This window comes from Scophthalmus maximus, chromosome 5 (assembly GCF_022379125.1).
Source record: "Scophthalmus maximus strain ysfricsl-2021 chromosome 5, ASM2237912v1, whole genome shotgun sequence".
Lineage (NCBI taxonomy): Eukaryota > Metazoa > Chordata > Actinopteri > Pleuronectiformes > Scophthalmidae > Scophthalmus > Scophthalmus maximus.
This window is the reverse complement of record NC_061519.1, coordinates 21,776,722-21,902,500: the sequence shown is the minus strand read 5'-3', so window position 1 is coordinate 21,902,500 and position 125,779 is coordinate 21,776,722. Positions and strand designations below refer to the sequence as shown.

Genomic DNA, 125,779 nt, shown 5'->3' with positions numbered 1-125,779 from the left:
CTGACAGGAGCGCATTGTTTGTGTCGGAGTTGGAAAATAACCGCTGTAAATACATTTGCTCAGCGTCTATTTCTTGGTGTTAGGGCTACGGTTACTACAGTTTACTTTGGAGGTTGAGATTTTACTCGCAGAACGAACAGACAGTTTGCGAGATGATTCAAACCAGCAGTGTTTAGACTAAGTGAAATTTGCCATTCTGCATAATTAATAACTGTTGATAATGGATAACAGTTTACTGGCAGCCCTTTCACTGTTGTCAGTATAAGCAGGCATATTTCTTTTTACTCATTATGGATTATTTTCTCACTGTGTTATTTCTATTTCTACTTTTTTTTCTCAAAGTTACAATCCTTTCAGGTTTCAGTCCCGTGGGATTTGGCAACGCCAGCGGTTAATGATGGTAAGTGTGTTTTAATAAGACACAGTAAATCACTCCCCTCTTCACTCGATCACCGTACTCCCTGTGAAACACTCTACAATGAGCAGTAAACTGAGATATCAGACAGATATGAATCATTGACATTTTGCAGAATCACTGACAGCTGTTGTGCCAAACAGCTTTTGTATCTATAAAATGTGAAATATTTCATTGTGGTTGTTTTTTTTGTTGTTGGAGAATTGTTGTGGCCTGTGCCATGGACATTGTGGACATATTTTAGGGAGTGAAGTGCATAGATCTCATACTCAGAATTGTTAAGGTTCCAAATATTTCCTCAAAATTACTCAGGGCAGCAAACACATCTTGGACACCGACACTGTCAGAGAGAAGATTAAAAAAAGATGTTCAACTATCTCAATCACAGAAATAATGAACTCATGATTACGAAATGTTGTCCTCCACGTAGCTTTGAGACAACAGATGCAAATACATAGATGCCATAAAATACATCTAAATATGGATTTTTACACATTTTGTTGTGAAACATGTGTGATGCGAAACCAGTATGAACTGCCTAAACACAAGAAAAAATGCAGAAACAAACAAACACACACACACACACACACACACACACACACACACACACAAACACACACACACACACACACACACACACACACACACACACACACAAACACACACACACACACACACACACACACAGTTTACCATTTGGTCCCAGTAAATGAAATTTATTATTATTATTATTATTATTATTATTAATATATATGCGCCTGTATTAAAGGTTTGTCTAAACCGTAATTATATCTGTCTGCACATCATAAACCAAGTAAATATGATGAACAAAATATTTGATGTATTTGTCAAATTAGAATTCTGACTTTGTTTTTGACACAGTAGGTCATATAGTAGTATATATAGTCTTTGACCACCGATGTTTGTGTTCTGTAAAATGCAGCCACACAAAAAAAGAAAAAGAAAATAGGCTAAATGCCATTTCCCTTGTTGAACGGGCGGAGTTTTGAGGAGAAACGCAGGCTCACAGCTTTTAGGTAAAACCACATCTTAACTGTGGAATTTTGATTCTCCAGAGAAGTCATCAGTCAAACGCGGGACAAGACTGAGTTGTAGTTCCGCGAAGCTCAAGAGACAGCGCCAACAGTCCCACTTTCTAAGTGTAGATAGAGATATTCCCAGATGAGGCTCGGACAGCCCTAACCCCGAATGATGAATTAGGCCATTCACCTCTCCCGAAATCCACACAGGCCTCTGTGTGTTTTGTCACATGAAAACACAAGGTTGCCTCTTGTACCCCGGGCCCAAGTATGTAAAGGCAGAGGAAATAGCTGAAAGAAAAGGTGTCATTTTTCTTCGTCCGACAGAGCATGTGCGCGTGCACGTGCACAACTGAGAACGAGAAAAGGCGAGAGCGGCCTTCATGCGTGAGAAGCACATGGAGGGAAAGTGAGAGCGCAAAGGGAGAAAAGAGAAACCGGCCTCCAATTTGCTGATCTCAGCTGATTACATTTTCCCCGTCCAGACGGTAGACATTCCTCCAACCTGCGGCCGCAAAACCATCGGGCCCCTCGGTTTTAACTCCGCGGCAGAGTCCCATTAGAGGTAAACAAGCGTGAGTCTATGCAGGCCACAGAAACAGGTGGGCGCGAGGGCTGAAGGCTGGTCACCGAGACCCTGTCAGAGGTCAGCAGACAGAACAGCTTCGCTACACGTTATGAGAGATAATATGAGGGTACAGGCTTCAGGGGGTTTGTTACCTGTACTACATTGGATGTCAAAAGGGGGGGGGGCGAAGTGAAGATCCCTGGCGGTTTCTGGGCCGAGCCATGTGACCCCGGGGGGGGAAGACGTGGCACGGCAGAAATTACTCACAGGATCCACAGGACATCCGTGCACAAGAAATGTGCCTCTGAGGATCGATCATCATATTAAAGGGTCACAAAATACATCTCAGGGGTCGTGAGGTGATTAATGGATGGAAGATGGAAGAAGTGAGGGGATAATTCCGCAACGCAAACATTTATTCTGTAGTTTCAGCCTCAAACTGTTATTCAAATGTTAGCAGTTATTCAAATCAAACCATCTGCAAAGGTTCGGGGGCAAATCCAACGGCTGTGAATCAACTGGAGGCTGCTTTTCTGTTTTACAAACGTTTATGTTTTCATGTAAAACCTGATTCGGACGATAAATGCATCTCCATCTGAAATTTTGAGTAGCACAACAGTGCGTAAAGTACATTGCAAGTGCACTTCGCCTCCACCAGTGACGCACACCACACAAACACACAGACACAGTGAAAACACACACACACACACACACACACACCTCACCCCCGACGGCAGCGTCAGTTTTTCCGCCGTAAAGGCCACGGAGGTCACAGAAGCACTGGCGGCGTTTCAACAAGCTCCCCGGCCCGACTGCTCCTCAGCAGGGCCACACGTTTACTATCAACAGGAAACATCTTTCGCGGCAAAGGAAGTGTTACTCTCTAATTGGCCTGATGTGATTCAATGACCAGGCCGCTCTCGGCCAATGGGAGGGGGCTTATTTTAAGAGGAGGTATAAAAGGGAACAAATGCCCTTCCAGCAAGCGCTGGACGCCACAGAGTTCTCACACTGGCTACGTGGTGCGCGCCTCGGCTCAACTTCTGCAAAGTTGTTAAAACTGTACAAAAGACACATTACTAAGCACATCTGGTTTCATTGTTGTTTCACGGATCACGTAACACATCATGAAACCACAGTCTAAGCAAAAGAAGATGGGGGGGAAACCCGGAGTGCAAAAAAGAAAAAGAAAAAAACACCCCATTATGATTCTTCAGTCTTGACTTATGAATTCCTCCCAATTTAAAGAATATGGAAGAATGATCCATGTTGTTCAGTAGCATGTAATATATCAAATCATAAATCATACAGGAGCTAACAGGCATGAGAAGGTGAGAGGAAGGTCCCATTAAGACGGATTTACTGTTATTCTTTTCATTTGTTGGAGCTCTGCCTCATGACGGAGCAGTTACCCCCCTCAGCTGCCCCTGATGCCACAATCTCTTCTGGGGGTTTTCTTTTTTTTTTTTTTTTGCTCTGCACATTCCTCAAGGTGACTGTTCTTGCCAACTTTGACTTTTAGTGTACTTTTTTTTTCTTCTCTTTTGCTCCAGTGGACTGCGAGAGGCATGAGAGCCGAGCCAAAAATATCATTACACAGAGGGTGACATTAGAAGAGAGCGGCCGAGCGACGGGGCGCTATGACGGAGTTCCCTGATTAGAGAGTTGCCATACGGAGACAAAGGGCCTCTGAAATCACAGGAAACAGAACAATCAAAGAGCCTGTGCACATTCCAAGAAAAGCAGCGCGGCACGAAAAAACACAACGTGATCCAGGACATTGCTGCCTCTGACCGTCTGATGGAAGCTGTAGCCCGGGCGAGTACACTGAATTATTCGCAGAGAATGACACCAAGGAACGGAGCGAAGAGCGGAAATCAGATGCTATCTTTGATCGCTGTTCCTCGCATTGTTCCGCTGAGAGGAGAAAAGTCACAAGAAGAAATGAGTGTAAGCCATTTGTTGATAAGAACTGACTCTAATTATAATAATCTCCACACTTTTATGATCCAACCGACAGATATTTCCATACATTTGCGGATGCAAAAACCCTCAAACACCGTGGCCCACTCAGCTTCCCCACTGATCCGTGAGAAATCTCGGCCTGGACACAGGAAATAACTGGCTCCTTCCCTTTCTCCAAAATGGCAGCTCTGTTTCCGCAGCATTGGTCTGCTGGATTAGAACAATTCCCCACCAGCCCATAATTTGTGGGATTCTCATAACACGACACACCCTGCCATATATTTCTATTATAACTCCATTTTCTGTGGATATTTCAGGGTAGAGGAGGACATATCATCTAGTTATTGGTGAGGGATCCTTCGGTTTTAAAGGGGGGGGGGCGGCTGCTTTTGGTTACCGGCTTCACGAATCAGCATCTAGACTCTAAATGTCTCCGATTTCTCCTCAGTTGTTCGGTGCGCAGGTAACAGCGGGGTTGGGTGGAAAACCTTCAATGTGGTCGCACAAATACTAGGTCAAGCAGAGATGAAGGGGATCTATTTTCAGCAAAAAGTGCTGTTTATCTCTCTGTGTCAAACCAGTGGGGAACCTCTTCCTCCGCAGCTCGGGCCCACTCCTCTAATTTGAGGCGTGTGTGCCTACCTATGTGAGGCAGCTGCCGGATTATCGGTTTTTCTCTTTCTCTTTTGATGGTCTTTGTGTGCAGCCAATTTGATGCGCAGTAACGACTTGATACTGGGATAAAATTACAGCGCAAGACCTTGATGGTGAGTTTTTTTGGCGTATTTCTGCGAGGTTGTAAACATCGCGTGTTGTGAACCCGCTCACCAGAATGCAGAGAGCAGAACGAGCTGTGAGTCTTTTCTCTGCATTTCCTGTCCAACAGTGTATCAGTCAGGCTTGTGCAACGCAACGGGGCAGGGGCGAAAATATGTCAGATGAGTATAAATCTTGACACGGTCGACCTCGGAGTCTGCGAAAACAAATTAGGGGCCAGCGGTTCCCTTGGCTCATTCAGACCCGCACATTATATACACAACTGGTGTACATGTGTTCCTGTTAATCCCCGATTTGAAAGACAACATTGGACATGGGCCTAAGCGCCGGCAAGAATGCGGCGTCTCCGTCGTTGAGCCTGCGTGAGGTCCACGCTGCTGAGCCGATCTGAGACAAAGCACAAAGGAGTGACCCAGAGATCGAGAGAGACAATGTGAACACGTATCTCACTTGTCATCCACAGTTTAAGATGAGCAGATTGGATTAGAGCATCATGCCAGAGAAGCTACTGATGCATCAGTTGCCTGAGAACGTTTAAAAAACGGCGGTTTCATCACGTGTTATTCAGATGAAATGTGTTGCTCATTTAATTCCATGACACCATCGCTCCAGAAACACCTTCACACATGAAGCTGCACGCACGCACGCACGCACGCACGCACGCACGCACGCACGCACGCACGCACACAGATCAAAATACTATTGCTGCATTCTTGCTACAACTTTAGATAGATAGTATTTGCAGCTCAAAAAAGGTGTGCCACACTGAGTAGAGAGGAACTGTGATTGTTCATTTCAAACATGCAAGCCACCTCACTTTGCGTTAACCCACAACACACAAATGCACATGCTCTCACACACACACACACACGCACACACACACACACACACACACAAACGAAACACACTTCAGGAAATTATGGCCAAACTGTGAGAAGATTCACTGTTCGAAAAACAGGAAGTGGTTACCAGCTGCATTAAACCCGAGTACACTGTAATACTAGCCCTCAAAATACACTGACGAGCCACTATCTAACGCCGAAGTGAGAAAAGTTCCACCGCCTCCTCACATTCAGTTTTTATTTGTTTTATTTGCATGAGAGACGGGTGAATGTTCAAACGGGCACATTATTCAATGAGTCTTATTGGTGTTGGAATGCAGCCCCTCAAAGACAGTCGCACACACTCGCATGCGTTCGGCCCTTTTGTCAAAGAGCATTTTTCATCCCTTTAACAAAAGAATGTCTGAACTGCATAATATGCCAGCCAGGTAGATTAGCCAAGGCTTATTCTCCTTCACCGTGTCTGTGCCTCAGGTTAAACAGAGCAGCTGCATTTGAGAATGTCACCCGGAGCTGCAGGCTTTTCCCTTCCAGACGAGAACACATGCATTGATGGATCAAGTGTGTTTATCCCCTCAAACCCGCCACAGGTTGAAGTGCACGACCTGTGCTGCTGAGGAGAAGTGCCCGGGCACGCCGGCGGTTCTGAGGGCTCGGATTGGAACGAAAAACACGGAGGGCATCAATTGAGCCCAGAGTCATCACCTGAGCAGTTAGAGTCAAAGGACAACACGGGGCAGCAGGCCTTGTGACGAGCCGGCGCGAGAACAGGTTCTGACAGTTGAGCCGAGCGGCAAACAAGATGGGCCTGATAAGTGCTCGCCGAGAGCTCAGGTGAGTTTTTTAAGTGGTCAGTCAAGGTTGAGAGGGTCGAGACCCCAAACCCCTCCAGGGGTCATGGACTCAGAGAGGCAGACACTTTGACTTTTGACCCCTGAAGAAGCCGCAGAGACGTGGTCACCGGCTCAGATGTGACAGAGTGAGAGTGGCTGCTCTGTGTGGGCTTTTCCCTGCTCCGTCACAGCACATGCCGTTGCTAAGCACTCAGTTTGTGTGTGTGTGTGTTTTCGTGTGTGTGTGTGTGCGTGCAGTGCTATAAGTACTATTCACTGTGACAGCGCTACATGATTACATATTTTGTGACCAGTCAGTTGATGAATAAGAGACTCACTCATAAAACGCCGCGGTGCAATTACGTCAACAGTCCCTCATTGTTTCAACCAACGTCGGCCATCGTCACACAGACCTCACCCCGCCTTCGACCTGTTGAGAAAATATGCATCGCAGCCTGATTTAGACACGCGGGGTTAATTTTATGCTTCTGCGATCACCGTCGGCCGTAACGTCGGGTGGTGTCATAGATGTGCTCTAAGTTTGGCCTCCCCCCCCTCCCCGCAGCATTTCATCTGTGATAGGAGGCAGTCCCCGTCTGTTCCCCCTTCCCCTCCGCTAAAAGCCCAGAAATTACAGCCTGATCTATGGTGGGCCCCATTCAGGAAGTGAGTGGGGAGGCACAGATGATACAAGAGATACAGGTTATTAAAGAGCAGCGGGAAAAGGACGGGGGGGGGGGGGTTGAAGTTAACCTGTTGGGTGAGGCCCCTGAGCCGTTGCAGTGGGTTAATTATACCTTAGTTGAAGTGTTAAATGGAAAAGTCAACCTGCACTTTGGTGCCATTCATTGAAGCCAGGTGTAGTAAATAAATCAATTAGGTTTGTGGCTTCAGAAGTCATTTGACTGACTTCAAGTCCTTGGGGGAGTTTTCAAGGCTTCCTTGAACTTTATGCTTTCAAAAAAAACAAAAAAAAACCCTGTGTGGTTATTTTCAGTTCTGCTACAGCGGTAAAACACGACCATATTTAAAACAGATGGAAATCCTCCAACTGTAAACGACTTTGTGCAGATTTAAAAAAAATCAGGTTCCATCAGCGGATCGCGCACGGGCCACAAAAGAAAAAGTGCCGCGAGCTGGAGAGGAAACCGACATGTGGCTCATCAAACCACTCTCTCCGTTGAGGTAGCACACTTCACACATGATGAACTGAGCGTCTTTCTCTTTTTCGCACGGGCGTGGATTCGCTCCGTGCACGGTGGACCCACCTGGTTAGCTGACAAAACCACACGGCCAACGCGGGTTCCTGTCAGCAGCCTCAGAGTGAAAGAGGGACACATCAAAATCTGAGCGCCGCACGTGCTGAATTGTCGGAACACACCGGATCTCGTTTGCTCGTCGACCACAAATTGTTGGGCGCTCTGTCTTTTTGCAACCGAACCCAAAAATCTAAATTACTCAGTCGTGGATACGCCCTCGACACCTGTACACTCCCTTCAAACTGTCCTAACTGCCCAAAGTACAATGCGGACAGATTCAGCACGTGTTGCACACTTCTCAAGTGGATCCAGTTTAGATGTTACGCTGTTCAGAGCCCCCGGGAAAAGGGATGCCGAGCGAACGTTACTAGATCCCATCCGTCGGCATCTTTGTCACCCCTCACCCGCTGGAAAAACAGGGGTGTTTTACAGCAAGTTAGACTCGGAGTTAATGTCCCTGCGCTCCTTTGAGATAGCATCTGTAATGTGCAGGGGAACTTGTCTGACCCCCCTAATTGCCACAGCTCGAGGAGCTATCGACTGACTGAATGCTGGACGGCTCGCAGGTACATTCTTTTTGAGGCCTCCTGGCCTTTCCGAGAGGAGAACAGGCTTCACCTGTGCGGAGTTGGGTTTCTGGAATTATAGCACACGCAAAAATTGGCGCTCACACATTTGAGTTTTTAAATTGTGGGTACACGTTTGAAAAAAAACCTGACTGGCTGTGGAACACAGGAGACCAGATTTGATCAAACGTTGATTCTTAGGTCCCAAAAGACAACTTTAATTATGGCAATAGCTCCTTCCAGTGGGATATTGTCCTCCACCAAGCTTTTTTTTTTCCAGGACTTTCTGACTGGCTGGAGGTCAATAGAGCCCCTGTAATCAATATTTGAATCACCATAAATAATCTACAGAAAATAATCTACAGAAAATGTAGGTCTCCGATGCTTTTAAGGAGATTTGTGGCCAATTCCAGCTCCTTGTTCGGCTGTCTTAGCCTTCATCGATACTGTCACTCTCACCGCCGTCCTAGTGTCATTTTCAGTTTCAAAAGGCAGCGAGTTATCGGTTAAAAAAGCCCTAGAAATCACCTACACACTACCTGCTCTGCACCAAACAGTACTAGCACATGTAAATCCAAGCGAATGATAATGTTCCTCCGTAACAACTGAATGGGTAAATGAGCAACAGCTTCACAATGTCGACTCATGACGCTGTGACGATATGTCAGCGTTGCGTTCATAACTTTTTTTTCCACCGTCCCCCAAGTGACCCAAAGAAAAAGCAGTTATTACAGGTTGAACTCTAAATAAAGGTTTAGTTGGAGTAATTGGAGTCTTGCAGGGTCTTTTCCAGCTGAACGCTCACTGAACGTCCTCCCGCACGCCATGTTTGTAACGCAGCCTTTCTGTCACAGGCGGAGATGGCTTCTTTTTTTTCTTTAAAGCTCTTCTCTGAGCCATTTTAGACTTTATACGGCTAAACAGACCGGTTAAACAGAACTTCATGTGTGAAATCAGCGAAGTGCCTCTTTAGAAAATAATAAAGTTCAACGCGGGAGTCTTTGAAATATCCCACAACCCACGTGAGGCCCCTGACCCCTAGACAGAGAAACTCTCCTCGCACACATTCAGTCACAAAGTCCCGCCGTAGCCTCGTCACATCCACCTCGAGGCTTCTAATCACTGATATGGACACATCCCGACCTTTTGACCCTTGTGCACATGTCACGTCACTGCCTCCCACTGGATTTCATACAACGATAATTGTCACTCAGCGTGTACTTCCATGCATTTCACCATCGCTTTCACACTCTCAGTCACTTCCCAAACAAGCCACAATGAGTTCCCGACAGCTCGGGCTGAAATTGCATCAGGGCTTTGGCCTCGTAAGAGACCCGTACGCTTTCAATGTCTGCCATTTAGCAAAACACGACCCCTGTTCACGCTCACCGGATCAATATCCTGCTCTCTGAAAGAGTGTGTTTCTGTGAAAACAGGCGAATGCACTCAAGGAATCGTAACCAGGTGTAGGAGAGGAAATACCTGGAGCATTCCTTGCTGCAGGAATGTTTTTATTAGGCTTTTTACAAATGTCGCCATTTCGAGGTGTGTACACTATAAAGTGCACTGCAGGCTGGATCACTCAATCAACCGGAGCGCGGCTTCAATGGGCAACCTGTGTTGAGGCCGGGGTGATGCTATTTGAACAGCTGGCACAGTTTAGTTCGGCATGTTCAAATGTGCACCGGTGTGAGGCTGTCGTAGCACACTGAGGGAAAAAAACACAGGCCTCCCCCCGGCTTTCAGCAGGATAGACTCGACTTCATACAGTGTCATCGCAGTCAAAGTGTTTACCGAACAGTGGAGTTCACATGCCGACTGTCGACTGGGTCCGACAATGCAAAACAGAACAGAAAAAAGGCAAAATAATGTTTGGATAGACACACGTACTTTTCAACGAAAATAATTTTCACCACAAATTTTGTTGCTTTTACATAACTCACATACAGCCCATATGGAAACAAACAAGGTTATACAATGTGTTCATTTTGAGAATTTCAATTCTGTTATCTGCAGTTTCTAGCTAAGCTAATTGGTGAGCTATACTTTCATGTAGCGTATAAACGAGTGCTTTCAAACTTCCTAACACAACTGACGGCGAAAACAAGACATGACATGAACTTCCAATTGTGAAATGAACTTGTATTTCACGATGAACGTTGAGCCCGACCCGCTCTTTGAATCGCCGAGTGTCCCAAGGCCGGCCCGAATGTGTTCCAGTGCTCTCAGTGGCCCACTTCGAGCCCCCGCGAGCCTGCCCATTCTCATTTATCAAATAGAGAGAACCTTTCTCTGCACTTTGGCGAGAGAAAAAACAACATTTTCACAGTCAGTGAAGCCATGTGTGTGTGGTGTGACGAGTGGGACCCGTGTGATTCCTGGTGTTAACAGCTAATAAATTGGGGCCCATCCCCCCGGTGCTCTACTGGCTCAATTATATCCACATGTAGCCATTATTCGTGCAATGTTAGCCAGAGTGAGCTGCATATTTCTAAAAGGTGGGTTTCCATGACACTTGCTGAAAGCTACGTTGGTTTGTCGAGACATGTGTTTGGGTTCTGTGGAAGTCAGACGCTCGCTGTTTTAATGCAGAGGTGCTGTGGAACGCAGCACGGAACCAGCATGTAGCCTTTGTTTTCTAGAGCCTCACCGCAGTAATGTGTGTACAGGCGATAAAACAGGTTTATCCCCCGGATAAAGTCGCAAACGTAAAAACTTCTCACAGGAACAGAGTTTAAGTCGACATGGTCTTGACAACGCAACTGACAGAGTGTATCTGCCTTGGCCTAGTGCAGTCTAATTCAACAGTCGAGCAGTACATCTTACCTCCATGAAGTTTTTCATTCCATTCTGTAGTTATTTATTTGTGCTGTTGAGCTGTGCTGTATTATGCAGATGTTTCTAACATTTGAATCCATCCTTAAATATATAAATTTGTTGTATCAAATATTAGATGCACCTTTCAGTGTTTAATCCGAGGAACCCTATACTGATCATCATTATTATGATAAAAGTGGATACAGTGAATCCTTTTAGAAATATTATAATGACATTGCTCTGTTAAAGTCATTACATCGTCGACATCAATTACAAAACGAAACCTAAGATATCACAGTTCTGTTGGTCTCGGGTATCAACCGGTTTGCTTGACATCCTAACAATGTAAACAACCCGGCAGTGTCATGCAACACATTATTCAAATGAGTGCACTGCAATTAACTATTGTATATACATTAGGTTACTGGGAGCTCTGTTTGGTGACAGTTATCTGCAACAGTGAAACTCAACATCTCCTTAGATATGTAAATGCACTGAAGATACTTTGTTGAATGCTTCTCGGCAGGTATGAATGTCTGTTCCCCGCGCTGCTTGTTTGAAGGTTTTTGAAATCGGAGTAGGTCCGGAGCCAGCTCTTTGAATGTCACACCGTTGGCGCGTGCCAACCTTTTCTGCCGAACATTTCTCTGCCCCCCTCCCCCCGCCCTCTTTTTCCAAAAGGGGGATGGAGAGCCTCAATGGTATCATTCTTTGATTCTGTTTGAATCTGGCCGCGTGCGAGCAGGAAAAGGAGCCAAACGTGCTTCCTGAGTGGTCCAGGGGGGAAACGCTGTAATAAGCAAGGGGTGGGCGGTTAAAAATAACTGAGCTATATAAGCCCAGAGCAGGATCCCACTCACTCTCAAACTCTCACCGACTCTTGCTCAGGCAGGACGTCCCATGAAAGGCCCGGCGCCACCTCTCACACTTACACACAGTTTTTCCATGGAAGTTTGTGGAGTGTGCCACATGAGGCAGAGCCGATGTGCACTAATCCTCACGGCAGTGACGGAGTACTTACAGGCCTGACACAGACATGATGCATGCCTCTTCGCATGTCACTGACAGCTCAATAACAACACACGTCACAAGACGGGGTCTCATCATGGAAAATATGAGACGTATATATGTCTATACAACAAGCCATGAAACCCAGGCGCTGTGTCCATCTGTGGGAGAAAAGTGTGAAAGTATGAGGTGGAAACACAACCATGATATTTATTTATGTGTAGGAGTCATACTTTTGTACGCTCCCTTGGAATTGTCATTTTTCCCTTTTTTTGGGGTGTTTTTCGAAGAAGCGCATGTGTGTCTTGGTTGACCCCTCTTGTTTCTGTTTAAGTGCCGTGGGAGTGAAAAGCTCTGTTCGTAAATAGGCTGTATTGTAAGAGTGAATAAAAAAAATATTTATTTTACTGAACTGGAGCGGAATGGTTGAAATTCCCAACATAACTGTTTACGAGTGCATTAAGAATCAAATCAAACAGAATCAAATTTGGCCTCACTGTTATCGGATCAAGTGTAACTCGACAAACTGGTTGAGGAGTCGGAGGCTTCGGCGGGCGGCAGCATCAACAGCACACGCTTTTCAGTTGTGAAATCAAATGTTGACCAATGGCAAAAGTATTGTGTAAATCATAATTCAGGGGAAGAGGCTTTCCGAGGCTTCTGTGGAACCGTCGCTCATCCACATTCGACACTCCTTCGAGACAGTGATGTCCGCGGTTCCTCTTGTGCAGGGGATGTCGAGTGTGCAGCTCACACGGGGGCTGCAGGTCGGGAGACAGTGATTTGACTGCAGGGACACAGGGTCAAGGGTCCGCGGAGGACGGTCCGGTCCATCCCCGAGCGGCTCTGAGGTCGTTTGTCCCGTTCTTTCACCTTTGATCTCTGTGTGGAAGGGCTGAGCAACAGGAGGAGGATTTCCCTACAGGGGACAGTTAACAGCCACTTCTTTATGGACTTCTTACAGGCCTCTTCGACTGAAACTTCCACAAAGAAACGTTTTTGCAGTCAAAGTGTCCCACCCATCGTACGTATGTGAGGCCCAGTTTGCCCAAATGAAATTCTCTCGTCGGGTACGTACACTTCTCCGCAGGAAGTGACGGATCAGAATGAAATACAAACCCGTCTCTTAAACGTCATGCGAATTAGGGAGTTCTCCCTCCAAGGAAACACCAGACAGACCTGCCAGCCACAGCTTTCCTTTTTTTCTCTCTCAGTGAGCAGTTTCACACAATTTCAGGTTACTCAACTGCAAATGTTTCAGTCCGTGGTTCTGGCTGACATTTGAATCCACCAGGTGCAGAATTGTCCAGTAAAGTCTTCATACAGTTCTGCTGCACATCTCGTGTTACTCAGCGCCCTGGTTGCATCATGACATTTAACGGAGAGTGTGGGATAGAATAGATAAACCATCTGTGAGAAACTTGCTTTGCGGTGCTCAGGTTGGCTCGGGACCAGTGACTTTCGGTTTGTAACATTATAAGCGATACTCTAATTGATAAAATACATTCTGATGAGGTTGATTCATTTGTGAAATTGCCAAATTTGGGCCACAGAATAACATGAACTTTCTTGTCCTTCTAAACTTTCCTCTCTCATTTTTACAAACCTCAAAAGACTGACCTATTATCTTCATCCCTTCATTGGTGGATGGAGTCCGTTTTCACAGATCACAAAAAGAACATATACTGACTAACATCTGGCTCTTGTCTTCAGTGTGAAAGGGTACAATCGGTGTCTCAGGTGTTGATCGGGATATCCACATGATTTTCATCCCTTTTTTCCGCACTGTGACTCCCCACGTCTAATTTCTCAGTGTCTTTCGGAGTGTTTTGCAGAAATTAGTGTTCAGGAACACACACTTACCGTCTCTCACGGAGGCTTCCACACTGACCGGCGCACCGACCTGCAGATGAGATGTGACAGATGCGTTTGAGCGGCCTGCACAACAACTGGCGAGGTTTTCATCGTGTTTAAAACAAACCCGCATATACGAGCAAACTTAAAGGGCTATGAGTAGAAAAGGTTGATAACTTATGCCTGACTCCTCTGATCCAGATGTGAAAGTATCCGTTTGATATTTTTGGAAATAGGCTCTAACTTTACACTCACCGATCGGCTGCAACTTAAAACTCAAATAAAGATTTGTCAGTTTGTAAAAAAGAAAAGAGTTGAACACGAAGTTCAAATCCCTGAGGTTATGAACTGTTCAGTGACAAAGACCAAATATTCTGTGGATACAGCAAAGTGCATCAAGAGATACGACATAAGAGGTCAGCAGTGGATTAAGTTCCTTAAATAACAAGCGTTACAAGGCACTGAAGGTACCAGAGTAAAAAAAAAGGGGGGAAGTGAGAGACGGAGAGCTCTCACTCTCTCTGGTAGCAGAGCCGAGGAGGCCGGCCGCCCGGAGCAAGGGGTCAGAGTCAGCGGTCAGGGGTTCAGGCATCGGGCCGGCTGCTCCGTTGCCACTAAAAACACACTTCCCCTCCGGCCTTTACTGGACTCCTGCCGCGTGACGCACTTTCCACTGACACACGGCGCAGACCAGGGATCAGGATGTGGAAACCTCGCAGCTGCACCGGCGGGGTTTTCTGGTGACCGTAGACTTGACAGCTCGATGAGAGGTGCTGCGCGGTTCACGACAAGCTGAGCTCGGTTGCTCTGTGTTTGCCCAGACGATCACATTCAGTTCTCTTGACTGTTCTTTTTTTTCGTTTCTTTTTTTACTGTACCTGTGGCAGAATGGGTGTGTGTCGGTTCAGATCTAATGCTTATGCAAGCAGGTGTGTACAGAACATAGTGTTTTGATTTATGGTAATTAGGACACATTCACTCGCATGCTGTTCTTTGTGCAGTTGTTCTGAGGTACTTGTTCTTTTAACTCTTCCATTTTACACTACTTCATACTTTGACTGCACTGCATCTCAGAGGGAATCATACAATATGCTCTGACATGATTTATTATTGGATTTCAGGCTTAAAATCCAAAATATAACATGTTAAGAAAAGAAAGAAACACTAATTTACCCACTACATTTACATGATTGATACTGTATGAAGTAGTCACTTTAACTGTGTGATCTAACATGTACAGTATTCAATATTGCAAATATTTGCTCCACTACAAGACAAATTGCAGTTGGATGATCCAGTAGTGTATTAAAATAGGCCTATATGAAAACAGGTGGTTTTAGAATTGACATCAATGACACTGTTACATTTTCTTAAGCAAAGAACCTGAACATGTCGTCCACATCCGCTGATGGATCAAGAAACATGATGTTTGAGGTTTTTAATTTCACTCGGCTCTCATGGCCTCGTGGATCCCAGAGGATCCCTGCTGAGAACCCCATCATGACCACGTCAGAAACCAGAGCTGCCCCCTCCAGTCGAAACATCGACGAGGAGGAGGAGGAGGAGGAGGAGGAGGCAGGAGTTGTGTTGTAAATGTGACTCCCCGGTCGACATGAGCGCAGCTCCCCCCTGGTCCGCCATTTGCACCTGAATGGGACGTTTTACCTGAAATCATGTTTACATCACGACCGGTGAGAGCGTTCGCCACAAGCCGTTGAAACCGCTTCAGACGACCCTGGCGCCTGTTTGGACAAGCCCGCTGGGGAAGAACAAAAAACAATCTGCCATTAATGATAATGAGCCGAGAGCGAGACGCGTCAAACAGGTGGAGACAGCAAATGACGCGCGCGCAGGCGAACACACACACACACACACACACACACATACAAACACACACACACACACATACATATACACACACACACACACACACACACACACATACAAACACACACACACACACACACACACATACACACACAGCAGGAAATATCACAGTGGCGCGCCTGTTTTGCATAATTATGAGAAAAAAACACTTAATATAGACATGTTTCGCAGAGAGCAGTTTGAAGGTTTGACTGGAGTACAGAATAGATGTTGGATGTTTGTTTGTTTTTTGACCTTATAAACAAACAAACAAACAACAACTCATGACCTAGAACATCAAGCCCTTAAGTTGGAGACGAGACAAATGAAGACTTTAGAATAAATCTCGTCAGATCCAATATGTAAGATGTGTGTGCCACATAAGTGATCTCTTTCAAGTACCTGCGCTTTAGTCGTTCTGATGTCTGTGCGTTTTAACACACTGCTCTGAATCTCATTATGAATATATATATATATATATATATATATATTTCTTTTCTTCTTTTTTATTGCTGCTCATCAAAAGAGACATATCTTTTTTCTGCGGGGCGTGAAGATTAACTGTCGTGCTGACAGCCATTATATTAAGTTATTAGTGCGGCTCGTCCTCCGGCAGATTCTGTCTTTCAATTAGGCATGTTTCTTTTTTCTTTTTTCTTTTTCTCCCTGCGCGTATTACGTAAGTACCCACGGTTGCTATATCGCCCCGTGTGTGTGTTTGTAAATCTGCCTGCAACTTTTTTCCAAACTGCTCAGGTTGGGTCGGTGCGTCAGTGAGCCGGCTGCGGGGGGAGGGGGGGGGGGGGGGGGGGGGGGGGGGGGGGGGGGGGGGGGGGGGTAGGAGGAGGGGCCCCGCACTTTATAGGCTCCTCTGCTGCCGCCGCCGCCTGTCACTCGGCGCAACTGACTGAGCCGGAGCTCGCCTGCAGGGACGCCGCTTTATAAAGAGCTAAATTTACCAAAGTGCACGTTGCTTCCTGAGCTCTCACAATTGGCCGAGCGCGTTCGGGCCGCAGCGTTATAAGGGTCGGAGGACCTCCTACCACTTTTAAAACCTTCCATGTCTTTCGGAGCGCAGCAGCAGAGGAAGCGCAGACGGTGAAACGGGCGCACACGCACACGCACAGGCGCACAAGAGTCCGGCCGCCGCTTCAACACTGCCACTTTTTTGACCCGAGATCATCCACGCGTGATCCCCTCGCCACACGATGGCCTTGACTGGAGTGATGCTGCCGTCGTTCTCGACCTTCTCCAACCAGAGAGAGAAGCCCTGGGAAAACGTGAGTTGACCGGCGTTTGCATTCGAATCTGCGGACGTGCGAGTGGAGTGAGAGTTGAGCTCCACCTGTTGCGACGGGGAGGACAGTGCGCAAAGTTGTGCTTTTAGGGGGGAAACAATGTGAGCTGTTTGACATGAAACCGTGCCGATTGTCTGTCTCGTCTAATGACGTGTGTCTTGGTTTATTTCAGAGGTGGAAAGGAGAGATGGACAAACTGGTCTCCAGCAGCTGCTCGATGCTTGAAATGGTGCACAGCCTGGACAGTCACATGAAGAAGGACGACGAGGATCTGAGCAATTACCTGGATCTGGATTTTATTCTCGCCAACACCACCGGCGCAGACGGCGTGCACGCGGAATACGCGTGCGGCGCTGAGCCCAACATGTACTCAACAGGCGGCGGGAGCTCGGTGCCATCCTACCCGGGAGGAGACGACCACCGCTCCCCGCCGCCCCCGTACGGCGCCAGCCTCATGACCGAGCTGCTCCGCTCCGAGGGAACCAGCGGCGGCGGCGGCGGCAACAACAACAACAACAACAACAACAACAACAACAACTATGGCATTACGCGCAACCCGGGCGCTCAGGGGAGATTTTACGCGAGCGCCGCGCCTTTCCCCCGCACCACCATCAAAGTGGAGCCGTCCATGGACAGTTACGGCCCCGTCGTGGGCATGGTGCCGCAGAGCTGCAGCAAAATCAAGCAGGAGGGGAACGTGTCGTGCATGATGTCCTTCGAGCAGCCCCGCGTGGCCATCTCCCCGCGGGCGGCCAGCAGCATGACGCCGCCCCTCAGCCCCGACGACCAGGGAGCGTCGGAGTGCCAGGCGCAGCTGTGCCAGCCCATGAACTTCCAGCAGAAGTACCACACGCCGGCGGCTTTCTCGCACCACCACCACCACCACCACCATCACCACCACCCGCAGGCGCCCCACGCGCCGATGCCCTACCACGCACCGCCGCACACCGCCTTCGGCATGTACGACGAGGGCCTGAGCCTGCAGCCGGGCGCGCAGAGGGTGATGCTCACGCCGCCCTCGTCTCCCCTCGACCTGCTGGAGTCCAAGCCCAAGAGGGGCCGGCGCACGTGGCCGCGGAAGCGCACGGCCACGCACACTTGCACCTTCGCCGGCTGCGGCAAAACGTACACCAAGAGCTCCCACCTGAAGGCGCATCTGCGAACTCACACCGGTAAGTCCGAGCTCACGTCCAGGCACAACACTCGTTGTTTTGTTTTTTCTCCCCCCCCCCCCATGTGTGAGAGAGCCACGTTTCTCCTCGTGGCACATTCCAATAAGTTGTTCTCCCTCCCGTCCACGCAGGTGAGAAGCCGTACCACTGCAGCTGGGAAGGCTGTGGATGGAAATTCGCCCGCTCCGACGAGCTGACCCGTCATTTCCGAAAGCACACGGGACACAGGCCCTTCCAGTGCCACCTGTGCGAGCGCGCCTTCTCCAGGTCCGACCACCTGGCCCTGCACATGAAGAGACACATGTGAGGAGGGGGGGGGGCTCCCCTCAGAAGGACTTGGGGTTCATGGGGGGGGGGGGTTGTATTATTTTATTGTGATTCAACTGATGTTATTCTTTTATTTAAAAAAAAAAAAGTCCTACACACGACCAAAGCCTTGTTTTTATATAATATTGAATTTCTGAAGAAAAGAAAAAAAAAGTTTTAGTGTTGTTATTTTTTTTTTCTTCTTTTTTTTCTCCTCATGATGTAGCTGGTACTACTTTGGTTCTTTGAAAGCTTTAGAAAAGCTTTGCTTGCTTTCGAGCAGGCAGACCAAGAAGGGGCTGGCCCTGTACATACTACTCTTTCCTCGACAGAACTGGAATGCGGTGTTTGACACAAGTGCCTTTCTTCGACTGTGCTACTGTAAAACTCTTAGGTGACAGAAAGACATGGCCACAAAATAGTGCATGTCCCCGTCGACCGGAGTGAATATGCACACACAGTTGCCTAAACGTGTGCAAAGACAATGTTTTATTCAAACTGCCTCACCTGTCTGAACGGCCCTGATTACTGTTTTTATTTTATTTTATTTTTTGCTTCTTCCTGTCTGGAGTTGTTGTCGTCTCCTCTGGTGTGAAACTCTCGGATCCAGCCCCCTCTGTACACTATCAGGGCTTGATGTCCTGTGCATTATTTTTTACTTAAATTTATATGAGTATGTAAATGGATTTTATACTGTCAAATGTGTATTTATTGTAAATATTAAAATCAATGAAATTGAACGTTTGACTCCGGAGCTCCTTGCCTTTCCTCTTCCTTGATACAACTCGTTCGCATGTTCAGTTTTTAATGAACCGCATGATTCATACTGCGCTTACAACCTTATTCTAACAGACCTGCAAACCATCGGGATCAGTTGCACTAAATATGCTACACATGCAGCCGTCGTGTATACCCACTTTAACTTTTTATAATATGGCCACTTGATTTCCACTGTGATATTATGCAGCTGCAGGACAGCGAAGGGCAGCTACTTGTGGGCTTAGCCTATAAATACAAACACTCCATCTCCATAATTACAGAGTGAGCCGGGAGCCGTCTGGACAGAGAGGGGAACAGCAAACCCTCATCAGGGAGCCCTTAGACTCCCTTTCTGATGGGTAGGAATTATAGTAGGACATCAAAGGGCCTTAATACTACAATTACACAGAGTCACTGCAGCACTACGGTTTCAAAGCATCTCGAGTCTGCGCATACTCCGTCTGCACGGTGTCAGTATTCGTTTCAGCCGCATCAAAGGCAGAATCGAGTGGATGTATCAAAACCAGACAGCAAGTCGATAAATATTTAACTTTCTTTTTCCTCTTATACGAGGCAACGACAAAATAATTCTCCTTTTGGCATCATGACAAATAAAAAATGTAGACATAACTTGCTCCACAGGTCTATAGCATTTTATCCATAAATGTGACTTGTTGATCAACACTCTGCTGTAATCCATAATATTAAAAAAAAAGAGGAAGCGCACACTGTCAAAAATATCCATAGTGGTATATGCAAATGTATCACTCTCATTTCACTTTTCTTGTTCCAATATCAAAGCAGAACTCAAAAGATATACATATTTAAAAATATATCCTTAATTACAAGAAATATATTTTAGAAAGTAGATTACCACCTGAAAAGAACGTTAACCTTTACACCATTATTCTGCTGCTCCTTGATGACACTTACTGTATCTTAAGTCTATTTACCAATGACATATTTACTTAGAAATCTAAACTAACCACGACCGTGTGTGACATATGACTGACATTTGACCTAATCAGTCTGCAATTGTTATTACAATTCTAATCTAAAATCAGGACTTGCCATATTCCAGGAACGTTAAAAATCACTTTTATTCCATTAAAAAGGTAGTACACTTCTGAGCAACTTAAACTATAAGGATTTTTTTTAATTAATCACATACATACTGTGCAATATTACGTTATAATGTTGATATGTTGATAAATAAGGCGTCGCCACTTTGTACATGTCCAGCAAGTTCTGGAGTGTACAGTGCCTATACGTTATGTGCCGAATAAACCTGATTAGTGTTTTGTAATTACAAGGAAGCAATTTCAGGGCATTTAAACAAAAATGTCCTCCGACTGGATCATAAGACACTGATGAACTAAAAGACATGATTCTTAAAGATAAAATAAAATGAAAAAAATCCAACGGCTGATTTGAGAAAGTTTGAAAATGTTTTGCAAATAAGCAGACGTCACTGTGCATCAGTGGTAATGTGAAGAATTAACCGAAGTGTACAAAAAAAGGACAGAGCTAAACGTAAAAGCACCAGTATAAACAATGTAGGTTTACACCTTTTCTTTTCTTTCATTTTAAAAGAGGCTTTTAGTTGTATGGGAGTGCAAGTCGTGTGGGCGTTACAACAAGGCAACCTTTGATAAACCATCTGACACGCACAAGCTTCTGACATCAGAGGGATGGTGCAACAGCGCTCCAGGTAGACTGAACTTTGATCACAAGAAAGGAAGACCTCAATGATTATAGACAGTATCTTAATTATTATAAATACAGAAGATATGGAGATTAACTGTACTCACTGATGCTTTGCGAGGACTAAAGCGCTTGTCAGGGAGACCCCCCCCAAAAAAATCACATTTTCTACATTGATAGGTGAAATCCTGCTGAGGGTTTGATTATATTCAAATGCTTCTTCAACCCATGTACTTTAAGGCCATAAATAGTAGATATACAAATAACATAATTCTCAGGAAACGCTTGTAACCTTTGAAATGAAAATTGAAAATCATGCCCATTTTCATGCCGATAACTAAAAAATCCAGTCCTTGGAGATGGACTCTGTTCTAAGGCTTGTACATAAAACCGTCAATATTTACAGTGCACGAACACAACTCTAATCCCGGCTAACAGCGTTGTTAGGTTGTCTCGTTTGACTTTCTAACCTTCAATATGAAATTTTAATTAAGTAATTAAAGTTATATAAAACTGTTCATACAGCGCATTATACACGTACTTCATACACAGCAGATTCATCACTTTTGTACACAAATAAAACAGTAAAATATTCTTAAGATTATCTTCTTTTTGCAACAAAAAGGCTTGTGGTTAAGGCAGGGTGATTAACCAGAACAAGATATGGAGCTAGATTTAGGTTGTAGTGGAGAACCCCCTTCTGGTTCGCGTTGCGCTAAATCGCTATGTTCTTGTAGGATGAACTCGGGCTTAAAATCAAGTGGCTCCGTATTGTCCCTGATTATAGTTGCCATGTAGTTTGGGAGCAATGAACCTGAGCCAGCTAAATGTGGAGTCATTTGACACGAGTCCAAGTCATGGCGGGAGAAACACTGGTGTCTTACACAAATTGGTAACAGGGAGCTGCTAGTCATGTCGGGGGCCAGTGTCGATGCTGTTGTCATGCGCCTTGAGGATGGAGAACTATAATGCAAAAGGAAGAGGACTGATAAAAGCTGTGGTGGGGTCATGCCTGGTCAGACGCCGGGCATGTCGGCCCTGCTGAGAGCGATGGCGAACTCCAGGTCCTGCTGCTCCTGGAGCCGCAGCCTCCGCAGCCTCTCCTGCTCCTCGCGCTCGCTCTCTTGCTTGGCCCACTCCAGCTGCTGACGCTCACTTCCAAACTAGAGAAGGGAAACAAACGTTAAGATGTGGAGGAAAAAACGCTGGAATGCGGGGCCGGAACGTCAACACACAAAAAGGACACAGATCACTTGACGGAAGCAGATTAAAAAGAAAACGGTGGATGCAAATTTTTAAAATCTAATTAGGCGAAAAAATTATGTCCACACAACACTAATATGATTTCATATACGACGATAAGCTGAGAAAAATGAAAGCATAAATATTGACATTTAGATTTCACTAGGACGTCACAAAAAAAAGCAAAGAAAGCAACACTTGAGCCGCACGGGTGCCATCAATTACTGCTCACATGTTCTTGTAAATGTTCAGCACCTGGATCAATATGACTGTGGATATATTGAAAAATAATCATGCTCATGAATGAATCACCCAGCTGAGATTATGCTGTGCGGACAGGTTTTTTCACATGCAAAGGATTTGACCACCACACCCTTACACAGTCTTACCTTGACATGTTCAGATCCTGGCAGAAAAACAAAGATTACAATACAGAGCTCCATATGAAAAAAAAACACACACACACACACACAAATCCCATCCAGAACTGTCATGCTGGTATTAGGGGAAAAAATAAATTCACGTTATGTCAAATGATACAATCCAGACACAAAAAAAACTGCCATGCATCATGTCTCCTCTCGAGATCCTGCTCAGCTGTTAGCCTGTACACGCTGGCAAAGCAGCGGAAGGTGGAGGACAAAGAAGCAGATTTAATCTGTTGTGCTCTGCTTCCAGGCATATCATGCTTTGACAGAAAAAATAAGCCTTCTAGCTTATACTTCCAACACTTGAAAAAATGCTCCTCGAGTGCTACCTGACCGGGCAAGTTCACCAACTGGATGACTAAAAAGTGTATAAATCCTGACATCCTGTCAGTGGCTGAAGCCAGAAGACGACGACGACGACAACGACGAACATGCAAGCCCCTTTAACAGGCGGTCGACTAGATAAGAAACAAATACTGGAACTGTCCAAGTCGGGCCATGCAAACGCGTATCTTTCTTACTTTCATTCAAGAAGCTCTCAGACGTTCGGTCAGTTGTTAGTCAACAGTCAGTAGGAAACAGCAGTGCTGTGATCGCTTTTCGAAAGTCACCAGGGAGAGGGAGAGTTAACAGAACGTGGCCCAGCGGCAGAGAGCCGACACCTGTGAGCCTGCAGCTCCGGAATCCGCAGAGCGAGAGCGAGAGGTCAGCGGCTCATGCAAGACGGAAGATACTCGATCCAGCAGAGAACTGTGAGCGGACTACACTTACAAAACCCACAGGACAGTCTTTGGACGCGTTACTCGAGTCTGTCGTGACAAAAGAGTCTCTACTGTCCGCGGTGGGGCGAACGCTCTGGAGCGGCTCTGGCGCAGCCAAACTGAGCAAACCTACTGGAGAAGGGAGACATTTGAATAAACACGTAATCCATGTCATAATAATTTAAAAGTCTTGGTGACCGGACTATTTAGGGGCTGACGACTGCGTTTCCCATGAGAAAGTAACCTCACACTTTTAGAGACGTGTGTAGTATTTGTGTTGATACCTTTGTTTTTACAGGAAGCCAAGAGCTTTGTGCTCCGTAGTTACCCAGGGGGTGATATCAGTTTAAAATAAGGTGTTAACCACATTTATTTTTTAGAAAAGATCACCGAAGTATCGAAGCCTAACAAGCACAGTGCTGCTCATTTGGAAAGCAGAATTGCAACAGGACTGACACACCCTCGTTTCCAGAGAGTTCGAAGACATTTAATTGACATATTATTAGTCTCAGAAGTTGCATCATCACCACAAACGGTTGCATCTGCAAACTTGAAAGGGCTCCATTATCTTATCAAGAACACAGGTAGCGATCTCGTTAAAATTAACTTTCAATCTCTCTAATAATTGCTCCATTCAAACGCAAATTGACTTGCTGTACTGCGACACCATCACAGTCCTGTGATGTGGATAGTCATAGAGTGGGGCTTCTCACTTCCCCATCGCGTACGAGGCACATCTCTGGAGCCAGCTTGCTATTTAACAGTCGATACTCATCGCTACCCCTCTCTGTGTGGTAAAAGCAAAGGGGAACACCAACTTTCTCACGCTGTGGCTTCTGCTTAAAGAATAAGTGCGAGGTAACAGCGGAAGGGCACGTGCTGGGCAGCGGTGTGAGACTTGGAACAAGATGAACATGAGGTTAAATGCATCCAAATGCCTGTAAAGACTTATCACAGTAACTTAACATAGCACTGGGCACAGAAATGAAGTCATGCCTTTGTAAAACACCGCTTTGAAAACCCAGCATACTATTATATCTCTGCCCTCAACTTTAGAGTTCCAACTTTAAAGGAGGAAATAACCTTTTCTGCACCCTCACAGCTCAACAGGGAAGTTGTTGTTTTTTTTCTGCATACCAAAAAGGGCCCAAAAATACCTGTTAAGTAGGACAAGTTAATTGTACCCAAACATGTTGTTGGCGCTATATTTTCGGGACAAGTTGCAACCATTACAAGTGGAAAAGGGGGCAACTAAAGATTGTGCCGACAACATTGGAAGGATAAATCATAAATGGTATTAATTTCAATTTCAACAATATATGCTGCACACAACTATTAATGTCAAGTTAAGCAGCAAGCACAGTCACGTTCGAGCACACAAACACATACATAAAATCAGCACTTACCATAGGGAGGTGCAGGCCGGTTAGGAACATTTTTCTTTGATGGGAGCACAGGGTTGTCTGATTTCTGTTCACACACCAGGGGAAAGACAAAAGAAACACGATGACTCCCAACTGAAGCGTCAGCCAAGACCTAAAGCCTCTGGCCTTGTACCAGAGAGGCTGTTCTCACAAATGTAATAAAAAAAATAAGAAATAAATCATGAGGGGACAATTAACAACACAGCTTTTTTACAGCATAAGTGGAAAATGATGCTTTTTATGGGGCAACTGGTTCGTAACTCCAGGAGTCCTAGGAGCTCACCTTTGACATCTGACTGAAGTCAGCAAATCCACCCCCCTTGCTTCCAATGGAGTGGCTTCGAAAGGGGTCCGCTGTCCTAAACAGATCTGTGACAACAATACATTGAAAAGCATTCGGAACATTTGAATACGTTTATGGAAAAGAGCCAGATACTATAATGATGTTCAGCCTCCCCCCCAAAAACTACACATTCAAAAACATCTCTACATCTTGCTTATTCTAAAAAAGGCCTGCGTGTCGTTTCCAGAAGAGGGAATGTGGCGTGACCGTTTAATTTTCCATGACATTTTTGCAAAAACCTGGAAAGCGGAGGTTTTGTTCAATCTGACGTATGTATCTGATCAACTAATTAAAGGCGTCAGTCGGCGTACTGTTAACCAGAACTGTGCCGGGGTTGTTTTGAAGCCCAGTGGTATGCCGCCGCTTAATGAAAAAAACGGCAAACTGCAGATCGTTACAGTGCAAAAACAAAACATTGTAATAGAATATGTTTGTTGTGAATGTGCAACCACAAGAGACCCCATTCATGTGAGGCGCGCTGTGTTTTCTTTTACACACAGTTACTCAGCTCAGGTCCACAGTTGCCCCTGTGTTCTTCTGGAAGGTGTGTAGCACAGCAGAGCACTGGCCAGGACCGGGCCACTAACTTAAAACAACTTCTGTGCTGAATGAGGCAGAGCAGTTCAATAGCAGCAGATATAAAGACGGGACAGAGGCAGGAATGAACTGGTTAAAGGAGTGGCACTGTATTCTAGTAGAGCAGGACCAGCAGTCACAGAGTTTCTGTTATGCTTGGATCCTGCAAGCCTCCTGTTTTTCCAGGGTGGGGGGGGGGGGTATTTTTAGTTGGCGAGTAGTTAAATGCGTAGGTACTCAACTAAAAATAGCCCAAAACCACAGGAAAAAGTGAAGCCACTATGAGTAAAAATTGTTTGCCCCTCATGCCCCCAAAAACATCATCTAAATCTAAAACGTCACCCAGAGTGGCAAAAAGGGACTCTTTGAGATGAGTTTCACAATGAGGACATTCTCTCACGTTCAGATCTCTGTTAATAGAGTCACATTCTGGGAAAACCTGCTTGGAAAATCTGCCATAGCAGGAAGTCGACGTACAGTGCCATCATGAAGTAATAACATAGAGGAAAGGATACAACCTACAGAAAAATGAATCTTTGACAACCTGTTTTGGTTTTGTGTAAAAAACAAAAAACAGACAGACTAAGGTTAAACAGAAACATTAGGCAGTTTTGACTTTTCCAGCAACAGCAACAATTCCAGAAACATTAACCTCAGATCAATCTTTACAACAAAAGAATACGATAAGAATAACAGAATAAAAACTGTCGGCCTGTACTGACAACCAATGTTGTTGGAGAGCAACAAGAAGTACCTGAATCATTTGGTTTTGGGCTGTTTGATGTGAAGCGATCACCACTGCTGAAAGTACTTGGCTGGGAAAAACAAGCAAAGCACGAGTTTGGTGAGTGAGCTATTCAATGGATCTTTTGTAGAATACATACGCAATCACCACATGTGCATAACCGTGTCTCTACAATGGTGAAGACACGTCAGAGCTTGTTTCTACAGTATCAGCACTAACGACTACAGCATGTCGTTAAACGCAGGAAAAAAAGAAAAATAGCATTTCAAACGTAGGAGAGGTGTTTGATACCTTGGTTGGTAGTGAGGGTTTTCTACCAAAGGGTTCTGAGGATCCAAACAGGTCAGACTTGTCTGTCCTCTTGAAAAAATCATCAGCCGAGGTGCCTTTGAAGGGATCGCTTTCTTTGAAAGGATCTCCTCCAAATGGATCTAGAAAAAGGACAAAGATGACAAAGTCATCTTCAGGAACTCACAAGAAATGAGTTTCTTTCATTTTTTTCACAGCATAAATTACAAAAAAGACTGGAACATACAACAAACATTTCAATTTCATTTCAAGCTCCACAATTTGGCCCGTACAGTAGTAAGTGAAAAATGTTTATTCATGCGGGCACGACATTAGCGCAGGTGATTACCAGATAGCATCAGCCGGCTGACTAGGAATAATCTTGATCCTTGCAAAAATATGGGAGCAAACAAGAGCACTCAGAGCGCAGACCTCCGCCGACGCTGAGCAACCTCCCACCTTTATGCCGTTTCATCCAAAACTTGCCTTCCATCTCTGTCCGGCCTTCATATTTTTTTATGGATTGGGGAAGATATGACTCAAAATGTCAAGTTTTGCCTCATCATCTTGCAATGGTGAAGAATCCTTCAAAAATAAATCCTGAATCCAGAACCGGATCTGGAGGTCTTGAAATTGAATCACCGGTTACCATGGTTACCAACCCTAACCCTAACCCTAACCCTATCTTTGATAACAAACGGACAAACTGAAACCAATCACGGTGGAGGTAAAAATATAGATATAAGAATGTGTTGGTACCTTGGAAGGGGTCGGACTTGAAGGGGTCTTCTGTCTGGAAGGGGTCGGCTGAGGCCTCCTTGGCACTGCTGTTGTTGAACATGGCGATCTTTGACTTGAAAGAACCGTCCTAGTGATTGAATACATAGGGAATAAAAAATGAAGACATGGAAGATTAGTGATGTAGACAATGAAAGAAAAGATTGTTTTGACATTTAGGGAATATAATAAGTGACCATGTTACAGCCAAACACATTAAGACAATGATAAAATAGAGCTTGCACACTCAAAACAAGGAGAACAAACACCGGTAATTGTAAGGTACGACTTAAAGACCCTTTCCACAAAAATAACTAACTAAATGTTGGGTGGCGGGTTCATTAGAGGTTTTTAACTCTATTGCGACTTTTTGGAAATGAGCATGTTAAAGTAGGAGGTGGTGACATATGTAAGAAAGGGATATTTAAGAATAAAAATGAAAAAAGGAAGATTGAAATGCTAGGGTTAGGAACCAAAACCCAGAAGCGTGTTTTTCAGGAGGAAAAGACCAGGCAAAGATTCTGCATTAGAAAAGAAGATACGCAGCGCTCATTGTCTACGCAGGGATCATCGTGTCCTCACCGCGCCCCTGAAACCTCCATTCTCCTTCTCAGCAAACCCTTCGCTTAAATCCGGCAGGTTGCTGAAGTTTCCTCCGTTGATGTCGCCCAAAGCGCCGTTGTACTGCTCAATGGTCTTGGTCATCTCCTTTTGGTTATCCTGGATCAGTGACAACTTACTGCGAGCCTAAGCACACACAACAGACCTTTTTTCAAATCTGATTCCATTAAGTACAGTGTATGCATATGATTTCCTACACCGCATTTTTTTAATTGGGTACAGAGCTGTTCAACACTGGAGAATTTCCTACCTGGCAGAAATTGGTAAGCTGCTTTGATTTAATGCCACGTTATCCGATTGAAAAAGTATTTTCAAAGCAAAAGTATAATTCTACCACTTTTACCTGAATTATGATTTATTTTGGGGGATTTTTATGTCTGCAAACAGTAGAAAACAGGCTCTTAAAAAATTTCCACAGACAGGAATGTACCTGATTTCACACCTTATGTCAGTGCTGGCAAGGAGTTGAGTTGATTTAAAAAAAATAACCATAGCAATTACGATAGAACTGTTTCATTTTTACGTGCTACAAAGATATGCGTGCTTTCAAAGCAAACAAATACTTCTACTCCATTCCTCAGGACAATGATCGCAGAAGTGAAAGCAAAACGTGACATTGCTGTGTTATAAAAACTATAACCATCAAACATAATTGAGAACCTGTCTTCCTGTACCTCCAGTCATGTATTATGATTGGGTATCCAGAGCTTAATTTGTACAAACTACTAAATCTTTCTAACTTTACAACCTTATTCTTTACGCTACACGACACTGGGTTAATCGGCTAACGGCCAAACGTGGCAGAACATCCTCATGTGACCTCTTGTTGTCTCCACTGACCTGGTTGATCTCTTCCTGGGTGGTTTTGAGCGACTTGATGATGCTGTCCAGCTGGACGCGACCGGAGAGCAGGCTCTGCTCCAGCTGGGCCTCCTCGTCCTGCAACCGGCTCAGGTCTGCCTTGGTGCGGCTCAGTTCGTCCTCCTGGCTCTGGAGGTCGGTCTCCTGAGAGCGGATCTGGCTCTGCAGGGACGAAATCTGACGGATCCGAGCAGAACGAAGGAGATTAGTTTTATATTCGCAGAGTCGTCAACTGTGTACCGGTTAAACTGCATCACGTTTAGAAATTGCAAGTTTAACTCAGATTTGGTTTTGTTTGTTAGGGCAGATCAAAGCAGCAGTATTGAAGTTGAAGCTTGTTCTGAGAATAATGGAAGGAGATAAAGTCCAGTAAGATGATCATTATACCTAGTTGTACATTAAAAAAATACTTTTTACCTAACTGGCTACAAATGAATTAGCTGTACAATGCTTCACATCCTAATATGTTTGTCATGCGGTCTCTAACCATTTGGGATTCTCCTTGACACTTTGTCTTAACGTCGCTGAGCATTCCGTCCAGCTTGGAGCGCTGCTGGTCCATCTCCTCCAGACGCTCCTGGGCATCCTGCTTTTGGGACTCCAGGTCCTGCAGGCCGCTGCTCTCCCTGTCCAAGCTGGTCTGCATGTCCTGAGGGTCCGCAAAACAAACACATGAGCACAGGTGCACAGCTACAGAGTCACATCTTCATTCGGCTATCGACTCTTCCAGTTCACCTCAAGAATTGTTCATTTGGCGAGAGAATCAGTATTTGTTTGTAATCCAAGTACTGAGATGGACTGCTACTCAAGAGTCACTCATGAAAATACAAATTCCCTAATATTTTATTATCATAAATGGATGACGTAAATTACTTCTGCTTAGCTTTACCTGAACTTCACTGTTTTGCTGCTTGATGGCATCCTCCTTTTCCCTGACCTCTTGCTCAAGAATGAATTTCTCTCTGTAGATGAAGCACATGGTAGAAAAGCAAGGGAAATAAAAAAAACATGTCACATTTTTAACACCCTAAAAAAGTCAATGCAGGCAGTATGTGGGTATTAAAAAGACTAAACTGTGAAATGGCATCTGGAAATCACAAAAGATGCGCTATCTGTTGCAACCATCTGATCAGCATTCTTTGCATGACCTTTGTGACCCTTGTGAAGCACTAACATTAGTATAAGTATTTAATATATGAAAGTAAATAAACCAAAATGATTTCAAATATTGTCAAAAACTCCAGGTCTGGAACTTGTGTTGTTTAGTGCAACTGAATTTCCAGCTGATGTAAACGAGCCATATAAAGTTTTTAAACTAGGATTCATGGTGAAATTGTTTTGTTCGCTGAGTCTCTCTTGGAATTAGAAAAGAATAGGAGCACTAGGTTAAATAAACTATAACTAATGGTTTAAAAGAGCTTTGATCCTGAGCCTTAAAATCATCTCCCTGCAACCTCTCCCTCTTTTTTCTCAGCGGAAACGAAACAAAGCTATCCCATCCTCCTGTTACTCAGAGTGCAGGGGCTCACCTCTGCAGCTGAGCTATTTCCTGGCTGAGGTCATCTAGCTCTTTGAATCCTGTCAGCTCTGCCGACCCTGTGGAGCTGGTGCTGTCCTGAGGCGAGAGACATTGAGACAGATGAGTGAGAGAGCAAAAGCAAAGCTAGGTAAGGGTAAGAGAGTGCGATGGAGGACGGTGAGGGTGACAGAGGGTGAGAGCAGAGACATCAAGAGCGTCAACGGAAGGTGGGACGGGGAAAAAGGATGAAATGGATGCAAATAAGACATTAGGGGTAAAGTTCTAATATGAAATGGGGGGGAAAGGAGGGAGGCAGAAAGCAGAAGGGACAGGAGAGGTTCACAGGGGGAGAGAGGAGCTCCCCACTGATAAGTCTAACAAAACAAAAGGCAAAGGAAGGAAACACAAACACCTCGCACAGCTAGGGAGGGAGCCAGACATCCAGACAATACATGAAGAGAAGTGCAGACAGGACAATACAAAAGAATGTAACCCTACAGTGAAATTCGTCTTGTCCATCTGTGTTCAACATCCGTGTTTGAATACTTTTGCTTAACTGATTTTTACTCTATCATAACATCAGTTTATCTACAACTGTTTGCATGTCCATTATCCATAACAGTGTAAAAAAAAAAGCAAGAAACAATTGGCACAATTTGTCTTTAAGCAATGAAGCTTGAAACCTGTTTTTATAGTCTAGGTTTTTTAATCTAAAAATAACATTTCTCCATTGTAATAACTGAAACAAACCTTTACAAACACATTTTGGCTTAAAATTAAAATATTTTGTAATTCTTATTTAAACATAAGCCAATCATTGGCTAGCCAAAGGATTTTATCTTTGCCTCTTGATACTCTATATTTATAAAAAAAATTATAAAAGTTTACTTTATTAGCAAGCATGTAGACAGATGGACATAAGTTCACACTTGGTTGCTGTGATGGAGCACTGCTGATGAAACTACAGCAGGGGGCAGTGTGAGCACTAAACACAGTGAAGGTTCAAAGAGTACAAATGTGTTGAAACAAGAAATATGCTTGAAAATACACACAAAAAAAATCTAAGAAATTAATCTAAAAATAGATTAATTTCTTAGAAGGCAAAATAATAATTATTAATAACTAAAACAAAATAAAACGGAACATGGTATTCACACCCAGTGCTTCAGACGGAGACGGAGAATATGATGGAACAAAAGCGCCACCTGGTGAAACAAAGCTCAACTACTCACTCTGCGCATAATAGCTAGTGCAGCAGGTTCAGGTCTCAGGGAAGACAAAAGCCCCACGTAGCTCTGGAAAAATAAATAGGATAGAATAGAGCGCAACAAAGAAAAGGCATAAAAAATAAGGTTTTGCAGTGCAAAGCTGAAAAGCCAGACACCAGAAGCCCCCATTTACAATGCATAGAGTAGCAGAGAAACATTTGGCTTTGTGAAATAGAAAGAATTTCAGTAAAACAGGGATACTGAAACATGAAGTGTTAGCTGTAGTGAGCTAAAGTAAGTAAGCACTCACAGGGCCCATGGCTGCTGTCGCAGTCCTTTCTGAGGGGGGAATCATGTCGGGGGTGAGACCTGAGGGAGGGTCTACACCTTTATTGACCTTCTGCTGAATCAGATACATGGCCAGAGAGAACTGCTCTAGGTTCAGCTTCCCCGTCTGTTTAGTGTCAGCCAATCCCCTGTGGACAGAAAAGGTAGAACTTCACTCACAAAATGTATGCACTGGGTAATTTGTGAGAAAATTATATCCAACATTTACAGATTAAAAAAAAAAGTGCTCTGATCATTTGTTCACCAATTAAATCTGTTTCCACTGCATTCATATAGCACAATTACATTTTGTATCTTATGTTGCACACGTCTGCTGGAGAAATTGTAGTGATTTAAACTGTTCAAAAGATGGTGCTATGGCTTTAAGCCTTGTCTGACTTTTTAAACATGAGTATTCATAATTCAGGCCTGTTCAAACACCCAGATATGGAAGCACTGGAGAGATTAAATCTTTATCTTGAAAAGGAAGAAGATATCCAAACAATACATTTTTTTTCTAGGTTTCAGGCATGAAAAAAATTGTAGTTGAATGCACTTTTTAATTAAAGATAAAAAAATAACTTTTTCCTCCTTTTTTACTGTCAAACTTGGCTGTGAACGCTCTGCACTTAAATGCTCTGCAACTTGAGAGAACACATGCAAACAAATAAAACCAATTAAATTCAGATGGCATCAAATAAGTAACACAACAATTTCACCACACCTGTAACCAGGAGCGTGCGACAAATAAAGAAAACGAAACCTAAATACAGATACGCTGTAAATCCTTCAAAAGAATAAATGAATTACTGGTAGACACTAAAAACTAAGACAAAATATATCTACCCCATTTCAAAGGTGAAAATTTGTTTATTTGGGTTTTATTTTAGTCTGATTGTCTCCGTAATCAGATGTAGCCTTGTTCGAATTGCTTTCTTGTTTTTTTTGTGGAACCAGAAATATCTACTGTGTAAAACTTTGGTTTGGTTTTTATGTTGGACATGCACTGCGTTTTTGCTGTGGTCTCACCATATCTGTGCCAGCATTGTCTGCGAGAGACTGGACTGCATGAAGATCTCTATCACCTCAGTGCCTGTGACCAGTCCGTCATTGTCGGAGTCCATTTGCTTGAAAATGTCATTATATCTCTCCCGGTCAGCCACAGGTACAACCCAGTTTACCGCTGGCTGGAATGAACAATGGACAACATTTATGTGCTTTCAGATGAAGGCGAAAAACGTCTTCTACTTCTTCTTATGTACTGTTTTTTTTTTTTTTTTTAATAACAGGTACTTTAGTACTATACTTAAGTACTATACTTTTTAAAGGTAGGAAATAAAAAAATAAAAATGAGCTAAATATTTTCTATAAATACCAACATGTCTTGCAAAACATTTCACAAGAATCCTCCCCTATATGAAAATGCACCTTTCAGCTGTTCAGCTGTTTACCTCAAACAGCATGATGACTTGTCACTGACAAACACTCACACACACACCCTGGAAATGGTAGTATGTAAAATCTAAAAATTAAAATTGTTGAGTGTAACTTAATAAGCTAATCAGAGTGACTTTATGCAACCAAAATATTTACAGTGTATAATATCGCAAATCATTTCTGTCAGAAACAATGTACAAGGGTCCCTTCAACATGGACTGTATAGCTTTAAAAGAAGAGGGAAAAGGACATTCATTCACACAAGGTGTCATGATGAGTAAGCATGTCAGGTCATGGTGGTACAAGAGTGAGCAGAGAACCTTGCTTCCCTTCCCTTTCAGGGAAACCTGTTTCTCAAAGAGTCACGGGTGAAAGATCACGCTTAGAGCAATGTGGCAAAACAAGTCCACCCATTAGCATTAGAAAAGCAATAATAAAAGAAATGTTGGTTGCTTTGAAACAGCGGGCTCTGCCACTGCGACACCTATATTGTTAACAAATTCCAATCAGTAAGGCAGCTGTAGTGTGAAAATACCCAAAAAGGCAGGCATAATAACTGCTAGTAAAATAAGTATATAATATAAAATAATAATAATTTTATTTTTTACTAGATTAAAGAAAAACGTTTAAGCGAGAGAAACCCTGGGAAATAACTCAATATTTACATTTATGAACTTTTAGTGGAATAACATCTAACATTCTGAGCAAAGTGCAATTCGACCACTCAAACTCCCTTGTTTTACATGCATGAAGAGTTGAGTAGAAGAGTAGTATCATTGCACTGAACATTAGTTTGTTAATTTTATGCGATATTGACCCTGTGTGGGAGCAGTGTGTGTGTGTGTTTGTGTGCGTGTGTGAGTGGACAGAGCTGAGCAGAAGTCAAGTCGAGGTGTGCCTGTTTCCAAGAAGTGTACATTTGTCGTATGCACATCGAGAAGCGGTATCTCTGGAGTTTAAGCTGAATCCTGCCTGCCGAGGACGGTAAAAACTTAATTGACTGACTGTGAATGCTTTTGTGAGAGAGAGAGTAAGAGGAAGGGAGAGAGGGAGAGAGGGAGAGAGGGGGGAAGAGAGTGAGCGACAGTACAGCGCTGCACACAGCTCTACAATGAAGCAATGACGCAAAACACATATTTATATATATCGTCCATGTTGTGTAAAAACGTTGGATCATTATCAAAATGTGGTGGGGCAACTTTAGTACATATAGAACATGTGCGCCGGGTATGCATTGCCCCTCTGATGCTTTTCAGTCACACTTTTTTCTATATTTGGATGCATAGTATTTCATACTTAATAACAACTCAAGAGAAACACAAGTGAGGAGGTGAGGTGACACACCTGCGAGCTGGATTTGAAGGAGTGTTTTGGAGAGAGGCTGACAGAACTGATGCCGAGGGGAGCAGCGATGCTCAGAGGAGGAGTGTTTCGCAGGTTCTCTTTGAGAGGAGCTGGGCCGGCTGTAAACCCGGACAGAGCAGGCATCGCAGGCAGCACAGCCACAGCACCTGGCAGTGCACCCGCAGACTTCTTCCTTTTAGAAGGGGGGATGAGGGAAGCTGGTAGGCTGGTTGGGATAGGCTCGTTCTCCATGGCTCGATACACAAGATGCATGGCCTAGACAACAGATTAACAGGGGAAAAAATAATATTTAAAAAAATCTTTAGAATTTTTTCATGACATAATTCCCTTCCCACTATTTTTGTATTATTCAAAAGCCTTCTTACCACACTGAATTCATCTTTGTCCAAATGCCCATCTTTGCCCACATCACTTAGGTCCCAAATCTACAGAAACAGTAATTAAATGCCACACTGAAAAATATTCAGCTGCTTTTAAATTGTTAACATTGTGTTATGTGTGTGGGTATGTCACTGACAAATGCCAGGTTACTGTACCTTTCCCAACAAATCCAGAGGTAGCTTGGAGTTTATCAAAACTGGCCTGACTTTGTCCCCAGAGAGGAGGCCCTTTACTGGGGACAGACTCTCAAAAATGCCCTCAAACTTCCCTTTTTCATCATGCTGGGAAAGGGAGAAAAAAACAACAATGACGCAGGTTTAGATGACAAGCTTGATTTTCTTATATTTTTTTTGTATTTTCAAGAAGTTTTGTGAACCAACTCACCCTTATTGCCCACTGTGAGTCAGGCGCTGTCGTGGAAGCACTTAATAATGGGCTGTTAGTGTCTTTCTGTAAAAAAAATTATAAAGTGAGGATAAGATCGAGCAGGACAGACAGACACAGTAACAAATACAAATTGAGGAAAAGACAGCTAGGGATGAAATTATACCTTGCAGTATCACTCTCTGAAATCTTCGCAAACACTTACAAATTTGGGTGCAGCCAAGATCTGGTTGAGGTTGTTCAGGCTGATGTCATTGCCGCCCTGTGCTGAGGCCACCAGTCTCAGAGCTATGAAGAAACCCTGCAGAAGAGGAAGAAAGTCGGACACGTGACGGTGATTAATGCACACATCAGCATCACCATTCGCAGCAAATTTCAAGCAGAGAAGTGTTAGTGTTACCCGCTTATCCAGATATCCTCTTCTTTCTGAATCGGACAAATCCCAAATCTAAGAAGAGTAAAAATAATAAAACAATAAATATATGAATGTGGGGTTTATTTCATGTATACGTACGTGCGTCCGAGACCCACCTTGCCCAACGTACTGTCCGACAGCCCGGACTTCTTGAGAAACTGAGCCGCATCTCCAGCCGATATCTTGCCCGTGTTTCCTGGATCCAGCTGCAGAGAATCAATAGCACAACATTAAGTGGAGACATCCCAGGCCCAATTGACTTTTATATGACAGGTTCATATTCAGTTGACTTGACCACCAGAAGAGCTGCAGCAGTGCAAATCACAGCAGCAGCAGCAGCAGCAGCAGCAGTGTGCACGACCGTACCTGCCTGAAATGAGCTTCGTAGGCTGGGTTTCCACTTGATAACTGGAGAAGCAGACGGGAGAGAAACACAAAAAATGTGTGCGCGCGCACACACACACATACACACACACACATACACACACACACACACACACACACACACACACATTGGAGCCATTAGAAAGCTAGAAGTGGCTGTAACGTTAGCACACTGTACGACATGGGAGTAGATAAACAAAGCGTCGCTGGCTAACGTTAGCTAAGAAGAAGATGTGCTTACGTTAAGTTTAAACGTCTAAGCGCGTGTTGTACGCAGTACCATCCTCGCCACTAACGTCACCACTGTGCCCGCAACAGAGCATCGTCCTCCTCCCATTAAAACAACGAGCAGTAACGTAACAGTCCCCCTCGGTGAACCTAGCCAACCATGTTGACGCTTTTTTTTTTGACAGCGAAGCGTTACCGAGGCGCCTCCACGGGTCGACGTTCACCACAGCTTGTGCAGCAGCGGTGCGGTGAGAGCACCGAGGCACGGCCGCTGCCGCTGTCACTCGACAATGGGCAGTTTAAAAGGATTAAGAGGTTTTTCTTGACATTTTTCCGGCGCTCTTACCTGACCGAGCGTCATGAGCGCCGCCATATTTCCTGGTGTCTCGGGAGCGCGCACACGCCCCTTCAACCCGAGCGCGGCCGAGCGGGGCCGAGCGGGCCCGAGCGCGGCCGAGCGGGGCCGAGCGGGGACTGCTCAGCTCGGAGAGAGAGAGAGAGAGAGGGAGGAGAGGGAGGGGCGTCGTTCCGGGAAACCGTCTGATGAGGTCACAACACCGGGGGGCGGGGGCACGAGCCGGCCCGGGACACCCGCTTCTGATAATGAAGAGGTGGATCATATACTGCTGTATTCAACATTGAATTTGAATTGTTGAAATGTAATGTTCATTTCGAATATGTAAATGAAATGACATTCATTTATTCAATTTACATATTCGAAAAGGAGTGGGATGAAGTATAATTGATATAATCCCACCCCTTCTTCATAATCACTTCACCACTCATCTTTATTTTTATAACAATATATAAATTACTTTCAGCATATTAATCCTAAATCTTATTTTCTCTTATATCAACCACAACTCAATATTATTTTATATTATAATGTAGCTATAAAATGTAATGCAATATAAATTACATGTAATGTACAATATCTGTCAATCAATACAATATAACAAATGATGCATTTGTAATATGGATATAGTTGCATCCTTTAAGGATACATTTAACCAGGTTTGTGGGATTTAGGCTTAGTATAACCGGGATTGTTCTTTTGATTTACATTATTTAGACACGTTTAAACTAAATAATAACACTTTTTTTCGTTTGTTTTCTTCTCAGTGTACACTTAAATTCTTTAAAAAAAGAATATGATTTAAATATGAAGTTTTATCATTAGGAAATTAAACTAGTGTGTAGACCGATGTGTTAGCTGTGATGTACCTTGTTTAATAGGATGGAAGTGAATTATTTTGGTGGTGGTCATTCTTGGTGAATGTCACATCCACATATTTGAAATGGACTGACTCAACACATGGCTTTTGTTGTGTAATTAATTTAAACTACATACTTACCAGAATTGTAAGTGCAGTCAAAATAAATAAATAAAAAATACAAGTAATTAAGGTTATAATCTTTTAATAAAAACTTTGGTATCAATAACATTCTGTCCAATAAAAATAAGTGTGACCCTTAGTATTGTCATGAGTCATACCAGGGGCACGCTCACCATCTTGTTTCTCCAGATTTTTTCAGGATATAATGCAGGTTCCATCACATTATCATGAAGACATTTTGAATAACTATCATTTCAATGTAGAAAAACACTTTGATTTCATTCAATTGCGCAGAATGTGGAAAAGAAAATGAAAACTCAGTGCCAAAGACATCACCCAAAATAAGTTTTCAGTCTTTATTTCTGTCAGTATTTAGTGATTTAATGTTATTTATTTTGCTGAAAGTCTAAAGGTTTTTGCACTTTTATCTTCAGTTATGTGCATTTTGGCTGAAAGATATCTTTTTATATTAACATTTGGATGTTTCCATATCTGTACATCCCCAATTGCCATATTTACCACTTTTTTTCACAGACAACTGTCAGATGAGCAAGGTGTGCAAGGGAATCTGCAAATAACATGGATGTGTAAATCAAGAAAAATCAAGAAAATAGTGGAGTTCAGTGCCTCCTTATTCTCCGTTATTACAAAATGAGGAATGGCTTTCTGTAGGTGGAAAGACCTTACAATCAACAGGGCAACATCAAGACCAAAATGAAAGAGAAACTAAGTCCATTAAAACACCCACCTGCCCCACTTCACTACATTTGCCCCCCAAGTTGAGTCGTGTCCAGATCTCAGGGAAAGGATGCACAGCAGCCACAATACCCCCCGGGAAATACAGGACAGAGTTTCTAATGGAGGGACAGAACAATATCTGCCCAAACCTCCTTAAAGCTCATCTTTAATTTTTGCTTCCTCCTCCTCCATTTCTGAAAGTGCCTCCTCTAATTCATCTTTTGTTTCTTCCTCCTCCTCTTCTTCCTCCTCGTCTACGTCTTCATCTTCTTCCTCCTCGGCCTCAGTATCTTGTTCTTTGGTCTTCTCCTCCTCTTCTTTTCGTTTCAGGTCGTCTTGCTCCTGCTTCATTTTCCTCTCTGGTTCCTGTGAGGAACAATAACATAATGACATACCATGACAATGTTCTTCATGTGTTGTACACATAACAAAATATGGTTTCAAGAGAATATCAGCACCAGCGTACCTTTGTCACACCCCATGTCTCATTTGCAATGTCTTCTGCTTCCTTCACATCGTCTGTGATGAGGAAGTTGTCGAAGATGGTGCCAGATTTCACCTGAGATGAAAAGGAAAAAATGTTACATTGGAGTTTAATATCACTAGAACAATAACACTACTGTTCAAAGATTATGTCTTTCTCTCTCACCTGCCAAAGATCAAGACCTAAAACACCAAAGTTGTCAAACTTGTAGATGTTTGAATCGGCACTGTATTCAGGGTTGTCAATCTCAGGATGCACCCATGCTCCTTTGTAGTCGGGGTTGTCGATCTGTTTGGGTTTCCATTCTCCCTGTAACAGAGAAACCAATTATCAGGCACACTGAATTTGAGTAATTTTTCAGACAGAAGAGATCACACAAATCATAAACTCTAGCCATTACTAGTGTTTTTTAACGTACCTTGTACTCTGGGTTGGGGATCATGGGTGGCTCCCACTCTCCGTCCATATCCTCGTCCCAGTCTTCAGGCTTTTTAGCATCAGGGTCTGGAATGTTCTCAGCTTTGTCCCACTCCTAAAAAGGAACAAGTAATCCCAAGATGGAGGGTGAAGCGACATTATTGTAAATTAAATCATTAAGCCCACAACTGCAGAGGAAAACAAATGAAAAACACTCAACACAGCAAAAATTATGGATGTGTTAAATTCATGACTTAATGATATCCGTCATTTCATCTACCTCAGGCTTAGTGTCATCAGAATCGTCGATCTTGGCACGATCATCCCAGTCCTCTGGCTTCTTGGCTTCAGGGTCCTTAATTTTCTTGGGAGGCAGGAAGTCCCAGTCTTCCTCCAGACTGCCAGATTCTACCTTCTCGTTGTCAATTTTCACTTCATAGGTCTGATCGGGATTCAGGATCAGTGTGTACATGTGGGTCAGCTCATCGTCCTAGAGAGGGGATAATTCAAGTTAACCACTGGTGCAGAGTTGGTGCATGTTTGTATTTTATAATACTAATAAAAAAAAAAACATATATATATATATATTCAAAAAGCCAGAATTACCTTGCACTTGATCTCTTTCTTGATGAGGTGATTCTTGCCCTTGTAATTGAAGATCACGTGGACTTTCTTGGTGCTATAGCCACAGATATCAGGACCTGGTTGAAATACAAATAAGTACAACGTTTACCGAATCCATGTCATTGTTCAGTATTGTCCATCACCGTGACACTTTCACCACTTACCAAACATGACGTAGTACGAGGATTCTCCGTGCATGTTGGCCTGATCCAGATCTGCGGGGAAGACCTTCACGTAGCCCCCACCACAGTCAATCTTCTGCTCGTGCTTGACTGAAAACTGAATGACCACAGACTTGCCCTCGTTGCTGAAAGGCTCAAAACGGGCCGAGGTAGCGTAGAAACGAGCATCCTGACTCGTCTGAAGACCTGAAACAGAAAGTAAAAGGAAAAGAAAAGAAAGAAAAACTTTAGCAAGACGTATGCAAAATAAGTCATCTTTCGCTGACTGTACTACAAAGGAGAGACAAAAAGGCATTATTTAACTGTTTAAAACGATTCAACATATAAGATAGATCAAATTGAGGTGACACTGAAGACAGTAAAGCATCTTGAGCGAGTCCTCACGTATTCTATTCCACCAATAAAGTATGAATTCATAATTTTTTTAATGACCTAATTATCTTTTTGGACCTAGTGAATATGGATGATCAACAATGTAATTTGTATTATTGATAAGTGACAATAATATTTTGCTTACCTTTGTCTTTCTCAGCATCTCCGTAGAAGTTACCAGCCGTCAGTTTCCACTCTCCATAGTCAGACTTGTGTTTGGAGGTGACCCAGCGACTTGTCCACTCGTCTGGACAGAAAACGACCACAACAGTTTGCAGAGGATTAACATCAAGCAGAGGAGCTTCTTCTTTGAGAATGAATCGAGCTACTTCCCGAAAAAAAACCCCCAAAAAAAGCCCAACTGACCAATAATTTGGTGTTACTCTTTGGAGTGTAACTGTCCTCAGACAGTTTAAATCCGTTTGATGAATTAAGATTACCAAACGGACAAGGTTTGAATTAGTAACTTTAGCGGTGTGGACAGTCCGTTTGCTAGCTCCAGGGCCTTGCTAAAGTTAGCAAGCTAACAACCCAGTTTAAGTTAGGAGAGAAGATGGCTCGGTAAATATATATATTTATTTATTTTTTTTCTTTGAAAACATTGTTTTCGTGAACAGAAGAAGCTTTCAAGTAAAAGAAAAAACTCACACGACAGTGGTTCTGACAAACTGATATCGAAAGCTCGAGTGTAACGTGCAACGGATTCGATTTCTCAACAACTCGATCGCGTTGTACAAATGTCCACGACAAACTCACCACCGTCCAGGAACTCCTCCCGAAAGAGAACCGTTGCATGTGCGCAGTAAACTGCCAGGATCACCGCAAATACACCGAAGACTTTCATTTTGACCCCCGCTTATCAGTGCGACTCTCCGCCGGTGACAGTGTCCTCGCTGACTGGTGGTGAATACCGAGGGGAGCAGGAAGAGAAGGGAATGTTTTAGAGTCGCTCCAGCGAACAGATGTCTGCCTGCCATTGGCCGGCAAGATGGTGTTGGCTGGACCAATCACAGTAGACCACGAAACACACGTCTCGCCCCGCTTGCTGATCCACGGTCGGTTGTTAAGTGCAACCGTTTCGACCGCGGCGATGCGTCAACCGGCCGCTAGATGGCAGCAAATATCAAATATGGAAAATAACATGGCCAAAAATAAAAAGAGAAGAAGTCGACCATCACGAGTGTCACGTTTTATCTGATGATGTCTTTGATCTGATCTGTAAGCCAAAATGGCAGTGGCTTTAACACAAACTGTTCTTCATATTATTGTGGACCCTTTAGAAACAGTGTTAACCCCTTTTTGTGGCCTCGTTCCCTCACAAACATTGTTGGCAACACTTCTAACTAGCCCCCAGCCCATTTCACAATAAAAGCAAATATTTCACAATAAAAGCAGTGTACAGATCAACTATCAGTTTATTCGGCGGAGATGATGCAGTTATTTTTGGGCTTCAGTGGGTGGAGGAAGTCAGACCAGACAGGGTGGTGATGTGTGTTGACTCTGCAGCAGTGCTATTGAGCTTACAGATTATGAAGTCAGTCAGGGAAGATTTGATGTATGAAGTTCTTCAGTGTCTGTTCAGAATTCAGAGAATGGGGATAGAGGTAGAATTTTGCTGGGTACCTGCTCATGTGGGAATGAAAGGTAATGAATGTGCAGATAGAGTGGCAAAAACAGCACTAAGTTCGAGACATATCACTGATATTCCATTTGGAAAAGGTGAAGCCAAAGCACTATCACAAAGAAAATATCAGAATTTTGGCAGAAGAAGTGGAACGAGGACAGTAAGGGTAGAACTTATTATGGAATACAAAACACAGTCAGAGCACAGGGTATTAAGGGAAGAAATAGAAGAGAGGAGGTAGTTTTATCAAGATTAAGATTCGATCACACAGGTTTAAATAAGACATTGTTTTTAATGGGAAAAGTAAACTCAGAAGTTTGTACAGTTTGTAATAAAATAGAAAATGCTGAACATGTAATTATGCACTGTATTAAATATAGCGAAGAAAGGGCAAGGTTGCAATAAGTGGTGAGAAAGGCAGGACAAGATTGGAATTTGGCAGGGATACTGGGAACTAAGGGAGATAAGGTGTGGGAGACGCAGAGAAGGGTAATAGAGTTCCTGATAAAACATTGGTTTGTTTTACAGAATATAGCGGTTGAGGTTTTTTTGTGTTTGTTTTGTTTTGTTTCATTATTATTATTCTATAATATAATTTAATGTAAAACTAGATCCTGTCCTACATACTCCGGTTCAGTAGGTGGCGGTATGCACCTTTAAAGTTGGTATTGCAATCAGCCAGAAAACTCAAAGAAGAAGAAGAAGAAGTGACTAGTGTCACTTAGACGATATAATTTTAAAATTAAGGCCTAATAAAATGCCATGTATGAACAATCATCCCTCCAAATTCAGATTATAATTAAAAAGCAAACAAGAGTTATGGGTGTAACTAAAGTTCTATGAATTCTGGATGACCACCAGAGACTGAATAACCCATACCAACAAGGTCATGAGGAATCTGCACACACCGGGCCTCAGGCACAGGAGGAAGCCCAGGTGCCTGCAGCACGGTTCAAGGAGAACACAACTCTTTTGCTTATGAGTGCTGGTGGTTGTATGCCCCTTCCTCCAAGCAGTAACAAAAAGACAAAATAAAAGAGGAAACTGGAGGAACTGCCCTACGTTGACATGGAGGATTACACAATGGAAAATGCCAGGAAAGTGTGTGGTAATGCAACTGGCCTGCTTGCATGGGCCTGGGGCTATGGCTACGTGCTTTGGCATGAATAAAGAAGTGCTGCCACTCAAGGTAAAGTCAGTCTTCATTGTGTCAGTTAAAAGTGTTGGTAAATCTGACATTGTTGTATTGTTGCTGAAGTATTGATATTCATTTTACGAATCATAACCTTTTTTGTCAGTATTTCCTGTCTGTATGTTGCCCATTCTACTTCCTGCTGTAGCAACACCTGACCACTAGATGTCCTCATAAGTTTCTCCTGCTCTCAGATTCACCTGCTCAACATCTTCTTATTCCCATCATAGATTTAAGATTCCCATGCACTGGAGCTTCCCTCCTTCCCTACACACCTGCTCTCATTTCCCCATTTCCTACCCTGTATTTACACAAGCTCCTTTTGCCCCAGTTACTTGCACATGTCTCAGACCCACAAGTATTTTTCAAATGTGTAGGGGCTTATATATATATTTTTTTTATGTTTTAACCTTTAGTCAACATGTTTTAGGCCATGTTAACTTTACTACAGTTTAATTTTTTGCAAATATAACAATGGCAAAAAGGAAAACCCTCCTGCCACATCATTGTCTGTATCAAAAAGCAAAATGTTTTTTGACTGGCTGGTTTCCCCTTTAGTTACATTCAGCACTCGCCATAATGGTTCCTAAAGATCAGTATTAGGGTTAGTCAGACATTAAGTGAAGTTAAGTCAACATTAAGCCATTGACGTGTGCTGGTGCATGCCATGCACAGCGGTGCAAGGCAAGTAACGGAGTGCAGTTTGAGTGACATGTGCTTTTGCTCAAAGTAAAAACTAGGACGAAGACGAGCAACTGGCGCCAGCCATCAACCCCCCCCCCCCCCCCTTTCCACTCTCCCTCACGCACACATGCACTCTGCAATTATGTCAAGAGGGGAAAATAGTGTCCCTTTGAAAAGTGTTCTTAATCAAACCCAATTATTTCCGCTCCTTTCCCTTATTATTTCCACCGTGGACCACGTCCCACTAGTCAGCCTGTTAACTAGAGCCTGCGCCCCAGCGAAGGTCATGCTTGGCCAAGCAAAATAACATAATAATGTGTGTAATTAATTACTGGTTCTGCAGTGCACCTCTTGCAATTTCTGGATGTTGCTACATTAAGTCTTTCTGACAAAGGTGAGAGCGGAGTTATCACTAAATATAGCATGGTCAAACTCTTTTCATCCACATGCTTCCACCGATTCATTATGCCAAACTCCTCAGGCATGTAAATGGTGTGAAAATGTACCAACTGCTCTCCCTGGAAACTTAAGTGTGGAAACTTCATTTCCTGCATTATGTCTTATTCTCGACTGACTCATAGTGCAAAGGTACGAAGATATAAATGATTTTTCATATGTTGCCCTGAGTCGGCCAAGGTTCTTCTTCTACTCTTGTCTCTGTCTACAGTCTCAAATAGTTGATATATATATATATAAATATACGTTATAGCCAGTGGGTAAAATGCAAACGTACTATATTATTTTCTAAATTCGTCCCATTTTTGTTTTTATTCATTCTAAAGGTGTACTCTTCAAGACCACAGGTCCAGGTTTAAACGCAACATGACATCAGTACGAAAGTACTGGCTTTGGTACTTTGGTAGATGCAAAAAATACTTTTGTCTAAACCACACATTAGGTCATTATTTTCACCCAAATCATTGTTCCGTTTTCTCATAGTGACACTTGAACAACACTCATAAAACTGTAGTTTCTACTCCAACCTCCAAGTCTATTTTACTATGGACAGATGTAGTGAAGTATCTGACAGTGGATATGGTGGCTATAAAGTGTAGGTTATGAGTAGTAAATTGTTGCAAAGTTCGTAAATATAAAAAAAGACCAGTGCTCAAACCTCCATACTAAAATAAATTGGGGCAGTTAAGCCACACGAGCTACTGGAGGGCAATTAGAGCTTGAGTCCTTGTGGCCTCTGCAGCCGAGCAGGCGGGGCCTCCTGACACCCCTGGTTGGGCCTGATGGAGTGGAGCCTCATCTGCCTAACGGCCTGGCAAAGCTCCACAGGCCTGGTGGAACACAACAGGCCTCCATCAGGCCAGCTTGCTCTGTCACAGCTTACATGGCCTATTGTGTGCCAGCGCTCATTAATGGCACTAAGTCATGTTGGTGGCTCACTAATGGATGTGCCGAAAGAAAAACAAGATCCACAATCAAAGTGCTTCTACAGTAGTGCTACTGCAACTTTATTCTATGTCTCGCACATGGAAAAAAAATGGACGTCACAACTTAGAAACTTGAAAGAACTAGACATTAGTATATAATGATATTGAAAACTGATGAAAAAAAAAAATCAATAAACATCCACACACATTTATAAATGTTTCTCCTAGTGAAAAGAAAAGTTGTTTTTTTTATTTCTTTGGCTTTTAAGTCCACTGTTGTCAACAGGGATTATAACAAAATAAACAACAAAACCTCTATGACTGACCATGTGGATGTTGGTTGCCATTTTCTAAAGGCTGTGAGATACAGATAACTAAGGACAACTGGTGTCCACAGCGGACTTTCTGTGGCAGTTGTTTGCCACTGAGTATGCAGTATGACCGATATAATCTTGTTGATTCAGGTATTGATCAATCTTAGTTAATGACACATTTTGACAAACAGAGGGGAGCATGGGTAAGATATGGATATACAACATAAAAAGACACATCACCATGACTTTATGTCTCTGAGCGACGTTAGTGCAATGGCATCTCCATCTAGTCGTGGTCCAACGGTTACTTCAAATTGTGCTACTTCCAAGAGCTAAAGGAGGCTGCCAGCATCCATTAACTTCCTCAATCTCAATCCACCTGATTTAAATGACTATTGTGTCAACAATGCAGTAAGGAGCACCCTTTTTACCAGGGAGGACAGAGCTTAAGACCATGCATCATAAAGAATAACACCGGCATGTAGCGCGGTATCTGTGAATTAGAAATAATATAAACGAGCATGTTTGAGGGGAGTTAATCAGGTCTTGAAAAGGGTTCTTCAGGGGCAGCTGAGGGCATTCTGTCAATGGCTGAAAATCCGAGGTTAATCGCTTTAAAAGCAGTAATTAGGTGTTAAGAGGTATACTTGTCTGTTTAAATTAGCCTCCGAAACCAGATTATGCTCTGTGACTTCCGATAACCCCTCCCACCAGGACTCCCTGCTCTCCAAAAGACAATTTTTTATGATTTAAATACAATTTTAAAAAATCATGTTCCTTTTGAACCCAAATTTAAATTAACAGGTGGGTGACTCACTTTATGGAATCTGAAAATACAGCAAACAGATATTCTGTGGGAAAAAAACAAATGTATACTAAATCATGACAGTTCTTTAGGATTAGATATCGGCAAACACCCTCAAAGTGCAGTGCAGTGGTCATTAATGTAAACTTCATGTTATCACTTCAAGGGAGCGGGAAGATCTCAGACTCAGATACCTGTAGACAGAGTTAGGGTCAGTATTTATAAAGTGTATTTCCACAAAAACTTATAGAAATGTTTTGAAATTTGTAAGTAATAACTCAAAATGGAAAAACGTTGCTACTACCGACCACATGGCTCTACTCAGTCTCATATACTATTATGAATTTTCATTTTGTCAGTATACTGTGAAATTTGTCAGACATAAACAAAATTAACAAGGACACTAATCAAAAGTGTCAAAACATTCATGTTTAAAAATTTTTCTCAAATGAAAGAGTTCATTCGCAAGCATTTTGGGCTCCCCCCAAAATAAATGTGAGCCCCCCAAGATATTTGAACATTTTTCCTTAACTAAAAAAATGGTTCATTCAAAATGAATTACATTTTTAAAGTGAATTTAAAAAAAAAAAAAAAAACTCACAAGAAGTTCAATTTGAGAGTTTATCATCATTAGTGGAGAAAAAAAAAACAGCAGACTCTCAAACTCTTTTGGTGCCATGTATCCTCTTCATTGGTACATGAAGTAAACAGTGGAAATGCAGTCTGTAAACATTCAAGGGAGCAGCTCAAAAATCCATCCACGGTGCCTCAGCACGTCACATGTGCTGCCAGGTTTTATCCATCGACTGGATGTGCTCTTTGGCCTTCATCCTGAGTGCCGCGATGCTGGAACTCCTGTCGTCCTCCATTGGGTATTTATCATTGAAGCTGGGAGGGCACTGGTAAGGAGGTGGCCCCATGGACTGCATACCTTGGACCATGCCAGGCGGCGTGTTGAGGAAGCCATGGCTTGCATAAGCGGGCTGCAGGCCCTGCGGTGAGCCCATGAACCCTGGAATGGTGTGCATGGGCGTGGCACTGGAGATGGGCGAGGTCAACCAGGGATCTAGGGGCATCGGGTTAGACACCGGACCGGCGTTGGGAGGCATCGAGGGACGACTGAAGGACAACATCGGGGAATCGTGGAGCTTCATGGTGCTCGTGTCCATCTTTTCTTGGCGTCTCCACTTGGCCCTTCGGTTCTGGAACCACACCTGTACAGAGAGAAATGAAATAAGATGAGAGGATGCAGCGATCTGATGGGGTTGTGCTGTCTGCTCTGGTGTATTGCAGATATAACCATTAGGTGGTGAAGAAGTCGTCAACATTAAGATTTATTTTGGTGTCTCCAATAATTTTCATGTAAAACCATTCACAACTTCTCTTACCCAGAGCTAGTACCCGTAGTGACATTGATATGAAAGTTGATGTGTTTTGTGAAGTCGTGTTAAGTTGGTATTTACCTGAACTCGAACCTCAGGCAAGTTGACCTTCATTGCCAACTCCTCACGGCTGTAGACGTCGGGGTAGTGTGACTTCTCGAAGGCTCGCTCCAGCTCATGAAGCTGATAGGTGGTGAAGGTGGTGCGGTTTCTTCTGTGCTTCTTCTTTGTGTGATCTTCCTCTTTGAAGGTCTCTGGAGACCCCTCGGCATCGTCCACTTTCTTCTGCAGGTCACTCATGTCTCCATCACACTTGTCACTGGAGAAAAGTTCTGATTCTTAAAAGAAGAGGGAGGATACGTTTAATAAGTATGACATTTTGTAATTTTTTTCCCCAAATGTCTTTCATTAAATTATCTACACAGCTATAATCATCCATCTGTAATATTTATAAAAGAAGGAATTACATCCATTAACACCTATCAGAATTGATGTAATAACAGCCAGTTGGTGTGCAACTGGTATCAAAGCCACTAAGCAGTCCTTAAATTTGGCAGCACCGCCATCTTGACAAATCTTATCTGGCTGGCAGCCAAAGACGTGAGGACAGGGCACGGTTGAGCTAAAAGAGCAATTAAGGATCTAATTTAGGAGACATAGGCGGCAATATATTTTACTAAAGCCACCTACCCTTTTATTTTTTTATTATTTTTTTTAATAAAATAAAGAATTCATTTTAATGCTTCTATATATATTGTCTTCTATCTAGTTTTAGGACAAAAACGTTTTACCAGAAGAAAAACCTCTTTGTGATTGTTGATTATTTCAAAATAAATGTCATATTTTAAGGTATAGTCTGATCAAAAAGTGAAATCTCAACTCTTCTCCTCGTGGTAACACAGCTTACGGACCGATGAGCCTTTTAGACTGGTGATGGGTTGTGAACCCCGGGGGTCTGGTGAGTCCAAATGACAACGTCTTTCACTGAATTCTTCCCCTGCAGTAATCCCATAGTGACAGATGCCACCAGTTAAAGCTGCGAGAGCTCGCCTCCTCTAATCTAACAAGGGACTTAAATTGGCTTCTGCACAGATCGAGTAAACAGTCATAGTCCAGATTGGGTCTTCAAAGAAATTGACCTGAGTTGATGTAGATGTGTATGTGATGCAGCAAAGCTTGTTGATAATATCAAATCACTTAAAGCAACATGGTCAACTGGTCTGGGATAAGAATAAGGATACCTAGTAGCAAAAGCTTTGTCTTAAAGGTTTGTTGTAATATTCGAAGCATGATTGTTTAAAGATCACATTTAAATCCTTGATATAGAATGAGCGGCATGATGGCTCTTAATATACCTTATTTTTACTGCAGGTTGCACATAAATATCTATATCAATTGCTGAGTCCCTCTATGGCCTCTCCATGGGGTTATATCTGTAGAATGCCCAGGCAATACTATATTCATCCTCATAGTGGAATGTAACCTGCAATATCAGTCAGGACTTTGGAGCAAATTGTCATTTTTATGTTATATAAAAGTTAAGTTTCTCAACTTGCATCTCCACTGAGTTCATATTGTCGTAGATTCTGTTCGGCGTTTTTTTTTTTTTTTTAACAGTTGAATCCAAGAGTGTCCAAGGAAATACAAATCACGCCTGTCTCTCACAGTAATCCACTTCTCCACCGTCCAGGCGTTCCTTCTCCTCCATTGGACAGAAATGCTCCTCCCGAGCTCACCCACTGACTTCTGTCTGTTGACAACTGTTCGCATACCGTGTGCTGCATCTATGATAATCATACGATTATATTGAACTGAATAGCATGCTATAGTCACAGTGGTCCTTTACACCCTGCCTATGTAGAGAATTAATTAAATCTGCTGTTTTTTAGGGGTTCACAGGATGGGTTAATTTTTAAGACGATTGTAGGTTTTTGCTATAGTTAGGAAATGATTTTTGAATAACAAAAATAGCATAATTTCCATAGATTATTTCAAATAGTATAGTCAAAGTATATTAGAAAAACTTTAGCATTCGGCCAGCGATAATGTTAACCTCAGAATTTGAAAGGATTTTGGGGATACAAGTAAACAAAAGTGGTTGAAAATGAAAAGACACACAAATGTAACCAATTTCCAGTAGGCAGGAGAGCCAGATCCACCCGTTGGTCCGTACTTACAGCAGCCAGGTGGGTGACCACTCCAAGTGGGAATCCACAGAAAAATAATTTTAGATTTGCTCGTCATCCCAAAGTTACCAATGCAACCGATTAGACGGGCTGAACGGACCTTTTCTCACGATCAACATCTTATCAACAACAACAACAACAACAACAACAAGAGCACAGAGTAGCTAATAACATTAACCTTAGCCCTCTGCCAGTCAGGTGTTGTCAGCGGGAGACAAGTACCTGGGCCCTGGCACTGAAACACGTCAATGGAATAGTACAGTCAGTTACATTAGCAGCTCCACTTCTGCATGACAAGTGAATGAAAAGAGGGAAGGTCCGTTTGAAAGAAATGCATGTGAAATGATGTACGAAACGTATCTTGATAAGTTTGTTGAAAGGGAATTTCAGAACTGGCAATGTAGGAGAGATTAAAGAGAAAAAAAGTTTTGATCTATGTTTGCTCAAGAACTGTTTGTTTCCAACACACAATTCTTCCACCGACCGCTCTTTATATTCCTGTCGCTGTATATTATTGAGAGTGTGAGTTTCGTAACGTTAGATTTTTCCGACCAATTTTTGAATCTTTAGAGGAAAGCACACAAACATAAATCCACCAAATGTGCTACGGTGCTCTTTTGGTTTCAACTCACCATGTTTACGCAAAGTTGCATTTACCTACATCATATCACCGCACGCTCGGACAGTCAAACAATGACGGCGGTGGCAAAAATGTGACATTAAACTTCTTTAGCACTGCTGCAGTACATTGGGGAGACAGTGTGGGAGTATTGTGTGCCCGGCTGTGACTCAGTGCAGCTCAAATTCCACTTGTTGCGAAAAAGTCTCTTGAACTTATTACGATCCTGAAGAAAATGTAATCAGAGAGTTTTTGACAGTAGCTAGTTTAAAAAAAAAAAAGACTCACCGTGATATGAAGAGTGTTGAGAGCTGTCGCCAAGTTCTGGAAGATGCCCATATGGGTCTAGCTGGACCTGCTTCTCAGTGTGCTGTGGGTTCTCTCCATTGGCCTTTTGGCTGTCACCATCTCCTACCGAATGGAGTAAAGGGTCCTGGTCTTTAGTGAATCCCAGTATGACATCAATGCTGTGGACCCTGCCTCCACTGCTTGAACCAGCACCCTTTGCAATGTCATAGTTGTCCAGGCAACTATCGTCCACTATTCCCAGGGTATCCATTGACAAATGCATCCGATCCTCTGTTAACACTTTTAGCTTTTCCTGGAGAAAAATCCAAATGCTACCAAGTGACACTATGCGAAAGCAGCTGTTGCACAGAGCTCTTTACGTTCTGCTTCACGTGCAATGGAGCAGAATTATGTGAAGCATGAGGGCTGTATCCTTCAAGGATAGCGTCTGCGAGGTTCAACGTATTGTTTCCACAAAAGCAGAACAAACTTGCATCTTCGTCTGCAGGGAGAAAAAGACATACAGTAATGCTGTATTTGTTTCCTTTACAGATTGTTTGTACATGCCACAGTTGTATTAACAGTCATGTGTTGTTGACATAAGAAAGAAATGTTTTAGACGTGAATCAGTGAAGAAGAAAAAAAAAAAAGGAAAAGAATCTTCACTCTTAACACTGGCAAAGTTTGATTATGTTTAGTTCATAGTGCAAAACTCTTTCCCATCAGTTTTCAGTTATACATTTTAAACCCTGACAAGTTTAAATATTTACATAGGCAGTAGTTGTGCAGTTCATTTGGTTCAAAATATGACAAAAAACATTTAAGAGTGGCACCAAAAAGAGAGCTGCACTTGGGCACTAAATACAAATGAGCATAACAAAGACACCTTCACCAATAACTGTTGTAATTAACAGAATGCACACGGAAGTACAAAGTAACCTTACCTTCCGATAGGTTCCTTCCATAGACTGTGCTATGCACATGGTGTCTCCATAGTCGATAAGTAGACTAATGACACTAACAACATCTACTGTAGGCACTTGTTACTCCCAGTTAAGTCCTTGAAATCCCCTGCACACAAGTGAGCAAAGGACCTACTGTCGGAGTCCTCTGCTCCGAGCACATTTAATGTAGTTCTCCGCTGGAAAAAACTCTCCTTAACCACACAAGACACCAAAGCATGCGGGGGGAATGGTAGTAAAACCAAAGGGTTTAAGAGGTTTATTAATTGGAATCCTTCCCCTTTAAGAATGACTGACAGTTGTTTTCTGGTCAAGTAATTGCTCCAAATGTGTCCTGCATTCAGACCACAGAGGGAGGCCATTGCTAATGAAGCCCCGACAAAACTTTCTTTCAAAAAATCTATTGTCTGACAGATAATGGCTCGTACCGAGAGTTTTCGCTAATCCTTTCATTATAGACAAATGTAAGGCAGAGAGGACACAGAGATGGACTTTTAATTTGAATGGCTGCACACCGCACTGTAAAGATTTGTTCATAAAGTAGTTTAATTCAAGTAGGCACCTAATTCTTTATGAGCACAACTGCTTTTGGAAATGGCAGACTCGCAAATTAATAAGGAAAGTGAAGAAAAAAGGGATTCACTTGTGGTTCAAAGCTACTTTTATGACATTACATTGTTTCAAATTGTACCAAGTTACTATAAATAGTACAGAACTAATGAGATGCCCTGAACAGTAATATTAGAACCTGATGCTGCAGTTTTCCTTATATTGGGTGGACTAACACCACGGCAAAAAAAAAGCAATGAGTTAAAATACAGTAATTGAGTAATTAAGGGACAATCCTCTAAACTAGTTTAACCTAATGAACCTAGTTTAACTTAATTAACCTAGTGCAACCTGATTAATTCAAACAGGAGCAATTAGTGGACTAAACTAATGTTGAACGCCGTCCCAATTACCCCTCTAAAATGTCTCGGATGCAAACGTGTCTCAAAATCATGTCCAAATGTGTTGGATACATAAACAAATAACGTGGCTTGTTGGACTAATAAACTTGCTGCACTGCCTCTGACAGTTTGTCGTGGAATTGGTATTCGTGGGCTTCGGGAGGTGTTGCAACCTGCAGCCTGCACGGTTCTTCTCTGCCACTTGGCAGAACCAAAGCTCTGGCAGCCACAGTGGGTGTTGCAGAGATCAATCCCATCCTTAATGAGCCTGAGGACTTCGCTGGAGATTTCCTCTGACCTCACTCCTCCTCTGCGAGGGTATATTTAGGAGTTCTTTGCACGCCAATCACACACGGCAACATGGAAAAGTGGTGCAAAGAAAGTCAAGTATATTGTTTGTATTTAACAGGACGAACAAAACAATTGTTTCAAAAATTCACATTTTCTTGGAAGATAATTTTCATCAGACCATCAAACCATATGGCTTTTTTTGATTATGTTATTTCTTTAATACCCACATCATTTCAAAATTTGATCCTTCTATATTCAGATTTTTATTCTCACTCTATTAACCATTGACAGTACATAAGCGTGAACTACCAATACTTGCATATATTGCAAGTTCGTGCATTCCACGGAATAGTACGCAGTGAAAGGCTATCTTTAAAAAATATATATCTTTTGACACATACTGGAAACCTGCAAGGGTTTTCCCACCCATGGACACTCCAGTGTCTGTGAGTCAGCCAGATAAGGACTTCACACTTGTGTCTACCAACGGCACATGTCTAAGCAGCTGAGGAGTTTGAGACACCAACAAGTTTAAAGCCATCTGGCAACATTGGGCTGTGTTGCTGATGCCTTCTATGAGCAGAATGCCTCTGGGTTAAGTGGCTTTGGCCGTCCACCATTTCCTGATTGACAAAGTCATTTTCCAAGGAACCGGAGACAGCAAAGCCCATTAGCTTTGCCTGCGACCGACGAGCTTCCCTAATAGACAAATGAACAACATTAAAGATGCCTCGGCGGCAGGATTTGCTGTGAAGTATTGGTCGCTGCCATGTGATGACAAAGTCAGGCCTGTGAGGTGGCTTAGCTGACTTTTAATACACGCACAAAAATCAAAGAAGCTGGCAAGAACAACCTTTTTCCTTATTAATGCATCAATTGATTAATAAAACATTGACGGTATTTTTAAGTAACTGGTATAGCTCTCTGTCCTGTTGTCTCACGTCAAATATTGTGCAACCTGGTTTTCAAAAATATGCGTCGAGAAAGGCAAAACATTGATAGGAGCATTAATTGCCTTAGTAAGCTGATATCATAAGACGTTCAATGAACTTAGCGGATGATAATTAGTGTCATTAGTTAGTGATGGAAGGTGAGAGGATTCACCGTGGCTGTGATGCAGTACATTCAGTTGTAAGGAGAGAGAGACAGATAGATAGATATCATTTTCAGCCCATAATGACTCGCTGTAATGTTTGATGAGTCAAAAATGTCTGATCTTGAGCGTCTGCATTTGGAAATGCTACGTCACTATTGACAGATAACAACCAAAATTCTCGGATCCGATTCACATATTTTGAAAACAAATATTAATATGTGACTTGCTCCTAATATCAGCCAAGTCATAGACACGAAAACTTGACAGTCATTTTATCACATTCATATATTAAAGCTGCCTCTCTTTGCTTGTTCCCCCCATTATCCTAATTGAGTACAAATTGGTTAAGAGGGTGCAGCATAGCTATCAAGCTCCTTAGTTTTATCAGATGACAATTTAAGACCCTGAGATCCTATTAGGAAGAAAGCGGCTAATGTTTTAAAGGCGCTGTGTCAGCTTACAAGGGGGAAAGGGGGATGGTGAGCAGCAGGGGGATGACAGAGAGACAATGGAAAGGGAGGGTAAAACGCTGCGGCCGGTCAAGTGATCAGTTTTTGAACGTGAAGGAGAAGCTCACTCTGTCACATATTGTACAGTTGTAGATGTTGTTCAACACCGACATCTTTTCAACCTGAACCTTTAACCACAGCAGGTTATACGGTGCTTTAAAGTTACATTTAAAAGCAAAGACACATCACACATGACTGTGTAGGAATTTGAATGTGACAGAGAAGGCAAGCGGGTATCAGGGTTTCAGTTTTGTCATGAAACAGTTTGTCCTTTAATGTGTTCTCTGGGTACAAGCAATTCAAAATGCCTGTCAAATAAAGGCGCACACTTACAGTTAGGCACATCCAGGGAGAACATGCCATAGTTCTTTTCTTAAATTTTTTTTATTTTAACCCCATACATTTGTTCTACTACAATGATACTTTAAAATATGGTTATTTAATATCTTAACCGAATTTGTCAGTCAACAAAAAAAAATATATGTTTGGAGCAGAAGCACTTTATCTTTTAATCTTTTGGTTTGTCACAATAGTCAAAGGGGTTAACCCTCCCTCCGTTCATCCAGATTAGGACCTTCATCGCCCAATGGGTAATGCTGCTAATTTGACCTTGTTAACATTTTAAACATATAGCTACTGAGCTAATGTCACGAAAGGATCTCCTCTCATTACTTCAGGACAGTCTATTTTAATATTTAACAGACTCCGATAAAAAAAGGATTTAAAAAAACAAATAATCCCACCGCAAACAAAGTAAATGAGTTCTAACATAAAGTTGGCAAATTAATCCTGAAAATGATGAGGTAGAGAAACCCTTCACTGACAAACCAGTTTACAGCTTTAATTCCTTGTGAAAGGGGGAACAAAATTGATCTTGCTTGGTTAAAATGTGACTGTCTGTGTATTTTTCAAGTGCATTGTATTTGTGATGAACGGCGGTCCTCCTCCGCCGTCTGCTTCATTATCTCTGTCGCCGTGGCCTGGGCTTTGGTTTTCAGCGTGTCCATGTCCATGTTTTGAAGTTCATGCAGGAGTGAATCAGTGGTCTCCTCCTCTCCCTCGTCTTCGTCCGCCATTTTGGCAAGGTCCTCCGGTAGGTCGACGTCGTCTCCGGCCATCCGAACTGTTGCGGTGTCTTGGGTGCTCTGTGCAGAGGAGTCGTGTCAACATTACATTCATTTAGAGTGCTATCTCTGTAGCTCAGATGCTGGACTGATCCAGTAATGTTTCTTAGACAGAGGCAATGCACGTGTAACTTTAAAGCGTTCCTTTGTGAGACCACAATGTTTGGTGTTTTTTTAAATAAATGTGTAAAAATGTCAGTCAATTTATCCTGAGGATTGTGGGAGGCATGCAGTACATCCCCTGCAGCAATGCAGTAATACAGTAATTATTAGTTACTTTCCTTCACTTGAAAAGAGGCGTTCTACACAAACATGTGGGCGGGAAAAATAATCTTCTTGGTGCAAATAAATTGAAGTGGCATTAGGTGTCAACAAATGAGAAGATAGACTGACTGGACCGGTGACTAGTTGGCTGCTTACGTCCGGGAGTCAGTATTTGTCCCTCAGTGCCACCCTTAGATTTGCCCTCTCGGCCTTCCTCATGGCAAAATCCTTGTCACGCTCAATCCTGCAGAGCACACACACACACACACACACACACACACACGCACACACACACACACACACACAGCAAGTAAGAAAGTCAGTGACAGAAACCGTAAAGTCAACTGTTCAGTGTATTCACACAAAAATATTTCAATAATAGTAAGAAAAACTTTAATTTATTGCAAAAATAGAATTATCATTAGTAAATAGACTTCGAAAGGTCATTCAGTGCTTTAGTTCAATAGTTATTTTAATCTCTTTGAGATGTAAATTATTTGGATATCATTGCACATTTGAATGTGTCCCAGTTCTTTTTTTTTCCACCTTCAAGGAGCCTAAGCTCAAACAAGTGTGTCCCAGCATAAGCACAGTGTATTAAAAGGTTAAAGGCCAGACAAAGAAGCAGGTGGCTTTGAGTAAAGCTTTCCTTAAAGGTCCGTGTCTCATCATCAGTGGCATTACACATCGGCATTACCACATTACAGTAATGTTGTTAGCAAAGGGAAAACAATTCACACCGAGGAAGCCCGAGCGGAGTCAATGAGATCAGTCTATGAAACATTATCTTATTAATCTAATCAATTACTCACACTGCACTGTTTTGATTAGGTTAAGCGAGCCACTTACCACCCCTCATTCACATGTGACTGTGCGGAGCTGTGAGAGTCATCTCAGCCCGGTGCTGTGAGCGCTTTCCGCTCATTTTTTCACACACAAACTATAATTAACGACAACAGTTTGGTCTCCTGTTGTGTGTTTATTAATTTTGCATCAAGGCAAAGATTGACCTAGTGGGGGCGCTGTTACTGAAGACCAGAGCACCCCGATTGCACATTATTTCAGTATAAAATAATGATTATGTATGATTACCATTGGTTACCATTATGAATACTTACTATATTTTATAGGAATGTGATACACAGATGGAGACAATGCTTATATTGTCATATAGGTGAAATTAAATGGGTTTTGCTGTAAGAGCCCTCAAAAGGCACAGATGGTGCCAATATGTGTCGATTTGGAGATTTCACCTCATCCCTACTAACCCTACTCAAACCCGTGACTTTGCTCTTCACATTATTAGTATATAAAATTTGGCACAGGTAATGTTCACGTGTTGTATTATGGCTTGCTGTAGTTTTTGTGCTACAACTGCATGACTACATAAGGTGTAGTCACTCTAAAATTGTGGTCACTTTGAATTACTTTTATTAATATTATCATGTTTGGGTGAATTGGTTGCACAGTAGTGAACAGCATATGAACTGAGGCACCTCCTCAATCTACAGTGCTTTGCTTTTACCTATAGAATCAGATTGTTGTGTACTTAAAAATAGAAAGTGCCGAAAAGAACGATTTGAGTCGGTCATATATAAAACATTATTTTTACATGGCAATCTAGAGACAGGACTGTTAAGCATTGCTGTTTCACTGCCTTTATGCAATTGGGTCACGTTTGCATTCCAAACCGTGGGAACTGTACCAGATGAGACTGGAAGGTGACACATATATGTCACGTAGCTTACAACAATTGAGCCGGGCGAGCTTTAAAAAGTAAGGATCAAGTAGGGATCAAGATGTATTTGTCTGGTCTGGAAAACTTCAACTCACGTCATTTGAGTGTTAAGTCCACTTAGACCTGCAGTTGTGTCGTCAGCAGCAAGTCAAGCAAATTTAATTTTAATTGGATCGTGCCAAATCCCGACATACTTTGTCTCAACCCATGTAAAAGTGCAGTTTCCACGCTGAATCTAGTCGGGTCTATTTAAGGGTGGTCCGCTCAAGCCCTGACTCTGTTTTAATAAGATTAGCTGCACCAAGGGTTGCAGCTTGGCACAGATTTGCTGTCATACTTGGTGTCTGTACTCTTAGTTCTTTGCCAGGGCTGCACTCCTTCACGTTGTGCCCCCACACTTCTGTGGCACACTTCTCTGCCACAGGCAGCGTCAGCATTTAAAGAGATACAGTTCTGGACCAGTGTAGATTAAAACTCTGGCGGAAACACAGAAACTGTGGAGAGCACACACAACTAAAATGTTGTTGCGCTGCTGCACTCGACGCAGGGCCAACACTTTCCGGACAGTGCAGACTGACAGACCGAGATGCTGACTCTTACAAAAAGACAAACCAAAATGAGGAGCTTATTCTGAATAGCTTGATCAAATAATCGGTTGTTTTTAACAGCCAGACCATTGTCTTTGGCGTGTCTTTTTAATTAGCTCCTGGAAAGAAATGTAAATACAATAATAAAAAAAAAACAACTAAGGTGTGAAACTTCTGAAATATCAAAGAGGCAGTGTTTTACTTTTACTTTGAATAAAAAAAAAAAAAAAAAAGGTGCAGAATATCGCTCAAATAATTGTTTTATGAAATTTTAATTGATGAGTTCAGTGAAATTCTGGGCTGATTGATTTTTAAAGAAATTGCCGACATGTCTAATACAGGCTGCCACACTTTCGACTGGACAGTGACATCCTGGCGTCGTGAAAATTTGCCTTTTTTTACTTAATTGAAGATAACTAGCACATCTGCATTGCTTGAGAATGTAAGTTGATTAAATAATGATTGTTTCAAAGCGCACTGACTAAGAGATGTGTTTAATGGCTGCTTCCTGAAATCAAGCCCTGACCAGTTATTGCACACGGAGCCTAATCTGCCTCTCCCCGGCTAATTTGAGCGCCCAGGATATAAACCCCCACCTAAAGCTACCTTGTAAGCCTGGCTCACATCCGTTGATGTCACACATGCATCACACGTAGTCACAGTGGCAAGCGAGTTCAAAGTGCCTAACGCACCCCCGCACACTTGGACCGAAATCTGTGTTCAGTTTCAGCTGTTGTTTTTGTTCCAAAGGGCGCCGGTGTCTGATAAGCTATTGAAATCAATAACACTCAGCATATCGTCATGGATTGTGTACGACTTGAGTTCAAAAAGACTCCACAGGTTTTTGTGTATGGGGAAAACTCTTTGTATTTTTTCAGTTATCTTATCGTATCTTATCACTGTCTTTGTGGCAAATGTTCCCATTTAAAGATGATTCACAAGGGCTTTACTTGTAATCTTGTAGCATGATTATTAAAACACACATTACTTGCATGGATGGGGGGATGGATGGATGGATGGTGATCATACTGTATCTGAACTTCTGCCTACTGTAACATATGAAATGGGGAGACTGTGCACTTATGTCTTTATGCTTTAACCTGATTCCAAAATAAATCAAAGTCCAAGACAAGACTGAGTCAAAAAGATTTGAGACAGAGTCCATGACCTAACCAAATGTTTTTTTTTTATGTTGTTATATAAGAGAGTTAACTATCCTATGACCTCAGATGTCAGTCAGGACAGTTCATTGGGTTTGAATATGACAGCAAAAGTCGTGATGTAAGTCTACATTTTATTTTCTTCTATACTCCTGTACAGTTGAACACTGCAGTGTTCAACCGTGGAAATAAACCTACATTTGCGGGACTTAGCTTTTTAAAATGTGTCAAATATTTGTTGATTAAACTATGGGTTTTGTAAGGCCATGGTCAGTGGTGGTGTTGTATTGGACTGCACTGTATTGTAATTTGGCTCAATGACTATATATGTTATAATCCAGCTATGAATCGTGATGATATATCAGAAAACTGCATGTTGAGTGATATTAGTGCAATTCCAAAAGGATAATAGAGTAAGATTATAGGATCTTGTGTTCACAATGGGGTAATATCAGTGTAACGGCTCTATCATTACACCAGGAAGTTATGTTTTGAAGTAATACATTCACAACATGTTGACTGACATGAAGAGAATGAGAAACCGTGCTTCCTCTATACGCTTTGTGGTTAAGTGACTCAATGTCAGAGACCAGTGTTGTTGCACACAACACAGATGGCAGCTTCTGTGCAATAAGCAGGACTAGGAAATGCAAGCCCACATGTTCCCGGTGCTACAGACATGGTCCACTCGGCCACAGCACCGTTGGCATTGGGTGCCCAGTGCTGCCCACTACTGTTTTTTTTTTGTTTTGTTTAAAGTGGGAGCCTACTTAGAGTAATGCTGATCACACCTGCTAATCCCTGCTTATGGATATGTAGGTCATATTTTCTCTTCTCGCAAATGCTTTCTACTTTATCAATCAGCAATTCATAAGGAACGTTCTCACATGAATTATGCTCACTTTTGTCCCCTACTTCACAAAGCGCTTCTACTGGCAGACACAAAAACATTTAGACATTTTCAATATGTTATTCAGGATCCTTGCTGTGTGTACATATTCTGTCATCCGAACAACATATCCTATTAGTTTACCTGTTGTGCAGTCATAAACATTTTTTTTTATCACTATAGCGAGTCCTCCTATATATTGTAAGCATCTCTGCTTACTCACTTTTCTTCCACCAGCTGCCTCTGGTACTCTTCGAACTCCGCCCTGGACATGCCTTGGGATTCTGGTGCTTCCTTCCCATGTCCTCCAGCTTTGGTATCCTCTTCGGCACCGCCTCCGGTGAAACTCTTCAACTCATCGCCCGGCATTTGATTCACCAGAAACGCCATTGCTCCCTTCAAATAGACGTCGTTCAGTCCTGCGGTGAAAACGGATGGCTGTTGAAAGGGAGAGGGGTTAACTTTAAAATGCAATCTTCAAGTCTCAATCAGCAAATTATTAACAAGAGCCGCGCTTACTATTCATACTTCCCAATCTGAAACCTTGTCTCCTGTGTGTCTGGATGATTAGACTGTATCAATAAATAGTGGCTGGGGTAAAACCTCTAAAGAGCTTAGCTCATAATTGGCAGCCTACAGACAATGGTGTCTCTGTCAACAAGACGCAGCAGAGAGACTTTTGGGATGAAGACCACCGCTGTCTACTTTACTAACCAGCAATAATTACATGTGTACCCATGAGGTTATGTGGTAAGATTCAGATCAAAGCAAGAACGTGTGAATAAATCCCCTAATTCACTGTCAAATTATGTTTTTTATTGAAATATTCACATAGACTCTGGGTATAACCTGTATTCTCTCGAATGACCAGCAGAGGGCAACTTAACTTGTTACAAAATTTGAATTCATTTTCTATATGAGGAAATGGCTCTTACTTGACTTATCAACATCAGTAAATATTTTCCTGAGGAGTTTATGGTTCAATCTCTAGTGTCAAGTCTTTTTCACAATGATTATTTTTTGTCAATCACGTTCCCATTTAGAGTAAAAGAGACAAAGTCCTCCAGCTGTCAGTCCGCCCACACACACCCACGCTCCTCCAAATGTGCTTAAAAAAACAACAAAATCAAGTCGGCGCTGGCCAAAAAGCCAAATTCTAGGCTTCAAAACTGCACTCCACAAACCAATGTGTGACTGTGGATCGCCACTTGGTTCGGCCACCACAGAATTGTCATGTACTAAACTGTCAGTCACCGAGACTCATCGTCAGCATCTCCTCCCTGCAGATAAAACACACGATGTTGGCCACTTCCAGTGACCTTGTCACACAACGTTGTTGAATGTTGTCATTTGGTTTGAAGGTAAGATTTGGATATTACAATGCGACAACCCCAAAAATAATTTTCAGAGAAATTAGACCAAACAGTTCGCACTTGCTAATAGGACATTTTGTGTCCCGACCTGATGGGACTTGTGTCACGAGTAGATTTGTGATTCATTCAAACTGACACTGTCATTTAAGCTGACTAGAGTAGCTTTAAAATACTTAAAATCTCCCCGATTAGCTTCGCCGTCCTTTGCTGTTGCCATGTTGTCCTCAAGCGTCTCAGTATTTTAGGGACAATAAGGACTTACTGTAACACCTCGGTGACCTGAAGGCTCTGCTCTGTACATTAAGCTTGTCGGACTTAAGACCACATCATTGCAGAGAATCTGTTTAAATGATTCTCCACTCCGACAGACAGGGGCTAAATTGTTCAACTTTAAGGAGTCGTGGTAAAACGGACGGCTCCAGTCACCTGAAACTTTAAAGAAAGGTTTAAATCGCACTGGTATTGACGGGTCAGTTTTGATAAAACAAGTCCAAGAGAATGACTTGGTTGAAATCATCCAATTTTCATGAGGAGCTAAAACCTCGCTGTGACGAAGTTTGCATTCTCATTTTCCAGCTGACACAAAGTCGACCATTTCACAATCAATCTGCTGTCCAAATCATAACGATGGCGGTCACGGGATGCTTCTCTTTTCTTGGAGATATCATTTTGCGGGACTTACTATGTCGGTATCGGCGTAACGTGAGCCATACAATTTACATTTGATGAAAAAAGTGTTTCTGTCTATTTGCACACGACTCGAAGGGAAAAAGCAAAGACACAAAGCTGATTAATAGTAAAATGTCTTTGTTTGAAAACGTTTAACTCTGCAAAGAGGAAAATAACGGGACTGTCCCACCTGTTGATCAGTCTGGTGGCATTTTAAAGGTGATTCCTCTTATAAAATGTGCTCATTCATTCATTTATTGCATGTAGTTTTAATAGTTCTTTCTAGTTACCTCTGTAGACGGGATGTTACGTAAAGGTTTATTGATTTGTCACTTTTTCGGGTCTCTTTATTTAACCCCAGGTCCATTTTGACCTTTTCTTCTGAAAAACTTGGCAATGCCCTAGTGGCGTTCGTGTGACATCGGACCTAGTCCTGCTGATCCTGCACAGATACCAAATATTCTTCTGCAGCCTGCGCCGGTTGTGAGGGTGAACGAGGAAAGAGATGCATCCGAGCGCTCGTGACCTGTCTGACCCTGAGTCGGGCTCGGTGAAAGTGACCGAACCGCAGGAAACCCAAACACACCGCAGGTGGGATCAGCCCTCGGGTCCCGTTTTTTCATCCCCGAACGGATCTAAAATTGTGGGTTTTGTCAAGAGAAATACCTTGTTCGTTCTCACGATTGCCGCCGTTGCATTAGGTAAGAAAAGTGTCATTTCATCTACGATTGATCCGTTTTACAATTGTGAAGAGGAATTGCAGCCTGCTGCTTCCTGTTTTGCACTCAGCATTGATTCTCCAGCACTGCTCATCGAACAGGCTCTGTTGCATTTTGATATTTTGAACCGACACCTAACTTTCTGACCAGTGCCCATGTTTTTCTCCGAGGAATCGGCCTGGGCTTCGCTCTGCGTCACGTGGACATGTCAGCCAGGAATGTCAGATATTTGACCTTTCCTGGAGAGCTGCTGATGAGAGTCCTGCAGATGGTGTCGCTTCCTCTCATCATTTCCAGTCTCATCGCAGGTCAGGTGCACATTGGACTTTCATGCCCTCGAGTAAAGACACGGTTTGACCCACAGCACATGTCGTAATAGCTTCTGGTAATAATGAACACAGAGCGTAAACACACGTTAGACAAACACAATCGAAAGTCCCACTAGTAGCTGGAGCTATGACGAAAGAGGAGTGCAGTCTACATGTCGAGCTGAGGCTCCCGAAGATGTTGGATGTTCCTCTTCTCTATAGAGAGTCAAGCCATTTCACTATATTATGTATTCACAATATTCATCCATCCTGCAGTGTATTTTCCCAATGAGTCATTATAGACTTTTGGTTTTTAGTTTTCCCCAGAAAGTGTTTATGGAAAAGTTTTCACAGTTCAGCCTTTTGCATGAAGTGTTCTACAATCATACTGTAAACTAGTAGATTCAACAACAACAACAACAACAAACAAAGATGATGACCTTGTGTCGTAGTTTTAAATGATGTAGTGACCTTAATGGGTCCATTGTTAAAATTGAAAAGAAAAATGTTAAATGTAATGGTCTGTGTGGGGCTAAAACATATATATATATGTGTATATATATATATATATTTTTTAAAGAATAACCTATTTAAGTTTGGCTATTGTTTTAAATAATTTTGAAAATGAGTCAATCAGGTTTTCAAACTCCTGAGATTATTGATCACAATAGCAAATGTGCAAAATCAACAGGTTTACGCTCGTGTCCTACAACCACCCTCTGTTTCCAGCAGGCATGTCGTCGGTGGACAGGAAAGGGTTTGGGAGAATCGGGCTCAGGGCCTTCAGCTACTACACGGTCACCACACTGATCGCAGCATTCACTGGCATCGCTTTGGCCTCTGTCATCCAGCCAGGGACGTCATCCAGGAACCCGCCGACGCCCTCTGGTGGTAAAGTGGAGGCTGTGCAGAGCGTGGACGCCTTTCTAGATCTAATCAGGTGTGTGTGAGAATAATTATGAATTATTATTATTTGTAAGGATGCATTTGAATATCAGCCTCCAAAAAAAAAAGAAAGCACTGAATAGTTTTGTTTTCCATTCATAGAAACATGATCCCCTCAAATTTGGTTGAAGCTTGTTTCAGAAAGGTAAGATCTGCACTGGCTATGATTTGTCTGTCATTTTTATACTTGATACTTGACTTGACTTGCACCATCTGCTCTCCAGTTTAAAACAGTTTATTCCAGGAATGACTCTGTGGGAATCAGTGTTACCGAGGCCAGTGAAAACAGTGAGATTGCTTTATTTAATTGTTTTTGCTCTATTCCTGTGGTTCGAACCAAACCTGAGAACTACGCATGATGTTCATTATTGTGTTGATTATCATTAATGTCACAATATCATTCCACCACTTAGTTGAGTGTTTTGACCTGGACCCCTGTAGACGACACAGTACCCACGGCGGGCACCTCAGATGGGGTGAACATGTTGGGGCTGTTGGTCGTCTCTGTCGCCTTCGGCCTCACTCTGGGCAGCATGGAGACTCGGGGGAGGCCTCTGAGGGATTTCTTTGACTGCCTGAACAAAGCTGTTATGCACCTGGTCAACATAGTCATCTGGTAAGCATGGGAATCTGGAAATACGATTTGAATTGTACCTGCTTATTATTTTGTAATTTCTTTTATCTGCCTGGGGATTTGGTGGTGTTGGTAGTGCCATGCTTCTCAAAGGCTTATTTCATCTTTACCTTTGATAGTCTGACGAGGATTGTTTGTGTTTTTTTGAAAAATCTGTGAACTTATAAAGAGCGTTGGTTCTTCTGCTCCTGCTGGGTCTCGCCTCTTCGTATGACAGGTACTCCCCTGTGGGAATCATCTTCCTACTCGCAGGGCAGATTGTGAAGATGGCGGATACCGGAGAGATTGGCCGCGAAGTTGCCATGTACGCTCTCACGGTGATCGCCGGCCTGCTGATTCACAGCTTCCTCACTCTGCCCCTCGTCTACGTTGTTGTCACGCGGAGCAATCCCTTCAGATTCATGGGTGGTCTCCTTCAGGCTCTCGCCACCGCCTTTGGGACTTCATCGAGGTGAGCCACGTGTGTGTGTCAACGTTCAACGTGACAGATGGAAAGTGTTGGAACGTCGTTTGCCCGTCGTGTCTTCACAGCTCCGCGACCTTACCTGTGACCCTCCACTGTATGGAGGTAAATCACAACATGGACAAGCAAGTGACGCGCTTCATGCTGCCTACAGGCGCCACTATGAACATGGACGGTGCCGCACTCTATGAGGCAGTGGCAGCTTTATTCATAGCCCAGCTTCATAACATGGACTTTGACCTGGGTCAAATCATTGTCCTCAGGTACGTTCATATTGAAACTTTGACCATGTAAAAAATAGGTCTGTCATCGAAGTTTTACAAATGTATGTATAAAATAGTTTTTTTTTCTTCTTTTTCTTCTCATGAGTCCACATTATATGTGCATGTTGCATTCTTTGACTTTGCTTGGTTTCTATCTGGCAAAAGGAAAATTGAATTCCTGTGTGAAGAACAGTGATGATCGCACATTATTATTTTATGAAGATTCATATACGGAAGATTGAAATAGGAAGTACATTTTACAGTACATTACAAGGCAAGTTCCACAAACATTCATTCGTCTACGCTCAGAGTTAACAGGTTCCGCCTGTTTCCTTTTACCATCCATAAGAGGATGACATTTCATAACCGATGACATTTCCCTCGTTCAGTTTGATCGTCACAGCTGCCAGCACCGGTGCAGCAGGCATCCCGCAGGCTGGGATGGTCTCCATGGTGATTGTGTTGTCATCAGCTGGACTGCCCACTGAAGATATATCGCTGCTTATGATTGTCGATTGGATTCTGTAAGTGAATATTCAGCCAATATCATGTGCGGGTGCTGAGTGAAAAGTGACGCGTGCACTCGATAAATCTGTGATTCTATCAATTTTGCATTGAAATCATTCTGAACGTGTTGGTTCTTAGATCTTAAGTATGCGGTACGTATGTTTCTTGCCAGGGATCGTTTGAGGACGGCCACCAACGTCCTGGGCGACTGCATCGGTGTGGGCGTAGTGCAGCATCTGTCCAGACAGGAGCTCCGGAGCCCCGGGCCTGCAGAGGAAAGTTTGGTGGAAGAAAGTCTCCGGCTCTGAGTTGCATGATGCTTCATGACAGCATTCAATTGCCGATGGCTAAGATTCATGCGATATGTAACTTCTATTACCTGTAACGTACAGAAGTACTTGATGCACATTTATCATAGAATATATATAGAATTGCAGATGGAGAAAAAGGTCTTTCACTCTGTGAATTAGCCGACCCTGCTCCCGCTTGTGTTAAGTAGGAGGAATGACACGTTTTGGAAGCCAAAATGACGAGTCGGAGAATTGACAGCACACTTTCTCTACAATGCAGTTTAAGATTAAAGCATAATTCAATTCAATTCAATTCAATTCAATTTTATTTGTATAGCGCCATATCACAACATACATTGTCTCAAGGCACTTTACATAGTGAGGTCAATATTACAATATTACAGGGAAAATCCAACAAATCCCACAATGAGCAAAGCACTTGGCGACGGTTGAGAGAAAAAAAACTCCCTTTTAACAGGAAGAAATCTCTGACAGAACCGGACTCCGTTGTGGGCGGAGCTTCTGTCTCGACCGGTTGGGGTGAGGAGAGAAATGAGGAAGAGAGGAGAGGTGGGAGGAAAGAGGGTGGGAGGAGAGACAGTAGGAGAGAAGAGAGAGAGAGGACAGTTGTACAACCGCCGCTGTAATCTCTACCAGACTGATGCTTATAATTAAAAAATACGATAATGTTGTTGTTATTATTAGTGATGATATTAATAATGATTATTATAATAATAACAATACTAATGACGGGTTTGGATCCTGCAGCTCTGGGGTCAGAGATACACTGGGAGAGATAAAATGATCTTTGTATGGAAATGATTTCGCCCCGCAGATGTGTCACGATAAAACCTTTGGCTGCCATCATTCCCTGATGACAAATTTATTTTTAAAGCCACGGCGCAGTTTCTGTAACTCAGTGACATAAATTGCTATAACTATAAACTTACATTATATTTAGTGTATTTAAATACTGTACATGACTTTATGGGAACAGATCATTAATCAAGATACTAAATACACTAAACTTAAAAATCTAAAACAGACTTTGCGTCATCAAGAGGTCAAACCAACCCATGATGGACCTTAGCACATAGATTTTCCTCCTTGTAGAGGCAGATGGTTTTTACATGGATCACTCTACCACCATCTGGTGGCAGGAAAGTCAGTGACCCAGAAAGCATGAGCTCTGAATATATAGAACTGTTTAATATTTTACGGTAATGCATTCTATGGAAGTGAACGCAGCACCATGTGTCTCCTCTGCAAAGGGCTACAGGAGAGCACAGTTTATCTTTAGCAATGAAAAGTGCTCTATAAATGAAATGTATTATTATTATTATCTTTGTTTTTTTTTCAAACCATCAGAAGATCATTTCAGTTTACTGACTATTAAAAAGGCGTCAGACATCAAAACAAGACAATCAAGGCATTGAGCATCGCAGCTCGTGAGGGGAATTCATGTGGAGGAGGGGTCTCATCGTGGGTGAGAGAGCTTCAAACCAATGGTGAGAAAAAGCAAGAGAGAGAGAGCAACTGTATGACAGAGAGAGAGAGAGAGAGAGAGAGAGAGAGAGAGAGAGAGAGAGAGAGAGAGAGAGAGAAGGGGGAAGATGCTGTTGCCAGGAAACGGCTGCGCAGTAGGAACGTCCTTGTTTTCCAGCTCGTGCGAGGATCTCATCACTTTAAAGGATGGATTCACAAACGGACTGAGCGAGGAAAAGGAGGAGAGCGGCCTCGAGGGAATCAAAAGAGAAGGTAGGCATGTGTGATTACATAACCGCCATAACACAGCTCCCACACTGGTGACATCATCACAGCGGGATTAGCAGCCCCGGGGTGGGGGCATGATGGGTCGGTGGAGGAGGGAGGAGGAGGAGGAGGAGGAGGAGACGAGCAGCAGTCAGATGAGAGCGAGAGATGGAGAGTGATCATCATGAGACGGGCTAAGGGTGAGGATTGTCTTTTGTCCCATGGAAGCAGCGAGGGGTCTGACGGGCGGCAGAGGACACAAGGAGGGCAAGATGTGATGACCCGACTGCTCTTCTCTCCTCCCCACAGGAGGACAGCACTCGTCTCTCTTGTACCCTCCAGGAGCGGCGTCAGCAGACAGGAGGCGTCGTCCAGCAGCCCAGGTCCCCCTGAGCACACAGCACTGTCCCACCCGCAGATGTGAACAGTGATGAAGACGCCCACACCGATCAGGCAGCTGTGAAAAGACACGGCATCAAACCAAGACAGCTTTCAAACCAGCGGAGAGGGCAAACCCCTCCTGACTACAGCGTGTGAGTGCTCCTGCTTTTTTCTGTGAAACCACTGGGTGAGTTGGTTTTCCTCAGGGTGGCCTGCACAGAGGCCTTATTCTTTACTCGGTGCTGTGATTCATTCTGCTACAATACGTGACTCCATGTGTTGTCAGTGGAGGATTGGATTGCAGTGAGAGAGAGAGAGAGAGAGAAGAAAAAAAAGCAGCTCTTCTCCTCAGCCCTGAAAATGTAGGTTTTCTTTTCCCTCATTCAGCTTCTTGGTACGAATAATAGGATCCTACGTCTCTCTGTTGAATGCTGTAAGGTATTTTTTTTTAGTTTTTCTTTATTTCGTGGTGCTTTTACTCAGCGATTGGTTGAAGAGGACGGGGCTCAGCATATGTATCCAAATTTAGCAACGTTTGATTGCGACGCCAGTTTTGGTCAGTCGAAATCTGACCACATATGAATGTATAAGCTCAGTCAGACGAGCTTTTATCATCAGTGCTTATCTCCAGGCATGTACATATTTTATAAGGCAAACAAGGGAATGTCTTGTGTCTCTGTGTGTGTGTGTGTGTGTGTGTGTTTTCTTTTTTTGCCCAACTGCGTCACTCACATTTTACTTCGAATGAAGAGCAGTCGTCGGGGAAACTGTTTTTGCGAAACTGATTTCTTGTCCAGTGCTGTAAGTATAAGTACAGCTTCTGTATGTGGGAGGATTTGCAACAGCTTACTTTCATCCTCTGGATGCAGCATTTCTTTTGTCAGTTGGTGTCTGATTGGCAGAACACAGTGAGTGTGTGGGTGAGTGGCGGCAGCTCGGCCATCTGGACACAAATCCCCCCGCCGAAACACGCGCCGCTGCAACATCACTTCCCTCAGCAGTTCGGCGTGTGAGCAGCTGAGCGTTGGCGTCAGACATCTGCACAGAGGATCAACCGCACGCACCGATCTGCTGAGTTTTCCGTGCGGCCCTCTGTCCTCCTTAATTTAGCCGGAGAAACGATCAAATCTTTTCTCGCGGCCGCGTTTTAAAAGATTGTTCGTGTGTACGTTCGCGCGTGTGTGTGTGTGTGTGTGTGTGTGTGTGTGTGTGTGTGTGTGTGTGTGTGTGTGTGTGTGTGTGTGTGTGTGTGTGTGTGTGAGAGAACAGAGGAAAATGAATTCGCCCTTAAGCCCACATCAAACACAACTGCAACTTTGTCCCGGGGTGGCACACTGCAAACACTCCACCACTCTCCTCCGTCATGTACAATCCAATCACAGCTCAGCAGGAGCGGCAGTGCGCAGGGCCCCCGGGGGGGGGCCTCCGCTTTTTAGTCCACATTTGCTGCGTTTCATCCATATGGGCTCGGATGTGTCTCGCTGCAGCACATCAGTGCCGTCCCAGTGGACAAATGGACTGTGGTAGCGTCTGCTGCGGCGTGAACTCTGACCGGGACAGTGATGCAGGAAGGCCTCGCACTACTCCCCCCCCCCCCCCCCCCCCCCATACGCACCCCTCTGACACAGGCCTGGCCCCAATGACCCGGACGCCGACCACGAGCGACTGTGCAGCTTCGACGTGGCACATGGAGCACGGCCTCTCTGACTTATGGTTATGTGAAATGTGGAAGCTCAGATCACTGTCGGCTTGGTGCAATCACTTATGATTTGCTTGAAACACTCCGAGGGGGCCGTGTGAGCAATGTGGCGTTTTATTTTTGGCCTGACACTCGCAGCATGAAGTGCAGATTTTCCTTTTTTGTCAAGATCTCGTGATCTTGTATCTTGTGCTAAAAAAAAAAGAAGAGGAAAGATTGTTGGCCGGATTCTTCATAACACCAATGTTGTGCTGCTGCTGCCTAGATCGACTGCTTGCGACCCCCGAGACCTTCAGCTTTTACTTCGCCTGTTTGAAGGATCCCTCCAGTGGACACGTGAAGCACAAGCTGCTGAAATGTCCCAACGTTTGTCGCTAACGTGAGACACCTGCAAAAATACTAAATCCTGCATATCCCATAGTGCAACCGGACAGTTTCTCCGAATCCTCCTTTGACACGGTGGTGTGCAATATTTACATTTATATTCATTCTCCTTGTGCAAGCTTTGCTACTGCTCTGTATTTAGTATTTAGATGTTATATTTTGTCCACATTGCTGCTGTAACGCCCACATTTCCCCGTTGTGGGACGAATAAAGCATTCTTATCTTATCCATCTCATCTACAGTATTTGACCCTCCCTGTCTGGTAAACACACACACACACGCGCACACACACACACACACACACACACACAGACACACACACACACACACCACACCTTTATTTTGTAATGCAGTGCTTTCCGTCGTAAGTTCGAAGCCAAAGTTCTGATAATCCCCATGAAATCTTCAGAGCTGCACGAGACGTCTCAAATGGGTGCAGTGCTCCCGGGAGAGAGCTTTTGGTCCCGTGTGTTCTAACAGCGCTTTAGCGACTTGGCTTCCCACCGGCTGACATTCTTTTTCATATGTTTGTCACCCTCAGTGAGCTGAAACCTGTCCTCCCCGGCAGAGGATGGGTACAGCGGAAGCCACCCTACGCATGGACAGCATGGAGGTGAAGGACGAGTGGCAGGACGAGGACTTCCCCAGGTATGTCTGTCTGTCTGTGTGTGTGTGTGCGTGTGTGTGTGTGTGTGTGTGTGTGAACGAGTGAGAATCTGTGTGTGTTTGTCCCAATTGTGCTCAGGCTTTGACAAACAGGCGCCTGCGTCGATGGAAAAATCAGTCGTGTGTGCTTGACGCTGAGGGATAGCAGGGGTGCTCTCTCTCCCTGATGCCGTCGTGTGCCACGTGAGCAAAACGGCAGGCGGCACAGGGGAAAGTCAAACACATCGCTCTCATATTGTGACAAGAATGGTCTGCTGCCGCCTGCACTCTTCTACTGTCGGCCACCATTCACGCAGCAGAGGGGGGAATGTGTCTGTGACAGACTGACGCAGGGGAGACAGAATAATCACAGACACACAGTGTCTTCTCAACAGACTTCCACTTATATTGCATTGCCTGCCGTTTGATTTCATCTCCGTCGTAAATCATCTCAGTGCTCACGAGCTGTGGCAACGCAACAACTGTATAGTGAGATAGAAGAATTGTAACTCGAGGATTGAGCAGGTGAAAAAAAACAAACAAATGTCACATTTTATGTTTTTGCCTCCATCTAATGTAACTGTACGTTTATGTTCGTGTTTGTATAACAGTGAACGGAGTCGCACACATTTTTTTAAAATTAGTGCTACGTAGAAAAACACTTTTTTTTCTCCTTCCCCCCATTGTTTAATCCACTCTTCAATGTCTCTTGGTGCCGTCTTGAACTTAACTCTACAAAGCTACTGGCAACATAATAACAGCAATTATCCCAGCGTCATGAGCGAGCCCATACTTGTGGTGTCTAAGGGTGTGTTTTCCTGTGTGTGCATGTCAGCGTGAGTGTGTGTGTGTGTGTGTGTGTTTGTGTGTGTGTGTGTGTGTTTGTGTGTGCGTGTGTGTGTGTGTGTGTTTTGTGTGTGTGTGTTTGTTTGTAAGAGTGCTTTCCTCTAAAATTAAAGGTCCTGTCGTCCCCCGGCACAGAGGGTTCTTAATAATCTGTAATGTCATGGAGTTGATGGTTATATTGGCACTGTTTCCACGGCAACGCTGTAGTTAAATCACAAGAGAGTCTCTCCAGAAACAAAAGACAAAGAGCAAAATTCCAGGAAAGACTGCTGATACTTTGTGGTTTATTTTAGCATCTTTTGTCACAGCAATTAAAAAAAATATTGTAATGTTTACTAGTAGAAATTTTCAAATAAAAAATAAATAAACACAACAACCACTGACTAAGTTGCAAGAAAGCAATTGGCAAGAAAAAGGTATTATGCTTAATTTATTCTCTTTCCAATGTTATTGTTACTTGTACTGTACATATTACTGTACATGTACTGTTGTATGTTCATGTTTTTATCTGCAGGCCACTGCCAGAAGATGGAGATATTGATTCTTCATGTGGCCTCACTGACAACAGAAACCGTGAGTAAACCAAATACACGGCACACTCAGTATGCCGGGGACCTGCAGCAGCTAAACGTCCCTGCCCCGTTGTATTACTGCAGATCCCCCCACCACTCTCAACGTGGCAGAGTCAGTGGCCCAGCAGCACAAACGTCGCACCCTGGTGGCCCCCGACATGAGCCTGTCCCTGGATCAGAGCGAGGGGTCGGTGCTCTCTGACGACTTCATGGAAACGCCCGATGACCTGGACATCAACGTGGACGACATCGAGACCCCCGACGAGACGGACTCGCTGGAGTTCATCAACAACGGCAACGAGCTGGAGTGGGAAGGTCAGAAGGAGGTCAAATAATACTGATTTATTTTTATATATATATATATATATTTAGATGCTCAGTGTTGAGGTCTGTTGGAATTTGATGAGAAGCCAATCATATTACCTGCAATGACCTCATAGTGCCTCAAATGTCATTTGATATCACCCCTTGGCCGTCCAATCACAAGCTGCTGAAGAGAAGACGCGTGAAAGTTGAAGTTTCTCAACAATATAACATTTTTCCATATATTTGTAGAAATTGTCAGAACCAGTTACGAAAGTCTTTAGCAGACAGGTGTACATGGAAAGGTCGGACTCCCCGGCCCTAATCTACCTCATGCCCATTTCACGTGACTTCACAATTTTTTTTTGGGGGGGGGGGGGATCCAGACGACACTCCGGTGGCCAATGCCAAACGTCTTCCGGGTGAAAGCGAGGAAGAGCGAGATTCATCGGGTCGCCTGTGGCGAACCGTGATCATCGGTGACCAGGAGCAACGGATCGACATGCAGGTCATCAGGCCGTTCCTGCGGGTGGTCACACATGGAGGTTAGCTGAAGAGTCGTTTACAGCTTTGACCTTTTTTGACCCACGGCCTGATCTTGAGATTGGTCGGAATTGAACGTTGATACCAGTGGGTGTGTCCCTCCTCTTTCAGGTTACTATGGCGAGGGGCTGAACGCCATCATTGTGTTCGCAGCCTGCTACCTTCCAGACAGCGGCTGTGACGACTACACTTACATCATGGAGAACCTCTTCCTGTGAGAGTCATTCCGGTCCCTGAGGGGAATCTTTCTATGATGTCTGTTTTCATTAAATTCTTCTTCTTCTTTTCACTGTGTAGTTTATCAAAGGAAACGACTAGAGAGAAGGTTTTCACGGCAGTAATGTGCATGTCAAAATGAAATGGTAGTAATGAAAGATGAATCATCATCATGATTCATCATGAAGATGTTTTGTTCTGCTGTCAGGTACGTTGTGAGCAGCCTGGAGCTTCTGGTGGCTGAGGACTACATGATCGTTTACCTGAACGGAGCGACTCCTCGCAGGAAGATGCCCGGCATCAGCTGGCTGAAGAGATGCTACCAGATGATTGACAGGAAGTAAGACAAAAGAAAACTCAATATGCTGAAATTAATGATGGGAAAGACGTCACTTACATTTAAATGCCTCCTGCAGACTGAGGAAGAATCTCAAGTGTCTCATCATCGCTCACCCGACGTGGTTCATCCGGACCGTCCTGGCCATCTCAAGACCTTTCATCAGGTGAGGACATGTTTAGGATCCATGCTTCTCTTGACGAGTCTAATAAACAAAGAGAAGACAGAGGATCAACTTCATATTCAAGTGACAGTAATATGGTCTGATTTGCATTCAAGAAATCGCAAAAGTGTAGATGTTTTCATAATGACAGACCAACTGCTACTTGGCTTCATCTTGATGACACTGATATCAGTGTCTGTCTGTTGTTTTTTTAGACAGGATCATGTGTGGCAGTAATTGCACGTTGTGTATGTGTGTGTGTGTGTGTGTGTTTTCTGCAGTGTGAAGTTCATGGATAAAATCCGATACGTTCACACCCTGGGGGAACTCAGCCAGATCATCCCCATGGAGCATGTGCAGATCCCCGAGTGTGTGCTGCAGTGAGTACTCTGGTCCACCAGGGGTCGCTGTGGGGACACTGCACCTGTCACATGTCACAGCATGTTGTGTGTTTCATGGGTGTACAGTTCCCAAAAAATACTCAACAGTTTTTTAAATTTTCATTTAAATCTATAGCTGTTGTTAATTGTATATGTTAATTTACGTAGACAGCTGAAACAGCAGCTGATCAAGTCGGTGTGCAACGTGTCGGCAGTCACAAAGAGAGTGAACATCATTTTAAATCAGCATTCACTATTGGGACTTTCTGTCTTTTAACGCAAATAGCAGACATCTGAAACCTGACACTACTGTCAAGTCCAACAGTGGAACTTTATTCCCTGAAAGATAAAAACTCGTGTAGGTTTTCATCTTGATTTTGAAGCAAACTGCAAGGGGCTATACCTTATAAAATATTTTTGGCTCATCGTCCAACATATGATTTGCACAGGTGCATAGCGACGTAGCCTCTTTCTACCACAGCATGTTGATGCAATGACACATCAGTCAGAGGTTTTTATTCTCCTCTTTTTTTTAAAGGTATGATGATGAGAAGATGATGGCACAAAAGGAAAGGTGAGCAATGGATTTTCATGCGATTTTATCGCCAGTTATAAAAAAGAGTTTTGAAGCACTTTTTTCCTGCATGTAAGGAGCATCATTAATATTTTTGCCTGTCTGACTCACAGACTTGAGCAAGACCAGCAGCAGAACAACTCAACACCGCCTAAAGAAAGGTGACCCCATTTCACAGTACACACAGTATATACATACATACAGTGCCTTTTTTTATTGAATAAATCGGTCTCATGGAAAAGTCTTTTTTAAATTTAAAAAGTCTAAAAACTATTTGACTGTCACTTATACAAAGTGCAACTTTAGTTGTTTGACTTATTCGATGTCTTCATTTAAGATGCAGACATAAGGGCAGCTCTCCACTTTAGTATCAATCTGCGATGTTAACAGCTGCATGGTAAATCATCCAGTGCATTACTTCTCATTAGGTTTAATATCTTAGATACATTCTGGCAGGAGAAAGCAAAGCCTGATATAGGTTAGATGACTGAGCAAAGTATTAATGGACCTATGGCTGAACTCTAATTTGTCACTTCCAGGCCAAAGTCAATGATAGCAGGGGTTGGCTGTGACATCTGACATTAAGGTAAGGGATCTCTCTTTCACTTAAGTAGCTCTCCATCAGCTTCATGCAGACTGGTTCTTAATGTCGACCCACTGTAATTAGTCTCAAACATACATGGATATGTTTTCTCTTCTACACACACGCTTATGTGAGCAAAAGGGACACGATACAGTAAATCATCAATATGCTGGACGATGGCCTGTCTGACAACCAGAGTCGACCAGAACGAACCAGGAGGATGAATCAGACCTCAAAACTCAAAAATGATCCTATGACGATGCAGCTGCAAGTGCAAATGAATAACGGAATCCGATCTGGCGTTAAACAGCTCTCAAAGAACTGTATCTTCAATTATATGTTTTGATCTGAAAGTAATTAAAGAAACAATCATGTGTTTCCTCCTGGTCTCTGGAAGTGAGTGCACATGATGGATCAGAGGCTGAAGCCCAAACACTGCTGCGTTCATCAGCAGGTTCAGCTCATATTCCCTTTTGCCAAGTCATGTTTTAGTTCTTTTAAATTCAGACTGCGTGCGAGTCCAAGAAATGTTAGCCGATCTTCGGACATCATATTCCCTCCTTACCCCCATGTTACATAAAGCACAGCTGCTCACCTCTCCGTGCCCCGCTCACGACCGATAGACTCTATTTTTAATGGGATGTACAACCGAGGTGGGGGTAAAAATTGATCCGCGCCTCACAGCCTGTGTTGAAATCAGGGGAAAGGCCCACCACGGCATTTCGGGCGTGGGTAACGGGTTGGTTAATTTAGAAACCCGCCACAGTCCTGAACTCCTGGCTGTTCCTGTCCACCGCAATATATCAAAGGAGCTATCGGCCGAAGGACTGGCAGACGTCCCAGGAATGGACACAGGCACCATCTCCTAACCAAATGCCAGCGGAAGAAGCAGGAGAAAAATAAACACACAAACCTGCTCTGTGTTGCGTAGATTTACTGCATGCCTACTGACCCTCTGCCAAACTTAACCAATGTATTAGAAATGTGATATTACGCTACATTCATTTTACCGACGCTCTTTTACAAAGCGACATACAATCATCAAGGCATATAGCACGAAGGGCCCACGCTGAGATGCCCTGGAATTGAACCCTGACCTTCTGTACCAAAGTCAGCGGCGTAACCGACTAAGCTTTACCATATGTTACGTATGAGAAGATGCACAAACATCAATAGATTTCTTTCAGACTTTCAGGATTAAAGTGATTTAAAACCTTCTGTAATTTGTATTTCAGAAGAGCGTTCGTTCATTACAACCGGAGCCATCGCCACACTCCCGTTGCACAGGATCAAATCTCCCGACTCCATTCGTCAGCTGCAAGACAATCATTTGTCAAAAACATCATTCTCAGCCACATGCCTGCTTCCAACTGAACGTGAATTTGCACCAAACCGTTCCAAATCATAGCTAAATCAAGAAGTCTCGGCTCTCTGCATGTCAAGTCGAGCTTCGTCTACACAGCATGACCTCAATTACATGAGAGTGAAACATTTTTGGGATGAAATTTCAAACATCTTCCGACAGAGCAGGGAACATCGTGTAAATACTTGTTCATATATTTTCCAGAAAGGTGTTTGCAGAGATATTTTGTTTGTTTTTATATGAATGGTACGGGTGTTGTTTAGTTCCATGACTGTTCATTGAAGAATAACGTGCAATGATAATGTTCTCAAACCTACAGTAGATGTTACAGATGCAAACGTGTTTCCAAAGTTTTCAAAGGTTTTCCAAGAGTTTAATATGCAGGTGGCATGCTCGTTCATATCCCTTCTGTCTCTGTCACATGATTTTGTCCGATTTTAAGTCATTTGCCATCGTGTTTTAAAAAGGTACTTTTGCAAGATGGAAAGCATTCAATGTTGCGTAAAAAAATCTATATTTAAGAAGAGAGGGTTAAAATAAATTAAAAGTGTTATTTATGAAAGTGTGCCATTTATTGTTTGTATAAAAAAAATAAACAAGTGAACTCAAACATGCTCTGTCATGCCTCTTGTATCCAGCCTTCAGTTACAAATGTACAGCCTCCCCAACATACATATACAGCTTTGCCCATATACATTTACATATACATATACATTACAGCTTGTGTTTTCACTGGAGTCCAACTCCAGTTTGGTCCAGATTTGTCTTTGACACATCCTGTTGAGTTATGAAAGGACGTAATTATGATTTATGAGCCAGCTGAGGTTCTTTGTATCATTTGGACTCAATGCTCTTGAAGTGACCCCTTTATTTTTATATGCAAGGTGACTGGAATCAAGAGGCATTAGGACAATGTGTAACTCATAACAATGTCACTGCCATCTGTCAGACGCAGGAGGGTATTTTAAGGTCTGTTGTGCAAAAAAAATCTATCAGTGCGACCAATTACTGATTAATTGATTTGCATCGTTGAAAAGGAGTGTTTGGTATTATTGAACCAGGTTATGTCTTCTGTCTCCTGGTCTATGATAATATCTGCATCTCAGTAATAACCTTGAAATAGAAATGGGTTTGTCTGCTGAACACGAGGTTCCAAAAGATTAAATCAGGATTGTTAATAAACGTTATGTGTATTTCATGTGTAGTAGGAAATACCCATATTCACTTTTTTTTTTTACCAAGACTTAAATGAAAAGTTCAATACCACTCATATTGATTTAGTTCAGTGAAAGAGCCAGGAGCCATATTTCTAATTCTAGATTAAAAGACTTGAACCAGGGTGAACAAACTTTCTCCAAAGGTTGTAAAATCACATACCAGCATCTCTCACGCCTCTGCAAACGTATTTCCCAAAAATGAAAATAAAATATTCCTTTACGCCTGGAAATGTAGATAATTTGACACGGTCCCCGTGAGTTAGCATCTGGGCCTAATCTTTAATATGTTCAACAGGGAATGGTTACAGCTAAATTCTAAATTTGCTCATCAACTAACCGCTGTAGTAAAGGTTTGTCTTCCTTGTGGGTCAGAGAAGGAAATGGTATGTGCACCGCATGCTGCGCAAAGTGGATCATATGGTCCGGCGCCCTATAGGATGTCTGAGCAAATGTAGGACAGTTTCATAATCCTACATTGTTTCTATTGACCGACATCAGTCCACTACAACACATCAAAATTGACAAATGACCTTTGTACAAAAGGGGGAAAGAAAAGTCAAGCTAAACTGTCTTTAGGAGTGAAACGTGGACCCATGTGCTCCGATAGCCGCGTGATCGAGAGTTCACCTCCTTCACGCTAACGGAGATAAGAGCGGCTGTAAAATAGATTTTCACACATCCGCCGGTGTGTGACACAGACAGGACAGATAAGCTGCGAGAAGAAATCTGCCACGAGACCTGTGGCCGTGACTCGAGACCCTGCGGTCACATGTCTGGAGGCCACGCGCTCCGGCCGGCTGCATCAGAAATGTGTGTGACGCAGCAGGCGGACTCACAACAGCCACCCAAATATAGTCCTCCTGGTTTTTCACCCAGCCGGAGCTGTTTCTGTCTAAAAGACAAAATACTGTGGTTCCACTTGCAGCTGGATACAGATGTCTTACAGCCGGTGATGATTGCACAGTTAACAGCCTCGGCCCCTCCTCCCCGTACGAAGCCTTTTTTCCGGGACAAAATATTCATGTCGCAGAGATTTGAAGTTGGTCATGTCAAAATGATCTGGGATTAAGAATACATAATGATTGTGCAAGTTGTAAACCACCAGCATCACCAGTCCACAGCCACCTACAGCACCACGTGCCTGTCTAACTTGAGCAGCAGTTCACGTTGTCTCCGTTGGGTGTGCGGGATTCGTCGAGCATGCGGTTGGCCAGCGTTCGCACTGGCCCCCGGGGGCGGCAGGTGGAAAATGAGGGATCTGCTTTCATGCAAATGCGAGGATCCTGCGTCGTCGTCCTCCCGTTGGTGCTCCGGGGCCGTAAAAGCGACAGCCTACTGGCTGCAGGACGCAGGCGGCTGATTGGTTTGTGAGGGCGTGACGCCGCCGCTAAATTCCCTTTATATGCCCGGCGAGGAGATCGTCTGTCAATGAAGTAGTAAAAGGAGGGAACGTCTGTGGCAGAAGAGAGGGAAAGGTTTTTTTCTGAAGCCTTTAATAGACTGTTTGCTTTGGCTGGGTTCCCTTCATTTATTTACCTAATTCCAGAGGTGACCAATACACAACAGAGCTGAAAATGAAGATCATCATTGGCATTGGAGGGTAGGTTTCATTTCACTGACTAACCCACTTGTCCATTATTGAAAACTAGCAAAACCATAAGGTGTGACTCGTGTGTACGGCATCAAATCTTTGATTTCAGAGTGACCAACGGTGGGAAGACCACTTTGACAGACAGACTTCTAGAGACATTACCCAACTGCTGTGTTGTGCATCAGGATGACTTTTTCAAGGTAAGATCAATTCCAAGTGACCATTGATTCGACTATTTAAATCGCTGAAAATTCAGTTTAATGCTACTGTAACTTTTCTTGTTGTTGTATTAAGATTGAGCTAATGAAAGTATTCACTTGATACATTTCATTTGCTGTATAAAATTTACCCTTGAGGACATTATGTGCTCAAAAATGAATCTGCCCATCTGACCTGCAGATGTGCTGCCATCACAGTAGCCTAGTAATAAATCTGGCTGATTGTGTCCTGGACAGCCAATGAAAGGGCTGAGCGTCCCCACTCAAAGTGAAACTTTGTCCAATCCCATTTCCAATTCTGCAACCAACGTTTTGCATGAACAATAACTTCATTTGGCTTCTTTTTTTTTTTAAAAAGCCAGAAGATTTTATTTCTCCGCACAACCATCTCTTCGCGCCGCATTAAGGGATGGTTGACAACTCATCGACATCGCTCGCTTTTTTTTCTTTCACCAAATATCAAAATGCCCTACCTCTATAGCAAGACAATAAGGATGTTGACTAGGGCGGCACAATTTGACAAGAATTTTTAATGAGGAGTTTTAGACAGTTATCGAAATAGTTTAACCGCTGAGGAAGTCCTTCCACTTCCTCGGACTGAGGCTGCGGTGAGCGTTACCACTCTGCACAGTTTTAAAAGTATTTCCGATGACTTGAAGACAGCCGTAGGTAATGCAACCAAAATTTCGCAAGCACAACATTGGAGAAAAAGCGCTTTAAACGCACCGAAGAACGTCACCGTGCGCTACCTTTGGTGGAGACGCGTCCCTGACCTGTCCTGTCCAGGTGTGATCAGCTCCGACTGGTTACTAGGTTGCAGCAATGTTTTATTGGTGACTGTTTCAGAAACCCGATCAAATAGAAGTCGGGGAGGACGGCTTTAGACAGTGGGATGGTAAGAATGGATTTCGCGTAGGAAAACCATGCAGTAATGTACTTTTTCTTTCATGCACATTTCTTTCGTTTTGGTGACCAATGTCATATTCTGTCATCTATTCTGTGAATGCAACAGACGTTCACCAATGGTGACTAGTGTGCGTTAAAGCACACTGGTGAAGGAGTGTTGGAGGCTCGTGTGGTGGAGCTCATTCTTTTTCCCTTCTCTACCCATCAGTGATCACCGCCATGGACATGGAGGCTATGGTCAACACTGTGAAAGGCTGGCAGGAGAACCCAGTCAAGTTCGCCCGCTCGCACGGCGTCAGCCTGTCGCCCAAAGCCGAGGGGTCTGACTCGGAGGGGATCCACATTCTCATCATTGAGGGGTTCCTCATCTATAACTACAAGTGGGTCACTTCAAACGTTGCCCTCTTTTTTCTTTCACTGCAAGATTTTTGACCTGCAGGCCTTTTGACCTCTACACATTCTTACTAATCTGAGCTACTCCCCGGCAGGCCGCTTGTTGACGTCTACGACAAGTGTTTCTACATTTCCATTCCTTATGAGGAGTGCAAAAAGAGGAGAAGGTGAGGAGCCACCGGAGGTACTCTGACAGTGTTAGACATATTAGTTCCAGGCTATCGTATGACTTGATTGATTATGCGTCCACAGTACAAGGACATACACAGTCCCTGACCCCCCCGGCCTGTTCGACGGCCACGTCTGGCCCATGTACCTGAAACACAGGAAGGAGATGGAGAGCAACTGCAACAGCATAGGTCTGTTGAGCCAATTCGAGCAATCTCTAGTCTGATCCATTCATACATCTTCCCGTCGCCGAACCTTGATGTCACGATAAAAGTGGAACATCACCCAACAGAGTGCAAACTTGAAAGATTCATCAACCGTTCTGCGTCGCTCATTTCTGATCCGTCTCTTTTTTTCTGGGCAGAGTACGTTGACGGGATGACATCAAGGGAAGTGATTTACAACAAGGTGTACGAAAGCGTTCAGAACTCCCTGCTGAACAAATTATAGGTCAGTGGAATCCTTAAAATGAATTGGCTGTGACAGATCAGTAGTAACTGTTTAATTCAGTGTCTAAGTCCTCTGTCTTTCTCTTTGTCTTTCTCTGCAGCAGGACCGGGGACATCAGCGGATTTGTGTATAGACTTGTAAATATGATTTTGGTTGAATGTGTAACACCAGCTCTGTACTTCTAGCCAAGTTTGTAAATAGGCAATCGTGTAACTTAGTAAGAACTGACGGCAGAAGCGTTGTGTTTTGTATTATCCTGTAACTTTTTTCCCTAAAGACGAGCCACCTCTGGGCTGCCCAGTGTTTAACATCAGGGACAGATTCAAACTCTGATGTTGATGTACTGTATGTCAAAGTCAAATTCCCGTTGGGAGGTAGGATTTGTCATTAAAGAAATGACTGAATCCACTGTATGGTTCCTGTCTTTCCTGGACAAGTCACTTCACGGTCGCCCACATTGTTCAGAAACACAAACACTGAGGATGACTGATAACATCCTGCAGCTCTTGAACGAGCCTCCTTATCGCCGGGATTAGATTTAGAGCCGCAATAAAAGCATCTGGCGAACAATGAGCAGAGAAGAATGATTTCATCTAGATGCAGTTAACAGGAAGGGGGGAAAAAATAGAAATAGAAGTTAACAAAGTTAATAAAAGAAAACAAACATCCATAATTATTAAGGGTGCTAGATATATATTTTTTACACCACATCCTACCACAGATGTCTGCACTTTTTTTCTTTGACATAACATCTGTGTCTTTGATGATTATTATTTGTTTGAGCTTTGAATATATATATATATAAATATAAAGGTTAAGGAATCATTGCAATTGCGACCGAAAATGTAACTGTCATCCTAAGTTTGTTTTGAAAGAAAGAAAGAAACTCTGGTTCAGTCCGAGTCGAGTTCACTGGACGACTCCAGTGTCATGCTCAAGGACAATGTGGCACATCAGAGTCATGCCGACCCCGAGGGGGCCCAAACCGTAATCGTTTAAAGTGAGCTTTCCCTCCTTTGCTTACAACACACTGTCACTTGATATACACTTCCTCTACCGTACATTACCAGACAACCAACACACAGAGCTTGATCTACGGTAGCTGCCCGAGGTGCACCCAGTTTGAACTGTAGTTTGGTCCTAGACAAGGGTGCAGACAATACAAATGAGACAAAGAGGCCCAACTACGCAATTGTTTCTTGAAGTCAGACAGCACTGACTTTATTTTTAAGAACATATTGCCTTTTAATAAACGTATCATGTGTTTTGTTTTTAACTTCAGTACTGTATATCTTAGATGAGAACTGACGTACAATGTTTCCCTCTTAAACGGAGAGAAGTGCAAAGTTGCCTGAAATGGAAAATACTTTTCTAAATCAAGACACTGAGTGACAGGGGACCACGCCCCCCTCAGAAAGATCCAACGTCCTTTCAAAAGTCAGCCACGCTGCTCCACACTCTCAGCACATACAAGAGAGCAGACATTCAACCGTAGCTTTTCACTTTTATTGATCAAAAAACCCAGTAAATTACATTTTAACTATGGAGGTTTCATTTTTTTTTCCCGGCGCCGACAACACGGACCATGAAACTTGTCTCGGCAGTGACGATTGACACATCAGAGGATTTAAAATCCGCCTATCAATAAGCCTTTATTGTCATATAGACTTCTTCTCAATCTCTCCTTCTTCTTCTTCTTCTTCTTCTTCTTCTTCTTCCTCCCATCACATAAAAACCTCACCCTGTACACTACATTACTCTGACGGGGCAAATGGCCCCTCTGTCCCAGGACATGGCAAAGAGGTACAGTGGGTGTGTGTTCGGGGGTGGGGGGGGGGAGTTGGGAGTTGGGGTCTTGTGGCGCGTTTCTGGGAGTTTCTACATGCCAGCAGTTGGCCCCGAGCAGGGGCTAGCAGGTCTGTCAGTTTATATTTAGGCCGAGTGCCTGGGGTGTCAAGGGAATATATTTAACAAGTGCACACACCCCCTTGACGCACCACCGCCTGGTTCTGACTCAGGGGCCAGTCGCCTCACGGCCCCACAAGGTGGGTCAGCACCTTGTGGGGCCGTGAGGCGACTGGCCCCCCGTCGCCCGCCGCCATGGCAACCCCCACAAGTAAATCCGAGGTGTCCATATTTGGGTGGCGAGGGGCAGCGACCCAGGAGATGAGTGACTATCACATGCTGCGCAGACACACCAGTGAGTGAGGAGCCCTGAGGCCTGTGAACAGTTGTGGCCGTGCCACAGGAATATTCCTGGCCGCCGCACCGAGACGAACATGAACAAGCGACTTCGTACAAGCAACATACGATGATCAAATAAATAGTTTCCAACACACTGTAACGGAGTTTTACACGGCCACCGGGACCCTTCGAAACACATCTCATTTGTGTTTGAAAATACATATTCTTCCATAGAGGACGATCAGGCCCACACATTTAAAGTCGCCCACTAACTGAGAAGTAGACACACCATTTAGCTAACATACAACAAAGCTAAATATCAATGTGCAATAGGAATTATGACCAGTTAGATGCTGCAAATTATATAGACAAAGAGCAACTACATGACATCACCTTGAAGGACAGGACAGGGCATAAATGAAAATTCAACTCAATCTAAATGAATAGACCTAATTTAGCCCCTGGATTAATATTGTACAATCTAAACTCTCCAGTTAATTTAAAATAAAATGTCTTCTTTTATTGTCTTTGTACAGATGTTTGGTCTAAAACATTAACTATGAAAAATAGACTTGGTAGAAGTTCAGGAGAAGTATTTGTAGAAGTGAAAAATTCACTTACAGCACCAAAAGTAAAATGACTCATGATGCAGAATGGCGCCATTACATTAGTGCATCATCATGATTCATGCATTAATGCACATATCACATTCATGTCGCAGCTGATTAAAGCCGAGCTCCCCGTTGGGTACACTAATACATCATCATTTATTTTTGTATTGTTATGTATTATTCCTCCTAAGTACTTCAGACTTGCCGTACTTGGGTAATTGTACTCAGTTACTTTTCCACCGCTGCACTCACATCTCAAAGCTCGAGGCCAAGACTTGTCCGATTTCGACAATTGACAGTGTTCGAGTTCACGTTGGAGTTAACTGCCGCTCAACGTTCATTTTGTCCCACGCGTCGATCTATGAAAACGCGAGGACGGATACAGCGACACGTTGCGCCGAGCTGAAACGAGAGGAGAGCTGACCAAGCGCACTCCTGGCAAAGGTTGATCAAAGATAAGCGAGACATGTGTCAGGAGAAACCCGATGATGTGCGGTCCTGCAGCCGCCAAACCGCCCACAATTCATCACTGCTCGGACACTTCTATTTCAATTCAGGTGACACTGCAAAGTCAACACAGCTTTATTTTAAGAATTGACACTTTTGTTCCCCCCCCAGGAGGAACTAGACACCGACACAAAGTGGGGATTTACCCACAATCTCCAACGTCAACACTTTTCATTTTTTCAAACATTTGTCTTTTTCAGCATCTCACCTGGATTGTCTCGCCATGATCTGTGGTCAAGCTGCTGGATCTATCATTTTACTCCTCAGACAGGCAGTGTGAGGCCTCGGGGTGGGGGTGGGGGTGGGGGGGGGGAGACAACAGGTATATTCCTTGTAGGGGGGAGCTTTCTTGTGGTAAAACCATTTTAAGACCATCATCTTCGTTAAATCTCACAAGAAGCAAAGCCTGGATACCTAGATTCATGGGATGAGATATATTCAAAGCGTAAAAGAATTAGTCTTTCACACAGGGAACGGTCTGCTGCTGCTGCTGCTGCTGCTGCTGCTGCTGCTGTAGGTGTACCGTGAAAACAACAACCCCAGAAACTGCTTATTTTATTTACAAGCACTATTCATTTACAGTAAAGATTAGGTTTTTTTTTTTTTTGTGGCAACATTTATTTGTGATTTGTTTACTTTCAGGTCAGACACACAAGAAAGATTCAATTCAACGTCAGTACTTACTGGCTAAATTTTGTGGGTAACATGTCCTGCTCGGGAAGTCTCGTGCCAAACCAGTGCCGAGGTTCTGTGGCTCTTATGAATCTGGTCTGGAGCAGAGAGCCGGGAGCGAGGGGCGGCGCTGAACTTTGGTCCCAGGGGGAAGGTTTCCTCTGCTAAGAATAGACAATGCACGCCAGGCTCGCCATCGTGATGCCCTATTTGGCAGAGGAAACACACACCGCGATGCTTCATCTGAGAGGTGACAGACACTGAGCTCGTCCTCTGTATTCCAGGGTGTGCATTTCACCCTGTGTGTGACTCATCCAGCAGCCTAACGGGTTCCTTTACCTTGAGTCTTATGAATAATAACATTTCTGCTGCACAAACTCACCGTCTGTACTCAGTGAAACAAGTACTGCACCGAACATGACAACAGCTTCGATGTACCCGTTGCCCTCCCATCTCGTATTTATGTCTGTTTTCGCCTTTTTTATTTCAAAAGTCTGTTCTCTTAATTGCCACTCTGATATGTGAGGCTGTTTTTCTTCATTTGTCATGTTTTTAATCAATTCAATAAAGCAATGTCAGCCTATATGTATGTGAAATATGTATAATGTGTGCTATTCCCAATAAAGGTCATGACATAGTTTGCCTTAAGGGTGTTTGAACCTGCACACTGTGGTAAAGCAAGAGGGGTGCTACATAATGATGAGAATATTCAGTCAGAAAACAAAACAAACAACAAATAGACAGAAAAAGAATGACGAGAAAGGTCAGGGGGGGAAGAGCAGAGTCAAAATAAGAAAGACAAATTAAAGAATACAAACATATAATTCATTGATTAAGTTTTAGTCAATTAGTTACTTTAGTTCCAAAAAAAGTACATACACGAAAAAGTGAAGTGGTTAAATAATGAATTTATATGTAATTGCTTACATGTTGGAGTTTTGAGGTTACAACATTAAAACATGACTTAAACTAAGACACAAATAAGAGTTCGGAGACGATGTGTTCAAAAGCAATTCGGTGATGATTGGATTGAAACAAAATAGTCTCATGAGCGACACCACATGAGCCACGGGGTCTGCAGGACGGAATGAAGACGCAGCCTGCCTCCCTGTGGTGGAGGCTCAGTACTGCATGAGGCCAGGACGCAGTGGGGACATTTTAGGGTTTGTTGCAGATCTGGTTTAAAAAAACACAATCGGATACTTTGTTTTGATCTTGATAAACAGACAGGCACTTGATTGACATGTAAACTAAATAATAACAGTAGGTAGCGGTTTAACACAGCAAGTGTTCAAGTGTGTTCTCTTACACTTCATGTTTTCAGAGAAACATAGACGTGAGAGTGAAATTCAAAACTTTTTTTCATCAGAAACCTTTCTATATTTTTTTTTTCTCCCTGTTGTGGCGCGTCCTGCGACTGGTCCTTAAGAAAGATTGGTAACATTTAGATGACTTCAACTAACACCCGTGCGTAAAGTTTACTCAGCAAACCTCCTTGTGTAAGTCTTGTGTAACTGGACTAAGCCACGGAGAGGGATGGGTTAATTTTCCTTGCTCGAAAGTTTGACTTTGCATAACTAACTGGCCTGAATTAGATAAATGAGTTGAGGGGGAAAAAAAGGCTCCTGCCCTCTTCTCCTCTCCACTGTCAGTCCTCCTGAGCACTGATATGTTGTTCTGCGTAAGAGGAACTCAGTGCGCACTCCTGCTTCCCATCCACTCCAACATCTGTGCGCGCAATACATGTCATACATTGTTTTCTCATTGAGGATTTTACTATTATGGTATTCAGTTTTACTGCCATGGCAAGTTGGTCACTTTTATTTTTATACTTCTTCCAGGGACAGTTTCCCGTCATTTTTGGGCAGCAGCAGCAGCAGCGCACAGCTGGGCCCTGGCGGCACCGGATTCATTGGGAGAACAATGGGCAGGTTTACAGTTTAATGAGCACCGGATCAGAGTACCAGGACCCAGCTCGGTCCAGAAGCCAGTCGAGGGTTTATGTTAGCAGTAGGAGGGATGGCACCTGGAGCCAAATGCCGGGAGCGCACAGAGGAGCGTCGCTTGTGAGGGCCGGACAGGGTGAGTCCAGACCAGTCAGGACTGATCGCGGTGTAGTGTCGCGATCTTTGACACCAGGACACGACGGCAGACAGTTTGTGCCTTTTAATACTCATGCGTCAGGGACCAGGCAGCTGCCCGAGCGCCCCCGTGGAACAGGAGCTGCAGGTAATCCAGGTGCACGACGTTTTAACCCTGAGCCCACCAACAGCATCGACGCCTCTGCACCAGTGCGCACCGCGGGAGGAGAACCGGAGCCCGGTGCGCAATACCAACAGTTACGCGCGGTGCCACAAGCAGTGTCTGTCTTCAGGCACCCCGCGCAGACCGGTCTCTCCATCCCTGCACATCCCTCAACGTTGGAAAGAGAATCTGAAGGCCCCGCGCCGCTCCCTGCACTTCCACGAGATGTTTCAAACGAGGCAGCCACAAATGGAGAGGAGATGGTTAACGACGACCCTCGAAACCCCGTTAAAAACCACAGGAATTCGGTTTTCTACAACATGTATCCCCCAAGAGGGGGGCCAGGGGCGCGCACGCAGCGTCCACCCAGCACAGGGTATGGAACAAGATATTTTCAAAATGGTAAGTGTCCCATATCTCCCATAGAATAAGTTTAGCCTTGTTAATTGGATTTAAATTACCTGAGACGGACACAATGGTCCAGTGGGTTTGTTAGTAAAAAGCTACTCGTTCTAAATTATCATCAATAGCATTAACATTAACATTTGTAATCAGCTGGTTTCATGAACATGTTGAAGACAGTGCTCACATGTCTCATTCAACAAGAGAAAACGGATGAATATTCAAGAAGGGAAATAATCTCGTCTTTGTAGCTGGTCCCAGAATGAGCAGGAATGTAACAAACAGCTGCTTTCGTTTTCAGCCTGGGCGCCATCTAATTGACTGGATTGTTCTCGGCATGAATAATGTGGAAAAAATGATGTTCTCACAAAAAAAGTGACAGCAAAAAAACCCCCCAAAAAACTTGGATTCTCCCTTTAATTTCCACCAGGACTGCCAGACCTTGTGCCCGACCCGTATGCCATCCAAGCAGGTGCCTATGTCCAGCGTATGCAGATGTATGCGCTCCGCTGTGCAGCAGAGGAGAACTGTCTGGCCAGGTAATCTCTGGTGCCAAAAGTGATTCACTTCTTCAGTACCAAAGCAGCACGTAGACACTGAGGCAGACACACGCACACACACACACCTACTTTCTATACAATCACAGACATGTGTTTCCTCTGTTTTGACTGCTTGGTAAGGGTTCATTTCACACGTTTGAGGACAATGTTTGGTTGTATTGCGATAACTTTAAATTATCTCAGTATGCCTTAGGAGTATATAGAGTTACAAAACCGGTTTGACTCTCCAACATGGTGTTCTGCCAAGACATAAATGTTTTATGTTTTACCAAAAGCATTAAGTGCAATGGAACAGACTCTTTGCACTCCGTTACTTTTAAGAAGATCCGCCCCGGGAGCAGAGCCAGTAGCACTTTCCAACGCAGCTTATGCCCTTTTCCCCCTGTGATTCATCCAAGGTCAGCGTATGGCCCCGCTGTGCGAGACATCGACTTCAGAGTCCTCCTGCGGTTCCCCCAGAAAGTGAAGAATCAAGGCACCACCGACTTCCTCCCCGTCAAGCCGCGGTATCAGTGGGACTGGCACAGCTGCCACCAGTGAGTTTACACAGCCCCAAGAGGAAATAACCTCACAGCGTTCACAATGTTACATCCGATATGAAGGAAAGCAGAAAGAAAAAACACCACACCCTCAAAATTTAGTTGAGACAACAACGTTTTGTTTTTTTACCTTAAAGTTATTCCTGAAGTTCTCATTCTTTTCTACTCAATTCACCCTTCCATCCTCAGGCACTACCACAGCATGGACGCCTTCAGCAACTACGACCTGTTGGACGCCGTCACCGGACGTAAAGTAGCCGAGGGACACAAGGCCAGCTTCTGCCTGGAGGACACAGGCTGTGACCCTGGATTCAGGCGGCGCTACGCCTGCACATCCCACACACAGGTAACATGAGACAAGAAGCCCGTGTGCAACTGTGGCAACAAATGCAAAGAGAAGACGCACAGTCACCGTAGTCATTTCCAAAAAGCACAATCACAGACAGCATCAAAAACAGTCACGGACATCTTTAGATACGTCCAAATGTCAAACTTCTACATGGTCCAGTGGGACGTTGAGGTGCTGGGAGTCACTTTCCGCCGATTCAGGGCCATTGCACAGGCTCCTGAATAGGTGCCCCAGCAAAATCAAAAGCATTTCAGTCACTTAACAGCTCTTACGTGATGAGGGCAATGCTGTAAGCAACATAAAATATTTATTTTTCCCCCCCTTATGATTCCCCTTATGTCTGGGTTTGTCCTGTGGTCATCCACAACATCCACATGTGGTGTGGCTCTTTAAAGAGGAGTAATATACAAAGGGGAATGTGCTGTCGTTACATTTGTGAGCAGTATTTCAAAATCAATCCATCAGCAGCAGAGATCTGAGATATCCCGATATCCTAATACGGGTTGGTATACACTCTTTGCCTCAAAATACCTTTATGTTTTGGGGGGGGCTGATAAACGTTTTGACCTAAACATTTGAACATAGGACGAATGATTCGGTGAGTAATAGATTTAATCTACAGGCAGAACGTTCCCATCGATAGATTGAATATCAATATGTGTAGAATTGACACACGTGACATACTGTACCAAATATTGTGTTCTATCTAAACTCAGTTTATCACGTCAGACACTCTTTAAAGGTGAACCTACGCTAGGTTCTACAGTTTTGCTTTGCCAATCCTCCAGATCCATAGCCTGGGACCCAGAGGGATCCTGGGAGCTCTGGCTATGCCAGGCTACCAAATCCATGTCTGGGAAATATTTTTCTAAATGAAACAGATTTATACCAAAAGGGGGAAAAAAATAACATCCTGAAGACGCTGCAATATTCGTCTGGGCCCTGTGATTCTGGCTCTGTGTCCTCGGTGTCTTGTAACAGCTTCACGTCCAAGAACTGTTTGTATAATTTGTACTCCAATCCTCCTCATTTGCAGCACTTGTAGGAAAATAGTAGTCAAAGTCGTCCAAAGAGTCGGAGTCAAAGCTTTAAACCACACTATCTGGTTGGGTCTGCGTGTGTTTTCAGGGCCTGAGCCCTGGATGCCATGACATCTACGCTGCCAACATTGACTGTCAGTGGATCGACATCACTGATGTGCCTCCAGGAAACTACGTCTTGAAGGTAACAACCGTATCAGGTTGACGCGGCTTCCATGTCACAACATGGGGATTTTTTTCTTCAACCAACCTGCCTGCAGAGCCAGTCAAACTCTTACTTTCATCATTTATTTCTTTTCCTTTTTTTGTTTTTCCAGGTTACTGTCAATCCCAATTTCCATGTCCTGGAGTCGGACTTCACCAACAACGTAGTGAGATGTGACATCACTTACACAGGAATTTATGTTCAGACGCGCAACTGTCGGGTAACAAGGTGAGAGAGTTTCTGATGAACATGAACACTGCACAGGTTTTATTCTTTATATTTGGTGAATAATTCATCACAATATCCTAATTATTAAGCTGAGTAAAACCCATTAGATCAGCTGAAAAAGATTGTTTGGACAGAGACAGTGAAAATGAATATCTAAAAGTTGGAAACAGTTGATGGCAGCTGTGTGATGCTGTATCGGGCATTGTGTGTGTTTGTGTGTGTGTGTGTGTGTGTGTGTGTGTGTGTGTGTGTGTGTGTACACGCGTTCATACCTCTTTCTCTCTCTATTTCCAGGGGTTGAAATCATCATTTCCTGTATCATCTGCAGGGAGTTTTACAGCAAACATCTCTCCCGGAACTTTACAGCAGCATCAACACTCTGAATAACAAACTGTGTAATAGGTGAAGTGTTCAATACAGCCGTAACCCCGCGCAATGTTGACTTCTGTGTTGTTTATTGATATTGAATGCAAAAGTTTACACCAATTTTGAAAATGGAACTAGTGAGATCACCAGCTATAAGCATTTCTACTTATGTGGCTTGATTCATTGCATTTTTTTTTTTCGCCTTAGCAAATACAAGTACTGTGTCTGCATAGGTTCGTTTCTTCAATGCATGTTTTTTTTTCTTACCTTATGTTGGTCTTTGTCTTGTTTTTCTACCTGGTATTATTAATACGTGCACACCATTAGTTGTTACAGGTTTATTTAAAGGATGAGATATTCTATCATTTTTGTTAATGGCAACATATCTCATGAATCATCTCATAAAAAAACAAAACCAATGACGCATTAACTCGTCTCTCGACACTTGGTGACTTCTCTGCCCCGTTTGTGGCTCTCAGACATGAGCCCACTGGTTTCTACTGAAGATGCAAATCTTTAAGAATGGGTCACAAAAATATAAAGTTTCATTAAAAAAAAATAATAATGATTTTCTAAAACAGCTTGGCACTGTACCAGTGTTGGTTTTGGTCTCTCAGATACTAAATGCAGTATGTTGGAGTATGTTTATACAGTATGAATGTTTACTTGTGTATATCTGAGTGAATGGAACATGTTGATAGCTGTAATGTAAAACTGTTGATATTGCTGAAACATTGTTGAAAAGTGATCTCATTCTGTTAGATTTAATGCAATAAAGTCGGCGAGGAGTGAGTTTTTATCATCCAAAAAATCTTCTTCTGTGATCTTTTGAATTAATAACCACATGCGTCAGTTTAAGTCAGAATTTCAAAACTGAAACAGTGGAGAAAATCATCCCCATTTTCGTTATAAAAATTGCCAAGGACCATGATAGAATATATACTTCATTTCAAAAGTGGCTTGTTCATGTGAGCGTGTCTCTGCAGGAGGGAACCAGTGTTCCGTCCTCGTCCTGTCCCGTTGAATGGGGGAGCTTTACTTTGAGTGATGCGTGCAGATTGTGGCCCTCGGAGACAAACAGGCCCGCAGACAGGCACTGGCGGCATGTTTGCTGACAGGCCTCTGTGAAGACACAACCGGCAGGATCTTATACAACCGTGCCACATCTACTAAAACACAGTTCGAGCACGATGAATGGAGGCCCTTTCTCACTCTTTTCCTCCTCGGCACATGTAAGAGGGAAGCGTCTCTCAACTGCCGGCCCAGAATTCAACACGTCGCCTTCATTCACCTCCAAAGGAGGGGGATCGTCCAGGACGACAGCTGACGGCAACGACATATTTTGCCGGAGCTGGACGATTGACGGAAGCCAGAGAATATCCCCAAAGATATTTTTACCTGAAGACAAACTGTGTTTGTGCGGTAGGCACTAGACTGTTTCAAACAGCAAAAGAATGGCAGGACAGGCACAAAAAGCTGTGTATTCACTCCGGAGTGGGGAGTGACTCACCTGATCCAAAGATGTTTCTACCTCGAACCAATCGCTCATTCAAAAGCGGTTTATATATTGTGAGGCGATTTTGAGCGATGTACTGGAAAACATGCGGCCAACACCCGGACAATGTATGCGCTATTAAATGCACAGATGCTTGGTATTTACAGTGAAACAGAGCCCAGCTTATGAACGCAGCGAACCGGGGATATTAAGCCCAATTGAAACGGTTTACGCTGGAAGTTGCCAAGGTGCTTCCCTGCCAGAATGGATTCTCCATGTTATTGAGAGTGTCTGGAAAAAAATCCCCCCCGACTGCTGTGTAGTCAACTCCATTCCTCTGTCTGTCTGCAAATTTTCAGGACAATATTTACCGTCAATGACTACGTCAGCCAAGGATCTCTGTGGGGGGGGGACGTGTCCTGAAGAGACGTCAAACCAGACTAAAACTCGACAGTTTACAGCATTTACCACCTCGACATTTTGACCTCGTGATGGCGCTCCCCACGGTTTCAATTCATCCCAAAGGGGAACGTGGATGTAGGTATCGAACTTCACAGAAATCCATCCAATAGTTTGTCAAGACATTTTGACAAAAATGAAATTACCAAAAATGGGACCATCACAACGGCACTGGAAGAAAAGGCAGAGGGGCCAGTGAGCTCATTGGAACTGATCCTCTGTGGATAATGAACGTCTGTACAACGTTTCATGGTAATCCAGAGGAAAGTTGTCTGAATATTTCAGTCTGGAGAGAAAGCAGTGAACCAACCAACGAACAGCAAACTATATTCCCCTCGAGCCAGAAGGCGTAGTTACATGACAGCGGTCCCTCTCATCCAAGTCAATACATAATAAAACAGCAATACAGCCAAACATCAAAATGACGGATGGTCCAGGAATTATTTTTTTTTGCCATTTGGTTTGCAGACTAGTCGCACCCTAGTCGAGACATCGTTTTTTTGCATCACCCATTCGAATCCAAAGGATGTTGAACATTAACTTGTTCTATCGCAAGCCGGTCATGTGACGAGTGTTGGGGCGTGCTCAGTTCCTCAGTGCTCAGCTGGCCTCCTCCCTTTTGGACCAGCGTGTCATTTTAAACATGCCATGCTGCAGAGAAGACGGTGACTGTTTGCTCAGCTGTGGCGCTTCACACCAACATCTGGACGGAGTCTCTCGTTAGTCCTACACAAGCAGCGGCAAAGAAAGGCCAAGTTGGCACCTTTCATCCTCAACAAATACAACCCAGCGTACAGGTGGGTGAGGCGAGGAGGGGACGCTGGACACACCGTCGCAGGCGGAAACGTTCCCCCGACGCATGTGCAGGCCGGCGGGCAGTGTTTAGAGAGGTTACCGAGGGCAGGGTTCTGGGATTTGCAGGTCATATTTCAACAAAGCGGGGGCCACGTGAGAGCCGGCAGGGACGCAACAAAGGAACACGCTCAGCCCACAGGCAGCATCTTGGCAGGTTGGTTTAGGCACCGAGCAGAGAAATTCCTCGGCAGTTCTGTCGTCCCGTCGAGATTAAGAACAGCGCTGAGGTCAGCCGCAGATCAGCGAGGGGGCGTTGGGGGGCAGACACACTGGGCTGCTTCCTCTCCGGGGGGGGGGGGGGGGGGGGGCACTCGGCCCCCGACCACCAGACTCACTGCTGCAGACACTGTAGAGGGAGCACTGCGTCGAGCTCCGCGGAGTCGTCCTCCAGTGGGATTGATGATGAATTCTCTTTCTCTTTCAAGCTGGGTGGTATTATGACTTGGGTGGTATTTGGAGGGACGGCTCAAAGGCTTAGCTCTCCTTTGATTGTCGATCCACTGTAGTGTGTATCCACTGTGTGTGTGTGTGTTTATGTTTCATCTCTTACTTCAAACACTTGTATTAATTTTTCTCTAATTAGATTTGTTCACTTTGTTCGACCCCAGTCGTTTCATTGTGAGCCTTGAGACACAAGAATTTTTCGAAAATTAAAATTGGTGGTTTGTTGAGAGTCATTTTGATAATACACTGTGAATTGGACTTCTGTTACTTATAACCACGGTCTGAAACCCAATTCAAACCCATATATAGACAGCTACAGTATCATCTCAGGTGTACTCCAGGACCCTGTGACATCACTGCTGGTCGGGGTTGAAGGTGCAGCACATCATATCTCTGAAACCTCTTTCTCTGAGACAGCCAACACTAAGTTATTCTTTGAAAATTCAAGTTGTCCGTGTTCTAAATGTAATTTAGACTCTGAACTGTCTCAAACTTGTCTTTGGCATCTCCGTCATGTTATGTCTGTATTGTTATAACATGTACAGCAATGCCGATATCTACAATAAGCTGATAGCAGCTGATACTCTGGTGCGGCCAATTTATTATTTGGTCTCTAATAGAAGTAACTTAAAAATCAAGTAAAAAGACACAATACAACACTATGTCAATAAAATTGTTCATACTTAATTCAATATGTAACCAAAGTCCGATCGCTGTTGTTTTTCCAGTCCTTTAAAACAAACCACAGGAGTAGTTGAAATCAGTTTAGTATTACATGTTTATTATCTGAAAGCTGTTTCTATCTCTCCCCCTGCCTGGCTCTGTGACTCAGGAGGCCCATTGGATCTGTTAGCACCTAGATGTTGTTCAGGATCAGGCCGCAGCCTCCGAGACAAAGATCCCGGTTGTTCGGAGAGAGCTGCAGCTTTCTGCCCAGAACCCTTAAAAAGATCAGTTAACAAATACTCCAGCGGACAAGCATCCAACACCTGTGGTGCTAAAAAGCATCCTTCACATGTATTATTTTTGGGCGGACGAGACAAACGGGAAGTGGCAGCACTCAGAGACAGTGTTGCTCTTGGTCTGAATCTCTGTCTGACATTCCATAGTCATTCCAGTATTTACAGAGGCGGCACGACCAGCGGCTCAGCCGATCTGTAGTCAGGGTATGTAAGAAAAGGCCCAGACTTGGACAGCAGGGCCGGGACATGGGCTCTGTCGAAGCCCACCAGGCGTTATGTACTGCACACATATTCTAAGATCCAGGCCAACAGATTATAAAAAGACCTCGCGTGGTCCGCGTTTGCAACTTGGCATTCATACTGTGTTCCGAACTGCTCTTATCCTGAGACATTTGTTTGAAACGTTTAGACTTTATTCATTCAAATAGTTCAAAGAAAGGTCTTCTTTTTTTTAAAACATTCTTTTATCCCACTGCCAAAACAGCCCTCTCCCATGAATACCAAGCAGAGCGATGTTGCATCTGGGAAATGGAAAATATTCTGACACAGTTCAAGACTAAGCTATAAAAATATTTTGTCTTTTTTTTTCCTCCTGAAAGATTACAGGGAATTTAGGGGATCTGGTGCAGAACTTACAATTCAGTAGTCTGGTACTGTAACAATTAGGCAATGTATGGCATGGATTTATGTTTATCTGTTCTAACGTAAGGTGGAAACATCTTTCATACTTTCAAGGCCAAGTAGAAAAACAGATTTGTCAAGAGATAGATTTCAAGTTATTCATCATTGTCTCCAATGTCCTAGCTCCTCAGATGTGAATATTTGCTGGTTTTTCTAATATTTTCTAATTGATGAGTCTAAAGTGGTCCAGTGCAATATTTTTTGGGATGCCGCCTACCCTCAGAAAAAAATAAAATCTCATCCTTCAAACACATTTTATGTTCAATTCATCTCCGTCTACGATTGTCGCGTTTCTCTTTGCTTGTATAGTTCAGTATAAACAAGAAAATGTGGCATATTGAGGGGTCTGTGTATAAAAGTGATTAGTGATTAATCCAAAAATACTGGCCAGATTCATTAATGATAAAAAAAATAAGACAGTGTGAGACTGAGAAATAAATCTAAAACAACCTGCCACGTTATACACTCTGTATAAATCAAAAACAGCAGTGTCAGCTCTGATTTAGGTGTTTTTGGTGACACCTGAGATCTGAAACTGTATTTTTCAACGTTTTACAGGGTAAATTATGATTAGGTTACATTAATCAATGAGTAAAATAAATCATAGTTGCGGCCCTAGTCTGTGCTATTATCAAAGCATGATGCAACAGGAGACTTGGGGGCGGAGTTTTCATTTTGAATGTCACTCTTGACAAGAAATAATCGTACCTACAGCAGCTTATCGACTCTTTACAACCTCGCACTAGCCATTATAGAACACTTACCCTCCAGCTATAGGCTGAAGACACAGACAGAGAGTGACAAAGTGGCCCCGGACAGTTAACAGCTCGCACGTGTCATCCTCCATCTCTAACTCTCCAACAGCGATGCGGACAGAAAGATGGATTGAGTTAGCGATGTTTTGTTTTGGTTTTATTTTAATGGTGGATAAATTATGAGGCGGTTCGCTCTGATAGCAGCAGGAGCCTTTGAGAGCCGAGTGGTGAAAGTCCCAGACAAGATTTAAACAAACACTGGCACAGACGCTGGCTCGACTGGCTGGATCGGGGTCCAGCAACGAGCGCCCTGACAGAATAAGGCCATGAGAGATCAGACACTGCCATCTCCAGATCGGCCCAGGAAGTAGTCCCGCTTCCACGACCGTTAGAGACGCCCTCGTGCTCCTGTTAGACACGATGGAGGTGATAAAAGTGCTGGCGTCATTTTTTTATTTAAAATGTGGGACATTCAGCAGCCGATACAGCATCTCCAGAGTTAGATAATTGAGATGTCAGATTGATTCGTATGAGAAAAGTGCAGGAGAATGTATTGCATTGCAGTTTAATCGCCACTCTCTGCTTTCCCAGCCTTCCTCTCTCGTCACTGGTTTTTCATCTTGCAAAACTTCGACAACCATGGAGCAAAGAGAAAAAGCCGTCTACATAGTTTTTTATCTTTGAAATGTCTGTACAATACTTTAGATGTTAAAAATCTTAATACAGCATACATTAGTATCGGTAGCATCCAGACTGGTGTAAGCTGCCTGACAATAGATGTTTTTGCAGTTTAAAAAAAGAAAAAAAGGTACAAAAATAAATTAATACTGGCATGAAAACATACTTTTTATGTTTCTCTGGGTGGTTGTAGCAGTTCACAGTTGATCGTTCTTCCTTATCATTTGCCAAATACATCTCCAAGTAACGGTAAAAGCAACATTTTTCAGAGAGGTTCGACTGCTACTCGTCCGTGCTGCTGCTGCTGCTGCTGCTGCTGCTGCTGCTGGCAAGACGCAGTCACAGGTCGACTCTTGGGGGAGTTTTCCCTTTGGAAATATCTCCACCTTCAGGTCGTGCTCTGTTTCCATCGGCTGACAGCTTGTCTCAGCGGCATCAGCTCCTGCTGCAAACATCACAACAACAAAAAAACATATAATTTAGATTCAGAACTCAGCACCTCCATGAACTCAGACGCAATGCTGCTCCCCCAATCAAGTACTGTACGCACAATTGTTCTTTCTCTCAGGGCTTTTGAAATAAAGTTTCTACAGTTCTGAAAACAGCGTGTGTGTGTGTGTGTTCATGTCATTTAATATAAACTTTAGGCCGCTAGAGTGGGGACATTTGAGGACAAATATGAATATGCCAGTCCTCATGGCCAGGTCATCAGCACAAAACAGGATTAAGCACATAAACACATCATAAGGTAGAAAGTACATTGGATTGATGTTAAAAGACGAATTTGGGCCACATAAACGATAATATTTTTTTTTTCAGTGAAAGAATGGTGAGTATTGTATTAAGTTGGTTGAAACTTTAACGCTGCTATAAGGGAGCAATTGCTTGTCAGCACTTAAACAGTTTTGTTAGCTCAGTTTAACCTGCAGGAGTTTCTATGGGCCGGCGTGTTACAGAGGAAATGAAATCAAAACAAGTCCACACAATTGCATTGCGCCTCACGACATTTTTACTGCAGAAATGAAACGGGGAGAATATTCTAAACTTTTAAAAATTAGGTGTCATCATTTCCGTGGATATCGCACTTTAGTGCTGCAATATTCACAAACAATACAAGAGCATAAGCTGTTTCACCTTCTTAAAGTTCCTGGATCCAGTTCTGGATCTTCCCAAAATTGAATCACCTGTTTCCATGGCTGAGACATATCTTTGATAAAAAAAAAAAAAATCTTGTCCTTCTAAGACAAACAAACAAATAAAACCGAACAATCACATAACCTCCGCGGCGGAGGCAATTAATCCAATTTCTAGGAAGCACACATACAATACCTGGGGCTCTTGTGGCCCCTGCAGGACTGGGGACGCAGGGCAGTTTCCAGCCTTAGTGCGAATATAAATATCCGTCATGGCCTGTCTCTCTCTCTCTCTCTCTCTCTCTCTCTCTCTCTCTGTCTGTCTGAGTGAGTGTCTGTGCTGTGGGCGTGAGGTCCCTCGCTCAATCCCAGCTGCCTTATTACCTGCCAACCTGCCATCCATCACCTGTCCATCAGCTCATCAACCCAGCAGCGCTGCTTCATCCGTTCTCTACCACGTCGTTACTTCGGTCAGTTGGTCACCAACAGCTCGTGGCCACCTCGTATTAAAAACACGAGTTTATCTCCCTTGGTTTTTGCTTGTTCCAATGTTTCCTTGTGCCTTAGGATGACCCGCTGCATATCTTTCTGCCTGCCATAATCCTCACCACCGGCCCCCAGCCTCCCTCAAGTCCCCGCCTCGCCTGCCAGCTCCTTTGTCCCTTATCTTCATCCCTCAACTCTGCCATCTTTCCCTCGGCCCTCCACATTTGCCTGCCGGAGCCCTCACTCCCTGATTCATTGTCCATTGCCCAAGACTTTTGTGATATATCTATATTGAACGTCTTTAAACTGAGTCTCTGTTCTGCATTCCGGCTCACTCATTCAAAATGATACCAACTTAATAATCACTTTTCTTTTTCTTTTTTCTTTTCTTATGTTTTCTTCCGGGTTATGGAGCTCACCAACAGTCTTCTTTTAACATCACATTTTCCCCGTTCATTTCTTTCTCTGTAAATTTACAAGCTCCATGTTCAACTATTGTTAGTGTTCTTATTTTGTACATATCTTATTGCTTTGTTTATTCCGCTATCCACTTTGCTGCAGCAACACCCAAATGTCCCTGTTGTGGAACGAATAAAGGATTATCTTATCTTATCTGACCGCAACATATTGTAGTTTACATATTGTATGTTACGCAAACTGTAAACATGTTAGTAAGGTAAGTGTGTGTGTGTGTCTGTGTCTGTGTGTGTGTATCTGTATGTGTGTGTGTGTGTGTGTGTGTGTGTGTGTGTGTGTGTGTGTGTGTGTGTGTGTGTGTGTGTATGTGTGTGTGTGTGTGTGTGTGTGTGTGTGTGTGTGTGTGTGTGTGTGTGTGTGTGTGTGTCTGTTGTAATCTTTGGGTAGTGATTCATCAGTCCTTTCACTTCCTTGTGAAACTGATGTGACTTTACACATGAAACACAACAGTTATTTGAGCTCACAACCAACAAGCACACAGTGTTTGTGTGTCTGGGTTGCTTAGCACAAAATCTCTTGTGCCAGCCATTTTAACACTGAACCTGCTCTGGGTGACTAATTCAGATGATTCAGGCCTTTGAAATGTCAGCAGCATTGATGCTTTAAAAAGACTTTAAAAGAAAGGACATCATTGAGGAAACGACACTTGCAGCCCATTAAACTCCTATCACACTAAATGAATGAAAGCTCAAGCGCACGCAGTTTCTTTCCGAGCGGGTTCTCTGGCTGCCAGCCTCGACCTGGAGCCGCAGTCCTGCGAGTGCGTCCCTGCTGCAGCATAATGTGGCGGAGCGCTGCTTCACTGTGCAGAGGTGCTCCTTTTTATATGGACGTCACAAATATACTGAGAGTTTGCCTTACTCCATTCTGGCACGTGGCCATGGGGATTTTATGATTAAAACCAGATTGTGCTTGCCCAACTCCGAGAGGCCAGAAAAATAGATTGCAGTTACGCATACTCCGCACAAGAGGGAAGTACCGAAACGTGCATGTCTGCCACTGCAGTATCTGCAGCGAAGGACTTTTTAGGGGAATATTTCATATTGTGCGTCTGCTGTTTAAAATTTCCCCTTGTGCTACGGGGACTTTTTCACAGATGTCATCTTGTTGTTAAGTCTGTTTCTAGTTCACAGTCAGTAACGATACATCTGACTGTGGCACAACAACAAAGGTTCGGTTTCTCATCATCACCACCCCCTGACAGTAAATTATGCCAGTTCTGAGTCAGCGCTATGATCATCCTGTAAATATAATGACTCGTCTTTTGTGTCACATGATTGGAGTCAAGTGGCTCCAGGGTCCCATTGTGCCAAAAACTGACTGAGCTCATGCCAAATCTCAGTTCCCTGAAAGTCTAAGATACACTAAAAGATGACTAAGATACACTGTAAAAAAAAAAAAAAAGGTCTCCCCTATTTTATTTCCCTTTCTGCCTTCAGAGAAAATGTCAGAATAGCAGATGTATAAGGAGCTTAAATAATACAGACCTTACTCCGAGAGTTGCGTTTTAAGACATAGAATAATTCATAGTTAGTCGTGCAAGATGAGAAACTCCTCAAATCAACTCACAATGTGGAACTTTACTTCAGTTAAATTATCTCACCCCGCTGGCCGATTTTGACTGATGTGTAAACACTGTAGAAAAAGGGAAAAAAGGTAACTTTCTCATTTCACTTGCCGAGACAGGCACATTTTGCAGTGTAGTGAAGACTGGGAAGTCATGTGACATCAACAAAAGCAGACTCAGTACGCCCCCCTCTGCCGCCGCCTACACACACACACACACACACACTCATTCTCATGCATCAAACACACACATAAACCCCGTTTTGTTTTTTTCGTAACAGGGGAGGAACACTGCAATTCATTTACTGACTCTGAAAACTACACTGCCAGTAAACACGGCACACGTCATCAGCTGCGAGCGCTGACGGAAACATCAACACTGTAAAAGTGTAGGGAGAAAAAAAAAAAAGGGTCCCTGTGTATCTGAGCTTACCATGAGTTGTTCCCCTGCCTGGTCCCCTTCTGACCGTCACTCGCTGCAGCAGGGTCTCATGTTTCAGGCCCCCATGGCACCAGGGCAGACCACCACCCCCCACCTCCTTCACACCATGCTGGTGCTCTGGCGGCCTCTCCCAGGGTAGGCAGGGGTCCTCACAGGTTTGGGAGGAAGGTACGGGCCCTTGCCACACCGTCCATTTTGAGGGTATGGAGGAGGTTTCTGAGTTTTTGAACTGGATGTGCTGTTCCCAATGATGACCTTGGGGTCTAGAGTCTGTGGGTGGGGGTCCGGATGAGTTCTGCCAGTGTGGGGGTACAGGTGAGGAGGATGACCGTTCATACCTGGCCTCTCTTTCTCCTTACTGTGGCTGGGCCGGGTGAAGCGGCTGGTTTTAACAACAGATGCCATGTGGACAGGGGAGGGAGAGTTAGTCCTTAGGATGATGCGCTCTTCATCAATGTGCTGCGAGGCCGGGACTGGAGCAGGCTTGTGATTGGGCAGCAGGGCCACCCACGTGTCACCTGAATGAGCTGAGCTGTCGAAGTTAGTGGACGCCACCCGGGTGCTGCAGGACGCCTCCTCACTGAGGTCAATATGTGCTGTGAGACGATCAATCTGCTCGACCACCTGAAGGATAATACATAAGATCAATACTTGTCCAAACTGCAGTGATGGAAAATAACTGAGGACATTAAATCAAGTACTGTACCTGAGTGCAATTTTCTAATAGAAATATTTGAACTTTACTTGTACATTTCCATTTAGTGCCACTTTATACTACATATATACCATATTGCAGAGGAAAATATTGTTCGTTTAACTCCATTTGACAGCTGTAGTTACTTTTCAGGTAAGGAATTTACATTAAAAAACATGATAAGCTTATAGAATACAGAATATTGTTAGAGTAAAACCAGCGGTTTCCAAAAGATTTGAGTTGCAAAACTTTGTTATCTCTTCTTCCCTACACACTCATCCCATGACCTCTCAGATTTATCTGGTGACACTTTGGACTAAGCTTCTGGACTAAACACTCACGAGGGCCAAATTCAAGGTACGGTTGCTCTTACTTTTGATACTTGAGGTGCATTTAGCTCATAAATCCTGCGTTCTTTTACTTTAGTATGATTTTATTGCAGGACGTTTACTCATAATGGAGTTTTCCTTTTATTTATATATATATTTTTTTAGTTGCATCACCACCACTGCCAAACTGTATTTACAACCCCTGGCTCTGACTGTGCTAAAACTGGTAACAAGTAACAATCAGCAATTTAACAACCCTTTCAAACCAAAGCTGCTTTTAGCTCTGCTTTGTTCCCAACTGTCCAAATTCACAATGATGAAGATGTTTCGTTGTTGTTGTTATTTTGTCAGGCCTCACACATGTGCATTCAGCTGTGAATCAACGCTATTCTACAGCTGCATGCAAAACGGATACTCTAAAAGCAAGGCATAATTCAGTAACGATCTCAAGCCAGACTTTTTAATGTGCTGGTCGGAACACTGCCAATTTCGGCAAAAGGTCAGTACAAATCGTTCTCAAGCACAGTTTCGATAAGAGACGATGAGTGAGTCACAAACAATGCAGTCAGCATGCACATGCACACATGCGCACACATGCGCGCGCGCACACACACACACACACACACACACACACACACACACACACACACACACACACACACACACACACACACACACACACACACACACACACACACACACACACACACACACACACACACACACACACACACACACACACACACACACACACACACACACACACACACACACACACACACACACAGACACATTTTGTTATGCTCTCATGCCGGCACAGACACATGACCTGTGTCGAACTGGTCTGCACTGTGACTCATTTCGTCAGCATTGGAAGCTTCGTGTTAGTGGTGTTGAATGTCACAATGTCCCGGGGAGCATTAGGGAAAGGTTGGGACGTCTGCTACCGGAGGCGACCTTCTTATTTAGATGTAACATCTGTAGAAAGGAATAAACATCTACCACAATAGAGCCACCAACCTCTTTCATCTCCACGTGAACTTGCTTCAAACCCCCCAACACGTCCTCCAGATCTGTCACCACTTGTCTGATTTGATCCCTCACCAAATCCTGCCCCCTCTTCTGCCTCGCTACCTCCGAGCCCTGGTGCTGGTGGTCACTGTTGGCTTTCAGTTCTGAGGTGTCCGATCTGGTGATGCCGGAGGGGGGGATGCCGGGCCCCTTCCGTCTGCTGTGGTTTAGGTGATTTTGTGGGACTTCGGTGGGGAAGAAACCTTTGTGAAAGCCACTGCGTCCATTATAGCCTTCCTCTGATCCACCCTTCTGCTTGCCCCAGTCCTGATGGCTATCTCTTTCCTCCCCTCCTTCAAAGAGCACTGGCCTCGGTCCACAGTGGCCATTTGGTACGGGCAAGTGACCCACATGGGGACCGTGTGGCTCCACCTGATAGTTCTCGAGGGGGCATTCGCAGCCTTCCTCTTCCTCATCCACAGAGACATACCTGACAGTCCTCCTCAGTCTGTATCCTTGACCTTTGACCTGAAGATGAGGGAGAGGGTGTGGAGTTCCAGCCTTCAAGGCGTGTGCCCTGGTGTCGCCAGGCGCCACACAGCCACACTGTTCTCTGACAGATGGGTAGTGTCTCACCCCAGACTCCAGTGCGTAGCTCCACTGGGCAGGGTTCAACTCCCAGGGGCAAACTTGGCCCCAGTCGTCTGAATGGCTGTAAGGGCCTGGCCCCGCAAACACAGGCCTCCTCTGTGGGCTGCGATGACCGCTTCTCTCAACCCCGTCCACCAAGAAAGCTCTGCCCCCGGCGTTTTTAACCCGAGGAGCCTGGATGTCTCTCCTGCCGTCCAGGGATGGGTGGTCCGTCTGTCTGGCTGATGCCGGTTGGTATCCCGGCCCACCGTGATGGCCATACGGCTGCTCATGGTGGACACAGTGCTGGCAGGGGCAAGGGGCGGGGGTGTCTTTATGCTGAAGAAATCGGTGGTGTCCCGTTGTTTGTGCGCTTTCTGTGTACATGTCCAAAGGAGTCCAGAGGATTGTGTGGAAAGCGCGTTACAAAACAACTGGTTTCCTCCCCCCCCTGCTCTCTCCTGCCCAGTCATTCACTCGCTCTGTTTTCCTCATCTGCGCCTTCCCACAAGAAAACTTTTCTTCAGCTCTTTTTTCTTTCTCTCTGCCCAAGACTTCTCCCTCCCCTTCCTTCCTGTCTGTTGTTTCCCTTCTTCTTTTCTCCTGTAGTTGTTAATCTCAGCGCCCGTTCTTTACCTTCCCCTGGACACCGGCTCTCCTACTTCTCCTAACTTTTTCTTACTCCTTCTTCTTCCTTACCCTGTAGCCCTCTCCTACTCGGGGCCCCTCTCCCTCCCTCTCTGTCTGTCTTTCTACCTCTCCCGCCTCGTTGTTCTATCTCATTTGCTGCTGCAGGCTTCCAGTCTTTCTCTCTCTCTCTCTCTCTCTCCCTCCCTCTCTCTCTGGCTGTGTATTTCCCGTTTCCTCCTTCCCCCTCCCTCTCCCGCTCCCCTCTTTTTCTCCACCTCTAACTCTGTCTCCTGCCTCTGGTAGATTCTCTCACATAGTCGGCAGTACCTGAATTTGTGAATTCCTTCTTTCTCCCCCACCTGAGATCCAGCCACCACAAGAGGCTCCTCCGGTAACGGAATCCATACGGGCTTCTGTCTCTCTGAGAGTGTGTGAAAGAGTCCTGCGCTCATTAGCCCGACTAAAGCCTTTGCACTCTGCAATTAAACAGTGTCTGGGATTCCGTGGCCAAGAAATCTGAGAGGGGAGGGGAGGGGAGGAGAGGAGAGGGGAGGAGAGAAGCACCGGGGTAGGTGGGGTTTCTAACATACACAGGCAGGGGAGTAGACAGCCCTCTGAGTCAAGGAGACAGAGCCACTGCCTTTGCACTGGAGGAACATTGTCATTATTTTGTATCTCCTTTATTTATATACCTCTTTTTAACGCCTCGTGATCCCACTCTTTGCCACTCCTGACAGTTGAGCAGAAAAGAAGAAAGTAAAAGACTGTAAAAGAAAATATGTCTTCGTCCATATATGCATTCCGTCAGTGTCAGGCTATGTGTCCAAGCCATGTTAAGTTGATCATCCTTTTTTTTTTTTTTTATATAAATCAATCTCCGCTCACTATAGAGAACCATAATCTCCCCGAATGGGACAAAAAAGGACTTAAAGCAGGATAAGCCATCAAGGTTTCGCTCTGACAAAAATAGCATGAAGCCTTTATGTTGCGGCTCTGCGACAGCTAGGCGATATTTTCAAATAGAAATAGCTGGAGCTTTGAAAACAATGTGTAGTTATAAAAAATAAAAATAAAAAAAACTCCTGGTGATAACAGCACAGGGAGATAAAGAGGATTTATCCATCGCGGCAGGAGGATGAGCAGCAGTCCAGTCACAGCTGCTGGGAGAGACTGTTGTTGTAGCTGAAACGAAGCTGGAGTGACTTGACTTTAACATGATCTCATAGGAGGGTAAAAATATGCACAACTACTGTAAATGTACACTCACCTATAAGAAAGGCTAAGAAAAAACAAGTAGTTAAAATAACCCACGTTCCTGTAACTGACCAGCTGTTCACTGTACACTTGACAGACTGCAGATGAAAACTAGCCTGCATGGCCAAATCTGGCACATTTACATTGGACTCAAGTACACATGTTAATTATTATTAATGTGCAACGTCTCTTTTAAATGAATAAACCAAAAGACACTCGCATTGATGAAATCAGCTATTGACATTGAGTCCTTTTTAGGGTTGTTTGGTTCACAAAATTGTGAAAAATTAACTCACGATGATGTTTTGTTTTGTCCACAAACCAAAGATATTTAGTTTACTGTCATGGAGGAAAAAAGAAACCAGAAAATATTCACATTAAAGAAGCTGAAATCAGAGAATTATAAAAACAAATTCCATTAAAACTACTTGAACCGATTAATCGATTGTTAAAATAGTTGGCGATTAATTCAGTAATCGATTACTAATTGATTACTGGATTAACTGTTGCAGCTCTACTCCATTTGGGGGAAGGGGGTGTTGTACACAGTAACGACATAATCAGTATGTCAAACCTTCTATCATTTCCCAGAATCGTGATATTGTCCAACACAAGTGTACAATAGCTATATTAACACGATCTCAACTATTTTACATATTAAGAGGTCTCTCAACAAACAATAAACAACTGTGTACTTTCAGGCCCCTTTGTAATTGTATCATTGTTTACTTGTGAATAATTTTTTTTAGTGTCCTTGACTTGAACTAAATATATATTAGCAAAGCAATATTTCCACCTGAGTGGAGAGAGAGAGATTTAAGGATATTTTCCACCCCTGAATTTGAGCACTGCACTCCAACGCTTTATGTATCTCATCCATATGTATACAATCCAGACAGATAGTCGATAAGAGGAGACATTAAAACTGCAAACTGTCCCCTTAATCTCACTATTTCTAAATAGTGGGTTTCTCAGGCTACACACTACAAATGACTAAGGGCTATCAAAAGTTGTGGTCGTACTTTCTGCATACATATAGATGGGCGTGTGCGTGTTGCCTCAGAAGGTTCCCAGCTTGTGCAGCTCTTACATCACGTTGCTTTTGTTTCGACCTGCCCTCTTCCCGCTTCGCTGCGTGACTGCAGGGCAACCACCGAGCAGAGAAAGGGGGCCACACTTCACCACTTGCCACTCTGTACGCTCACATCCTCACAGGGGTCAAGATGACCTAATTAGAACATATGGATACTTCTAAATGAGTCTATAACGGGAGCTCAACGTGGTGTCGGGGATGTGTCATATGATTAGTGGCCTATTTACCCTCTGATGCAGACCAACGTCCCCGATCACACGATATGCAAATTGCTACTGATGTTACTTCATTCATGTGCAGAGATATTGTGGGTGATATGAGTTATGTTTTGTCTGCGATATGCCCACAGTGTGCAGGCACATTTTAGCCTCATTACCCTGGATAAGACTACAGTCACATAAAATGGAGATATAGCTTTGGCCAACTTAAATAATGTCTTAAACTTCACTTGTATAGATTGTCCTTTTTTTTATAAATCTATAGCTACATCATTATTGAGTCTAATACGTACCAATTTATCCTGTGTTGTTCTTTCTATAAGCATATGTGTCCCCATGGGCTACAGCACAGACATGCACCATTTGCACTCACGCAATTGACAACCTTTGTTGCACGTCAGCACCATTGCTTTTCTCTTTCCTTTTGAAATAAAGGCCAATGCCTCGTCATATAATTCACAGTATGTAAATCAGACCAGATGATGTTTATATATGACTCAGTGAGTAAAACAAGTAAGGTTCCCCCTCAGTAGCAAGCGCTTAAAGAAAATGTACAATATCCACATCCCTTCATCCCCACAAGGTTTTGCATCAATGGAACCCAAGGTCCATTGAGTAGCTGTTATGGAGCCTTTCAACATATCTATCAGATTACATTTCTCCAGTTCTATTCACAAAATAAATTGTGGTACAGAGTACAATTTGAGAGAAGAACAAGCATTAGCTTTGGACCTCCAAACAATACATTGTCATACAAAGTACAAAGAAATACAAGCATGTTCTTAAAAAAAAAAGTACTGACTATTTCCAAAACACAAACAACCATAAAGTAACTTTATACCATGAGAACTTTAACTCTGAACTCAATCAAATAGTGAGTGAAAAGTTTCAATTACGGCTTCTGGTATTTGGCATTTTGGATACTCATTTTGATTAGTTCCCAAAGATAAGATCAATACCATGTAGTATTTTTCACTGTTGAATAAAAACGTAGAGTAACTCCTGAAAACAATCTTCTTGAAAACACCCAGACCAAATTCGCCAGTGCTCACTGAAATGTTTGACTCTTTCTAGTGGAAATCAGAAAACCTGAATCATTCATACCGCTGCTCAATGCTTTAATGTACACTGACTGTATGAAACACAAGGAGTGGCTGTGTGTCACTGCAGTACTCCTCTGCTCCTCTTTATACTCTCTCCTTAACCACTGCTACAACTTCAATAAACAAACTCTATACGGTGATTATCCCTGATATTTTTGCAAATTCATTGCACACCAAGTGGTTTAATGAGGACGGATAGTTCCTGCTTCTGCAGACGAGGTCAATCTAATTTCATTCCCAAATGATCTCCTATTGTGAGTAAATTATTGCATTGCATTTTCCCCAGGAGCCGCCATCACCACGAAACAGAAAGCACAATGTCCATCTAGCCTTGAAATGAGATTTTACATTTTTTATGCTAAGAAATGACCAAAACAAAGCAATACCTGAAAACAAATTTATGTACAAAATTAAAAACTGGCACCGGTTACTGCTTAGTCATGGAGACTCCTGGCGAAGAATAAACTGTGACAACATTTCAAAAACCTGCACAGAGGGTCTGAGACTGAAAGGATGGAGCAGAGCATTTGGAGATTATGATTAAATGGCATAAGTGTAAACGTCATCAGGGTAGGATAAAGAGGTCTATGAAGACCAAGGCATGACCGTGTTTGAGGGATTATTTGTTTTCCCACTTGTTTTACAGATGTCTTTTAAAGGAGGCACATGGATTCAGGGATTTAAACCCCTAAATAGTAATGTGTTGTGAAACATCTGTTCTGGGGTGTATTAGTTATGTTATTAGTTTTGAAGTCCCATCACAATTACGCCCCTATAAATAAATCATTTCGAAGAGTTAGACATTAGAATACATGCGATAAATAATAAATTTGATGCTGACTAATCCGGTTTGATATGTGGAGTACAAATGGTAATGGAAAAAAAAGTAGAGTACGGACTCTAAAAAGCATTAGAGTCCGTATACTGGTGGGAGTTAAGTTTCCCTTTTCTTGCATTTCAAAGCAGGATGACAAACAAGGATTCTTAGTTGTGCACTTAAGTTTCTTTAAACAGGTAAGCAGTGGCATTATCCTTCCTAGATGGACGTCGGGGACAAGAAAAAATCCATCTGATAGTCTCATATTTGGGGATGATCTGGATAATATTTTCCGTAATATAGACTGATCAGGCACGAAGCGTAACCCTTGATTATTTCCAGAATCATCTGTCGATTAAACTCTGGAATCATATTCATTCAAAATCTTTCCTAAATAGATTAACTCAATCCCCCCAAAAAATGTAGATTTTATTTTTTTTTTGCTTTCACCATCCCAGGTCTCTCTCAGAGATGGACAAAGAACGGAGCCTAACTAATATGTGGGACTACTTGTTGCTGTTATTATTTTCTGCTTATTTTTTAATGTTGTTTTTTCTACATGGGGCGTTCTAAGATGTGACTGTGATGTGAAGGGACCGAGACAAGCGAAAGTGGCCTGAAAAACGGCCGTCAGATGTGGTTTCTCCACTGTGACATAGCGACTAGTGACAGGGCTGAGCCCATTTTACACAAAAACCCTGTGCGATCTAACACCCAGTGAGGTCACGTCTAATGTCACTGATCGGTGGGTTGTGCACGTCCTGATTTTAGGGAAAACAATGGTTACATTGTTCCAAAGAGGATTATGAAACAATTCCTATTTCCAAGCCAGGAAACCCAATTGCATCATGCCACAGAAACGCTGTGTCATGCAATTCACGGGTTAAATATTCAGTGGGGTTTTTGTGAGAATACAAAATGGTTCGAGCTTGTGATGTTGGAAATGTGGAGCCGAGCTGATGTTTTTGCTTTAATATACATTAGGTATGATATTAAGCAAATCACTTATGTAGTTCCTTATTCAATTCTTTCTACAAGAGGAAAATTACTGTCACAAGAGAAATTTTATTTCATACTTTTCGTCTTCCTTATTAGAATGAGTAGTCCTTGAGACTATTCAACATGATGAGTCATTAGAGGCAACTTATTTTACAATGCCTTGTACATACGGCGGATCTGCACCAAGCTTAAAAGACCTCAGGGTGCTTTTACTAATTCGTCTTTATGTCCTGAGCATCAAGGACGCCACATGGGAGTCTGCTATTAAAAAAAGTCCCGAATTCCAAATTACAATGGCAAAAAGCACTAATGGACAGGATAATGACAGGGGGAGAGTGAGCGCTGCCTTGAGAGGCACAGCAGAGATTGCTTGCTGAAAGCTGTTGCCATGGCTGACAGTAAGAAAATTTTTATGGCTTGGTTTTTGCATGGTCGAGAGGCAGCTCTGCACTAACTGTACAGAAAGGCACAGTGAACAGTGAACGTTTATGTTTAAGACTAGATTAAGACCAAATACTAGAGCAAAAGTGAAGAGAAAGCTGATCCTTCTCTCTGATGTTGATGTGTTTTACTGCACTGGCGGACCCTGAGGAAATATTTGCAGATTTTTTTACAAAACGTGTTTTGCTTTAGAATCGCTTACTGCACCTTTAAGGGATCACAAAAGTTATGAAAACTCACGGTGGTGGGGATAAAAATGCCTGTACCAAAGTTCATGTAATCGATCCAACAGTTGTTGAGATATACAGCAGAAAACCGACGTAAAGCCACTCTGCTATGATGGATACAAGTCATGACCCAGAAACATCCAGAAGTCAAGATAATGTCGATTAAGATTTGGGAAAAAAAGGAAGAAAAAAAAGGAAAAGAATAGTCTAGCTCTTACCTTTTGTTTTATCTGGAAACTAAACAGTGTGGCTCCATTAACACATGAGTCGGGTACATGAAAGTGTGGCCAGACTTCGTCTCACTGCCCAGGACACTGCGTCTAAAACAGGAACAGATAGTCAAGACATCTTTTCACTGAGATCTGACCTGCAGCAGCAACATAGCCTGACCCAGTTAAGCCCACATCACATTGTTCATTCAATGGCACCATCATGCCAAGGCCTTTGGTCATTAGTCCAGTGCAGAAAATTAGACATGACCACAGCCCACAAAGTCCATTGGGCTACAAGTATTTGATATGTTTTGCAATTGTGGAAGAAGTATTCAGATGTAGAAATATTCCATGGCCAATGAAAACGCTGCAAAGAAGAAATGTACAGCAAAATCAGTACTTTAAGTATCAAAGCTCATTGTGAAGGAAAATTAGCAGTCATATTTTCTATTATATTGCAGAATTTGTATTGTTCATAGTTACTGTTGCATTGATGTTTAAGTGACATTTACTGTTGCACTGAAGTTTGTAATTTACGATGAAGCATCTTAATCCATAACAATGAGTCATATTTTCAAAACAATATTGTATGGAAAAACTTAATCAGTATAACTGTAGTGGATAATTATATGAAATATTCGCCTCTGAAATGTAGGAAAGTATAAATAACAATTAGGAAACATACTAAGTGGACCTCTACCACTGCATTTCTGACAACCTTTTCAAAGACGAAAATCAAAATCAAGCAGGATTTCTACATTTTGGATCTGGTACCAGGGTACAATTAAACCTTTATTAAGACTTTATTGTTCAATATAAAAACGAGATCATACAGGTGAAAGGAAATTTTCTGCCCAAAAACAGTTAAGTGCATCACAAAGTGCATAATTGATAACAACAGATTTTTGCCCTTTGATATTTATAGAGACGCTGCCTCTGAGGCAAAAGTCTAAAGGTCAGTATCTTAGAGAGAACGTTTTTCAAGGATCCAACAGTTTTTTGTACAAAAAAACAAGACCTTTGAAAATGTTGAAGCAAAATGGTTCATGATTTCTACATTTACAGTAAGTTGGAGTCGTTTGAACTGTGATTTCTGACACTTGGGAACCGTAGAGAAGCACACTACTAAACCTTTGACTGTTAATGGCCATGAATCAACGGGTGAATATTAGTATCCTTATCAAACTGAACATTTGAAAGCTTTTGTTAAAATCCAAATTTATTGGGCAGCAATGATTATTAAGGTATTTAATCAAAACAACATTCTGTCTCATTGTGACTCGAGATGAAAAGTCAGATCATCAAACTCTTTTGGATTCATCCTCTGAGAAACATTTTTCTAAATGTATAGCAACCAACCTAGTTGAAAGCTAACTTGAAGAAAAGTTGGGATTACTCATTACATTAAGAATCAGCCAGATATCAGTGCAAAAATCATTTATAATCTATTTATTAGTTGATGAGATACTTCAGTTTGTTTCAAAGTTGTGGTCTCATCAACCTGTTACCATCCCGACAGATCTACACTGTACAAACCATAATCCAACTCAAACTCCCATTTGTTTTTCTGAATAATTCCCAACATGGTTGAGGAATCCTCCATCTAAAAACTTTTTCACCGCAAACTTGCATTCCCGTCTCCATCCGACCCACATACATTGTTATCATATTTGTGAAGATACGATTCAAAATGTCAAGTTTTCCACTCAATCCCGCAATGGAGGAGAATCCTTCAAAAATGTACTGGATCCAGATCCGGATATGGATCCCTGCCAATCACCTGTTACCATGATCAAGACCTGTATTTGAAAATATTTTCACGCAAAACCGTCTGCAACTTTTTTGACTAATCACGCTACATATCTACACATTTACATGATAGTGTAACGGATCCAGATATTTAAAACTGATCACGTCACACCTGAGGAATTAGAGGCTCTCGATAGACCCACGATATTAAGATTTGATTAACTCCTTCTCAGTGGCAGACGAGACATAATTACTGCCAAAATCCTTGCTGTAATACACATTAAACAGAAAGGATTAACATCCTTTTTTTTCCTCCCCTTTTTAATTTGCAGCAAGTTTCCAAACACATTACCCTGCCCTTCAAGTTCAGGGCCGTCCGTTTGTTCAGAGTAATCTCTCATGTTTACAGCCGCCCACCCAGGACAAACAACAACTGCTGAATCATTTATTCACCGCCATTCAAAGCGTTGCATCTTGTTCAGGAAACACAGCAGAGTCTGAGTTGATGGTGAAAGAAGGAACTATTGAAAGTGCTGCCGAGCCTCCAGCCTTCATATTGTGAGATGAATAACAATGAACTTAACTTAAACTTGGCCAGCTGTTCTCTATCTACTGCTTCATTTCAGATCCATTATGACAATGTGCTAAATCCTCAAGGTGGTGTCAAAATCATACCTTGCTCCTTACTTCTTCACATCTGCCACAAAAAAATGTCTTTAAATCAGTCTTAATTTAAGCCTCTCTCTCTCTCTCTGAGAAAAACCACAAGTGCATTTAATTTGTGGATATTTCAAGTAGCTCTCTGTGTCTTTTATTGCGTAGATAATAGAAATGTACAGCAGATGGCAAAGAAAATCATCTTCTGAATCACTGCTGAGCCGCTTGAAAGCCATAGTTTCTTGCTGGTGAAACCGTTACTTAAATCATCATCTAATCTGAAGAGAAACATGCCAACATAGATCGTCATTAAAAAAGGCCGGTGACCTCCCTTGGATAAAGTTTGCAAAGATGTCCTCATGTAGCCTTGGAGTCGGAATGGTTACTGATGGTCAGCGAAGGTGTCAAAGAGGGTTTTTATGCCCGGTAAACAGCCATTGAAGAAAGATGGCAGCCCTGCAAGACCTCGGTTGAACCAACTCCAGGCACAGCCGAGCCTGGGAGTGTGGTTCAGCACACTGCGCTGACACAACGTTCAATCTTGGCTCCTCCAGCTATGCGACATCTCTTATTTTCCTAAGTGGCAGTATCTTATTTAGTGCCGCAACTCTCACATAGCATTGTCTGTGAGAGGCGAGTCTGTTTTCAGTCCCTTAAATCATTGTCGGAACTGTAGCGAACATCATATGAGGAACCTTTTCGAGCTCAGTTCAGGTTCAGTCCAGTTCAGGTCCACACAGGGTCTGGGACTCAAATGAGAGATAGATGATCAGGGATAGAACATTTCTTCACTTAAATTAAAGAATGAGACACATTTATAATCTTACTTTCAGTGAAGTTTCGTGTCTTTAAACTTTAAATTACAAATACAATTCTGGCCAACATGTTCCCTTGTTTTATGATGTTTCACAAATTAAACGCTTGACCTGGAAATAGACAACTTTTTGGCTTAAACTTGTCATTAGGAATCATGGTATTAAAAACTTATTGCACCATGTAACGACAACAAATAACAACAACAAAAAATTACACAATCTTGTATTCAGGGTTCATACACCTTTTCCAAAGTGAAATTCGAGCACTTTTCAAGCATTTTCAAGGTCGATTTTCATATTTCTACGAATACATACGTTGAATGAGATCGTATTATGCTATAAACAACCCAAATCGTGTTTTGTAATAACAGAAGGATAAGAAATTATTGGACACACAAGATATATGGTTTAAAATGTGAAATGGGTTTGTTGTGAGAAAAAAGATCTGATACAATCTAAGCCTTTTCAAGCACTTTATCCAAAATTCAAGCACTTTTCAAACCTTGAGAACACAACTTTAAAATTCAAGCATTGTTAAGGATTTCGGGCACCCGGACGAGCCCTGTACATTGGTCCCTGAGAGTCTTGTTTTCACCGTGTTATTCTCTTGGCCACCGGGACGCGGTTGTCGTGGGGAAATGACGACTCGTTTTACGGCACAAACGAACGAGGCGAGTGACGGAAAAATGATAAACAAGAGTGAACATTCAGTCCATGGAGAGAGAGAGAGAGAGAGAGAGAGAACAAAAACAAACTCTGGCACTTGTTGGGAAGCTTCAACAACGAAATGCAGTTGTCTTCTTTCTACCTGATCAGTGAGTAACACAACCAGCCCACTTATTGACAAAACCGGAAGTTGGGATTTTGATGTTTTTTTCTTCTTCTTTGGACAGTAGCCAGGCTGCTGTCATTGAGTTAGCCATGATGCTAACGCTAACGCTAGGAGCCAGGAAACAAAGTGGGAGCTTCAGTGTACTTACCTCTTTCTTCTCCTCTGTTATCTCCAAAGTGCTGTTGACAACTTCCTCCGGAGCGCTGAGGTGAAAGTACCTGTGTCCTCACCGGGCGTCTTGCGACTGCCGCGTCTTTACGACAGTGACCAAACAGTAATACCACCTGTAACCGCTAGGGGAGGGGGGGCACGGAAGTTGCCTGTCGCCGCTCTGTAATCGATTACTTGAGAAAATAATCATTAGGGCTGCAACTAACGATTGTTTTAATAATCTAATAAATTGATTATTTTCCTCAATTAGTCAATTAGTTTTTTGCTTAAAATGTCATTAAATTGTAAAAAATCTTGATCCTTGTGCCCCAAAAAACGAGATGATGTTTTGTGATTATCCAAACACCAAAGCTATTTAGTTCACTGTCAGAGAGGAGCAAAGAAACTAGAACATATTCACATTTAAGAAGCTGAAATCAGAGAATTTTGACTTTCTTTTTTTTTTTTTTTTTTTACAAAAAAACGCCTTGAACCGATTAATTGATTATCAAAATAGTTGGAGATGAATTTAGTAATCGATAACTTATCGATTAAGCGACTAACTGTTGCAGCTCTAATAATCATTGGTTGCAGCCCCAATGGAATCGGGGACACAGCTATGACATACAAAGTATGCATGGGGATATTTCTGTTCTTTCAGAGACAACAGTAAAACACGAAACGAACGTCAGAAATCTTTTTTTCAAACAATCGACAAATACTTTAATTTAAGTGAGGTATCCAGCTTTTTTTAAAAAAGGGAACGTCCCTGTGTGACTATCTACTTTTAAACTGAAGCACTTTTTTTGAAGCTTCACTTCAAATCTGCTGACTATAATTAACTCCCTTGCATTTCCTGTGTGAAACCATCGTACCACAGAGACCAGCGGTGCAGACAACCTCACAGCTTAGCATGTCCCAAGTGTCACTGACTCACCCTAACCACTGGGAGGGTCAAAGGTCGCCCCAGCCATGTTCACAGATGTTGTTTTCCTGTTTTGTTGGCAACTGGATATCTCCTGATCCTGAGAATCCAGGATGTCTGAGTCTGCAGCTGCTGCTCACTGAGCCTGTGATCATTGATCACCTTTTTCCTCTCCTCTGCGTTCAGCCGAGAAAACAGGAAATTGATTGAAATGATCTGTTGTACCTATGAAATGGATTCAAATTCTCATCATGAACAATAGGTGGCACTCACGATCCTCTACAGTTTTGCAAGGTCATCCATTTATAGGACTAAATTAGATCTAAATTCAGTGAGCGGTGTACAAACACATGTTTAATTGCTAGTTTTTACAATTATGGTAATGTTTCTTCTCAAAAAAATGTTAAATGATATACATTTGTCCTGTATCATTAAAAATCACTGCATTCAAACATATTGAAATCGTGTTCCTTAACTTTTTTGATGGATGTGATGTGTGGAGTGAAACAACCTTTTCTGACACAAGGACACTGTCCTTCATTCTCATTCTTGGCTGCTGAAATTCTTATTCAGGCATTTATCACCTCCACATTTGATTAATGCAACAGCACCCTCTACGGCACATCCTCCAAAACCCTGCAGTGGATCCAAAAAGCCCCTGCCTGAGTGCTCTCTCTCTCTCTCTCTCTCTCTCTCTCTCTCTCTCTCTCTCTCTCTCTCTCTCTCTCTCTCTCTCTCTCTCTCTCCCCTGCTCTCTTATGTAACTCACTCCCTCCAAAATGCCCATTGGCTTTGCATGCCGCAAAGGTTGCATATCAATCCACTTCTCTCTGCGTAAAAGAGCTGTTCGTCAAGTGGCTCCTTCCCATCTCTGTGGCCTTTTTAACTATCACACACCTCCCCCCTGAGCCGTGCCAATGTCCTCAACCTCGCCACAAGGACAGAAATCCCACAAGTCCTTCATTATCCACCTTTAGTCAAACTATTAACAGTCACCTCTTCCGAGATACAAGGGACCATTTCAGTCACGGGCCGTGTCTGATCTGTCTAGCCATTTTTGTGAGTGTCAAATTACATAAAAGGGACAGTTTGGGATGGAACTGATTTATTGCAGGCCTGCTTGTCTGGTTTGTTCCTTTTAATTTTGATTGCTGTATATTTGTCCGATTGTAGCCATAAACCCTGTGTCTTTGCAATTTTGTAAAGAGCTAAATCAAGTATGCTGAATTATTTACATAGATAGATAGATAGTTTTGCAGATATTTTGGGCATAACTGGGTATACCCATAGACTGTATATAAAAATGGACGTAGCTTTGCCACTTGGGTGTCCAGTCATCAGCATAAATGTCTGAACAAACTTGCAAGGCGATTCTTCCAGTTGTTGTTGAGATACTTCTCTCTGGACCAAATCAGAGGATCAAGCAACCATTAGACCTGACGTTGCCATCCCTACAGTGATGCCATGAGAATGGCTCAAAAGTAAAACGGCCCAACAGAAATTAACAGAGAATTTGAAATTATAGCAACGACTGCCCTGGTACAGAAAAGCAAAAAAACTATCCGCATATCTAGTAGACGTTGTACAGTTTTGATAGCAGACTTTTGGGGGCGTGTTGGACATCAGAGCAGTCCAAAAACAGTTTACCTTCAAACTCCTCCATCCGTAGCCGCACATAATGGACAATCAGGCCTCTCGGAGCCAGCTAGCCCATTAGCCTGTGCTAATGCATCCAGGACTCCCTGCCATGCGCTGCCCATCACTCTCGAGCGGATCTGGTTTCACACATCTCTTTGTGCTCGGGTCAACTCTTGCTCCAAAACAATGAGCCCTGAGAAATTAGCTGTTGAGAAAAAGGGCATTTTCTCTAATACATAAATAAAATAAAAATAAAAGTCTAAGGGAGAATATAAAGTAGCTGGAAAAATAATGAACATTTCTGAGGTTTTACAAGACAATTTTTCTTCTTTTTTTAAAGAGCAGGCTACAAGTGTACTGTAGATAATACTCTGAAATACTCTGACAACAACCTATAAAATGTATGAACTTGTATATTTTACATGAACAGCAACACATATCAGATTCCCGTTTCAAAGTGTAAAGTGGATATTGGCTCAATCAGAGGGTGAAATTGTTTTTGACCGTGCCTGTGATCTTGGGTTTCCCAGCTCTGCCTTGCTAAATGGACCGGGTGCATTAAGGGCCAGAGAGGAGCAGGCTGCAGAGTGCTCTTAAAAGGCAAGGGGGGGGGAAACAAGTCGAGAGACAGCCTCCCTGCTTCTTTCTTTCTTTCTTTTCTTTTTTTTTTGTGCGCTGTAGAGGGACAGTGACACGTACCAACCATGTATGGAAGTGCTGGGTATCGGGTTGCAGTCGTCAAATCAAAACAATTCCTCCTGATGGAGAGAGTGGGCAGAATGTATATGGAGGGTATGGTGACTGACATGAGGGTCCTCGTGCGATGGAGGGTGAAAGTTTTCCATTCCCCTCTTCTTTGTTACAACTGGATAGAGTTTGCCAGTTTTTCTTCCAATGGCCTTAGAATATCAGAAATGCAACATGGGCCGTAGGAAACAAAACGAGGGGTGCAACCCTTACATTTAAGCTTCCATCATCTGAATTCTTGTCATTTGGAAACTATATATATATATATATAGTTTCCAAATGACAAGAATTGTCATTTGGAAACTATATATATATATATATAGTTTCCAAATGACAAGAATTGTCATTTGGAAAATAACTTTTAAGGTTTATTTGGTTAACTTCATAGCAAGAAGTGGCTTATTTACACATCCAGCAGGCATGGATGAAATCATGTTTCTTGACACACGAGGCCTGTAGGTGCAAAATGCACTCTTTTTTTCTGTTTGTGGTCTCCACCAGCTCCTACGGGAATTATCCAGGTCTTGAGCTGACAAAAGCACAATGTAGTTGCTATCTTTGTCTTTTCTGCTGTTTGGGTGCAGACCAAGAATTGCACAGTGGGTTTTTAGAGCGTTTTAACTGCAAACAGCTGCCTGCTGTGGGAGAAAACTATGCTAAGAGTAGTGGGAGTGAACCAAAACAATAAAGTTGTAGACAAAAATGAAGACCATCAAGACACTAAAAACGCTCAGTCGAGTAGAGGGAAACTGCAGAGTTGGGTGATCATTTTCTGTTTCAATATTTTACTTTTAATGTCATAATATAGGCCATAAAGTTCAAATTTGACATGATATACCATTCTCAAGTTCAAGCATGAACATCAATGTTCAAATTTTTGAATATTATTTACCCTTTTTGTCTCATCTGTTTGATTTAACGTTCAATTCATACCTACTATCACACAATGCAGTGTGTACTTAAGTTGGGCACTACAGGACATCAGTAAAGTGTATAATTGTGTCTGACAGTATATGATTTATGTTCCCTGCATCACCAACCACCACTTACTCTGGGGGTAGGTTTCCATTGTGCAGCCCTCACTTTGAAATAAGAACTAAACAAAAAGCTAATAGAGAAAGGGTGGGGGGGGGGGGTCTGGGGTCAGCCTTATTTTTCTTTATCTTCAATGTGACTTTTTAGACTATATGTTGAAGATGTGATTATGCTTATTTGTGTACATTTTTACCGACATATCTCGGTTGTAGAGGATTGGCTGCGTGCTCAGGTTTTCCACCCTTTAAGTAAACTGTCCTATCTTTTTCTGACTGAAACAATAATGACACATCCTGCGGACTTTTCGCCGCTTTACTTTTTAGTTTGTGTGTCCCCCTCATTCAGAAAACCAGCATTAGGACGGTGACTCATCACGCCGAAGCAAATATGCCAATAGTGAACGCGACCAGCAGGGTGTGTAAATTCCACACCTGTCCGATTATCCTCCGTCTCTCTCCCTCTCACTACCTCCCTCCCTTGCCTCTCCCCTCCCCCCTTTTTGCCTTCTCTCTTTTCACACATGCTCACCCCCCTGGCTCACTCACACCTCTCACTGAGGAGCTTGAGCAGTGGAAAGCGGGGCTGCCTCGCGAAGAACATGCAACAGAAAACAGGGTAACCAGCGGGAAAAAGATAGAGGGTTGACAACACTTGGGGCCTGTCTGTCTATCTCAACAACCACGACTCTAGTTTACTTACAGGTAAGTTGAGATTTGTATCCTTTTACAAGCAGATGAATGAAGGTTGGTTTTTTCAGTTGTTTGGTCAAGAGAGGAGGAATTTTAGATGAGATGCAACAAGCGTGAAATCCATTGCATGTGTTGGAATGATACCATCATGCATGTAAGTGCATCCTTTCTTATTAAAGGAACAGTTTTACTGAACATGACGTTGCTCAATTGCTTGTAGACTGTTTCACACTGTAACACTCTTTCCATCTGCTCCCTCATTTTTCTGTTTTCCTAATATTCCACCCACGTTTTCCTCTCAAGAACCTCTTCATCTCTGCACTGAGTGATTGGTTCTCCCTCCTAGAAGCGTCAATTAACCTGAGCAGAAAAAAATTTGAAAAGTTAAATAAAGTCAACGATGAAGGTGATAGTGGAGACTTATGTTCTGCTGCTTATTCAATCCAAAGATGGACCATCACACTTTCTTCTCCACAGGAGACGAGGAGGAGGAGGAGGCGGGATGACAAAGGCTGCAGCTGCCTTTTCTTCTCCAGAAGCAGGCTGAAAAATGACATAATGGCAGCCGAGCTCAGGTAACTTCACTTGGACACTGATACCCTTGAAACTAATCCAACTCTTGGGTTGTGTTAACAATGTTTGCGCCGCTGTGGAGTGGGAAATCAAAGCTATTTTGCGGACGGAGACAGAGATGGTTACTTATTTGGGCAACAAGGAAAACTGAGCGAAGAGAAAATGTCAGAATTGTCTCATTATTACTTTAATCTATAGTCTAATGTGTGTTACTTTACTGTGATCAAATCAGTGCAACTTGCGGGATTGAAGGAACTTAACATGATCATGTGAAGCCTGCGCTCAAATTCTGTCATTTCAATTAGCAAAGTGAGAAATAATGCAGAATATACAGACAGAATTGATGCATGCGTGTAATACGTTTACGCATAAGGCTCCAGATTGAGGCGGCACAGACGTGAGAGTGAGTTGTTTTTCACCAGGTGCTGATGTCATGACGCCACTGTTTGGGTGGACAAACAGTTTATTCTGAAAACCGAGCCCGTGTCCTGCGGCTCAGAAAAATTATCTGATTACAAACGACGAAGGTATTGAGACTCCTCATAGCTGGGGAGAGAAGACAAATACACCCACCGTGTGAAAAGAGAAAGCTGATATCTGCATTATAAGATCATGAAACCTCTTGTCATCACGAAATTTACACCAAACTTCCTAGCTGGACTTTGCGTCCAGCCCAAATTCATTTTTCCTCTATTAAAAAGGTTTTACTTCAGAATTTCCATTTTCTGCTACTTTATACATTTACTTCATTACATTTCAGTAAAATATTGAAACTTTTGCTTCACTATATGTATTTATATGAAAATATAGTTACTTATTAATTTGTAAATTATAATTCTTCAATACAATCAATACAATCAATACAAAAGCTATGAACATTTTATTTAAAAAAAACTAAATTGCTGACCACTATCCTGCCAAAGCAACATCATGGATCATTAATAATAATAATCCACTTATATCTAACCCTGACATGAACCATTCTGCTGCATGAGTACATATATTATACATTACACACAGAGTTTGAATGTAGAAATTTGACTTGTAATGTGGTATTTTTAACATTGTTGTATTCCTAGTTTTACTTAAGTAAAGGTTTGAATACTTCTTCCACCAATGGATTTGATGAGTGGTGTGAGGACATTTCATTTTTTACAAGGGTCATTAACATGCAGGTTCGTGAGAAGAGCGATTCAGTTATTATTGCATTTTAAAGTAATAAACTGTGGTTTAACTCTTTGGCCAATCACTACTCTTCTTGTCTCCAAACATCCTACATTCATTATCAGTGGTCAATATATATTAGACTATTACAGTTTGTTTTTATGGGGAAATTACATAATTTCTGTCTGTTTAATGACTTCGGTGCCTGCAGAGGAACTGGATTTCTCATTTGGATAATCATTATTACTTTAACAGGACTGAGCGCGAGTGCAACTTCAATCAAACCTGTGATTTCCAATAAAAATCTGTACGCTTTCATGATTTGTTTTTCTTGCAGGATGAGACACGCCAGATTCCCGTCTGTGAATGCCACTCCGGGATGACTTTTCTGAAGATGCAGAACTTAGCTCATTAGTGAGCATTAAACTAAACAGGGATTGTTCACAGTGGCTAAGTTCAGTGTCTGACATGAAAGAGTGAGCTCCCAGCAAACCAACCAAAGGATGCAGAGGGATGAAAAAGCGAGGCCAAATGCATTGTAAACAAAGAGGAAATGCTGAACGGGTATTTGCATGTCCAGACACATTGTATAATATTTGTCTTCTCCTGATTTATGGGAGGTTTATGACGAAGGACGGGAAAAGAAAACAATTGATGACGGAAGATGTAGTCAGTGTTGCACAGCACTCATTTTCCCAGCTTTCAATGTCAACAATATACCTATTTTGGAAAGGACTATCAACTACATTTGTAAAATTGTTAAGATAAAGATGATTTCAGTTAAGAAATGTAATAGTGATGTGTCAGACCTGCACTTTCTTTCTGCTATAGGGTTTTAAATAGAACCATAACTTGTTCAATTTTTTTGCTTTCAATAATTATGTTAAATGTGACTACAAGGAATTTTCCGGGTTGTGTACTCATGTGCCTACTGAACTGGTTTCAGTGTGTCTTCGCAGAACTGGCTCAGTCCAGCAGGAACAAGAGTGACAACTAAAAGACGCAATCATCATCGTCCCCATTAAAATTATCAGAATAAACAAACAGGAAATGACCACAGATGTGTTTATCACAGCACTCAGAAGAGTGATGAATTTGCAATTGTTTGTTTGTGTGTGTGTGTGTGTGTGCGCGTGTGTGCGCATGTCCTACTTTGTCTTCATGTGTGGGCCTCTGCAGTCGTTATCAGCAGCAGCTGATTTGTGCTGAGTAACAGTATCTCCCCGTCTTCATTCCTCACTATAATAAGCTGTCATTGTGTCGGCAAGCTTCCTCACTGAACTGGGATACACTGGCTCAACACCTCTGCAGTCATTATACACCTGAATGGACGGGGCGCTTCATTAGCATGAGCAAAACTGGTCTTCATAAGACACACTATTGATTTCGGATATATCATCTGTTGTCAGTTTGCCGTTAAAATAAATTTCCACCGTGGGCCACCATCCTGTGGACTCATTCGTTAATGAACAGACATTAGGGCCAAAAAAGCTGCTCAAAAAGAGAAGAAAAAAATTAACTGGTATAAACTAGTTCACTGTGATGATCTGTGGTGCACCACTAAACCTTGAGAAAATATCAAACCGCAGACAGGACTCTTTATTTACACAGGTTCATCATTCCCACTGCCGTCAGACACCTTAACACCAGCAAAATGTAATCTCATCATTATTTGCTGCTTCTATTCACCTCAGGTTACACATTGCAATATAAACAACCATGTGCCACTGCACGTTGTTTTTTTGTTTACCTCATTTGGACCTTTTTGCTGCTGTAAACAAGTGAATTTGCCCAGTGTAGATCAATAAACTTTGTCTTTGTCTATTTCTACTGTTCACAATTAAAACTGTGCTGTTCACATTATTTTCTTTCTTTGTTTTCTATATTTGTTTCTAAAGATGAAGAGTGTATCTTAAACGTAGAGACTCTAAAGTTGTTTCTGTTTCTGTGCCATACTGAAGATTAAAATGTGTGCAGTCAATATGATAG

At 43.0% G+C, this 125,779-nt stretch overlaps 10 protein-coding genes and 3 long non-coding RNA genes across 33 annotated transcripts; 6 read left to right on the top strand and 7 right to left on the bottom strand.

The window, feature by feature from the left end:
- Positions 1 to 12,260: 12,260 nt before the first annotated feature.
- On the bottom strand, positions 12,261 to 15,854 carry LOC124850002. Its single transcript, XR_007030730.1, has 3 exons — positions 15,610 to 15,854; positions 13,954 to 13,993; positions 12,261 to 13,009 (listed from the first exon to the last, which is right to left on the bottom strand). It is a non-coding gene; the product is annotated as an uncharacterized LOC124850002 (long non-coding RNA).
- Positions 15,855 to 16,692: 838 nt separating this feature from the next.
- Positions 16,693 to 19,326, top strand: klf2b (Kruppel-like factor 2b). The gene is made up of 3 exons (XM_035633119.2): positions 16,693 to 17,090; positions 17,281 to 18,280; positions 18,412 to 19,326. Exons 1-3 carry the CDS (start codon positions 17,019 to 17,021, stop codon positions 18,585 to 18,587), a joined length of 1,248 nt encoding a protein of 415 aa, XP_035489012.2. The 5' UTR covers positions 16,693 to 17,018; the 3' UTR covers positions 18,588 to 19,326.
- Positions 19,327 to 20,426: 1,100 nt separating this feature from the next.
- Positions 20,427 to 37,398, bottom strand: LOC118310306 (epidermal growth factor receptor substrate 15-like 1). Of its 9 annotated transcripts, none has more exons than XM_035633111.2 (24): positions 37,110 to 37,398; positions 36,522 to 36,559; positions 36,268 to 36,357; positions 36,137 to 36,184; positions 35,942 to 36,037; positions 35,737 to 35,802; positions 35,508 to 35,633; positions 35,337 to 35,396; positions 34,951 to 35,226; positions 33,199 to 33,356; positions 32,153 to 32,318; positions 31,867 to 31,929; positions 30,645 to 30,730; positions 30,005 to 30,077; positions 29,603 to 29,764; positions 29,095 to 29,292; positions 28,216 to 28,380; positions 27,616 to 27,724; positions 26,860 to 26,999; positions 26,578 to 26,638; positions 25,188 to 25,273; positions 24,887 to 24,950; positions 23,491 to 23,612; positions 20,427 to 22,212 (listed from the first exon to the last, which is right to left on the bottom strand). In XM_035633111.2, exons 1-24 carry the CDS (start codon positions 37,381 to 37,383, stop codon positions 22,066 to 22,068), a joined length of 2,874 nt encoding a protein of 957 aa, XP_035489004.1. In that variant the 5' UTR covers positions 37,384 to 37,398; the 3' UTR covers positions 20,427 to 22,065. The 9 variants fall into 9 exon arrangements, 8 of the variants coding, with proteins under 8 accessions (XP_035489004.1, XP_035489006.1, XP_035489007.1 ...); XM_035633113.2 differs by lacking the exon at positions 23,491 to 23,612 and adding an exon at positions 22,681 to 22,697; XM_035633114.2 differs by having other exon boundaries at positions 36,518 to 36,559; positions 37,110 to 37,228.
- A 767-nt stretch (positions 37,399 to 38,165) lies between these two features.
- Positions 38,166 to 41,844, bottom strand: calr3b (calreticulin 3b). Its single transcript, XM_035633118.2, has 9 exons — positions 41,674 to 41,844; positions 41,063 to 41,164; positions 40,528 to 40,731; positions 40,346 to 40,440; positions 40,020 to 40,229; positions 39,741 to 39,854; positions 39,488 to 39,631; positions 39,305 to 39,397; positions 38,166 to 39,204 (listed from the first exon to the last, which is right to left on the bottom strand). The coding sequence occupies exons 1-9, from the start codon at positions 41,759 to 41,761 to the stop codon at positions 38,992 to 38,994; spliced, it is 1,263 nt and encodes a 420-aa protein (XP_035489011.1). The 5' UTR covers positions 41,762 to 41,844; the 3' UTR covers positions 38,166 to 38,991.
- Positions 41,845 to 42,417: 573 nt separating this feature from the next.
- Positions 42,418 to 67,544, top strand: LOC118311451 (excitatory amino acid transporter 1). Of its 7 annotated transcripts, none has more exons than XM_047331822.1 (10): positions 42,418 to 43,730; positions 63,941 to 64,032; positions 64,765 to 64,972; positions 65,080 to 65,122; positions 65,202 to 65,265; positions 65,419 to 65,593; positions 65,829 to 66,062; positions 66,143 to 66,337; positions 66,727 to 66,861; positions 67,017 to 67,544. In XM_047331822.1, exons 2-10 carry the CDS (start codon positions 63,978 to 63,980, stop codon positions 67,150 to 67,152), a joined length of 1,245 nt encoding a protein of 414 aa, XP_047187778.1. In that variant the 5' UTR covers positions 42,418 to 43,730; positions 63,941 to 63,977; the 3' UTR covers positions 67,153 to 67,544. The 7 variants fall into 7 exon arrangements, 6 of the variants coding, with proteins under 6 accessions (XP_047187778.1, XP_047187777.1, XP_035491236.2 ...); XM_047331821.1 differs by having other exon boundaries at positions 64,762 to 64,972; XR_004793990.2 differs by lacking the exons at positions 42,418 to 43,730; positions 67,017 to 67,544 and adding exons at positions 61,394 to 63,706; positions 66,503 to 66,611 and having other exon boundaries at positions 63,895 to 64,032; positions 64,762 to 64,972; positions 66,727 to 66,858.
- rx2 (retinal homeobox gene 2) lies at positions 45,364 to 51,891 on the bottom strand. Its single transcript, XM_035635348.2, has 3 exons — positions 51,394 to 51,891; positions 48,382 to 48,638; positions 45,364 to 48,132 (listed from the first exon to the last, which is right to left on the bottom strand). Exons 1-3 carry the CDS (start codon positions 51,674 to 51,676, stop codon positions 47,695 to 47,697), a joined length of 978 nt encoding a protein of 325 aa, XP_035491241.1. The 5' UTR covers positions 51,677 to 51,891; the 3' UTR covers positions 45,364 to 47,694.
- Positions 55,478 to 61,353, bottom strand: cplx4c (complexin 4c). The gene is given in 3 exon segments (XM_035635349.2): positions 55,478 to 56,346; positions 56,746 to 56,833; positions 61,187 to 61,353. Coding segments are annotated over 3 exon segments (492 nt in total). The 3' UTR covers positions 55,478 to 56,109.
- Positions 67,545 to 68,717: 1,173 nt separating the features above from the next.
- Positions 68,718 to 78,485, top strand: LOC118310562 (caytaxin). Of its 4 annotated transcripts, none has more exons than XM_035633592.2 (14): positions 68,718 to 68,892; positions 69,196 to 69,454; positions 71,892 to 71,998; positions 73,356 to 73,414; positions 73,498 to 73,728; positions 74,103 to 74,261; positions 74,371 to 74,473; positions 74,684 to 74,815; positions 74,892 to 74,978; positions 75,257 to 75,355; positions 75,894 to 75,929; positions 76,043 to 76,090; positions 76,469 to 76,515; positions 77,748 to 78,485. In XM_035633592.2, the coding sequence occupies exons 3-13, from the start codon at positions 71,922 to 71,924 to the stop codon at positions 76,506 to 76,508; spliced, it is 1,071 nt and encodes a 356-aa protein (XP_035489485.1). In that variant the 5' UTR covers positions 68,718 to 68,892; positions 69,196 to 69,454; positions 71,892 to 71,921; the 3' UTR covers positions 76,509 to 76,515; positions 77,748 to 78,485. The 4 variants fall into 4 exon arrangements, with proteins under 4 accessions (XP_035489485.1, XP_035489487.1, XP_035489483.1 ...); XM_035633590.2 differs by having other exon boundaries at positions 68,719 to 68,892; positions 69,196 to 69,419; XM_035633591.2 differs by lacking the exon at positions 68,718 to 68,892 and adding an exon at positions 68,948 to 69,086 and having other exon boundaries at positions 69,196 to 69,419.
- LOC124850006 lies at positions 73,576 to 86,909 on the bottom strand. Its single transcript, XR_007030738.1, has 5 exons — positions 86,805 to 86,909; positions 86,329 to 86,534; positions 74,873 to 75,017; positions 73,837 to 73,903; positions 73,576 to 73,715 (listed from the first exon to the last, which is right to left on the bottom strand). It is a non-coding gene; the product is annotated as an uncharacterized LOC124850006 (long non-coding RNA).
- On the top strand, positions 80,505 to 83,227 carry LOC118310564 (nicotinamide riboside kinase 2). Of its 3 annotated transcripts, none has more exons than XM_035633598.2 (8): positions 80,505 to 80,692; positions 80,793 to 80,883; positions 81,748 to 81,796; positions 82,016 to 82,187; positions 82,296 to 82,367; positions 82,453 to 82,559; positions 82,733 to 82,818; positions 82,922 to 83,227. In XM_035633598.2, the coding sequence occupies exons 1-7, from the start codon at positions 80,667 to 80,669 to the stop codon at positions 82,816 to 82,818; spliced, it is 603 nt and encodes a 200-aa protein (XP_035489491.1). In that variant the 5' UTR covers positions 80,505 to 80,666; the 3' UTR covers positions 82,922 to 83,227. The 3 variants fall into 3 exon arrangements, with proteins under 3 accessions (XP_035489491.1, XP_035489489.1, XP_035489492.1); XM_035633596.2 differs by having other exon boundaries at positions 80,506 to 80,692; positions 82,919 to 83,227; XM_035633599.2 differs by lacking the exon at positions 81,748 to 81,796 and having other exon boundaries at positions 80,654 to 80,692; positions 82,919 to 83,227.
- A 1,483-nt stretch (positions 86,910 to 88,392) lies between the features above and the next one.
- LOC118310561 (protein-lysine 6-oxidase) lies at positions 88,393 to 95,806 on the top strand. Its single transcript, XM_035633589.2, has 7 exons — positions 88,393 to 89,438; positions 89,869 to 89,977; positions 90,397 to 90,534; positions 90,727 to 90,883; positions 92,015 to 92,110; positions 92,244 to 92,359; positions 92,654 to 95,806. Exons 1-7 carry the CDS (start codon positions 88,574 to 88,576, stop codon positions 92,658 to 92,660), a joined length of 1,488 nt encoding a protein of 495 aa, XP_035489482.2. The 5' UTR covers positions 88,393 to 88,573; the 3' UTR covers positions 92,661 to 95,806.
- A 3,009-nt stretch (positions 95,807 to 98,815) lies between these two features.
- Positions 98,816 to 117,155, bottom strand: LOC118310563. Of its 2 annotated transcripts, XM_035633595.2 has the most exons (5): positions 117,018 to 117,155; positions 112,823 to 112,924; positions 105,202 to 106,968; positions 103,150 to 103,782; positions 98,816 to 99,499 (listed from the first exon to the last, which is right to left on the bottom strand). In XM_035633595.2, exons 3-4 carry the CDS (start codon positions 106,207 to 106,209, stop codon positions 103,258 to 103,260), a joined length of 1,533 nt encoding a protein of 510 aa, XP_035489488.2. In that variant the 5' UTR covers positions 106,210 to 106,968; positions 112,823 to 112,924; positions 117,018 to 117,155; the 3' UTR covers positions 98,816 to 99,499; positions 103,150 to 103,257. The 2 variants fall into 2 exon arrangements, with proteins under 2 accessions (XP_035489488.2, XP_047187776.1); XM_047331820.1 differs by lacking the exons at positions 112,823 to 112,924; positions 117,018 to 117,155 and having other exon boundaries at positions 105,202 to 108,097.
- LOC118310565 lies at positions 116,166 to 117,492 on the top strand. Its single transcript, XR_004793795.2, has 2 exons — positions 116,166 to 116,852; positions 117,047 to 117,492. It is a non-coding gene; the product is annotated as an uncharacterized LOC118310565 (long non-coding RNA).
- The last annotated feature ends 8,287 nt before the right edge of the window (positions 117,493 to 125,779 follow it).

Bases quoted from the DNA above. Each gene is read 5' to 3' on its own strand.
- klf2b (XM_035633119.2), top strand. From the start codon at position 17,019: ATGGCCTTGACTGGAGTGATGCTGCCGTCGTTCTCGACCTTCTCCAAC. The intron at 17,091-17,280 runs GTGAGTTGACCG...GGTTTATTTCAG, and splicing joins GAGAGAAGCCCTGGGAAAAC to AGGTGGAAAGGAGAGATGGA. The intron at 18,281-18,411 runs GTAAGTCCGAGC...CCGTCCACGCAG, and splicing joins GCATCTGCGAACTCACACCG to GTGAGAAGCCGTACCACTGC.
- LOC118310306 (XM_035633111.2), bottom strand. From the start codon at position 37,383: ATGATCCACCTCTTCATTATCAGAAGCGGGTGTCCCGGGCCGGCTCGT. The intron at 33,357-34,950 runs GTGTGTCACCTC...TGTTCATTCCAG, and splicing joins CCTTCAAATCCAGCTCGCAG to CCAGCGGTAAACTGGGTTGT. The intron at 28,381-29,094 runs GTCAGTGGAGAC...GTGTGTGCTTAG, and splicing joins CCCAGGAAGAGATCAACCAG to GCTCGCAGTAAGTTGTCACT.
- calr3b (XM_035633118.2), bottom strand. From the start codon at position 41,761: ATGAAAGTCTTCGGTGTATTTGCGGTGATCCTGGCAGTTTACTGCGCA. The intron at 39,632-39,740 runs GTACGTTAAAAA...TCTCTGTTACAG, and splicing joins TCCCCAACCCAGAGTACAAG to GGAGAATGGAAACCCAAACA. The intron at 39,398-39,487 runs GTGAGAGAGAAA...TTTTCATCTCAG, and splicing joins TAGGTCTTGATCTTTGGCAG to GTGAAATCTGGCACCATCTT.
- rx2 (XM_035635348.2), bottom strand. From the start codon at position 51,676: ATGCATTTGTCAATGGATACCCTGGGAATAGTGGACGATAGTTGCCTG. The intron at 48,639-51,393 runs GTGAGTCTTTTT...TCTTCTTTTAAG, and splicing joins TCAACACTCTTCATATCACG to AATCAGAACTTTTCTCCAGT. The intron at 48,133-48,381 runs GTAAATACCAAC...CTCTCTGTACAG, and splicing joins TGCCTGAGGTTCGAGTTCAG to GTGTGGTTCCAGAACCGAAG.
- LOC118311451 (XM_035635343.2), top strand. From the start codon at position 63,511: ATGCATCCGAGCGCTCGTGACCTGTCTGACCCTGAGTCGGGCTCGGTG. The intron at 65,123-65,201 runs GTAAGATCTGCA...TCTGCTCTCCAG, and splicing joins TTGAAGCTTGTTTCAGAAAG to TTTAAAACAGTTTATTCCAG. The intron at 66,338-66,726 runs GTACGTTCATAT...TCCCTCGTTCAG, and splicing joins GGTCAAATCATTGTCCTCAG to TTTGATCGTCACAGCTGCCA.
- LOC118310562 (XM_035633594.2), top strand. From the start codon at position 71,922: ATGGGTACAGCGGAAGCCACCCTACGCATGGACAGCATGGAGGTGAAG. The intron at 71,999-73,355 runs GTATGTCTGTCT...TTTTATCTGCAG, and splicing joins CAGGACGAGGACTTCCCCAG to GCCACTGCCAGAAGATGGAG. The intron at 73,415-73,497 runs GTGAGTAAACCA...GTATTACTGCAG, and splicing joins CCTCACTGACAACAGAAACC to ATCCCCCCACCACTCTCAAC.
- LOC118310564 (XM_035633598.2), top strand. From the start codon at position 80,667: ATGAAGATCATCATTGGCATTGGAGG. The intron at 80,693-80,792 runs GTAGGTTTCATT...CTTTGATTTCAG, and splicing joins ATCATCATTGGCATTGGAGG to AGTGACCAACGGTGGGAAGA. The intron at 82,560-82,732 runs GTCTGTTGAGCC...TTTTCTGGGCAG, and splicing joins GAGCAACTGCAACAGCATAG to AGTACGTTGACGGGATGACA.
- LOC118310561 (XM_035633589.2), top strand. From the start codon at position 88,574: ATGGTATTCAGTTTTACTGCCATGGCAAGTTGGTCACTTTTATTTTTA. The intron at 89,978-90,396 runs GTAATCTCTGGT...GATTCATCCAAG, and splicing joins GAGGAGAACTGTCTGGCCAG to GTCAGCGTATGGCCCCGCTG. The intron at 92,111-92,243 runs GTAACAACCGTA...TTGTTTTTCCAG, and splicing joins CAGGAAACTACGTCTTGAAG to GTTACTGTCAATCCCAATTT.
- LOC118310563 (XM_035633595.2), bottom strand. From the start codon at position 106,209: ATGTACACAGAAAGCGCACAAACAACGGGACACCACCGATTTCTTCAG. The intron at 103,783-105,201 runs GTTGGTGGCTCT...ATTATCCTTCAG, and splicing joins TTCACGTGGAGATGAAAGAG to GTGGTCGAGCAGATTGATCG.